Source organism: Gallinula chloropus, assembly GCF_964237585.1.
Source record: "Gallinula chloropus genome assembly, chromosome: 18".
Classification (NCBI taxonomy): domain Eukaryota; kingdom Metazoa; phylum Chordata; class Aves; order Gruiformes; family Rallidae; genus Gallinula; species Gallinula chloropus.
The window spans coordinates 96496-240674 of NC_140103.1; the positions used below are offsets into that span (position 1 = coordinate 96496).

The following is a 144179-nucleotide window of genomic DNA, read 5'->3' on the forward strand; positions in this document are numbered from 1 at the left end:
GAATTTTAGCAAGCTGTTAAGATTTCAGGATGGTATAAAAGAGGCCCAGAAGTTTTTCAGGCTTTCCATTTCAGGAGACAGAAAGAAACTGAGAAAAAAACCTGTTGTTGCCATTACTAAGATTTGTATAAAAGTAGGGTATGTTTCTTTGCTGTTTGAAAGAGTTGGTGTTCTTCTGGATGACAAAGGGGCACTGCAGAGAAAATACTTAGATTTGAGTGAGTGCATGTGTTCATCTTAACTCTGTGTTATGCCTAGTGCACAGAAGGGAACAGGAATGGGGCAAACGGCCACTGCACTGAAGAGGAAATTAAGTACTTTAAGTGGAAGATTCTGTTTCATTATTTCCATGAAGCAGGTTCTTCTGAAGGAGCACAAGCAACAAAGTTTTTGGCAATCTTGTAAAGTAATCCAGATGCTTAGAGAGAAGGAGACTCTGGTTGAGTGCGAAAGGCTGACTAGTTATTTCAAGAAATGTTTTTGTTTCTTTAGTATAGGAGTTCCTTTTAAGTTATTTTACTGGGTATACTTAATTAGGTACCTTAGGGTACTTCTTGATACGTAAGCAGTCAGCTTTGAGTTAACAGTGTTACTAGTTGGCATTTACATTCAAGGGGCACATAGCTGGGTTTGTGTTGGGACATTTAAGTTAGGATGTAATGAGCTCTATACAAGTAGTCTACAAACAAGTAAGGTGTTTACAATGTGTTATTTTACTGGGCTGAAATCAATTCTTTTCATTGATTAAAAAACCTGAAGACCTTTTCCGTGCATGGGAGAGAATCCTTCAAAACCACAAACAATCTTCAGTGATACAATTAACTAGTACAAAGCATTTTTTGCAGTAATTAACCAGTTATCATCGTGGAGTTTCTTGCCTGTGGATGTGGGATATGTGTGTCTGTGTGTATGTCAGATTTCATTTTTAAAAACAAAGGTGTAGTTTCTAAGGTGCAGATCCCTGTCTCCTGTCAGCTTTGAGGTTTTGTCAGGGGATAGACTGTACAGGATTGCCCCATGTCGATGCATTTAATGTTGAGTAAAAATACATTAATATCGTTAATGAAGGAAGATTATTCATATTAAAAATTTTTTCTATTAAAAATTGTTTAAATGTTTCTGATTTAAATTTGATGGTGCTATAAAATGCTACAGTTACCTGAATGAGGAAAAAGGCAGTGTAAGGAGAAAGAATGAAGAGATGTTATTCCAAGAGTGTCCTATGCATGGACAGGGGGTAAAAGCTTTTTTTAAGAAAACAAAACAAAAAAAAACCAAACCAAAAAAACCAAGAGGAGAAACAAAAAATCTCAACAAACCAAAAAGCTTTTTTAAACTTTACTTCTTGAGCGTTATGTTGCAGACTTAGATGCAACCATCAGCTGCCTGTGCTTGTACTTCTCTCAAGTTAGATTGTTAAACTAACAATCCAACTGTATCATGTTAGTTCCCTTTTTAACAACAACAAGAAATTTGAGACCTTTTTTTCTTTAACCTTATGTTACTTTATTGAGCATCTACTAGTGTGACTTCCTCAAACACGATGGCAGAATTGACAGGAAAAGGTGATGCAGTGATGTAGGAGGAGTGTAGGTGGAGGGTACATATTGGTTTAGACAGAATTGCTGCCAGAGGCTCCATTGTGAAGCTGTCTTCAGGTGTCATATGTTGGAAACTTCACTTATACAAGATCCAAATGAGTGGTTGAGCTTTAGCATCCTACATTGCCTGAATTCTAATGCCTTACAGAATTCTTTTGGCAGTACATCACCAGCTTGTGTCCAGGCCACATCAGCATTTATTAAAAGTTGCTCTTTGATGGCTTCTGCTGCCTAATGGGTGTTCTTTGCCACCTCGTGTTGCTCCTCATTTCCTAGTGGCTGGCAGGATAAACAGAGAAACCCAGAATGTTAAGAATTCTGGGAACTGAACTGTCTTAATGCTAGGGAAGCTTTTCATTAAATTCAAACCTCAAAGTAGAGTTTTAGTATATTGCCTGAAGTTACTGTTTTGTATTAATTGTTGTAAAGAACGATAAGGATATATATACAATCACACTATGTAGTAACTCACTACAATTTACTAGTACTGGGTGATTAATAATAGACAGTAATGCAGTGCAGTTGATGACAAAACATACAAGCATTTGCATCACTGAAGAAATCTGCCTAAACAGAATAGTCATCCAAGATACAAGTTGTTATGCTAGCAAAAGATTGGTTCGTCTTTAGTCATAGTAGTTAATTGTGATACTGGTTTCAACTCCTACTGAACAGTTTTAAAAGAAGTCTTCACGTAGTCAAGATACTTTTGGTCACCTTGCCATGCTTTGGTTTCCAATGTGGAAGTTCAAACCTCACTCTGGGGTTTATGTCACGTGACAAGCAGAGTATGTTTACCTCTTGAAAAGGTAGAGAGCGATAGTGTGTACCTGTGTAAAAGGAGAAGAGAAAACAATGAGCTTCACACACTTGAAAGCGCTGCTGGTTTGTTAGCCGTTAGTTAGAGACACAGAGGTGGAGATTACTTAAGCCTCGATTGCAATGCAGTGGGCTGGTGTGGCTAGCAGGCTGAAGACTCGGACCATGTGCTGTCTGACTTTTCAACTTTGTTCAAGCATAATAATGAATTGTGCTGTCATTCCCTCCCTGATAAAGTTTCGACCTGATGGCCATTGAGATTGAACATGACAGAGAGAATCGGTCCATGAGACAACTACACTCCTGAAGATCCCAAGCTGTAGGTGAGCAGGTTGACAAAACATTTTTTGTGCTTTTACTGATGCCACAGTAGTAGCGTGAAGCCAGTTCTCTCGAACACAGCAGAGACCATAGGTGGGCGAAGAGCGGGCACAGGGTTCTGCTCCTGCTGAATAGCAACCAGCCCCGAGAGAACGACTGCATGGGAGCTGGCTTCCCTACCTTCCCGCGTGTACCGAGCCGGCTTTCGGAGGGGCGCTGCCCCCCGCCTCCGCAAAAGCCCCTCGCTGTGTGGGTCCCGCCCCCACTCGCTGTGTGAGACCGTGGGACCCCGTCCCTTCCCTCGCGGAGCTCCGATCCCGGCGGCGGGGGGCGGGTCGCTGGCTCGCAGGCCGGGACTACAGCTCCCGGCGGGCTCTGGCGGCGGCGCGGCGTCTGAGTGGCTCGCGGGCCGGGCGGGCGCGCGGCGGCCGTGCGCCGCGGGAGCGGGATGTGCACGGGGAGCTCCCGTCGCCTCTCCCGCGCGGCACGAAGCCGCGGGAGCGACGTTGAAGGGGTGAGGCCTACCGGCCGGCCGCCCACATGGAGCTGAGCGGCGCAGAGGCGGCCTCCAACCGGTTCTTCGGCCTCAGTCAGCGGTACCGGAGCCAGGGGCCGAGCTGGGGCGGGGCGCGGTGCGGGCCCGCACTGTCGATGGCGGAGGGGCGGCGCTGTGTTTCTACTGGCCGCGGGGGGAGGGGGAGTCTGGAGGGGCTACCGGGGGCTCCCGCGGGGAAGGGCGGCTGGCCCTCGGGCAGCGGAGCCGCGGGCGTTACGGAGCTGCAGCCGCTTCCCTGGGGGGCTGCTGCAGGTGGCGTGGGCGGAGCCAGACAAGCGTCTTCGGAGTCCATTTCGCAGCTTGTTCAGCGTTACCAAGCAGATCCCGCTGGGATAGTAACTGCAGTTACTTGATTGCTGAGCGCGCTCGTACTTGTGCCTGCCTCCACGACGAAAATAAGCAATACTAGCAAGTGGTAAGGATCTGGGTGGTAAGGAGAACTGAGAGCCTGGAAGGCATGCAGGCAGTGCCTTTGTGATCACGCAGATGCAATCTGCAAACTCACTCCCTTCTGTCGCTGCTCTCCCCACCACCCGAGCAAACTGCTCTCCAGCATCATAGTGCAAAAAGGACAAAATTTGTGATTTCACCCTAGGATCCTAACAATACATACCTGAGTTTAGATGAACTGGTATGCTTAAACTTGCTTTGTTGTTCGACTTTCTGTTACAGTTTGTGGGAGCTTCTTTTGGAAGGAAGCTAGTCCTCTCTTCCTCATTACTGTATGTGTATACAACAGCACCCTTGTTGCCAAATGAGAGAGGGAGGTGGAGCATGCCCTGGGTGCTGTACTAATGCATATAAACTGTTGATTTGATTTGCTTTGTTTTTTCGTGTGAATAAAAGTCTTTGCTAAAAAAGAAAATTTAAATTATTAAGCCAAACTGCCCCGAGACACTGGAAAACTAACCAAAGTATTTCAGTGCTGGAAGTTCATCTTAATAGGATGAAAACTGGGCTAACAGGTGCAGCAGTGTTTTTCTGATGTAGATCAGGTCAGGATTGGGGAGGGATTTAATCCAATAAAGAAAATGAATTAAAAATGCTGATATTAATCAGCATATTTTTAAAAGTAGATTATGTGATATAGCAGAGAGTTGGAGAGTACAAATCTTGGTGGTAACCTAGAATGGGTAGCCAAAGATGTGTGCAGGCTAGAATTCATTGCGCAATATGTGTGCTTATGCAAATAGCATGATAATAGAAATCATATCTATGCACAAACTAAGATGCTTAACTTTCATGAGGTTGTGTAGCATTTATGTTGGTGGGACATTCTGCTATAAGTGCTTGATAAATGGTTACGTTAAGAAGAAGCAGACAACTGTTGGGTATAATTCAGACTTTTAAAAGGACCACTGGGATGCTTGAAACTTCGGTATGTTTTAGGTATGATGAATTGGGGTAGAAATGGATAAGTGTTAAAATGCTGCTGTTTTAATCAACATTTTCCTCGGATATACTTCCAGTTTTTAAATAACGTGAGCAGTGTTGGAAAAATGCTTTTGTTACCAAAGGGTGTGGTTTGTTATAAGACCGCGTAGTTTGTGGAAAGGATAGAAACATAAATCTTTCAGGTGCACAGACTGTTCTTATGCTTTTTATGAGCTTGTCTATGCTTTCCACCTATATCACATGGTCCAAGAAAACAGATTATTTCTTCAATTAGATGTGTTTGCTCTTGGTGTTCTCCTGTGCATCATCTGATGCATACGCTCTGTTTCGTTGCCTTAGTAGGGATAGATACTTGGTATTTGGACTGAAATGAAGTCCTGTGGGTTCATCTTACAGGGCATGCATGGATATCACATCTTCCTTTTTCACCTGTCGACCCGGGTGTCTGTGACAGCAGGATTGCACTGGAGGTTGGCATTATTGCAGTAACTCTTCTAGACACCCAATGAACAGTAGCGCAAAGCCACTGCTGGTTTCTTTGCGTAATGTGGCAGTGCTGTCTCCTTGTTATTTCATCTGTGCTGCTATTGGCTACTGTCTGCACATCTATCATTGTGTCTATTGTGCAGTGACAGAACTCTGAAAGAGCCCTGCTCCTTGTCATTCTGTGGCCAGCAAGGCTGATGGAATGCAAAATGTTGGAGTGCCTCCTGAAGGCAGCTAGTCTGTGGCTCGTCGTTACAAAAACACTTTAAATAAATTGCTAGCCATAGTGGGATTGTTTTGATGAAAAGGTTAAAATTTTTTTTGAGAATCTGAATGAAGGATGGATTCATGTGATAGATGAACATGATTTGGTAGACATCACACCACTTGTGAAGAGTTTTGTATTTGTGAGTGCAGGTAAACTGTAAGTTTGTGGATCAGATGGTCTCCTTCAACATACTGTCTCTCATGGACGTTGGGCAGTCTTTATGGTGAACCTTTATTTGAGCTAATTGGGGTCTTGAACTTTGCTAGATGTAACGGTGAGTGCACCTGATAGAGCATGGAGGACAATGATCTTTTTCATGTTGAGGAAAAAAAAAAAAGGATTTGTATGGTAGAACCCAAAGTTACTCTGCACCTCACTTTGTCTTTTGTTTTGCTGTGACTCTGGTAGGGAAATGTTGCTGCAGTAGTTGTTGTTGGGCTGTATCTTAATGATCTTAATTAAGATCAGACCAATGTATCTGGTCTGCCCTTAAGTCTGCCATCATGTTTTGGACATCACTTTCCAGGATCTTTACCTGTCCTGACAGGCATATACCTTAATACACGTTTTGACTTCTTGTCTTTCTGAATAAATGGCTTTTCCTGTTGTGTTCTCATTTAACTTGATAACCCATATTTTGTTACATTGGTATATTCATGTGTTGTATACCTATATCCATTTCTTAGTTATACAATGTTTGGTTTTGAATACTCTTTTCATATTTTATTTTCTGAAGTGTTTTGTTAGCTACTGACTTTATCTTTGCAGCATTAATAAGCGTAGACCTCGATATGCTTTTCCTGATAGAGTTTTGCTTTCACTCATCTGAAATATCACCAAATTAAGGTGTAGCACTTAGTTTGTGTGAAAGCATATAGTTCCAAAATGCCTCTGTGACTCCCTGGGTTTAGCATGCAGGTGGTTCACCACATGGTGTTTTCCTCTAGTTTCATGCATTTTAAGGTTAGCTTTGCCACAAGGCAGAAAGTAGTTCAGTTTCATAAACCTCAGCTTGCTTTTCCTCCTGCTTTGTGGACCTTTTGCATGAACTAATGAAAGCTTCTAAAAATTTTCCAGGCAGAGATGGTAGGCCAGATGCTCTTTGTGGTGACTTTCTAATTTGTAGTACATTTGTGTTTGCAGTTGTCCATGTCAGCCATGCAAAACACTGACCTGGCTTTCCTGAGACTTGAAAAGAGCTCAGTGACAGCAAAATCTCTTGACTGCTGTTTCCATAACATTCCGCTACCAGTACTAACAGTGACAAGTGTTCTTTGATTGGAATTGCTTCTTCCAGTGGTTTCTAAGGCAACTAGCACACCTATCCGCAGAAATTAATTTTGTAGAACAAAAGTAGTATGCAAAGAAAATGCTCACACTACCATGTTTACCTGATTTTTTTGGTAGAAGTAAATAAAAATTTAAAATAAACCCCAAATCCCCCCAAAACCAACAAACCACAAACAAAAAAACCCCACTCCCGCAATACCTTCAAATATATTGTGAATGAGGCATTCCTTTTGTTGCATGAAACGTCTGCCAACATGTATGAAGCATCTGCCAAATTTAATGTGTATTGCAAAATGCAGGAACTGTAAAAATTGTATTTGATGCATTTTTAAGTTTTAGGTTTTATCTGAACTTTCCAAATTCTCTCTGAGATGCGTGAAGAGGCAAAGGATCACTTTCAGCCTGAACAAAACTGAACTCTTCTTTCTCTCTGGAAGGGCAGGAAAAATCTCATGTTTTTATTTTTGTCTGCATAGACACTAATCTTGAAATACTTTTGTGTTACCGGATCTTAACAGCTGCAGAGAACATTTATTAGCCAGATTTATGTGTGTTTCTTTCTGAAAGAAAAGATGAGAACTCAGGAGTAATAGCGTGAAAATTTTTCTTTACTGCGAACTGTTCCAAAGTAACGTTCGTTTTTTTATACTTTCCTTCGGATGCTGGAAAGATGGAAGTTGATACATTTGCAATAAAACGTGAAACATGCATGATGTTCTTGTAAATGGCATGTAGGAGCAGGATGAAAAGAGACTGTCCAAGTATATGTTGAATGAGCATGTCAGTTTTTGCTACAAAACCACATAAAGTAGAAGGTAACCGTAACAGAAGTGGAGATGTGTGGCTCAGGGGTGCGTTCAGGCTTTTTGCTGCTCTGGGACATCTCTGTGTTGTGGGCTCAGGAGCTATGAATGTTACAGTGTGCTACAACTTCCACGCAACAGCATGGCAGTATTGCATGAGAAGGTTCACTCAGAGGTCCAGCATCAGTAGTGGTAGATGTATGGACAGCTGGTAGTGGTAGGTGTTCGACATGAAGTCTTTGTGATGTGTAATCACTTAAGATTTGAACCTGCTTCTTAATGTTCAGACATCCTGACTTAGAGAACAGTTCCTTCGGTTATTTTCCATTAAGATTGTTTCATCTTTCTCCAGTTGATAAGCTTCTGAAAATTCTCAGTGTCACAAATGTGAAAAAGTAAAGATGTAGTGCCACAAACTTTGAAAATTCCATCTTCGGGAAATCCTTTTTTCATGTAGCAACCTGAAGTAGCCTTACTCACTGGTACACTCCCCCTTTTCAGTGGTCTGTGGGGACAGGACAAGGGGCAATGGCTGCAAGTTGGAGCACAGGAAGTTCCGCACCAACATGCGGAAGAACTTTTTCACAGTGAGGGTGACAGAGACCTGGAATAGGCTGCCCAGGGAGGTGGTGGAGTCTCCATCTCTGGAGATATTCAAGACCCATCTGGATGCCTATCTGTGCAATATGAGCTAGGGAGCTGCTTTGGCAGGGGGGTTGGACCTAATGATCTCTTGAGGTCCCTTCCAACCCCTATGATTCCGTGATTCTACTGGCTCTTGTGGTTCATGTATAATTTATGTATCTCTCAGATTTTAACAGTTTCTTTTCTCATTTTGTCTCTAACTACTTTTTGTCCTGCTGTGGGGAAAAAAAGAAGAGTTATTTATTGTTGTGACTTCTCAATTAGAAGAGTACAAGCTGTTTGAACTGAAGTCTTTAGCATTGATTTTTTTCATCTCACATATGGTAAGGCTCAGAAATACTTGTGTCTATGAACAGCACATCATAAGTAAGATCAAATTGTAGCTGCTTTGATATCAGGGGCTTTTAGATCAGCATCCAAGCCCAACTTATTGTATCACAGATTTTTTCCATAACTGTTGTGCAGATTCCTGATATGGGAGCTTACTGTTTTCCTGGAAGGTATTTCATGCTGATTCTCAGGAAAGTCAGTGTTAATAACCATACCCAGTGAAATGTAAATTCGTTGTGCAGGCAACCACAAGCTGTAAGCTTAAATCGTTGTATTTGTATTTAGGTTGTAATACTTCCAACTCAGTGATTGTGTCAGAGTTTGTAAAAATTGCGTCTAATATGGATTAACCTCCATTCTTGTAGACAGTTTTCCTTGAGACACTCATATTGCTACTGCTGTGGGAGGTGTGTGCGTGTGCAGGTGTCAGAATATAGACTATGGCTTCACTGCCTGCAGGGATTAGACTGTCTGTATATGGTCATTTTCGCTTAGGAAGCAGTACCCATGTGTGTGGTCAGCAAGGGCTGTTTGGCTGACAGGCAACTGACTGAGAAATTACAGGGTATACAGAAGCAATAGTGCCATTCAAAGCCTTAATTCGCATGAAGTCATAAAGGCTGCTGTGTGGTTGGCAGCACCTGACATTCCCTCTTCAGCATGTGGGTCAGTTATTTTCATGTTTTTATCCTTCCCGCATAATTTACATGCTGGAAGCAAATACAAGTTATTTTGCTAAGGTTTAAAGTTTTATTGGATATGTCATGTTTGTATTGCTGCTTCTTGGATGGAGACGTGAAATCCAAGCGGACAGTACTGATGATTTTCAGAAAATTTAATCTCTTGTTGCAGGGTGGAAGGTGTCTTGTGTTGGGTTTTTTTTTATTAAAATTAAATTATTTTCATTACTTGTGACTGAAAGATGAAATCCTAAATTTGGATGGAGGGATTGAGCTGCTAGCCATGGTACAAACTGGATAGTCAAGGTGTATGTTAAATCTGCATCTAGATCTTTATTTAGCTTGTATTTGCAGCACAAAGATCACCATTGCAAAGGTGGAAGGCTTAGTGTTCATAGTTAAAGTAGGTGTTTGCTCTCTGTTTTGACCTCATGTAATGGGAGGGTGTAAGATTATATGTGATAATGCATGTGTATTTTGAACTGGGATTGAATTCTGGGATTACTTTTGCTTGATTGACAATGTTACCTTTGTTAAGGTTGGTGGAAAGAAACCTATGAAATACTATTCTTTCCTTACGATTTTTGAATTAAATTAGTTGTTTAGTTTCACTTTGTGTGTGTGTAGGCTAAAAAAAACCTGAAAAAAACGGTAGCAACATGCTCAGTGTGAGCTTATTGAGCATAGTGCAGTTGTCCTATTTGAGCCGTTAAGTCTACTATAAGTTTTTCCTTCTCTTAGGTGAAACACAGAATTCAAATGTGAGCATAAGACACCACTGTCTTTGGAACTCTGGTTGCATCATGACTAGATATTTAATTTAATTGTGGCTTTTGCTTCCAGTCAGGACACAGACATTTCTTTTCCTTGGGGATAATATGAAAGCAAGACTGCAATGGCTGCTAGAGGTTGTGCACATTGTAAGGAATGTTCCCTGCAGTCATGCGTTTATGCGCTTCAAATCCTTGTTAATGGCAGGGTATAGCATTGCTGGAGATCCGAGCCTAGTTGACTTGTGTGCACTGATGAAGTATTTCTATTCCAGCTCTGTCTCTGAAGATCTGGGTTGCAGACGTGGAGAGTTTAGCAGAAAGCATTACGGATCTGTGGAGCTTGTAAGTTCACATAGCCTGTCCTTTGATTTTAGCTGAGATGTAATGCACAGCTCAATTCTGTTTTTCATTTTCAGGTTAAAAAAAGAAGTTCTAGTTTGGAAAATGTGCTTTCTGAACTGGACTTGAAAGTTACAGAGTAATAAAAAGAGGCTTCAGAATAGATATGTTAGACCCGTGCTAGGAAATATTTTTACTACTTTATTTATGAATATTTGATCAGAACGGGGTAGGAAGTGTTATATAAATATTGTGTTTATCTCCAGTTGGAAATCAAGCATTTTTCCCCTCTTATAAGATGAAGATTGCAAAATATTAGCATAGTATTTGATTAAATACTTGCAATTATGTGAGTTAAAAACTGTATGCATGCTTGTGTGTACATATATACGTGTGTATGTGGTTTGGTGTGCAGATGCCTCAGAGTAGTGGGCAAGGGTTTAAAGTTAAAAGTCAGAATAAGCATAGTGAAACATGTTTCCTAAAAGTTCCCTAAAATCTGTCAGTTATTCTGGATTTATTTTTAATTCAAAGATTAAGTTGGCACTTCATTTTTTTTCTCACATAGAAATTTATTCTCCATTGTGAGAACAGCACTATGTCAGCAGTTAAAATAGCATCACACTATATACGAGACCATGATGAAATGACATGGACTTGTATAGAGCAAAAGAAGTTGGGAGGGGTAAGGAAACTGAGCTCCAGCTCTCTTACTGTGGGAAGAAAGGGCTCACTTTCTACTAGCCATAGTTGTAATTTAAAATTCTTGGATAATATATTTATTAATGTATGTGTAAATCATGTAAATTGATGGATTAGTTGGTGGAAGTTGCATTGCAAGGACACCAGGTACTGTTGTTTTCTTTCCATACATTCAAAAAATTAGATGTTGTGTTTTAATTATAAAACGAAAAAGAAAAAAAGAAAAAAGTAAACTGCTTTCTGCGAAGATGCTTTGTCATTACTAGTGCTTGGATTCTTCTAGAAAAGAAAAATATATCTGTAATTCTAAGTTCACTGGAAGCTCGCACAAGTGATCTTGTCTTTTGATTTGCTTTCTTAAAATTCTGCTAGTGTTTTATGAAAGTGTGTATTTTTATCTTTTGGACTACAGGCATATAAAGGCTCTTGTCCTTTCAGATTTCTAAATGTTTAATATTGAACCTTTCTTGCCTAATATTTTCCACAGCAGCATCTGAATAGCTCAGTTATTTCCACCATTTATTTATTATAATAATTATCTTGTCTCTGCCCTAAATATTTTTCCTATGTCTTTCCCACTAGTGTAGTAGGACCAGTTGTGCATATAATTTCTCTTACAGTTTATACAAGGCACCAGGATGTTTGTGAGTTTTTGACACGTTAGTTTATTCCTGAAAGAGCCTCAGATGGCTTCAAAGCAAGGAGCAAAGAGAACTTCCAAATGTTATAGTAACTGATCCACAAAGGAAAGGGAGAAAGAATAACATGGATTGCTAGAGGGAAGCAAGGAATAATACAACATTGCATTATTGTTGTTCAGGTCCCATTTCATAAGTTTGGTGTGATTTAGGACAAGAGGAAATTACATCAAGTTAAACCATAGATTGGATATTAGGAAAATCTTCACAGAGAGGGTTGTAAGGTGTTGGAATGGGCTGCACAGGGAAGTGGTGAAGTCTCTATCCCTGGAGGTATTTAAGAGATGGTTTTATGTAGTGCTGAGGGATATGGTTTAGTAGTGACTGGCATGTTAGAGTGATGGTTGGACTTGATAATCTAAACGGCCCCTTCCAACCAAGGCAATTATATGCTGTGATCTCTTTTTTTTTTTTTTTTTTTCAGTTTTGAGAATGCAGCATGATTGGCAGCATTCTTCCCTTCTCTCGACTAATCAGTGTTGCTGAACACATCAGAATTGTTGTGTTATCCTATGTTTTACTGACTTCTCAAGAGATTTTTAACAGCAAAGGGAGTTTCAGTGTCTGGGACCCACTGGATTCTCTTACAAAAAGACTGGGAGGTCCTTCCAGAGTGTTTATGAAATGGTTGAACTATGCAGTTGGAATCAAACTGTATTTTCTGATGCGCAGACCTGAACATCTGTACCTTATGTTGCTCAGTATCATCACTGAGTACTGTTTGGAGATTCTTGCTGCTCTCTGTTTCCTGAAAACGCCAATAAATAAAACACAATATAAGACTGCTAGTCCCAGTAACATTGCCAACAAGGAGGGTTTTAGGCTTGGCAAGGCTGAGAGGACAAGAATCACCATGTCTGTAAGACCCATTGTTTTGAGAGAAGCAAGCTTAGTGATCAAATTCTGGAAAGGGGACAAGTCCCTCTGTAGGCATTCTGTGTGTTGATGCAGGCAAAATCTGAGACAGGAGAATTTCTGATTAGTGCCAGAATCTGTCAAAAGAGTGAAAGGCTCTTCCACTTGTGCCTCCTGAGAGTTATAATTGGGGCATTCCAAATCTGTAATCGCATTAGTAATAGCAGTGCTGATCCCTTCTCTGCAGGTAGTAAAATGATGCCCGGGAAAAGAAGAAACCATAGTAAGCGTTGATTGCTGATCACATGGTTAATTTTGGAGCTAAAACCTGTATCTTAAACTCTCTTGTAGCTTATATCTAGTGATGCTGATGGAGCCATTCAAAGAGCTGGACGGTTCCGCGTTGAAAACGGTTCCTCTGGTGAGGTAAGTGGCTAAAGATAGTCATACAAAGATTAAAAAAGTAATTCAGCTTCAGTTATTCTTCACCACTGAAAGATGTATTTGCAGTCAATTTCTAAGGAAGAGGACTTGAAAAATGCAAAATAATATGAGAATGTAAGAAACTAAGAGGAGTGAGATGTTGAGGGTTTTTTTCCCCTCAAAGTCTAGCTTAGCTCTTCTTGCAAGAGTATGCAATCTTGACAAATTTTTAAAGTGGAAAAACCAGTATTTCATTTGGGTTTGGTAACATTTTGCTTACCTGATCACATTAGAAGGAAAATACTTCTCCTAGCCTCTGAAAAACACTTAGCACTCTCTGTTACATCACTTTACATTGGTGTCCTGGTGATACTGCTATGTTCAAGCTGACCTTTATGTTTTTACATTTATTCATCTGTGCGATGAGGTTATGGCTTCGTTTTTTTCCCCCTTAGTTGTCTTTTGGCAGCTATGCTTATCTTTAAATAAGAGGTAAAGAAGCTGACTGAAGCCCAAGAGACTCATTCCCTCCAGATTCCTGTGCTGTTAAACGTGCAGTGTGTCCCTGCAAACACTCCAGTGACACTTAGGTTTCTACTTCATTTTTAATCTTCCTTTGAAAAACTTTTCAGCTGTGAATACTATTTTAATACTGAAGGAAAAAAGACCCCATATTCTTGAAATATATGTAAGGTCTTGGTACACTTGTATTGAACTAATATTAACTGTTACTGATCATTGTTACATCAGCACTGATTGCAGAGTTTAAAGCAATCTAACTGTCCTGCATTGAATCTCTCTGGAGTCCTGTCCTGTAAACTGTCTTTTTAGCTCAATTTCATGCAGTTCAAAGGCTAGTTACCTTGTATCACAGGAAGATTCTCTGAGTGGGTGATGAATGGCCACATGGTGAATGAATGTGGAGAATGGCTTTTTCCCTACATACCTTTATTCTTAGTGGAAAAGGTCATGAGGAATGCTCAGGAATTCACCTTGTTCAGCCAATCCAGAAACAACTGCAGAACTTCCAAAGCATGCTGTGGTCTAACAAGGAGTCCTTCAAGATTGTTTTGGGAGGAACTGAGAAAATGAAACCTGGTGGCAGCATTCTGTGTTTTTATTTATTTATTTTAAGGTTTTAAAAACACTTGTCTTCAAATTCCACATTAAAATGTCTTATTTTCAGTGGAATACTAAACTATTGCCCAAAACAGTGGTACAGCAGGAAAGGACTGTAATTACTTAGAAAGAAAAGGAGGAAGGAAAAAAAAAAAAGGATGAAGAGAGGGAAAATTTTTAATTCCAGCTGCACAACAGCTGCCTTCAGAATGATTCTTTGCTTCTTTGCTTTTTAAAAAACAGTATACAGCTGAAACTCTTATGGTGAACTAGCCACTCTTGATTGGCTTTTGCCTCTAAGTTCCTCTTTATTTAATTTTTTTTACCCCCTCCACACCCCCCCAGCATTTAAACTAACAGTCTCCCAATTCTGTTTCAGTATACAGACTACACTCCAGGTACATGGCACAGAACAGACGTGCATTTGGAAAACCCAGAGTATCATACACGATGGTATTTTAAATATTTTTTAGGGAAAGGTAATTATCTTTTTGTGAATGGATTTACGTTTTGTTCAATGCACATGTAATGTATTGCTATTAATGAATTGCTATTATTGACAAAGTATGATACTAATTTAGTATTAATACATATTCTATCCTGTGCTGAAAACAAATTCTTTCTTCATGTATTTTTAACCTGAAGACAGAGGAGGTGTTTCTGTAAGTGGTGGAACCCCTGCTCCTACAAAGGGATGTTTTCAAACCCTTCTTGGCCTTGAAGACTGTTCCTGTCTCTTGAATTTTTTTAACACATCTATGTGTAAATGCATATTTATGTAGATAATTACATATTTTTACTTATCAATGCATATATTTACACATTTATACAGATATGTGTCTCTGAGAGTGTGTGAGTGTGAGCATGCGTTTGTGTGTCTTCTTTATGATTTATAATGCTTCTTGTTTTTCCCTAACAGTTCATCAAAATTATATAGGTACAGATGCAGAGAAGAACCCTTTTTTTTTGTCTGTTGTACTGTCTGACGAAAATAATCAGCGTGTTCCTCAGTACCATTCAATACTTTGGAGAAAAACAGTAAGAAACAAACACTTAACCACTGCTCCAATTATTTTTGTTTGCTTGTTTGGTTTGGATATGATCATCATATGCTTTTTTACTTTCATCAGAATTTCAGTATTTAATCCATGTTTTTAATTTTATGCAGTAATTTTACCATAGTAGATTAAACTAGCTTTGTAGTTAACATTATACTAAACTTTCTGGAAGAAATTCCTGATGCCAGATACTTTTTAAAATGTTCTTTCCTGCAACTCTGTGTTACTTTTAGAAATGTTGCCTAAATCATTCTTGATTATGTCCTGAGATCAGTTGAGGCAATAACTTTATACTGCTTTTAAGATTTTCTTATACAACGTTAAAGAAATAGGCCAGTGTGATACTGGTTTCACTAATATTGTGCAATAATTTTTTTATCGAAGCAATTGATTTAAAACTGTCCTATATTCATGCTCAGTTCACTTTTATTTTTCTTTTTTTAAAAATAGCTTGTCATGTCTGCTAGTTTCTGCAGACTTCATAACACATACCAAGCTAAAGAATAATTTTGCACCATCCATGACTTTGCACATTTGGGTTTCATTGGGTTATTTTTTGTTGTTGTTTTCCAGATTCAGTATGAAATATGGCCAAGTAAAACTAACATAATTTTGTTCTTTCGACTTTTTACTTCCTATTTGAATATACAGAAAAAGTCATTGTGTCCTGTAATATCTCCTAGCCTTTTTTATTTTTTCTTTATAGGGCACTCAGAAAATATGTCTCCCTTATAGTCCCACAAAAACATTATCAGTGAAATCTATATTAAGGTACGTATTTACAGATAACTTATCAGTTAATATATTTCTCTGTATGCCTTTTCTTATAACTCAGAGCTTGTGTTGCATGATTTTCATGGCAGATTTACAAAAATGATAAGAACAATTTGAAAACTATAGTAAATCCTGATCTGGGATAGACAAAATAACAACTTAAAATGGAGAAAAATTCTTAGCTCTTCTTCAGCAAGGGGACTATTTTCAAGTTTATTGGAAAATAGGTGCAAAGGAGAACTGCAGTGATTGAGAAGAAATGTCTTTTTTAATTACAGACAATAAAGAGACCTAAGGAACAGCAGATTTTGATTAGAGAGGTGGTGGTTATGTGTCAGAGAAGAAACCAAAAATTATTTCTTCAGTTGATTGTCTGCACGCGTGTCGCACTATGGGTGTGTCAGTGATGCCAAGACAATTCCTTCCCTGGGTCAGAGACTGTGTTGGCATGCTCGTACTCTGTCCTGCCACTTCAGTGAGCAAACCTGACACCATTTCTGTTTCTTCCAGCATTATAATCGGCTGAAATTTCAGAGCACCTTTTTTCAATGTGTTCATTCAAATTTAATCTGTAGTTTTTACAGTCTAATCAATGTGTTTTCTCAAATCTCTCGCTGACAACATCTTCAAATGCGTCTTCTGTATTTTACCTTGTCTAGAAACCCTTTAAAAAGTGCCTTCAATTTCCAAACAGATAGTGTGTTTTGGATAAATAGGCAGTCTGCAGGACTTCAAAACCTTTGATCTATATAGAGTATGAGCAAATGGCTCTTGTTTGACTGAAGCTGATCCACTGTATGACACTGCCAGTGCTGATTTGAGAGGAGTATTCTGGGAACAGGGCATGTGTTGTGATGCAAAGTCAATACAACTGGGTCTGGATTTTCCTACAACTGCACAGGGTTTCTGAGAGTTCCCAGACCACTGAATTTGAGATGCTGCAGGCTATTGAGCCTCACTTCCAAAATCTGTTTTCCTGGGCTGTGGCCGTGGTTTGGAGTGTCAGGATTGTCAGTTGAAAACACTTCAGATCTCTGTCACCTTCTTCATGAGGATGAGCTAAGTGTCCTCTTGTAACTCCTACAGCACTGGTATGAATAGTGTTCCTAGCTGTTGAGTACTATGGCTATACCTGCATAAAAGCCTGATCTTCAATGTCTGCCCACCAGTTATTGAAACATCTTTTCCTAACAACCCTTTCTAGCCCAGTGTCTCTGACCACATACACATTTTTGGTCAAGCATCCCAGGGTGGAGAAACTTCGCCTTCTGTTAGCTAGGGTTGTAACTCTTTTCGCTGATACACCTTCATGTGTTCCACCCTGTCATGCTGCAGTATTCTAGAGTGGAAAACGATGACTTGTTTCAGTTCTTGTTCCATATTTCTTCTGGAGTTTGTGCCACCAGTGATTAGCTAAATAAATGTCATCTGCTTTTGTCACTTGGGCTTGGAATCTCTTCCCTGTCTGAACTGTGATCTAGCAAAAGAGATAATGGAAAAGTGTGTCAGGTTTCACCTCCCTGTTAGTTCACTGTGCCCCAGAGAGACTGCATTTGGCACTATGTGACACATTATGTGGTTCTGTAAATTAATGCTGGGGGGGGGGGGTGGGAAGGAAATGGGCACAAGTTATAGTAAATGCAGAAAAATGAGCAAAGGTATTTCTGTTTATTTAAGCAGCTGATCTTGCTTCTTATTTGAATACTTTTTTCTGTTCTCTTTGTGGATCTTTGCCATCTGAATTTGATGCTGAACTGCTGTTACTTAATTTGATTTGCCTTGAATAATTTTAGAAGATGGAGAAGAAAAGCTTACAAAACAGGTTGAGTCCTCCTAAAATGCTCGTGGTGATTATGTGTAAAACCAAAGTGAAAAGTGATGGATTAAAGTTCTGTGCTTTTTAAGTGAATACAGGAAATTTAAACTTAGTCTCCGTGCAGGGTCTTACTAATTTCTGTTTTTAAAATCTAAAAGAAATTTAGGAAGTCTTGGAAGTTAGTGTTGTGGGAAAGAAATGTCTATTCCACAAAGCATTCCATGTAAGAGAGGCTTTTTGAAAGATTCTTTTTGTAACAGTTGTAACTCCAACCAGTGGTTTAATGTTGAAATGTATATTTGCCCTTCTATAAAGCAGTAGTTCGTTTGCATTTCAGTGCTATGAGTCTTGACAAATTTGAGAAGAGTCCAAGGGAAATTTTTCATCCTGAGATACAAAAGGTAGGAGGTAACTTCTTTTTATGTTTGGTTGTTTTTCTTTATTATTTTCTGGAAAAATAAGTCATTAATTATAAATATTACCATTTTGTTTGTTTTAGTAGCAGGATAAGAATGAGTAGGGTTAGGTGATGCTACACAGTAAACTGTCTTTATCTGTTGAATTGGTTGTGTGAACACAAAACTTAAATGTACAAAGACGTTTTGGTTTTATTTGTGTTACCTTCAATACCAGTGTGCTAAAGATATTGTTTCGTTTACAGGATTTATTGGTTCTTGAAGAGCAAGAGGTAAATGTAAACTTACCGCTCCTGGTTCACAGACCTGTTCAATGAATACAGCTGTGCATTTGAAATATTTGCACTGTCATGCTCATGTCAACTTAGAGATCAGTTGCTTATTGCAGTATAAAAGTGTAGTATTTCTTTGCAATATATGAGATAAAAAATAATTTTAAGCACCAACTTAATATATCATATTAATAGAGCACCAGTTTTGTATATCATGAAATTAATAATCTATGATCAAATGTAAATTATGTCTCTGCTACTTGAGCATGTAATGGAGTTGGTATGATACATATATTCCCATATGTAGGATGTATGCAAAGGTATGTATATAGAAGTCCTTAGAGAAAATATTTTTTAGCTCTTTTTTTGGTTACTTTATCATATAATACTTAGTTTTATTTCTCAGGGATCTGTAAATTTTAAATTTGGAGTTCTTTATGCTAAAGATGGGCAGCTTACAGATGATGAAATGTTCAGCAATGGTGAGTTTTTCACCTTTTTCTTAATTGTTTTTTTAATCTGAATGAATAAATATAGGATAGTGCCTGTGCATGGAAGCCAGAAGGGAGGTAATAGTTATGTGAACAGTAGTTTTGTTAGGTTTTCATGTTTGCATTGAGTGAAAAATTTTACTGCAGAATCTTTTATTTCTGCAGAATCTTTTATTTCTGTAGGAAACGTATTACAACTTGGAAGATACTGACATTTCTTTTCTAGAAATAGACAACAGCATGTAGGATTTAGAAAAAAAGAAGCAGTTGAAGGTGGCAACTCATGTTACCTGCAAAAAGTCACTGCTTTTTCTAGTTTTCACTCTTACATTTTTGCAGCATAATCATGTTCTGTGCACTTGAATGGTACCTTGGAGTTAGCAAAAGAGGTCACTGTTTAGTGTCGCATGATGTTTATTCTGCAAGGCTGGGATGCTGTTTCTGTAAAGATAGAAGGCTTGGATGACATGAGGAAAAACTAATTCAGCTGAAACTTTGGTCCTAATGTCCTGGGAGCGGGACCTGTTCCTATATTTTGATTGTTTTTTTCAGGTGTTCTATTACTACGTGTGCTTTTCTGTTGTAATGTTTCTCCTTTCCACATGTAGAAACTGGAAGTGGAAGCTTTCAAAGATTTTTGCATCTCTTGGGTGACACAATTACTCTGAAAGGGTGGACAGGCTACAGAGGAGGACTGGACACTAAAAGTAAGAACTCATCTGAAGCAAAAACAGTTGGGACGCTGCAATCTAAATGTTTTTGCTCATTGCTTGCATGTATTGTGTGTGTATGTGTATGTGCATGCGTTTGTGAGTATATATATATATATATATATATATATATTAGAAATAAGACAATCCCAAAACAGATTTCCTCATGTGCATGCTAAATGCTTTGCTTCACTGGGAAAAGGTCGCGTTACCTTAAACCACTGGAATGGAGTGCAATGGGAGACCTGGTTACCCAGGATATGGATATATTTGTACTGAACAAAATTTTTGCCTCAGTCTTCACTGGCAAGGGCTCTAGCCACACTGCCCAGGTCACGGAAGGCAAAGGTAGGGACTGTGAGAGTGAAGAACCACCCACTGTAGGAGAAGATCAGGTTCAAGAATATCTAAGAAACCTGAAGGTGCACAAGTCTGTGGGACCTGATGAGATGCAGTCCTGAGGGAACTGGTGGATGAGACAACTAAGCCGCTCTCCATTGTATTCGAGAATTTGTGGCAGTCTGGTGAAGTTCCTGGAGGAAAAGGAAGACCTGGGCAACTGTAGACTGGTCAGTCTCTCCTCTGGGCCTGGCAAGATCATGGAGCAGATCCTCCTGGAAACTGTGCTCAAGCACATTGAAGATAGAGAGGTGAGTGATGATAGCCAACATGACTTCACTAAGGGCAAATCGTACCCGACAAATTTGGTGGCCTTCTTCGATGGGGTTACAGCACTGGTGGATGAGGGAAGAGTGACAGACATCATCTACCTGGACTTGTGCAAAGTGTTTGACACTGTCCTACACTATGTCCTTGTCTGTAAATTGTAGAGACGTGGATTTTACAGATGACTGCTCACTGGATAAAGAAGTGGCTGGACTGTCATGCTCAAGCAGTTGTGGTCATGGTGTCAGTGTCCAGGTAGAGATTAGCGGCAAGTGGCATTCCTTAGTGATCAATATTGGGACCGGCACTGTTTAACGTCTCTGTTGGTGACACCAATGTTGAGATTTGGTGCACCCTCAGCACGTTTGCTGACAACACTGAGCTGTATGATGTGGTCAAAATCCTGGAGGGAAGGGATGCTGTCCAGAGGGACCTGGACAGGCTTGAGCAGTCGGTCCATGTGAATCTCATGAAGTTCTACAAGGCCCAGTGCAAGGTCCTGCACTGGGGGAAACCCCAAGCACAACTGCAGGCTGGCGAAGAATGGATTAAGAGCAGCCCTGAGGAGACGAACATGGGGATGCTGATTGATGTAAAGTTCAATATGACTCAGCAATGCATCATAGATTTTAAATGTGTGAATATGCTGATTAGATTGCAAATTCAGGTTTGGACTCACCATAAAACATGCAGCGTGCATGTTTTTTTCTAAAATGGACCAGAATAAAGGATGACTAAAGAAGGTTTGGTAGAAGGACCTGAAACATCTTTTGATCTTTACAAAACTTAAAGAACATATACCTGCTAAGAATGTTGTCTTCCCTTGCAGATGATACAACAGGAACCTGTTCCATCTATACAGTTTTTCAAGGGCATGAAATTATGTTTCATGTTTCAACCATGCTACCATATTCTAGAGAGAACAAGCAGCAGGTACATGGTTCTTTTCCCTCCCATACCCCCCACCCCCCTTGTTACTATCTTAGGAATGTAAATTTTAAGACTTCTGCTGTATTTTTTTCCTCAATATTATACCTAATGCTGAAAATTTCGTATAATCTTTATTATGGTGCACTTGTGAAGAAGATCAAAATTACTTGACTGAGAAGTGATTGAGTATTCTGTTATTCAGATAGCTTTACTACTGTACTGCTGCAGTTACTATTCCCTTAAATAATTTAGGAAGGTTGGAAATTAGATTTGGGGGTGAATTGCTAAAATACTCACATTTATAAACATACAGCTCATATTCAGGTAGCGATTTGTATAGCTTGAAAGAAACTGCCCCTGTGAGCATGTTAATGGCAAGTTTTGTGCATTTGGTCTAAAGCACTGCTGTTGTCCTCTCATAGATTGACCAGGTACGTTCCTGGGTACTTGTTCAAATGTACTATCATACATTGCCTGAACCTTTCTATGAATTATATGATGAAAAAACTTTTATAAGCATATATATGCTTATACCTATACATCACACATCCAGAATGATTTACCCCAAGTTACTTGTAAATTACTTGGTTTATTACTGTCTTTATAAGAAATAATAATAATAATAATAATAATAATAATAATAATAATAATAATAATAATAATAATAATAATAATAATAATAGCAGCATTATATTATTAGTTATACTGTCTTTTTTTTTTATTTCCATGTCAGTTTTCTCATGCTTTTGCCTTGGATTGATGATAAGATCGCAGCAGAAAACAGAGGCCAATCAGAACATTTATTGTTTTTAAAGAATAACTCAGTGTCAGAGTGTTTTTCCTTTTGTTTCAACAGGTGGATTTGCTTTTTTGGAATGCTAGGTGTCACATGTCCAATTTGTGAATATTAATTATGGAAATTATGAATGCTTTGCTAACTTTAAAACATACAGTAGCTGCTGTTTTAGCAGCTGCCCTGTGTGTGCACCATGGCATTGCTAGGTTTACTTGCTTTTATTTAAGTAATAGTTTTATATTGGCCACTAATCGTATTGACCATCATTTATCTGTTTAGGAATACTGTTTAACTATTCTCTCACAGAATTGTTAAGGTATATATTTATGTCTTTTAAGTCATTGTGTCAGTCGCTGCCGCCTTTCCCCTCACCCCCCCCCCCCCCCGCCCTTTCTTTTCTCTTTTTTTTTCCAGGTAGAAAGGAAGCGACATATTGGAAATGATATTGTCACTATCGTATTTCAGGAAGGTGAAGAGTCTTCTCCAGCATTCAAGCCATCCATGATTCGCTCTCATTTTACGCGTATCTTTTTCCTTACATTTTCTAGGGACTTTTTTCTAGGGACTTCTTTTTTTTTTTTAAGATCAATATTACTTTTAATTCTGCCCTAAGTCCTTCCTGCATGCTGTTTATGGGAGTGAAAATTATTTTAGAAAGTTACATTCTTGCAACTGCTTGGCTAGGAGTCTCTAAGTCTGCCTCATAAAACAATTTTTATGTTGATGACCTTAGAAGATAAGGTGAAAGCAAGAATGTGGTTTTTAAGTTATATTTTTATTGAAGGCATTTATTTTGATCACTTCACAAATTAGATTTCATACATTTTCATAAAATATAAATTCATAAGAATATTTCTGTTAGTGATGTAAATTAATTTGGCATGAACTACTGAATATTACCTTTAAATGATGTTTATTTTTGGTATTTGTGTATTTGATATCAGTGTTTCTCATATCTTTCAGTCCATAAATCATGTATTCTCCAGATTTTTGGCAGCCTGTGTTTTTCAAACTTTTGGTTGAAAACATTGTGAGGACTATATGAGTCCAAAAACCAGCTGCCAACTGCTTGGGAATGTTATGGAGTCACACTGGTGGTTTATGTATCCCAGTGTGATACCTATAAGGCTAGGTGGAATGGAAAGAAGCAAAATAGATGGAAAGAAGAACTGTTACTTCTACCCATGCTCTGTTGCTGAGATTTTAAAAATTATCACAAAGCTTATGACTTCTAATCTAGTCCTCAGGCTGTTCTTAAAAATTTCAGCATAGTTTCATCCATGGCTGGTCTTCCTTTTTAGATTTAAATGCTTGATATTAACCTCTTTTATTCTAAATGGAAGAAGGGGCTAGAACAAAAAGTATTTCACATTTAACAAAAAACTCCAAACAAAGCAAGCTTTAGATACCAGAGGAACCTCAATATTGTTACTAAGAAATGTTTACCAAGTCAATGTATGTGTTCATCAGATTGTCAGCACTGGTAAAGAGGGAATAATTATTCCCTTATTGCTGTTAGGAAGACTTCCTGTGATGTAATTGATACACCCTACTCTTTATTTTTGACAAATATTCTTGAGGTTCAACTGTCCTTGGTATCATAATGAGTTGGAAGGGCAGATGCGCCCTAAAGCCGTAGGGACTTCAAGTTACCATTTAGCTCAAGTAGTCCTTAGCTAATCAATGGAGTCATATCGCCATCCTGATAACTTCAGTTAACAGTAGCCAAGGATAAAGGTGTCCACAAGAAAACTGGGAGTTGACATCGATCTGTGCCTGATGTGGTGAATCTCAAAGCTCGTTGAGTCTGTAGGAGCACTTCTTACTTTCTCACAAAGTAGAGCACCCCTTTTTTGTTACTTCTGCAATAGGAAAAACTGGCATATAGGTATCCCACTGTGCTGTCCTATGCAGCTGCTGTAAGGGTTTGTCATGGGTCATCTCGATGGTAGGCTTGACTTGCCCAAGTTATCCACCACCAATTTAGATGTCCCAATGTATCTGTACAGGTCTGATAGATATGACCCTGAGTCTACAGGAGATCTGTACCCCTTTTGGAACAGTGGTTGGGGACTAGGCAATAGTCTCTCAAACATCTTCAATAGAACTGGATGCTAATGTTGAAATAATTTAATCCCATCATAAGTCTTTTTTTTAGTGTGCAGTGAGTGTCAAGGTCTGTTCATTCTGTCTGGAAGAAACCAATATAGGCAATGAAGTTATTCAGACTTACACTTTGACACTGTTTATACGAACTGAAAACTTAGAGACAGTGTTAAGGAAGTCCATCTGTTGTGGTTTTGCCCCAGCCGAGAGCCAAGCACGACGCAGCCACTAACTCTTAAAGAGGGATTGGGGGAAGGGGATGGGGGGGCTGAATTGAGGGAAGGGGAAAGGGAGGAGAAAAAAAACCCCATTGAAACAAAAACCTCATGGATTGGGACAAGGATAGTTTACTGAGATAGCAGAAGGATAGATATAGGAAATATATATATATATATTTATAGCAAAATATATGAGACTGGTGATACACAATGCAGTTTCTTATTGAACCGCACAGCTTGGGCCATCCAGCTCAGAGCCATCCTGAAACCAGACAGTTCCCAAAGCCATGCGTCCTGGAGCTGTCTACCCTCCCCCCACCATCCCACCCCCCTTTATGCTGAGCATGATACAATTGACATGGAATACCCTCTTTGGCCAATTCAGGTCACCTGTCCTGGCTGTGTCCCCCTTCCAGCTTCCTGGGTGCCCCCCACCTTCTCATTAGCAGGGAAATATAAACTGCTGAAAAGTCCTTGATTGCTTGACAACAACTAAAAACATCACTGTGTTACCAGCACTGCTCTCATCCTAACTCCCAAACACAGCATTCCACCCAATGCTAGAAAGAAATTAACTCTATCCTAGCTGAAATCAGGACACCATCAAAGCAAGAAGCCTCTAATTGATTTCATAAAAATACCTTGCAAGAAAACCATATGGATTTCTCTGATATTTTGGTCAAAGCTATGAATGAAGATGGGTAATACAATTTTGTGTATTTGCACTTTACAGTCTCCTCTTTCTTATTTTAGAATTTTGCTTGCTAAGTTATTTCATTAGAATCTTTTCTTCAGTGGAAGTTTCGGCATAAGCAGAGTTCAGTTTCAGTACTTTTTTATGAACTAAAAGAATTTATAATTGCAAGTCTATCAAATATGCAAAACTATATAGCGTGGTTTACTCTTCATATAAGGACAAGAAGTCTGTATTTGTGGTACTAGCTCAAATTTTAAAGCTGTTGATCAAATACAAACTTTTGGTTGGGACCTCCTTTATAAACAGTAGAATGTGTATAGTCTTGAATATTTTATATATTTACATTGATTAATATATTTTACCTTTATTAAATCTGCACTCTGCTGCAGGGGGAAAAAAGTGTATTAAAATATATCTGAGCTTCATTAGTACTGGATTAACTTCCTTAACTGGATGGCAGATATTTTTGCTTTAGTGAGATATAATAAGCAGAATGATAGTTACAGGTAGGTGCTGATTGTAACAAGTAACTTCACACTGAATGAGTAGTGAAGAGAAAGAAAAGAACCATCCTTTAGCTAACAGTATGTGCATCAGTTCTCAGTATAGGGTATAGATTTGCCACTGTTATTTCTTGTTTACAAAGTACTAGCAACGTCTGTAGTGATCCCTTTTATACTGAAAGTGTTCTGTTGTGTACTGCTAAGGCTGGGTTAAAAAGAAATGAGAGAATTGCTTTGGATTTGTGTGCAAGGAGAGGATTGGTTAGGTTTGAAATCACTGCCAGCTCAGATCCTGAAGTCTCTCCTGACTAAAGAGTTTATATTAGAAAACCAAAATGTTTGGTTTATCCAACACTCGAAAGGAAACTTCAAGGCATGAAAATGAAATTATGCCACAAAATGGAATGCTTGTGTATGTCTACAACACTCAAACCAAAAAACTTTGCAAGATGCAAGGGGGAAGTCAATGTGTTTAGGCTTTGAAAGCAAGTTTCTAATGGCTGTGTGAACCGGCATGGCAAGAGTTATTACTTTGCAAAATTTTAAACTGTTTGCAAATTATTCTACCCTGCATTTACAGGGTGAAGCTGAAAGATGACAGCATTGGGTCTGCTCCTTTGAGGTGAAATACTCATTAGCTTTTAGTGGAAAGAAGGAAGCCGAGCTTGGAAATGGCGTCTAGGAATGCACAGTCCTTCAGCAGATTAGTTTTGCTTCCTTCTTTGTTGAAAATTCCCTAATTCCTGAGGACTCGGGCAGATTGTGAAAGAGATTGACAGTATCCTTGAAACTGATCACCTGGCACTAGGGCTTTTTTTGAACAACACATATCACTAACAGCTAATACAAGTGTAGAAGGCATTCTTTTAGCCTCTCCTTCAGTACACAGTACAGACTACTGGTTCATGGAAGCTGCTGCTCAGATCCAATTACATGGTTCCAACCATTCCAACATATGTACATTCTGGTTTCTTAGGTAGTTTATTTTATACTTCATAGGCTGAGCAATCTTTGTTGTCATCTAAGAATCTGTTCTCCTGTCTGTAACATACATTACTGGAACTTTTTTTATCTCAAAGATACAGGACTGATTAAGCCTTTTTGCTTAGCAGCAAAATTTGATTATTAGCGGTAAGAGTTTGGTGCTTTTTGTGCACTTGCAACTCCACTTACTCATTTGTGAATGTTACCTGAAATCATCTGTGATGCAGATGCAGAAATGCTCAACAGTGTGGAATTGAGAAGAAAATAGAATAATATTAACTAGATTCCTTCAAGAGAGCTTGATGATTAATGTGTGCTCTCTCCTCTCTTACCTTTTTCTTCAAGTGCCTGAATATTTGTGAGTCTCTGTTTTTCTGGAGGAGGAGGAGAAGGCTCACATCATCCTTGCTGCTCTTGATATGGAGTATGAAATGAGGCAAAGCATACGTATGCCAAATAGGTACAGGAGTAGAAAGTCTACATATTTGGGTGCTTGAGGCACATGTGTATCAACAGAGGGGGGTATATATATTAACTATATGTAAAAGAATTTTTCACTGGAAATAACTTTCTTTTTCAGTATAGCTAAGAAACTTGATTCAGTAAGATCAGAGAAGTCTATATTATTGTGTTTTTCCAGCATGCCATAAAATCTAGCTCCAGAGAAGAATCCAACAGCATGATACTTCAGTTTACATGTGTGGGTTTTTTTCCTCTCTCCTATTTACATCTAAGATTTGTTTTGGAAAATGTAGTGCAGTTAAATAAGGAGTATTTGCTCTAAGATTTTGTGAGCACCTTCTTCCTGCTTTTTTTTCTCTTTATCCTCCAATTGATTGTCCTCGCGGCTTCTGCTTTTCAGCCTTGCAGGTTTGAGAGGCAGAAAACAGGTTCATGATTCCAGTGTGTAGTGAAAGCTAAGTTACTTCTTTCCTCCTTCCTGTTTTGGGACAGAAACCTGGGCATACATCCCCCACTAGCCTTCAAGAAGTGAATAGTGTACTAATTGTAAGCTAATACGTAGTAGATGGGCTAGCTGTGGAAAATGGTTTTCTACGTTGCTGTTTATTTGGGAAGTAACTAGTAGCAGGAAATAAGATAAATTTGTCTCTCTTGCTCTGAATAACTGACTGCTTTTACTAGTTCATCTTATTCTTTAGTTGCTTCATTCTGCCAGCCTTAACACATCTTCCTATAGTGCTCACCACACAGTATTTTTACCCTATATGACAGGCTTAATAAATTACGTATGTTTCAGTTTGGCCTAATTACATTTCTTTCTGTCCCTTCACCTTAAGCCTGCATGGGATTATTGTTCCTTCTGTTATTTTTTGGCGAAGATGGTCTTCCAACTGGCCAAAATTTTGGTCAAAAGAAAAAGGGAATACTCTAGTCTTTTAATACAGGTTTTCCATGTTTCATATGCAATGCCATCATAAGGTCCGATGCCAAATTTCTGCTTAGGATGACTTCATATTCTATGTTACTCAAGAAGTTTATTGTCTTGGTTGTTTTTGTTGTGGTTTTCCCCATCTTAACTCATTCTGCTCTAGCCAATATTTCATGCCCTGTGTAGTGATAAATATTTTTTGTATATGGACAATGCATAGGTAAGATGGAAATTTGCAAGGAGAATGTACTTTGTAGGCAAAGAGTTCTTCTTTTATAGCTTTTTTGAAAAGGACTACATTTACTAGTACCACTAAAAGTACTGTGCTCTGAGTAGAACTGCAAAGTTCTGGTCTAAGTTTTCATGTCTCCTTATTTTGCTGCAGGCTTTTAAATGAGTATATTAGATGAGATATAGATTTCAGGCAGCTCTGGATGAACAGTATTACCAGATGGAATGTTCATGCAACCCCAAAGAGGGGCAGGGATGGGGAATCAGCATAGACAAATTATTTTTTGTCTATTAGCCCTTCAAATGTAAACCTCTCAGCTGTGATCCAAGGGGACTAGCTGTTTTATGTTCAGAGTCAGCCCAGGGGAGACATGTGCCTGCATCGCAGATAGTTCCTCGGTTGTTCATTCAGATTCAGATATAACTGCATCTGTAATTTGCATTTCAGCTGCTGACTGACTTTTGATACAGATAAAGATTTGTTCTTTCAATAGGCTGAAAATATTTTCTGAAGAAAGCGTTCCTCTCTTTGGGCCTCCCCTTCCATCCCCACCTGTGTTTACAAACCACCAGGAATTCAGGGATTTTGTGTTAGTGAAATGTAAGTTAGTTTTTCTTTTGCTGTAAATGCTTTTTAATAAGTGCTTTAATAAATTTAAATTCATGATACTTAAAATGTAAACACATTTTCTAATGTATGCTGCTGTTCTAGATCGATTTTTTTCTTTTAAATCTGCACCCTAGGTGGGATATCAGTTCCATCAAACTGTGCAAGTCAGATTAGCAAAAAAATTAATTTCTGTGCAATTATGCTTCTCAGACTACTACATACATAGTGACTTTTATATTTGCAGAATGTGCAGCCATATTTAGCTTAAAATACTTAAAGATCTGAAAGAACCTATAATGCTGTTCAATGTGTAGTAATAGAAGTTGTTAGTCTAGCAGCTCTGAAAACCTGAAAATAGAAGCTTTTGTAAATGCGTGCTGCACACGGGCCCTTCAGCACCTTTAAAACCTTTTTACTTCTGTAATGATCAGTTCCGGTTTTCATAGACACTTCCTTGCCCTTCTAAATCAGCGAGAAAGAAACCTTAGAGAACTGATTGTGATGATTTTAATTAGATGCTTACTCAACAGGAACTTGTCTACTAACTCAATTCACATATTTAAATTGGTTTGGTACTTAAATTGATCAGCAGTTTGTCTTTAGTTTTATTATTATTAGTTGGGAGATTATTTTGGGATGCCTGGTAGAATTCTCCTATTTTTTTCCCTTTTAAGCGTAAGGGATCATTATTCACTAAAAACACATGCAAAAAGGAAGCAACCCTAAATTGCTGATGGAAAACAGTATTTTCTTACAGAGGCAAACTAGAGCCAGTAGAAGTTGTCAAAGTTCATTTAGGTAATGTACCTTCTTTTCCATAATATTTTAGTAATAAATGGGGAAAAAGCCACCTTGGAAACCCCAACATTTTCTCAAAAACGTCAGCGTACTCTAGACATGCTGATCCGCTCTTTATACCAAGACCTGATGCCTGATCTGCACAAGGTAAATGTAAGTCAGAAGTGTCTGCATCTCTCACGTGCTCTCCTGTTCTCACTAGTAGTTTGAATGTTCTGTTGCTTTAAAGGACTGTAATCCTAATAAGCACTGAGTTGAATATGCCAGGCTAAATACCAATTGTCATATCACTTATTCTACAGTTATATGCAAATTGACAGGCAGCCCTTTCTGGATAGCATTCTTCATGCGTTTGTTTAAACCAGGTGTGAGGAGAAGCATAACAATGTCATACTCTGCTTCAGCTTACCTTCAGCAAGGGAGTAGGAAATTTAGGCTGTGTAAATGCAGGTATTGGTCTCATTCCATAAAAACTGCACTTACTCATTCCACTCTGTGTGAATTTGGATCATTTTTACCCTTGGGTAACAACGAGAGAACTTCATTTTAGATGATGAAGACTTAATCTTGATTCTTAAATAACTAAAGAGAAGTTCAATACTTCTGAAATTAACAAGTGCTATATTCCCCCCCCCCCCCCCCCCGTTTATTTCTGTTAGCTAAATATATCTCCTTAAACTTTTACAATTATAGAATCATCAAAGTTGGAAAAGACCTTCAAGATCACCAAGTCCAACTGTCAGCCCTACACCACTGTAACCTCTAAACCATCTCCCAAAGCCACCATGTCTACATTTTTGAACAGCCCCAGGGATTGTGATTCCACCACCTCCCTGGGCAGCTTCTTCCAATGCTTCACCACTCTTTTGGTGAAGAAATTTTTCCTAATCTCCAATCTGAACCTTCCTTGGTGCAACTTGAACCCGTTCCTTCATGTCCTGTCACTAGTTATTAGGGAGAAGAGGCCAACCCCTGCCTCACTACAACCTCCTTTCAAGTAGCTGTAGAAAGCCATCAGGTCCCCCCTCAGCCTCCTCCAGACTGAAGAGCCCCAGCTCCCTCAGTCTCTCCTCATACGACCTGTTCTCCAGATCACTGGTCAGCCTAGATGCCCTTCTCTGCACCCTGTCCAGCACCTCGATGCCCTTCCTGTACTGAGGGACTCAAAACTGTACACAGTGCTCAATGTGCAGCCACACCAGGGCTGAGTATGGGGGCAAGATCACCTCCCTGGCCCTGCTGATCACTGTTCCTGATGCAGGCCAGGATGCTGTGGGCCTTCTTGGCACCCTGGGCACACTGCTGGCTTGCGTTCAGCTGGCTGTCAGCCAACATGCCCATGTCCCTCTCTGCTGGGCAGCTCTCCAGCCACTCTGCCCCAAGTCTGTAGCACTGCCAGGAGTTGTGGCCAAAAAGCAGGACCCAGCTCTTGGCCTTGTTGAAACTCATACAGTTGGCTTTGGCCCATTGATCCAGCCTGTATAGGTCCTCCGTACCCTTAAGCAGATGGACACTTCCACCCAGCTTAGTGTCATCTGCAAACTTACTAAGGGTGCACTCTATCCCCTCATACAAATCATCAATAAAGATGTGAAACAGGAGTGGCTCCAGCACTGAGCCCTGGGGAACACCACTTGTGACTCACCACCAACTGGATTCAACTCCATTTAACACAACTCTTTGGACCCGGCCATCCAACCACTTTTTTATCCAGCAAAGCTTATATGCATCCAAGCCATGAGCAGCCAGCTTCTCTGAGAAAATGCTGTGAATTTTTGTCCACGTGTTCATGTCTCTGGTCTTTATTATGGTTGTATAGAATATAACAGAGATAGACTATGTGATTCTGTGATTCTGTGACTGTGACAGGTGGGGGAAAGTAAAGCACTCTAGGATTGGAATAGTTCTAATTTCTGTTTGCTGAGAAGTTATACAGTTACATTCGTCATTACAGGAAAATATGTAAAAGAAGACAATAGTTAAATTATATCGCATGAAATTAACTCAGATTAGAAGATTATGAAAACTTTTGGTTTAGTTTAGAAGATAAACGTTTTCTGTTTTAGAACATGCTCAATAGAAGATCCTTCAGTGACGTATTACCGGAGTCCCCAAAATCAACACGGAAAAAAGAAGAAGCTCGGCAAGCAGAGTTTGTCCGACTTGGTCAGGTAGGATCAATTTAGGAGGTATGCGCCTATGTTTCCGAAGACTGCATCACCCCTTTTATTAGAATGTGATTAGCTTGTAGAGTTGTGGCAGGGCTTAATACAGTTATTTGTGGTCAGAAAGAGTGTTGTAGTATTGCATTGGTTTAAGTTACATTTTGGTAAAATATGAATAAAAATAGTTATCTGTAACAGATACACAACACAATTGCAAATATTTATAAAATATATAAGCTAAATGAAAAATTACACCTTAGGATCAAACCTAAAAGGTGTTTCCCTGCTTTGTGCAGCAGATGCTTTCTGTCTGCAAGCAGAAGAGTGCTCAGTCCTTTTTCTGTGTTTGGAGAAGCATAATCTTTCATGAATTTCCACCATATGTTTTATTAAGATTGAATGTTGTAGAAATTATTTACCCTGCTTCATTGCAGCAGGAAAAAACCAGCACAACAGTGTTTGTGCTCATCAGTTCCCCTGTGCCTTCTCACTTTTCTCCTTTTGATCCTGAACTGATGACATGGTTCAGCAGCTTATCCTAAGGATACATGTTCTCTGAGCTGATTTAACTTAGCAAGAGCTAACAGAGAGCAGAAAACCAAAACAGAAAAAGAATGAAACAAAACAAACAAAAAAACCCAAGCCCAAGCTTGCTTCCTTCCCTCACAGATTTTATCTGAGTTAGTAAGATAAAGAGTGGAAGTGTTGGAGAAGTTCCAGATCCAACAGAGAGCAGAGCCAGGACTTTGAGAGCTGATGCAAAAGAATCTCAGGGCTGTTAAAGCTGGCATTACCACATCTTCTTCTCTGTGCTGTGCCTATCCTTTCCCCAACCACTTTGGAAAAGCTAGTCACCCTAGGCTGGTTAAAAGGGGATGTGGGGGGTGTAATAAAACAGAGTGTAATATTCAAACAGAAGTAACCAATGATTTATTCTCCAAGTTTACTAATACCTTTACACAAGTTAAAGAAAACCATACTTATTAAAATTACAGTAACATATAAACTACTAGCAGCCATCTAGTGATTCACACAGACTTTGTTCAGGATATAAAGAATTCTGCTTCTTTTCTAATTACTTATAATGTGATAGGAATTCCAAACTGGACTAAATTGTCCTTTATAGCCTGTAGCTTGGGTAATGTTGACTAAAACTCAATTTAAATAAAGTATCTGTTTGCATTAGGCATTGAAATTGAAAACCACTATGAAAGGAGATGCCACAGCTAACTTGGCAACCACAAGCTTTTGTAAAAAGGAGGTGAGTGAATGTGTCTGTCTGAGGAGAGTAATGAAAAAATTAAATGCTGTCAAGTATGGCATTGCTTATCAGTTCTGGGTACTGTTAATTTGCTTTTGTTGTTAGATGCTGTAGCAGCAAAGGTGAAAGGTATAGTGTTAAAGTGATTCTGTAGCTAATATCGAGTTAATAATGGATGAGCCTGAAGACAGAAGCACTTCTCAAGTTAAACCAAGTGTGGATATTTTTATATCTGAGAATATATGGTGGAAATGCCATTTCACATGCACAATCATGTTTTATTTTAACCTCTGTATCAAATTTAGAACAAAATCCAGTTGTGTTTTTATTTCCTGTAGTACCAGATTTCGTTCAAGGGCATTAGGGAGTGAAAGATGCAAACCACACATATACCGAAGCTTCAGAAGCGCTTCTAGAATTTCAGACACCAGTTAATATTTAAATTGAGGGAGAAGGGGCAGACTCTGGGAGGTAAGTACAGAGAACACATGTCAAGAGAACAGTTTGGCAGAAAGGCAATTTTAATTATACCATGTGCTAGTGCCTAAACATCACAAACCAGGCTATAAAACGTAAGCAAATTGCATATGCACAGTGGTACATACAATTTAAGTCTATAGTGTTTTTTTAAAATAAAATACATACTGAGTATTTCTAGGGTTGCACTCAGTATCACCTGCATGTGTTTTAATTCCAGTGTTTCAGGAATGTGTCTTATACTTACCAGTCTCCAAACCCAATTTATATAGATAGTATTTCCTCTGCAAGAAAGTTAACTAAATGTTGATATTTCAAATTAAAAAATTATCCTGTTTTGAAATGTATCTTGCCAAAACCATTTATATGTTATTACTTGCCATTGTTCATCACATTCTGTGTCTGCATGATCTGTATTTCTTAGTGTACTTAATATGTATCCCTTATGTTACTTCATAGCCTTGGGAATCTCAGTCTTTCTGCAGTAATTTTCCTCATGAGGTTGTCTGTGCAGATTCTTGGGGCCAGTCCTTGCTGGTTTCTACAGATGCTGGCATCTTGTTAATAGATGGTTAGTAAATGATCCAGTGTTTTCTGTGTCAATTTTTATGTATCAGACCATTTTCTTGAAAATGGTTAGGGTTAAGATATTGGTAGATCTTCACCTACAGCGATAGTTACCAACTCAAGTGAATTTATGACATTTATGTAACCTAGTTGCAAAATTTCTCACTGCAATCAAGCCGTATTTGGCAGCCAATGTTAGTACGGATTTCTGAATGTTCTGTTATTTCAGATGTTGTTTGCTTGACCACCTGAAAAGACTTATGAAGTCATTATCTGAGCTCATGGAGTGTTTAAACGGCTTGTGTGGATTTTGTAGCCCTTGATGATAGTGAGAATGAAGCTAAAGGCTTCTGTGACAATGAAAGCCTGCTTCTTTAATAACAATGATATTACTACTTTGACACCTGCTGTGGGGCACATAACGCTGCTGGAACAAAGGAAATTAAGTTAGTTCTCAGTGGTAATTCTCAAACTTCCCAAAGGAAGGTCTGTTTTTGGCTTCAGTTGCATTATCTGATCTGCAGCAATGATAAAACTCTCCTGCAAGGAAGTAGTGACAATGATGCGGTGCTATGCGTAGCAGCTTTATGCAGGTTTTTTCTTTTTTTGTAAGTAAAAAAGGAACTTTTATTGCAAGAAAGAGATAAGTCAAAACCAGTGACTAGGAAGTTATAGGGGGAATTTGAATATGTATGTGTTTCTTTTTTAGATGGTCAACCATCAGTGCAAGTATTTGATAAAACTCTCCAAATAAAGCAAATGCATGTGTTGGAAGCTCTGGATCTTTTCATTGCCCGAACAGACAAAGGTAGGAGAAGTCTTTGTTCTTTGATTCTCATATGAATGAGGCTAGTGCTGGGTATGTCTTATGATCCAATCATGTCTATCAATGGCAAGTGTATTGGATGTCTCATTTAGAATAAGGGAGCATATACAGCAACTGCTATTATTTTCTAAAAGGTGGGAGAAGGGGGAAACCCCCTAAATGCTCAGTCATGCTTCCTTCAAGGCAAGCCTGAAACTAGCCATATGGCCTTTCTTCATCCTCTGTTGGAACTCGACACTCCTTGGAAATGTCTTTGAATTCTAAGCTTATTCAGTTGTGCAAAAATATGTGGGAATTTACTTACACTGTCACTGTTTTACCAAATGTGTTTTATTGGTATTTATTTTGTTAACTCTCACCACATCCTTGAGCTATGGAATGTATCTTCTTGAAAGTTCTGGTGTAAAAGAACTTGAATGTGGTTTGGACTGACAATGTTTCCTTTTTATCCACATTTGGAAGCATTAAATGTGTAAAAAATGTGCACTTTTTCAATGAGGTACTTTATACCCAGTAGCCCGTGATTGAATTTCACAAAGTGAACGTACACAAAGCAAGAACAGGACCTTTAGGTATAACACAGAGAAAACAATTATAAATATGTTTGGTTTATTGTTCTTTACCACATCAAGTCTGTTTGTTCACTATTGGCTGACATGGTTCCTCTTGTATCATTGGGAGTTGTCCGGCTTGGCTGCACCCGATGAAATTCACCCTGCGGCCTTACAGAAGTGGCTCAAAACAACTTGAGCGACATTTGCAGTTCTCTCTCCAGACACCTGGAGAGCAGGCGACATTTCTGAAGACTTAAAAAGGGTAGTTGTATCTGAAGCTTATTTTGTGAAGCTTCTAGAAAATGTGTTTACATTAGCCAGGGAAGTAGATACTGTATTATTGTTGCAGTTGGAATATGCCTTGAACCTAACTTGCCATCCTTTGAAGAACCAGAAGTCTGCATCCTGAAGGGTTTCAACCTGTGTTAAGGATCCAGTAGTCAGCTGCTCAACTGGATGTTTCCAGCTTTTAATGTTAACCCTTTTACTTTTGCCCTGTAGTTTATTATATTTTTACTACCTTGCAAAATTGTGCATGTTTGTGAAATAGCATACATTTCACTGTTGTGAAGGTCTCATATTATTCTTTGCTGCAGCACCACCGGTTGGGAAACTCAGCTACTGAACTCAGGGGGTTGGTTACTAGAATTGTAATGCCTAGAAAGTTCATAAGCGGACTCGTAGACATTGTGGCTCATTCCCAGAGAGGCATTATGTTTCTTTTGTCTTTGCTCTCTTTGTTAGGTGCTGCTTCTATTTGGAAGCATCAATTTCAAACTGCCACCATTTTTTTTAACTTCTTGTTTCTGGCTCTCTTCATCCTTCAGGGAAAGACTCTCGTCTCCTTATCTTCAGACTCAGTGCTGTCCAAAAAGATATAGAAACAAAGCAAATAATAAGGAGCAAATATGACTGCAGAGAAAATAAACTGGAGAGAACAAAAGGTGGTTTTATTATCCTGTGTTAAAAACATCCACTGTTGTATGATGGCAGTAGTTGCCGGGGCTTACTAGCTTCCTTGAAGCAGTTGTAGATTATTACCTTTAATTATTCCTCTGGGTGATCAATTCAATTTTTGCTAAGCTTATATGTGAAAATAAATATTAGTCAGTACTCCAGCATGATGTTTTAGAACTGTGTAAAAATACCATGTTACTTGGCAATCACTGCTGATGAAAAGGTCTAGAAATAGGTATGTTGCTTTCAGGATTGAAGGGTGTGAGAAGAATTATGCAGGGATGTGAGACTGAAATCAAGGGCATTTTAAGGTGGAGGACAAATTTCTCGCAAATTTCTGTTAAATAGTGGTGCTTAGATTAGTTTGGGTGTTGCTGGTCATTTTAGAAGATGTAAACGTTTTCTGGTCTTCAGAAGCAAGCTGCTTTGGAAAGCTGGAACTAAATTCATATATTTAGTCTTTACTTGCAAAAGGACTAAGGGGAAAAAACAGAGTTCTAGAGAGTCATAGCCTTTTGACTTTTTCTAGAAGTTAATGTTGTTCTGTTGGGAGGTGTATAATTCTATGTTGCTGAGTCATGCATCACAGCCCTCTTGTACCAATCATCATACAAATACAGAACAAAAAATTCACATCATACCCCTGACATTTACTATTTAGAGTATTATTTCCTCAGGCTGCCATTTGTATGCCATTAATACTCACCATGGCAGTGAACTAAGGATTGTTGTGGCTATTCGGAACAAACTACTTCTTGTCACCAAGAAATATAATACATGCATCAGTTTAACCAGCAGCTCTCTGCCATCATCTTCTGAATCTCCAGTGGAGGAGTTCCAGTACATCCGGGTATGTGTGATCTAATCACTAATTACTTTAACAGACTGGGCAGCACTCATCTAGGGGTGAGCAAGACAAAAAAGCATGCATTTTTTATCTTCCTGAACATCCAGACCAATGTGAGAAGCCCTATGATGGAGTTCCATCATACATATACACCAAAGAAATTTTTAAGATTTTTAAAATTAAGTTTCTGCTTGTTTTTTATCATGTTCCTGTGCTTAGAGCACAACCCTTTAAGTTCATGGAGTACCCTGCAGTATCCTCAGTAAGACCTTGTAAAAGACAATAATTATATTATTTACATTCTAGGAAATATGCCTTTCTGACCCTCCAGTGGTTATGACATTGGTAGATGGACCTACTGAAGACAGTGACAATATGATCTGTGTAGCATATCGGCATCAGTTTGATTTAGTTAACGAGAGTACTGGGGAGTCCTATAGGTTGCATCATGTTGAAACAAACAAGGTGAGTTTTCATCATTGAAACTATTTTTTTTGCAGGTCCAAGCTGAACTTAATTTCTTGCAGACTCGGTGCATCCCATGCTGACCTCGTGGGAGGGTCATTTATGGAGATCCACATGTCTCTCACTTTTCACTTCTATCATCTCAGCTTTAAGGCACTCTGAGAGATTTGTTCTTTCTGGGATACAGGATAATAATCACTCCCAAGAAAGGTATTTTGTAAGATACGACATGTTAAGAAAGAGCCTGTGTTTCAGAATCTGGAATATCACTGTCAGCATAAACTAATTTTTCTTCCTTTTTTGTCACTGGTTTGCTTTTTCTTTGTTCTTTGTGGTCTTTGTATTCAGTACTGTAAAAAGAAATTGATTTCCATCCTGAGAGCATCCTGAAAATTAGTTGCAAAAGATGCTGCATTTGAAAACACACTACTTTTTCTTTCTTTCTTTCTTTTCTTTTATCTGTAGTTGTGTACACCCCCAAGTGATTGTATTGCTTATTAGTCAAAATCTGGTTGTAATAACATCAGTGTCCTCTGCATGCTTATTTCCTTTTCCCATTATCATTACAGGTTAACTTTGTTGCAGCTATTGATGTATATGAAGATGGTGAAGCTGGTCTACTGTTATGTTATAACTGTAAGTATTTAGAGAAGACTAAAAGTGGTAGTTCCTCAATCTGTGTATGTAATTCTGTTTTCCTAGCACTGTATTTTAAAATACATTTCGCTGATTCATGTAAAGTTCTTCAGTACACGTTCTTTTTAATTTTAACATGTATGAGAGAAGCTAGAAATTGAAGTATTATTTTATTGCAGGCTGTGTTGAATTTAGGCATACTAGCTGGTAGGTTTTAATGTCAAGTATATAGATGTGTATCTATATATTTATAGATGTTACCACCTTACAAAAGTCCTATTTCTTCAGATCTAGTTCATTCTTTAGGTAGTTACACACTTAGTGGATGTTTTCGAGACATGCACAATTTAGCATTCAGCCCCTTTTTCCTCTGTGTGCTGTTCTATTCTGTCCTTGTACTTTTTCTTCTGCCTCCTACTTGGCACTGTTGCATTATTTCATTATCATTCTCTCAATCTCCTTTAATAAAACTAGGGGGGGTGTGTCTGTGTGTTTATAATTTTGTGTGTTATATCCAAGGAGATTGTGGTGGTTTGACCCTGGCTGGAAGCTAGATGCTGACCAAAGTTGCTCTATCACTCCCCTTTGCAGCTGGACAGGGGAGAAAATAAATATACTGAGAGGCTTAGGAGTCTAGATAAGGGCAGGGAGAGATAGTTCAGCAGTTAATGTAAGCAAAACAGACTCAACATGGAACAAAAAAAAGCCATCTAATTTATTATACACACACAGACAGAGAAACGGGAGTAGGATAATAAGAAGTAAAAATCTGCAGCTCTCCCCAGCCCCCCAGCACCAAAACCTTGCCACGCAAGGTCACAACAGATAGATAGATTGAGATATATAAATATATAACACGCATATGCTCTTCTCTGCAGTACACCAGTAAATCTTTTTCCAGTCCTCATGAAATAGAAGCTCTTAAGCTGAAGCAGCTTTTATTGAGGCAGCGCTGAGGGACAAGGCATATTTTTCCTTGTTGCAGGAGTCATGTCCTATTTGCCTCTCCAAAAGTGACCATTAATGGAGACAGGGATAAATAAACCTATGTTCTGGCACTGTCTGGAACCGTCAGATTGGTACCATGGAGTTAATTTTAATGGTCTCTAAGCTGTATCTTTCTGCACTCTGTCAGGCCTTATTGATTCTAGTAGCTTGCCAGAATCATGATTCCGGTTCATTTAGCATTGCTTAGGACTAAAAAGCTACCTGACAGAGCATAGTGAATTCTCACCTACATTTCTGCACAGGATCAGTTCCCCTCTAATAGGCTCATTACTGAGCCAAAGCTAACAAACTTAGCTGATGTTACAGTAAAGGTGCTGCACAGGCTTGCAGCAACTTGAATGCCTATTTCTAGGACAGTGTCACAGGGGTAAAGCTACATTTATTCTTTAGAGTGTCATATAATTCTGAATGTATAAGCATAGAACAAATGTGAAAACACAAGATTTGGCAATGTCCTCAGGTTGTATTTAGGAAAACACCTGGACCACATTTTTTAATATAAACTTTGATTCAGTCTAAGGACATCAAATACAGGACAAAAATATATTAAAAAAAGCTGGAAGCAGAACGTATTTGAGTTGTACATGCTTACCTGAACCCCCCCAGTTTATTCATATGAGCTTTTCAAGAAAAAAAAAATTGTTGCAATTGCATCTCGTCTTTAAGCATTCTTGTTATTTGCTGATATTTCTTAAGTCCTGAACTTTAATAGATGTTTGATCAGCACTAGTGCATGTGTTCAAAATAAAATCTGTTGGTACTGGAAAGTTAAGTTCCCTGTTACCTAGATTTATTGAATTAAAAATTAGGAATTAAATTGCGAGTAGGGAGCTGTATAAGTCAGCATTCATGTCTGACTCATAGAAAAACTGTTAATTTCACAATCAGCGGACTTAGAGCAGCTAAGTTCACAAGTTATACAGTTAGTGAAATCTTGGTATTTGTAAAGTCCCATGTGTATAACAATCTTCAAAGAATGTAAACTGTGCTAGCATATGGATGCTTGAAGGGCAGCTCTTACTGACAGAGAAGTACAGTACTACTGACACTGTTTTCTGAATTTTTCTTGTCTATTCCTCTATCCATAGACAGGGTAAAGATCTGGTAACTGTTGAAACAGTAATACTTACTTTGTGAAATGTGATAGCTTATTAAAATGTAGGTCTCTTATTTTTGATCTTTCAAATGCTGTGTTCACAGAGGAAGCACATTTCCCTTATTTGTTTAGATGCAGAATGACTTTTACGTAAATGTTTGATTATGTATATAATGCCCATGCTTCTGCAAAATTTGTATATGAATTTGTGTTTTGTCAGTTGTGGGGTAAAGTCACAGAAGCTTCTTTTTTTTCCTTTTTGTTACAGATGTTTGCCAGTACAGAAAGGTATATCCTTTCAATGGAGGTTCTCTACTGATCCAGCCGTCAGCTTATGACTTCCACTTCAGCTGGAATCAAGTTCCTTACGCTGTTGGTAAGAAAATAGATCTTTTTACTAGAGGCTGGGTTTTTTTTTTAATTACCATTTAGGCTTGTGTTTGGCTGTTAGTGGAATTCCAGTACATGTGCTAGCAATAAGCATGTTGCATTCATGATACCACTTTAGTGAAATTTCTGCATATGATAATGTTAAGAAGTGGAGCTTTAGTCCCAACTTCTTCCTTTGCTGAACTATTTTTTCCTTCTTTTTTTTCCTGTTTTTCATTTTCCATTCAGTCTGCATTGTGCCAGGCATGGAGAAGGAAGTTTGCTTCAGGCTTCATTTAGCTCCATGTCCATCAATATGTTAGACAACCCTTTTCATAGATGCCAGAAGAGGTTAGATACTCAAGAACAGTTCTCACAGAGCATCCAAGAAATATTTACATTAACCATTTTTATCTTGCCAAATATTTTTTGTTTCATTGCAGTCTGTGCTTTCCCTTATATCCTTGCCTTCACTACTGATTCAATTGAGATCCGATTAGTGGTGAATGGGAACTTAGTCCACACAGCAGTTGTGCCTGAACTTCAACTTGTAGCGTCAAGGGTAAGAAACAGGAAAATCATACTACTGTGATATGTTGGGATCTAATTGAGTTCTAATTCTGACAAAAAGCTGCTGCAGCTAAAAAACCAAACAAACCAAAACTGAAACGTGCTACTTGATCTGCAGTAACTGTTCACTGCTATGCTTTTAGTTTATAACAAGGGCAAAGGAAATTAGAATTAATCTCACTGTCCTTTAGTGCTTACAGCAATACAGAACTGAGATATTTGACTCAACATCACAGATGCTGCATTTATAGCAAGATAACCATAACCAACCCTAGTTGACATAGCAGCAATAGCGGCAATAGAATATTTGAGCTCTTATGCAGAAGGTGGTTAAGAAAGTCTTGCTGTACTAATGATGAAGTATTTTTCATTTCAGTCAGATATTTATTTTAAAGCTACTGCTGCAGTAAGTGGATCATCTGACAGCAGCTCTAAGGAAATGAGTTCATGGAGTTCTCCTCAAACGCCAACAGCTTATGAAATGCCACAATGTCCTCTTTCTTCTGTAGAAGGTAATATGATTTCTAGGCAGTTTGAATAATGATTTTTGATCATTCCAGCAGCTACCATGTCTCAGTGCAGCTGATCTCTTAATAAGATGAAAGTAATCTGGTAAAGGTTCCCAGAGCAGAGTCGGAAAGATAGAGCTTTTTCTGGTTTTCTACAGATATGAAGCACCTGGCTGAGCTTTTGCCTCATACTATCTCTTCTGAATGAATGGTAGAACTATTTTTGATAAGTCAGGGGAGGAATTAAGCTGCGGTAGCTTGATGAATCTTTGACAATATGGCCAAGACTAATAATGCAAAAAGTGGTACAAAACTTGACATTTCACATACGCCATTCCTCTCATTTAAGGAAAGCCAAACTGCCACTGAATTGTTAAAGTTTTGTGGACCAAAAGTAAGAAGTTCTAGCGTCAAAAGAGTTTGCACAGGCAATTTAGTGTAATGCGATCTGTGAACAATCAGTCAATAGGGGAACAATAATGGTGAAACAAGGGCACATCTACTAGCTTTGCAAGATGTACCTATATCTTCCTCACTTAAATCTGCTGCTGCAATGTTGGCAGAAGAGAAGAAAGGAAGCACAATTTCAGTTTTTCAAAGGCAGTTCTATTCGATGGTAAGTTGTTGGGTTTTTTTTCCCCTAGGAATTAGGAAAATGCATGATACTTATGTCACCTATGAAGGGGAGCCATAATTTTAACCACTTGGGATCCGGGCTCCAATATGCTTTCAACATACATGGGGAATATTGCACAGAGTGCAGAGTCATGGTGTAATAGAATACCAGGCTCAGCACATGTAAATTCACTTCCTTCCTCCACTGCTGATTCATCAGATTGCTGAGAGTTTGTTTTTTCATTCTAAGGCAAATTGCAAGTCTTCACAATGTGGTTTTATTTCTTCCTCCTCCTAGCCTATTTATAGTGAAAGATCTCTGGGGCAAGGAAGGTCGTTGGTATTTAGGTTGAAAAGCACCTAGCACAAGAAGTATAACTTTTCTTTTGTGAGGATTAAAAACCGATTCTGTTGTGAAAGTGTAGCATTCTTTTTTTCCTTACGTGTTTCAGGTGAAGTTCCATGCAAAAACCTGTACAAAATTCCTCTCAGTAATCTGGTTGGACGAAGCATTGAACGACCCCTAAAGTCACCTTTGGCTCCCAAAGTCATCACTACTACATCATCCAGTAGCATTGCGCCTCTTCCAGTTACTCACTCACTATCCTTATCTCGTATGGAAATTAAAGAAATTGCAAGCAGAACACGTAAAGAATTACTAGGTAAACTCTCCTTATTCTTCAGTGTACATATCACTTGCCAAGTAAGTAATTTCTGATCTTTGGACCATCACCAGCAGATTTGTAACATGCAACCAGTATTCATAAGTAGTTTAAACAGTGTGAGAAAACATTAATTGCAAATAGAATAGCCAGCATCTGATCACATAATACATGACAATATTCTAAACCAGGTAGAAACTTTACAGTAAATAATGGAAACCAGTGACGTATACCTCCATGCTTTCATGAATGCTTTATTTTCTGTGGAGAGTATTAAGTCTCTTATTCCTTTATTGAGGCCTCTTGGATGAGCCAACACCCAAGACAGAAAGTGCACAGAAGCAAAAAAAGGTTCCTCGAAGACGGTCAGACCCCAAGCAGGGAGCAGTAAGATCAACTAGTAGTGACAGGTAAATATCCTGGCTTTAGGTTCTTTTCTAAGTCAGAGTTTTCAGAATTGATTGACTGTTTTTCAGCCTGTTCATGCTTATCTCAGTTGCCATGGGGCTGACTGGGACCTTCCTTTATCAATGTGAATTTCATGCCAATGTGTTGGTTGGAGTATCTGAATATTTTAATTACTGAAACAATTATACTTTTTGCTGAAGACATGTTAATGAGCAATGCAAGACTATGGGATTTTGAGGGGAGCTGCTGCAGTTCAGCCTGTCATTAGGACTTAGACTACAAGATCTGCACTGTGCATGCTCATGCAGTTTTCTTTGTATGCTCTTGCATTGCTATTGTCAGAATAAATTTTGTGAAGAAACACCATAGCAATTGTCTGTTTGGCTCTGCTTACCTGACCTTGCTGCCATTCTCTTGTTTTCATAGCCGATGTTTGTGTAGAGTAGTGGCAGAATTCAGCCAATATAGAATAGACTGAAATTAACAGAAACAAAAAATGTGCTGTACTGTAAAATCGTATCTGATTTATTTTGCTATTTGGAAATTTGGTGGGGGGACACAGAGAAACTCAGTTTTAATGGTCTGTCTTTAGATTAACTAGGTGGAATCTAAAAATAGGCATTGATCCTACTTGTCTTGATCTGTGCATTTTTTTTGTTTTAGTAACTTTTCCCTTCCTCTTTGCAGGATAATTTCAAGCTCTTTTGAAAGCTATTCTGAAGGGCGTCATCTTTCCACTAGTTCAGATCCTGATACCTTAGCAAACAGGGAGAAGAGCTCACCATCTAGCTATCAATTTCAGCTGATTTCTTTATATGGTGAAGACATCATTGACTTGAAGTGAAGACAGTCTTAAAACCTTTCTTCTTTTCTTCATGTTTTCCTAAACTCTGTGAGCTCTATGGGAATGTCACAAAACACTGCTGCTAGTGGTAAAACGTGGCTGGAAGTATTGGTGATTAATCTGTATATCAAAGGCTAGCTCAGCCTGATTTGGTGATGCTTATATCTTTGATATAGGTATGTCTTCTCAGTTAATGAACCATTACTTTTTGTGGCATTCTAACAGTAGGCAAATCAATGTGAGTTTTAGGCTGAAACTGAAGTAAATAAAAAAAATTGCTTGTTCTGAGCTTATAATTTGAAGTACCTGAAGGACATTCAGCTGATTGCTGTTTTTATGATCATGAATTGTTTTACAACAGTGTATGTCATGTGGGAAGAGGAATTTTATTATATAAATCACTCCTTTTCAGTCTTTAAAAAACAAACAAAACAACAGCAACAAAACCAAACAAAACAAAAACCCAAAACAAAACAAACAGAAAAGACTTGCAGGCAAGGTCTTTCCAAACAGTGCAGCCTGACCTTGAAATGATGCAGCTGTGCAATGTTCTCTGAAGAATCAAGGATGTTCTGTAAAGATCAGGTAAGATATTGAGGATGCTGCTTGCTTTGCTCTGGCCTGTCCACTCAGATTTTTTAGAGAAACTTGAGGACTGTTTTGCTGTTAAGAATCCTTGAGCAGAAAGAGTTTTTATAGAAGACACAGGCTTTCAAAATATTCTTTGAGAATTGGAAGTAAAAAAACCCCCACAAACCACCAAAACTAACAACATCAGAAAACAAAACCAAACCGAGAAAACACACATATACACACCCATATTTTCCATCTACTGGAAAACAAGTTATTGTAGGGTACCTACATATTTTCCCATTACAGGCAGAATGGGCAGCCACCAACTTTTCTTTCTGACTACACAGATTCCTATACAGTCATCAGCATTAGGTGTTGTCTGCTCTTGCACCAACACTATAAATCGCTATTCCAGATAATCATCTTTTTCTAACTGAATCCAGACTGAAATTTCACTGCTAAGAAGCTAGTTTTTCGATGATCTTTTGTTATGTTAAAAGGCAGGGTTTCAGGTTTAAAGCTTAGTTACTTTTTAACCCTTTCCTCTATACCAAAAATCAGTTTTAAACAGTATTATGAAGGGGTTGGTTTGGTGTTTGTTTCCTGAAAGCGTGATGCTTCCATGCTTTTTATATATGAAGATTTTATCTTTATTAGCAAGTAGTTCTTGTTCTATATGTAGAAATACTTCTGTATCCTTGATTTTATTTCGTAATGCTATTCATGTGTCATTCCAATTTCTGTCTAAGCATGAGCATCTGGAGATATGTGCCTTTTTGCTTCAGACTGTCTGAATGTAAAATTGTTTTCTCAAAGGATTTTTTCCCAGCTTATTGTATATGGCTTAATTATGCCACCTAAGAAAATATGCAAGGCCTTATCTGAAAGGATCATTTCTTACTCTGAGTTGGAGTAGCTGCTCAAGAAAAAAGCAATATTTTTAACAGTAATTAATCTAGGAGCAGAAACAGTATTAACCAGTGGCTACTATTATTTTAGTATTTTTGCACCCATAGATGTGTGTGGGGTGAACTTTAATAAGCATCCAAAAGAAAGTGCCAGTTCAAAGTCTTTGCAAGAGCTTGTTATTCTTTTTGAGAATAACAAATTTACCCTGTCCTATTTACATGGGCAGCTAGGGTTTGGAAAAAAAAAACCAAAACAAAAAAATCCCACATCTATCTGAAAGTATTACATGGTGCTTATTCTCCTTGAAGATGTAAACACCTCTGTGGACTTACCAAATTAAGAAGCACTGTGTGCATTTAGATATTTTTAGAAAGCAAAAGCACCCCTTCTCCCATAAATATATCTCTTGATGTAGTCCAATTTCTGGTATGTGGCTGGTTTTGAAGACTCTAGTGCCAGTGTCTTGCAAAACTGGAGCTTTAGTTAAAACGCAATTTTAACTGTAGACTTTGCTCTTAGGATATCAGATTTTAAATATATCGCAGATGTTCACCTGTGCTATTCTAGCTTGATTTAACGTGACTAAACCATAGTTCAATAGCAGTTGAAGCAATATATGGAGATTTTTAAAAATGTTTTGAAGAACCTGGACACAAACATATTTAGATATCCTGAAAGACAAACCTTAGAGATGGAGCACTAAGGTGATCGATACTGAGAGAAGCTTGACTACTGGCTATGATGGTAGTCAGGATGAATATAGATGTGGCATTTGCATAACTAAGGCATGATTACAGAAAGAGGGGTCATAAAGCAAGAGTTAATTCTGTTAACCAGAACTGCAGCAGTGGCTACAAAGTGTTGCCGTAAAGTAAGAGTGCTAGTGTGCCTGTGTGAGGACCTTTGATGGTCTTCCTGTAACAACATTGATGATGTCTAGCAAGTACTAACAAACAGCTAAAGGACTGTATGGAGTACGGATTAAAATTGATTGCTTAAGATAGACAAAAAGCATATCAGACTAGCATCATGTTAGATCCCTGGAACAGGATGTTGGTATAGTTTGAAGAGGGAAGCACAGCAACTGCCCACATACACATACAGGGACACCCCTTCCACCTAATTTTATGCTATTATTATTATGGATCAGGTGCAAGCTGTTACACAGGTTACAGTGTAACAGTGATTAGTACTTACACAAGACAGGAAGGGAGGGATCTGAACCCTGGGGAAAAACATTACCTGTCTTCATTCTTAATGTCTGCAGTAAGTGCCTTAACAAGGCTGCCACTTTTTGAGTATTTGCTTCTGTAATTAATCAGCATGCCTTGCAGACATGTATAGATAATATTAAACTTAGCAAAAGAAGTTGGGAGGGATCAGGCAATGTTACTTTGGTTTATATGACACCTAGAGATGGTACCTGAGGGTTTAGGATCATGTATATATATATAGTTTAGTACCTACTTACTGTATGAGAGCAGCCCAGAGTATAGGTAGAAGGCAGAGACTATGGTAATAATGTTCCAATTTTGTTTGACACAAGGCACAGGAACTGAATTGTGAAGGACTCTATCACATTTATTGTAGCAAAAGACAAAAATATCACACAATAATGTGAGATTTCTTGCACAATTGGACATATATCCACTGTAGAAGGATGTGGTTTCTGTGGGCCTGCAACAGTCTCAGCAGACTGCCCTGAGTTACATAGCTCTTCGTGTGATGTGTTGGCCTGTGCTTAACTAGCTTCTAGCCATTGTTTCTCTAAACATATTGTCTTACATCCCTACCATTTCAGACTGTTAATTAAAATCAAAACAAAAGCAACTGGGGGTGTGTGGGGGTATGTGTGTTGATATATATATATAAGCTCTTGTGTCATTTACAAAAGGCAAGGTTTTTACACAGCTATGCAACCTTTCCTACTTGAGACTGGTGTCAAATGATAAGGCTTCTTGAAAGACTAGGGGGATGGATAACTATATTGTCATTCACTCCAGCCTTAGAGCCACTTTGTTCTCCTTCTGCTTTTCCAGTATTCTCATTAAAACTTAGAACGTAGCCTGGGGCACAAATTGTAGCCATGTCAACCCCCAATCACAACTCCTCCTCCTTTCACAATTTATGTTAAAGGTGTCTTTACTGTACATACTTGGAGTTGGCTGACCATCTTGTGACAGAGAGAAAAGATAGTATTTCTATCTACAACTATGCAAGATGGCTATTGTTCTTAGAGAAAGGCATACTGGGGGAAAGAAGAAAAAAAAAAACCTGTGTACTCTCGCAACATGCTGGCTTTGTTGGAGGACGAAGGGCTGTTTAACCCCTTGTTGCTAATGGCATTGTCACGACTTGTGTGCTATGCCTTTGACTAGATTATGGGCCTGTCATTTACTTTTGTGCAAGCATTAGATTGTACAGTTAACATAGCATGTAATTGTGCCTCCTCACCAGCACTACAGGTAATGCAGTTGTGGTTGGAAGGGATCTGGAGCAGATCATCTAGTACAGTGCTTACACCCGTGCACTACCAGTCAAAGCAGCATCAGTGGCAGGTCATTCAGTGCCATATTGTTGCATTTTTGACGCCACTCAGAGCAGGGATGCAACATTTTGAGCTAGATTACCATCTTTGTCCTGTACACTGCAGCATGTATATAAGCCATCACCCCACAGGGTTGAAGGGTTACTAGGACTCAAGAGCCCCAAGGTACATGAGCAAAGACAGGGCTTTCACACATGCATAATACGCCGAGGCTTTGATAAGGCCTTCCCAAGTCTATAGTTTGGGCTTCAGGAACTCTTGCAGAGTAACAATCATTTTTGTCCAGCTTTCGTCTAGTGGCAATGCAGGACACATACATTTTTATAAAAGTAACAAAAGGCTTTTAAGGTGAGATAAAAGCCCACGTGCAATTTGAAAGGACTAGGTGCTAGTCATGATAGCAAAAGCTCTGTGCTCTAGATGGAGTGGAAGCATAGGTACCTTCAGTTTCATGGTTTGCAAGAGACAATGGGGGCCTGTTCTGACTACAATCCTTTCCTGTTTTGGGACATGGTGAAGGGGTTTTGGTTTGGTTTCTTGGCATGGGGGGGGGGGTGGGGGGGTGGTTTAGTGGGGTTATTTTTGTGATGCATAGCATATACGATGCAAGCAACACCCAGAATGAATAGCAAGTTTGCTGTCTGCCTTTTTCTACACATATTAAAGCATTTGTGATTGGTAATATTTTTTTTTTAAATATTTTTTTGAAGGCCAGTCAACTGAGTAGTTTAACAGTGAATAAAGCAGGAGACAGCACCTACATCATGTGTACACTTACATAACTAGTTACATACCATCAGGATTAGTGCTCCTAACATTTACTTTCTGTTGGTCTGTTTCTCCACACATGCTACCCCTCCCCTTAACAATTTGATGTCATAGTTCATATGTAAAATGCTTGCTAATTTTGTTAAAGCAGTATTTTTCTGAGCTAGGCTTAGCCTTATTTTGTTAAGGAATAAATTGCACCCAGCATACCTAATATTAACAATACAGGAAAGGTCCTGTGACAGTACACAGCAAAGGTCGGTACTTGCATGCAGGTTGGAAAGCAATTTTCCTCTTTACTAGTGGAGCACAGCAACTTCACCAGCCTGTATACTGCCTAGTTGCTTCACTTTGTTGCCGACTTGCAACTGACTGACTACTATTTACTACTGGAAATTGTGGTATTAGCAACATGGTTTGAAGAGAAAATTTAAGAGATTATTTTTTGCCTATTTATTTGTAGGTCTGTTATGTAGTTATCTGGTTAAATGGAAAATGATATCACTGAGGAATGTCAGTTTTCACTAAGTCTCTGAATGTTAGCAGACTGCTTTGTAGTTTAATAATTGCATAGTGTTAAGACTTGCTGTGTTTGTGATCAAAAACTCTTTACCTACCTAATTACTGTTGTTTTTAATGTAATGTGATAGTGTCTGTATGTTTTTTGTTTTAGATGTGACACCCAAATAGAAACAGTCCTATCACAGCAGGAACTGTTTTAAGTGCCATTTATCACCTTTGTGAAGGGGTAAAGACAATTTATTATTCCTTAATATGTAATAAACCAAACTTTGACCTCCCTTCTTGCACACATGCAGAATTGATGTTTCTTTTAAATTTGGTTCATCAGACAAAAAGATAGAAGTTAGTACACTGTTGTAGGCAGCGCTGGATTACTGGTTGCAGTTGAGTTCTCTAGAAATTTTGTTTCAGAGATGTCATTTAAGTGCTGTCTCATACGTGCTGTATCAAGCAACTACAATCAACCATTGGTTTGTGCATTCAGGCATCTTTTAGACTTTCAGAGGACTTGCTCTTTGCCTCGTAACTAAGCACTACAAAAGATACTTTTTTCCTTTTCTGGCTGAAAGTTTATTATTGTGCTCTCCAAGACCATGTACTTCCTTTTGAAAAAGCAATGCTCCTTCCTGAATTCTAAAATACATTCTCCTAAGAGAAACAACCCTTCTTGTGTTTTAAATGCAATCATAGCCAACTTGACAGCAATGGAAAGAATAATGCCAGCCTAACTTTTAACACCCATGAAAGTCAACCATTCATCTCCAGCTGGGACCAAGACTTATTCCAAGGTCAGGGATGGTCCTAACAATAGTAATAGCAACACAAAAGTGAAGTACTGCAGTCTGGAATTAGCATTAGCCAGGCACTGTAACGTGTGCCATAAGGAAAAGGTAAAGTGGAACAAGGACAGGCTTATTATTTATAAACATTATATATATATATATATAAAATATATAAAATTTGCTCTTAATTCACATCTTTTCTGTAAGATACAGGCCAATACAATTAACATTCTTATTTGGCCACTATAGTCAGTCTGCACCAGGTGAAAAGAATGCAGGAAGTGAAGAAAAAGAACTATGTCCAAGATCCATGGAAGGGAGACTTGCTACAGGGAGGCTGCAGAAGTATATGCAGATGCACACAGATTATTTTCTTTAAAAAACAGGATTCAGATTTTACAAAATTTATTAAAATTATTTGATAGCAAGTTTGGTAACTGAGATGTCTGACGTGATCCAGTTAGTTTTAACCATAGCACCATAATTTCATGATATAAAGGTTTCCTATCAATATAAAAAGCCTTCAGCTTAAGATCTTCTGAAGTTGGCTTCAATTTGTTCCAGGGTCTGACCTTTTGTTTCAGGAACATAAAAGGCTGTAAAAGTTACATTGAGGCAGCAGAAGGCAGAGAAGAGCCAGAACACGCCATAGGATGTTAAAAAACCCTGGGGGGGGGGGGAAACAACAAAAACTGTGTTATTACAGCACAGCAATATTACTGTAGCATTACAACTATAGTTCTGTATTGCTGGAGAAGTTTGTGGCTTAAGGCTCTCTCAGGAGCACCTTAAATAAAGTTCCTTTTGAAAAGATCAAATTGTAATTTATGATGCTTACTGTAACATCATTAAATTCTTTGGTTACCAAGAAGGCCATAACCCAGTTTGTTAACACACAAGCACCACTCGACACGCCTCTAGCTTTAAGTGGGAAGATTTCAGATATCACCAGCCATGGAACCGGACCCCAGCCAAGGGCAAAACCTGCAATTGCGAACAGAGAATACATGCAAGTAAAGTATCTATTAAAGGGAAGCATAAATGATGGTCAAGTTAGTAAAGTAAGAGCTATGCAGTTGACACAAGATTCTTGGGTAATCCTGGTGGAACAGTACCTCTACTAGAAAGTAAGTTATTTTAGGGCAACATGATACACACTAGTGCATTTTATGTCAAATTCACAAAGTCTCTGAAAAAAACAAGCTGTCTTGTACCCTTCATGGAATTCACTGAGGCTCAGACACTAATAAAGACTCTTTTTCTTCCATTAACAACTGTAAAGCGATTTAACCTGAGCAACTACTACTTACAATAAACACAAGGAGGCGTAAATTAATTTTTCAGGAATTTGGCTTAACTAAGTTGCTAACACAATCAGGAGGATTGTGAATGCTCAAACCAACTTTGCATTACACACTGAAAAGGTCTGTCAAAAGATATAACTCATTTCCACTCATCAATAATGTGACAGAGTGGAACAAAAGTGTCTCATTCATCAGAAAGTTCTGCGTAATGGCTACTTGGAAGCCTGTTCCACTTACCAGCAACAAAAAGACCCAGGCTCACTACTGCAAGCCACGATATGCTGCTGCTTTCTGCTCCTGGGAATGCTGAATTTAGAGTGAACCATGCATCAGGATTTGATGAGTTGTTTCGATTTGGAAGGACAATTTTGAAGTAAAGCCCAAATAATGCAGTACTGAGAGCCATGATTATCCCTGAAAAGGAAGCAATAACCAAGCTGTCACTGGTTGCCACTTGGGTATTCCAGGAAACCGAACACAGTTGGTCAGCCAAATACAAGATATACTGGTCCTCACATTAGCGTTTTTTTTTTAAGTGAAACCCTTCTTGGAAATAAGCACTGGCCTTGACAGAAAGTAAAGATACTAGGCAAAGCATTCTGAACACTAACCAAACAATATGGTCTTCATAGCAGTAACTACTATTGAGTGTGTAGCACAACAACAATATCCAACAGAATTAATTTTCTTTAGCAGATTAAAATTTTTAACTAGTTTCATATAACTAAACACCACAATGTGCCATGAAAGTACCAGTAGCCATGGAAAAATCTCTTTCAATAGACATTTGTTGTCAACTTAAGTACAGAATTCGTTATGATACTGAATGTTGTTAAACAGAAAATGTATTGCAGTAGTAGGAAGTCAGTGACACAGCTATTTCAAAATAAAAACTGGCCTAGTAAGAAGACAGAAAAATAGCCATATACAATTTCAAGGGGTTCCACCTACAATGTATATGGAACATGACAGTTTCCTCTTAGGAGTTTACGTCTATAATTATACAAAATTATAAAGCAAACCACTTATAAATGCATAAACTGCAATACATAATTCCTCCATCAGCTAAGACCTTTTTTGGGACTATATATAGTAATTTTTCTTACTGAACAAAATTCACAATGTGTTACCAGATATGTAAAGCAGCACTTTTCGTCCTGTTTTATCTATGATAAGTGCAGCCACAGCAGTGAAACATACTTGTATGGAACCCACAACAACGGAAGCCATCCTGCTGTCCTGAAATAAAGTAAGAGGCAGGGAGAATTTGCTCTTTCGGGCTGGTAAGAGAATCGCTTATCAAGCATTACAAATGCATTTGTTTCTTAAATCTGAAAGAAAATGCAAACTATACCACAGAAATTAATGGGGATGGATGTGTGTGGGCTGTGTGACCATCAATACACAACATACCAGTCTCTTAATAAACTTTAAAATAAGCTGCAACTCCCTACAGTTGGCAAATCTGAATGTTCTGGGGTATGGGGGAGGGCGGGGGTGAAACAGTAACAAAATCAAGAGGGTATCCAGAATCCAAACAAAAAAAGCCCACTAAAACACAACGTGTTATTTATGACACAGGTAGGATCATTATGAAGTGAGTTTGTTATGTGTTTTAGGCTTATTGTAGCACTAAGCTGAAACTAATCACAGACATTTCTCACTTTGGAAACACACCTTGAAGTCTGCATCTTCAAAGATAGTTTCTGCATAAAACATAACTGCATTAATGCCTGTAACTTGCTGGAAGAACATCAGAGTCACACCAATAATAAGTGGCCTGTAGACTGAAGGGTTCTTAAATTCAGAGAGATTCAGCCCCTGTAAATTAAGTAATGATTGGGTGCAAAAGTTAATCTTCTAAAATCAAATAACAAACCTGTTCAGAACATACCAATCTGTTCTAACTCCGTTAGTTTCTCACCCTCCCTTTACCAAAACTTAAGTGCATTGGTAGTAAAAAATTTTTACATCTGAAGTAGCTGAGAACTCAAAAAAACCCCACAACATTTCCCCCCCTTTTCTCAGATTCTAAAGACAGAAATTTATAGTATTTTGTAAAGAAAGTTAACATGAATGAATGCATGGGTTGCGGAAACCAAACTTCAATGATTAGACCTGCCTATCTAAACACATAAGAGGCTACATGAGACACAAGAAAATATACATTCATAAAACAAAAACTATAGGAAATTGGTCATAGCATCATGGAATGGTTTGTGTTGGAAGGGATCTTAGACATCATCTTGTTCAGATCCCCTGTCATGGACAAGGACACCTCCCACCAGACCAGGCTGCTCAAAGCCGCATCCCGCCTGGCCTTCAACACTTCCAGGGAGGGGGCACCCACCACTTCCCTGAGCAAGCTGTTCCAGTGCCTCACCACCCTCACAGTGAAACACTTCTTCCTTATGTCTAGTCCAAACCTACCCTCTTCCAGTTGATAGCCATTTCCCACCATCCTAACACTGCATTAAGAAGTCCCTCCCCAGCTTTCCTATAGGCCCCCTTTGGGTACTGGAGAGCTGCTATAAGGTGCCCCTGGAGCCTTCTCTTCTCCAGGCTGAACATTCCCAAGTCTCTCAGCCTGTTCTCATTGGGGAGGTGCTCCAGCCCTCTGAGCATCTTCATGGCCTTCCTCTGGACTCACTCCAACAGCTCAATGTTCTTCTTATGTTGGAGGCCCTAGAAGTGGACACAGTACTGCAGGTTGGGTCTCAAGAGCAGAGTAGAGGGGCAGAACCACCCCACTTGACCTGCTGGCCATGCTTGTCTTGACGCAGCCCATGGATCTGATTGGCCTTTTAGGCTGCAAGCACACATTAGTGGCTCATGCTGAGCTAATCTACAAACAATGCATTGAACAATCTACAAAGTCACTAAAGAAAGGGGAAAAAAACAGGTATAGTTACATAGAATTAATATATACATAACACAAAAATATAAATTATATATATAAATAGTATATATAATATAATTAATCAGATCACAAGCCTAACTGCTACACATACACTGACAGCAGCCAATGGTGATAGCACTTGAAGCTCAAAGGTAGAGGAAAAATACTCAAAGAATGTCACTTGCTTCTTGAGTGTCATTTGTATGAGGGAACAGGTTTGGACTGCTTTTTGTGGAAAAAGCTATTAACTAAGCTTTGGTAAAACCCTTTTAATTACACTATACGCTTTCAAATGCTGTTTCCACAGAAAAAGATTTTCATCACCTCCTCCGAAGCACTAGCTTCAATCTGCCTACATTCCCCTTCGTGGTCTGCATGTGGTCCCCGCAGAAAGCGCAAAGCGGCTATGGCTTCTGAGCGTTTGTTCTGATTCAGCAGAAATCTTGGTGTTTCAGGCATGAAGGACATGAACAATAGCATTATGCAGGATGGAAAAGAACACAGCACTGCCAGCCAGCGCCATTTCAGCATTATTCCTGGGTAACAAAAAGAAAGAAGACTATAAACATCAACTAACTGTACAAACAAATTAATACTGACTTTGAATTCTTAAGTGTAGTTCTTTCATTACATGTACAAATTTTTTGTAACCTGCTGCTCTAACCCAATACCTGCAATGTAGGCTCCCAGTATGCCAGTCACCACCATCAGCTGAACACAAGAGCCAAGCATACCACGGACTTTAGGATGAGATACTTCAGATATATACACCTAAAACATAGGGAGAAAATATCTAATAGTTATTTTTATCCAATTTTGGATCAAGGACTTTGTAAGTAATTAATTTCTGAAAAAGCACGGATGTATTTCCTAGTAAATCCCCTCCTTATAAAAAGACTCAATAAAACGGAGTAGTAGTACCACCTCAGAAACGTATACTGGCATTAAGTAAAACCCTGTAAGCTGTGAGTTAAGGCCCTACATCTGGGAACTGAAGAGCTCAGCTCTATGAAGCAGAGAAAGCAGTCATTTGTAAAGCAGACAGAATTCTTCCAAAGACATTAACACAACAGACTAAGGAACCAGGCTTCCAATGACAAAATTGTATAAGATTATCATTTAGACCCTACCACCCTGAATAATTTTTTAGATTTTATTTTTACAACCATCTAGATTGTTAAAGAACAAGCAGTTATTCCATACTTCATTATGCGTACTTCATACCCTTTGATATTAAATTTGCTTCTCACTTCCAAAGCTAGAAATGTTGGAACCACCAGAAAAGAAACGAACTTGGATAGTTTATTTCACACTGCTACAGCTAGATCCAAAAGGTCAAATAATACCAGAGAAGACAAACAACAATGGATTAGCTCATTTCCCTGCTGCACATATATGTCATAAGGCATCAGATAAGTTAATATTCTGAAGGAAGGGAATCAGAAGGCTCTATTTATCCTGACTCTAGAATCAATGAGTAGTCATATAGCTTATTTGCAAAGTCAAGAAGTTTGGTGAAATGTAGAACTATTTTCTCAGTGATGGACAAGGGGCAGCGGGTGCAAGCTGGACCACAGGAAGTTCCCTGCCAGAGAGGTTGTGGAGTCTCCTTCTCTGGAGACATTTAAACCCGCCAGGATGCATTCCTGTAAGATTCAGTCTGGGTGCTCCTGCTCTGGCCAGGGAGATGGACTAAATGATCTTTTCAGGTCACTTCCAACTCCTAACATTCTGTGATTAGAAGCAGTTGGTAATAGGGAAACAAACCAAAACAAACTTCCCTTAATGTTATACATGAGGAATTTGAAGGGATAAGTATTACTAGACTACAGTAGAACATAAACAGAAGCAGTCAAATAAAAGACTAATAATCTGAAAGATCACATCACTGTACAGGAACTCATAGTACTGAAGTGCCACAAGAAGAAATGAAATTAATCTATATTTACTTCATTATTAAATCCAAGCAAAATATGATTCTATAAAAATCAGTTTCTTCTAAATCCACACAATGCCTAGGGTACAGTTACTCAGTTACTTCCACCCAAGCCACCTATAATACTGCTCTGAAAAAAGAAACAAAAAAACCCCCACAACAAACATGAAAGCATCCTCCCATGTACACACTCCCAGAAAAAAGCATGATACTTACTGGAACCACGAGTGAAGTAATTCCACTGGCTAAGCCTGTCATCATTCGCCCAAAATAAAGCATCCAAACATTTTGAGCAGATACAATAACCACATATCCAAAAACATATGGTATCGAGCACAGCATTAGACTCAGCTTTCTACCAATTTTATCCACAAGATAGCCTCCTAGTATTCCTCCAGCAGCAGCTCCTAATGTTACAACTGACTTCAAAAAATAAGTAAAAAGATGTTATTATACAGAGATAATGCTTATAAACAAATAACAGACATCATCATTATTTTAAAATCTTAAAAAGTAAGCAGCAGCTTCCAAAAAATGTGCAAGAGTATGCAGGTGTTTTCAGACTCAAAATAAGGATTGATTTCTTAATCAAAACATAGTCAAGAAGCACAATTTACCACAATTGAACAGAAAGTAGTTTTCTTATTATATACAAATCTCTTTCAATGAAAAAAAACCCAACAATGCAGCAGTAACTCTTTCTTAACCTGTCTACAGAGCTATCCACTCACAAACAGGCCTTTTAAACTCTGGAAAAATTTATATTGACTGACCTAAGGCCAGTCTGTATCCAAAAAGCAAATATTCCCTGTACTGACGATTGCACTAAATTTATTTTTAAAAATATTTTCTGTGGTCCCTTAACAGTTCAATTGTGAAACATGAGAATGGTTAGAAGACATTTTAGCACTAAAGCTAGGTTTAAATAATAGGGGCATTTGCTAACATATGCTAACTGAGAGTTATCAGAGGATAACAGCACTGCTTCTCAGTAAAACATTGAGTCAAGCACTGAGCTTAGAAAAAAAAAAATGGAGTTTGTCATTGAGATCTACATTTACCCTCATTCTTAAACCTCCTCATATATGCAGCATCCTCCTGAGCTATGCTTTCAAGCCAAATCACATAATGGTAGTGCTTCACACAGACACCTACCCCAAACCACGAGGCTTGACTGCTGTCCAATCTTAATTTAGGGTCGCTGATTTTCCTCAACTCGGGAATAACAGGCGAGCTATAGCCTAGCACGAAGCCAAAGCTAAGCGGTCCCAGGACAGCAGCAAAGGTGGCCAGGTACAGCTTCTTGTTCTGCACTCTGAGGCAGAAGAGGCCGAGAAGGATCACGCCGCCCCCACCTCCCGCTCCCGGCCCCAGCTCCGGCCCCTTACTAGGGCCGGTAACGCTGGGGCAGACCTGGCAGTAGGCTGGACCCAGAGCTCGCCCGGGCTTCCCCCGCTATGGGCTCCAGAGTAGTCGGCACTGTACCTGAGCCCGCCAGAGCGACGGGTCACGGCACCCGCGCTCACCTTGGGTCAGAGTCCGAAGCGGGGTAACCCAGCAGGCAGCGAGACTCTTCTGCAGCCATGCCGCACCTGCGGTAAGCGCCTCAGCGCGCCCAGCCCCAGACCCTTCTCCACGGCCCGGCGCCAGAGCCGCGCGCCCGACTTGGGCCCAGGCTGCGCGGGCAGAGCCTCGCTCACGACGCCGACCGCGGCGCTCGCAACTCGGCTCCAGACGGAAACCGCTAGAGCGTGGTAGCACGGAGCGATGACGCCTAGAACACGCGCCGGAAGTTGTCTGCCGACGGGTAGCAGCGAATACTGAGAAAGCACCTATCCTCCGGGTGCCGGCCGGTTCTCCCGGCGCAGGGGCCGCGGCGCGGGGCTCGCCCCGCCCCTCCCCTCCCGCGCCGGGCGTGGCTGAGGCGCCCAGTCCCAGCCGAGGGCGACCTCCTGCCGCGGATGCTTGCAGGCCGCGGTGCGGGCCGCGGAAGTGTTGGGAGCCTGTCCTGCTGTGGGAGCGATGGCCGCGGGGAAGCCCCAGCCCGTGCCGGGCTCTGGGGGGCCGCGCCAGCCGTGGCGGCTGCCTGCCGAAGGACGCTCGACGCCCGGCTGCTACCTGAGGTGAGCGCCTCGGGCGAGCGGCGCTGCAAGGCTCCGGTCCTCGCCGCGCGTTTTGCGTGCGGAGGTGTGTGGGAGCGGGCGAGGGGAGCGGGTAACGCCCGGAGGATAGCCCCGTGCGCGGAGCTGAGCAGCGGTTCCGGGCCTCGCAGCAGCCCTTCGTTTCAGTATTAGCTCTACGTATTGGGTACAACAAACGCCTCAGGGCTTGCCTACTTTTAGGCGAGGAGCCTGTTAGAAATTTTTGTTTTTAAAGAGAACACTCCCTGTTAGAGCAGCAAACGTGTTCTCTGCTATATGTGCTGAGGAACTTTGGTAAGCGCCCTCGGCAGAAAGATCCGCGTGAAGTTGTCACTTGATAGGAGCAGCTGTTTCAGTGCATTTGGTACTCAATGCCGCCTTCTGGTTTCATCAACAATTACATGCCCTGTGCAGAGCCATTCACACTAAAGACTACTTCTCTTAATACAACACCGTGTTGAGAGGTGTACTCTAAGATCCTATTCTATGAACGTAAAGATGTCCGTATAGAAATAAACGTATTGACTCCCAGTCTCAGTCCACAGGTTCTGGTGGTTTGGGAGCTTCTCTGGATTAAACTCAGACAGTTTTCTAGTGAATGGAATTAGATCTTCTAGAGAAAATAATTAATTGTAACTTTTAAACTGTTTATCTTTTTAGTCACTTGTCCAAGCTTATTTTAGGAACCTGAGATGCCACAGGACAGTATAAATGCATATAGATTGCATAGTTCAGGTGGTAGTATTTCAAAATTTCAATTTCACCATAAATTCTTTTCATTGGAAATAAGATAAGAATATGGGGGGGGGGGGGGGAAACAGGTTTTTTTCTCTTTTTAAAAAGTGTGGTCAAAGCAGTGAAAACATGTCAAGACTGATACTAGACCAGTACAATCAACAGTCTTTATGTGAGCCAAATAGAAAAATGGATAATAGACCCTTCAAAACAGTTTTTCAGACTGTTTTCTATATAATCTTTAAAAAAAACCAAACTACAGTTACCTACTTTGTGCATAAAATAGTTCAGGACAAAGGTATGAATAAGTTCTGTCAGTAACTAGCTTATTACTTTGTTTATATGCTTTTATTTCTTTCTTTTACCAGTATAATCCATGAGTAAATTGTAAGACAGTGTTTATTTGCTTAAATAGATTTAAAACTTAAACTAACCCTAACCTTCGTGGATGCAGAATTTGAAAATGTTAACCTAGAAGAAGATGATGTTAATATTCATAATGAATGCTAACATTCACTAGCTCCATACAGTTTACTTCTGAGGAAGAACAAGTGATAGTTCAAAGTGCATGCAAATGCTTAGTCCTAACCTAATGAGTATTTTAAAACGAGTATTTGGTCACTTCAGTCTATGTGTTAACATGCCATTTGGAATACTGATGTACCAGTAATAAATATGTGATGCTTACCTTGTTTTTTGAACAGAACTAATACAGTATTTTGATGTATCACAGGTAAATTTTTCCATAACCTTATGGAGAAAAAGGACTTTGAAGCATGGCTTGATAACATTTCTATTGCATTTCTTTCTCTGACGGACTTGCAGAAAAATGAAACTCTGGATCACCTGATTAGCTTGAGTGGAGCAGTCCAGCTCAGGCACCTCTCCAATAATCTAGAGATTCTCCTCAAGAGGGACTTCCTCAAACTTCTTCCATTGGAACTTAGTTTTTATCTGTTAAAATGGCTTGATCCTCAGACCTTACTCACATGTTGCCTCGTCTCTAAGCAGTGGAATAAGGTTATAAGTGCCTGTACAGAGGTGTGGCAGACTGCATGTAAAAATTTGGGTTGGCAAATAGATGACTCTGTTCAGGATCCTCTACATTGGAAGAAGGTTTACCTAAAGGCTATTTTAAGGATGAAGCAACTGAAGGACCATGAAGCCTTTGAGACATCCTCTTTAATTGGACACAGTGCCAGAGTATATGCACTTTACTATAAAGATGGACTTCTGTGTACAGGTAGGAAGAAGAGAAAGCTTGGAGTCTTGTATTTCTTTGGTTTCTTTGCACCCCCACCCCATTTATTAATGATAATTTGTTTTTTCTTTACCAGACATTATTTTCATAGTGCAAACACAGTTTCAGATTCTTGAAAAAATTTTTTTCCAATTTTTGAAACACCTGGCACACTAAAACGCATTAGTCACTTAAATAGGAAAACAAGGAGACCAATTTCTTTGTTGGTTAAAAAAGAGTAACACCAGTCATCATGCTTCAGATGACTAAGTCCATTTGATAAGTGCAGATATTCTCTTAGAGGATATCTTCCAGTTAAAAGGACCTTCTTTGGGCTGTGGCATCACTGCAGCTTTCCAAGGTGACCTTGGCAACTGGCTCTAGGTGGCCCTGCTTGACTAATGAGGTTGGAAGAGTTGACTTCCAGAGGTCCCTTCCAAACATGACTATTCTGTGATTCCATGAAAATATTATATTTAAGATAAATATGGAAGACCAGTATAGGATTGGAAATACTATTTACTCTTGGCTTCCAATTACACTGTTCTTTTGTATTCTAGGATCAGATGACTTGTCTGCAAAACTGTGGGATGTAAGCACAGGACAGTGCATATATGGCATCCAGACACACACTTGTGCTACAGTGAAGTTTGATGAACAAAAGCTAGTAACAGGATCTTTTGATAACACTGTGGCCTGTTGGGAATGGAGTTCTGGAGCAAAGACACAGCATTTTAGAGGACACACTGGTGCAGGTATGTCAGACTTTCTATTTTGTAATTTCGCCAGTCAAGTAACATAAATCAGAATTTGACGATGATCTAAGCTCTTGGCATGGTTTGTTTTAGGCTATGTTTCAAGTCACCTTTGTCACAGATCTAGATCTTTCCGCTCTTGAATAGCGTCAAGGCTTAGCCATGTAGCATTTTGCAGTTGTATAGAAATAATGCTAAATTCCATGATTATTCAGTACTTTCAAGGCTGCCAAAAAGATGCAAGCCCTAGGTAGCAGGGCAGTAGCACTGCTGGAGATGAGCTTGCAGCAGAGAGCACAGTAGGACCTAGGAATCTGTATCTGCATTTCCCTCGTAATCAACTTCTTTATCCTCTACTGCAGAATATACTTAACTGAGCTGTAGGTCTGCTCCCCTGTGAGTAATGAAATGTATCAGATGTACTAATGTTGCTGGAATTGTCTGACTAGAACACTTAAAATAGGACCTAACTTAAGTTGCACTTTGCCATAATCCAATCATAAAGGAACCACTGATGTACAACCTTGTAATTTGGACAAAAATCTGTAATTCTGCAATGTAAGTTTAAGAATCCAGAGCAGCAGTTCTTCAATACAGTGCAAGAACAACAGTCAAAGCTGTAGTAGCGTATCGATTTAGAGGCTATATGACCTAGTTAGTGTCTCACAGAAAAAATGCGTGCATGGAGACTGGTATTCCTTATTTAGTACTCTCTTTGCTTTTAGTTTTTAGTGTGGATTACAATGATGAACTTGATATTCTGGTCAGTGGCTCTGCAGACTTCACTGTGAAAGTATGGGCCTTATCAACAGGAACGTGCCTGAATACCCTTACTGGACACACAGAATGGGTCACTAAGGTGGGAATAATGATTTTTAATTCATTTTGCAAAACACTTGAAATAATTTTGTAAAAGTTCTAGATTTTTATTTCCTAACCTGCACCTAAGTGAAGAATCTGAAGAACATCAGGAAATAAAGCAAAATAGCATTTCAGTAAAAAACATACTTAAAGAAGCTATAATTAAACCTTTCAGATCACTGAAGATACTTCTATTCCAAAGCAGCTGGGATAATATTAGGATCCAGTGTTTGATTCAAAGACTGAATAAAAACAATGGTTCTGAAAGAAAGCTACTTTAAAAATTATGTAGAAAATATAATGATCTTGATAACCAAAATCTGAGCATGAAAAATGTTCTGAAGTTAAGAAACAGGGTTTTTCTTCCAAGTATTTCAAAACTTGGAAGTTGGGGGTGAAGTACATATACTTGCCTATTAATAAAGTAAGTCTTCACTTGTAGGAACAAGAAGAGTGTCAACTGTAGTTTCCCTTCAGTTGCAAAAAGTATTTGTATTGTCTTTATACAAGAGTACTGTATGCAGGTTGTTGATTAAGTGAAAAATGCAAATGAAAGTTTGGTTCTAAACATAAATCATTACATCTTTTAATTACAGGTAGTTTTGCAGAAGTGCAAAGTCAAATCCCTTATGCATAGTCCTGGGGATTATATTCTTCTGAGTGCAGACAAGTATGAAATCAAGGTATGTACCATGTATCATACACTGATCACTTTGGTACCCAGGGAAATAAAATACTCAACTGCTTTGCTGAATTTCACAAATAATATAAGACTTTACAAGCAGGGAACATGAGAGAAAATAAAGTTATGTACGAGACATGCAACTCTTTGGAAGCTAACTTTTTATTGTTTTCCTTCATGTTCAGATTTAAATGATAGCTCTATATGAATGGTAATGCAAAAAGTAAGAGCTTTTAGTGCATGCGTAATGTGCTACCTTGACAGTGAAGCACTTAGCTCCAAATACAATTGCTAGGGGAGAATTTTGGGTTAGAGAGTGATGTAATTAGTTAATGGCTATGAAAAAGCTTCATAACTGAAAGATTGTTACATTTCTGTCCAGTTAGATAGTTGTGGGTTTGTTTGGGTTTTTTTATGTTCTTTAAAGTACCCATTTTCACTGACATCTTTTAGGCTAGAAACTGCACATACTGCAACAATACAGTAAGACAAAGTCACTACAGAATTGATGTTCCTATTTAAAGGAGAGAAGTATTTCTGAAAAAAAACGTGCACACACTTACCCAATGCCTACAGACTGTTAGGCTTGTTTTATGTGTGTAATGGTCCAGAATGTGAATATTTTATGGTTTTGAACTGTGTTTTGATTGTAGATTTGGCCTATTGGAAGGGAAATAAACTGCAAGTGCTTAAAGACACTGTCTGTTTCTGAAGATCGCAGCATCTCCCTACAGCCCAGACTGCACTTTGATGGTAAATACATAGTGTGCAGTTCAGCACTAGGATTATACCAGTGGGACTTTGCCAGCTATGATATTCTCAGGTAAATCTTTCCACATAAGACTTGGTGTTCTTTAACTAAGTAGGAAGTAGAACATACTAGTTTTAATAACTTACTTTAGATGTAGGCCAAAAGAATCTTGATAAAAGTTCTTTCTTTACACATACTGCAAGGCTTAATACGAATCATTTGATTTGTATCAAATTCTATGAATCACTTGATCATTTGATTCCTGTTTTGCTTTCTGGCCGCAGATTAGTCCTCTTTCATATTTTCACTCCACAAGCTGAAGATTTTCAATATAGACATAAATCAGACTGCAGGGCTGTAGTTATGAATGTGAAACTGTAGTGACCTGAAGTTAAAGGTGCCGTGGAGATTGCTCTACAGAGAACCAGGAGGCCATTTCTGGAGGCCCTTTGATGGGACAAAAAATTAAAAAAATTGTTTTTCATTATAGCACTACTGATCTGTCATTCTTGGTAACGCTGTGTAACAACAGTGAAATGTATCAGACTGCAGTAAGGGGTCAAATAGGATAGCATTCCGTTTCCATGAACAGAACAAGGCTGTTATCTGTTAGAAATGGTGGCACCAAAGATTGTCACTTTTTAAAGAAAAAATTGCATTTTAGATCTGTTATCAGACTCTTAATTGAAATGGCCCAAATGTTTGAGTATCTACCATAGGAAAATCTACTCCAAAAGCAGTGGTGTAGATTACCGGTAAGACTTACTCTCTTCACTCTCTATTCCAAGTTTTATTTATTAAGGCAAAAATATCCCAAAGCTGTAGGGGAATTAACAAATACTTCTAATTCTCCCTAAGATTGGAGACATTCAAAACCCACCTGGATGCATTCCTGTGTAATTTAGTCTAGATGATCCTGCTCTGGCAGGGGATTGGACTAGATGATCTTTCAAGGTCCCTTCCAACTCCTAATGTTCTGTGATTCTATGAAGATGAAAATGCTTAACTTATGCTAAGTGTCAGTGAAACAGCATTCTGTTCAGTACCAGTCTTGAAGAATTTTTTTTTTCTTAACACAAGATGGCATTTCAGTGGTTTATTTCCAGCTTTTAAAAGACTATTCAAAAGAACACTAAGATGTTTTACCTCTTAAAGATACCGAGGCAGGAAATCACTATGGAAATTTACTGTAATTTGTGTGTATCTGGAAAAAAAGACTTTTATCCCATTGTGCTCTACAGAATCCCTTTCAAAAACTAACCTTCACTTATGTTCAGAAGGGTCAGTCCTGAATGCACAAAGCCAGAACTGAAACCACAGGCCTGACTGCAGCTAAGTGCTCAATTGCTGAATTTCATAAATTTGCATCCAGTTCTTTCTAAAGCCTATGAGAATTAATGAGTTCAGACACTTACTTCCTGTAGACATAAGGAATTGTTTCAGTAGTGCAGGTTTGTGACTGCATCATGACATGAGTTTCTAACAATTTTGTCTTGCCTTCCAGGGTTATCAAACCTTCTGACTTCTCAAATGTGTCCTTGCTGGGCTTTGGAGAGATATTTGCTCTACTATTTGATAACAGATACCTGTATATAATGGACTTGAGGACAGAAAAACTGATAAGCCGCTGGCCTCTACCAGAGTATAGAAAGTCAAAGAGAGGTTCAAGTTTTTTGGCTGGTGAAATGTCTTGGTTAAATGGACTAAATGGTCAAAATGATATGGGCTTAGTTTTTGCTACCAGTATGCCAGATCATAGTATCCATTTGGTGTTATGGAAAGAACACGGCTGAAAAGCTTACATATGCAGAATCTTCAGGAAAATATGGACTATCAGCAGTGTGTCCATAAAATGAGACTTTGCATGAACCAAAGTTGCACACCTAATGGTATCATCATGCAGTGCACAATCATTTACCTTTTTTTGGGCATTGGGAATGAGGGTTTTTTTGGACATATGCAATACAGCATGCTAACAGTATTCACCACAAAATTTTGTCTGTACTCGTGTTTAAGCATACTTACTTGGGCTCTAAAGCATAGCTTGTAACATTTAAACCATTCAAATTCACCATCACATCTGAAATGAAGTAGTACTTGACCTGATTTCTGACTTGTTTTTATGTTGTTGAAACAGAAAATGAAGCTTCTGTTTTAGAACCATAGGCTTTTGTACATGTAACAGCAAATACTGGTTACAGTGCATGGCTCCTTAACTCAAATGACAAGATAGCAAACTCTCCAGTAGCATTCTTTTCAAAATTTTTTTTCCTTATGGTAGCTTTAAATGCCTTTGAAATAGAAGAATCAAATGAGTCCTTTAACTAGAATCAGATGCTGTAACGGTAATAAGTTTGGGAACATGTCAATATCAACTCTCAGTGAGAAAGAACCAACTTTTCATCTATCTGATGAAAATAACCTTAGAGAACCTCAGACACTATTCATATTTGCTGCTGGTAACTCAGAATGGCTTGATCTATTTCCTGTAGTTTTTGTGAGAACATAACATTTAGAGGTAGGCCGAACTGTAACGAATGGGAAGATGCTGTTCAATCTCTACAGTAAGTCACTCTCTTACATGAAATTATTTATAGCAGCCATTTACTTTTTCCAAAAGCTACATTTAATGTAATCATGCACTTATAGTAGTTGCTGCATCTAGATTTGGAAAGAAGGGACAAATAACAGTGAGAATACATCGGGGGGAGGGGAAGAAAAAGAGTCTGAAGAAAAGCACAGGAATAGAAAAAGATCTTTCACTTTGATGAAGTGATCAGTTGAAGAACTGATGTGCATGAGGTAACTACACAGTAGCAAATACATATCCACATACTTTTGTGGTATTTGACATGTACTTAAAAGCTGTATCTACAACATCACATGCTTCAGAAACACTTTAGGTTGGTGACTTTTCCTACCTTACAATAAAATAGCCCCTTACTGTCTTTTTTTTTTTTTTTGTAAGGACAACTTAAAAAAAAAGAGAACATGAGCTTTCATGAAGATTAGCGTGTGTCCTTGAAAAGATAAAACTGCCAAGGTTTATTATTGTTAGTATGATTTTCTTCCCACGATCCAGGGAGATTAATTTCATACTTAGTACTGAACAAAGGCCATGATTCCCAAATATGTGCAGTATAGATTACGCAGAAATTGAATGAAGTCACAGTGGAGCACTGTCTCTTGAATACAAGTCTTAAGTACTCGGTTTTCCACCTTCATTCACACAAACTTATTTTGAAAATGTGTTTGTACTTAAGGATATTTTCAATGGAAGCTTTTGGTTCAACCCACACTGACAAGGGCACACATTAGGAACTCTTAGAGCTTTTGTTGTCTCGCTCAAAAGCGAAGAGAGCTTAGGCAAAACAGAAAACTTTGAATAACTTGGCTTGAAAGCCAGTTCTCATCATTCTTAGTGTAGGAGCAGCTATACTGTGTATAACGAGTGCAGCAACTGAGCCTACTCTGAAGGAGCCATGTGATAATGGGCCACCTATGAAACATCACATTAGCTTTGAAAGATTGCTTCATAGCAGGAGTTTAGACAGGAGCATAACAGAAGTGTCCTTGTTCCCAAATCAGTGAAATATGGAGAGCTTATTTGGACTGCAAGGTGAATGGAAAATGGGCTGGTTTGCCAAGCCTAGAGTGGTTGTCAGTGATACAAAAATCTAAATGGCAGCTTGTTAATAGAAGTGTTCTTCACACAGTTGATTGATTAACTACCAGTGACTGTATGATGCGGAGTTCCTCTCAGCAAATTTCCAACAGTACTGACTTGGAGAGGAAAGGGAAATCATGGGAAGGAAAAGAAGGCAACACGCACGAGAACATGGAATGCTATTCTGAGTGTCCTCCACAATCAGGACAGGTCAGCTTATAGAAATAGCCCATTTAACTAAATGCACCACCTTACATCTGAGATACAATCACCCCACAGGCAGGCTGGACCCAACTAACTGGAAACAGCTTTACAGGAAAGGACCTTGGAATGCTGCTGCACAGCAGTTGAGCAGGATTCGGCAACGTGCCCTTGTGACAGAGGCAGCCAACTGTATAGTTAGCTGTAGTAACAAGGAGTTCAAGGGGAAGGTGGTAGTCTTCACTTGTGTGCTCAAGGCCGCATCTGAGGCCAGTGCTGAGTTCCTTGGTACAAAACAGACACACTGGAGAAATATGCATGAGCAGCCACAGAGATGGACAGGGAAGTGGAGTGCAAGATGCCTTTAGAATCTGAGAGCAGAGTTCAGCCTTCCATACGTGTGGGGGAAGGGAATGTGGCAGTGAGCATGGAGTGTGGGCACACTGCTACAATCTCCAGTTGTCTAACAGGAAGGTACAGAGAAGGCCCAGTCAGGCTCACCTCATCATCATGCAGCAGGACACGGGCCAATGGTCACAAATTGCAAAAAGAGAAATTCCAGCTAGCTCTTCTCCACTGTGAGGGTTAGTTTAAGACTGGAACATGTTGCCCAGACAGAGTGTGTGTCCATCGTACCTACACAAAGTCCTGGACAAACTGCTTCCTCAACCTGCTTTGAGCAAGATGCTGCAGTTCCAGATGCCCCCTCTAAACTGCATGAATAAAACTAAATGCACCTCTTGCCAAGCAAGGACTTGTGACAGCTGCCACAGATCGTTGATACAGACTTGGGAGAAGCTGCTGCCACTGTGAAGCAAATGCTACAGTCTGTTAAAAGCTGTAATGTGGTAGTCAGAAAAGGGATTCTGCCACAAATAAGTTGCAGAAAAATTAACAGGCAAATTAACAACTCTTAAGTTCTCTTATTCTGCCCTGTCACAGAGTATGCAAACAGAAAACTTATGATGCAATACATACTGCACTGCTCTTCCACCTTTTTAGTTTTATAAATGAAGTTTTAGCCTGTTACGTAGCAGCTGATACAAACATAATTAGCAAACATTTTTTACAGACTGTTCCTTGAAGACTTCCAAGTAAAAGTTCCACCTGGACATTTACTAGCTCATGATACTAATCTACTAATAACAGAGCTCCTTAAGGACATAAGTATGTGCCATCACAAAACATGAAGGAATGAAAACATAACACTGTAGAAAAAACCCCCAAACAAACCAAACAATCCAACAAAACACATACCTCCTCTCTCACACAGGTTTCTCTCTGCAACAAACCAAAGTGCCAGACTATCACTATCCCCAAATGTCCCTAGGGAAGTTCTAAAATATTTCCACAGCAGTACAACGCACATAGTTTGGGGGGGGGTGGGGGGCGGGGGGGGGTAGCAAACAGAAAAAATATGACTGAGATTGTGAAACTACAGTGAGCAAATGTTCTGTGTGCTTTGCTTTCCATCTGACCCTTCAGCAGAAGTTAATAACTACTCGGCCCTGTTTTCTGACAGGGGTTGAAAAAGGTGCAGCTTCTATACCTTTACACCTACATAAGGAAGCAACATAATTCAATTTAACCATCGCATAAAGTACTAAAATCCACCTGATGCCTGATTTTCATGAATGAAGAAACATTTTGTTATGAAGCTTTAAGGTCTCAGAAAAACAAAACAAAAGCTGAACACCACACTATTATGTATCATAAATAGCTGTTCATCCATCTATTTTCCACCTGGAAATAGCCGCCTTTTCAGTTCATAATAGTATCCTTTTTCTTCAACATCAATCTGTATCCCTTGCCTCTGTTTCAAAGATTTCCAACACAACTCAGCACTTACTAAGTAATTCAGAACAACTGTGGGTAACAAAAGAGGGATCAGCCTTCTTAAACCTGCATGTCTCAAAAACCCAGTTAACAGCCATGTTCAGTGTTACAATACATCACACCACTTTAACGAACACTATTTACAAGAATATAAGGGGTTCATATTTTTAACAATAGAAACTAGTAGATTGTTTACCTTTTATTCAGTACATACAAATTTTCTACCCAATGACTTACCAACTGCAAGAATTGAGCAATGTTCCCTTTAATACTAATGACTGTTGTATTTTTTGCACATAGGTTGGTAACTCTGTATAGCCTTTTGCGTTATTTGAACCAGTTGAGAAATACTGATTTATTTTAACTGAAAATAAACTCATTTTCCTTTTTTCAAAAGAAGTAATACTAACTGCACTGATCCTTGGTATCATTAAATGACTTATGGTTCTGCTAAGAATTGCTGTTTCCATGAAGAAGAAATACCCCAACAAGTGACAGCTCCAGTGCTACAGGTGCTCTGTTTACTTACTTGCCTCTGTGATTCTAAGTGTTAATGCCAACGCAGCTCTTCATCAGGGAGATGCTGTTCCAAGCCATATCGTAAAATACACCGCTAAAAGCAGCTGTATACTTTTTGTCCACCAAGTACTTCAGGCATACAAATAACCCAAAATCAATTTATTCCTTGTTTAGATAATTTAAAGGTTCATTGCACTAGCTAAAATATACATGAAGATGGGAAAAGAGAGAAAGATGGAAAGCAGTATATCTACTGTCTAATTTCTGCATGGTTACTTCCTAGGTCTTCTATAAAGCCCATTGATAGTAACAGGCATGTCAAAGACATATCTTATCACTATGCCTCAGCTCTCACATCTTACAAAGTTGCAGTAGAAACTTTACCGGAGGAAGCCAATTCATAACCTGCACTCATGTCTCAGACCACAAATCCGATGCATTGACCTTAGGACAACAGTACATAAAAGGGCTGTTCTCCTAAACCTCTCTAAGATGTAAACTTCATGTGGAAGTGATTTTAATGTGATCTTTAAAGGATACCCTCTGCCTCCCTACAGTATGGGTAGCTCTCCACTTCCTCCCCCCCCCACCCCCCCACCTTTTAACCAACGTGCCACTTTTGAATAGAGCTACAACAGGGTTTGATTTAGCACCCTGTTAACATTCATGATTAACGATGAGTTATATCTCCACAGTGTGGTATCCTTGATGAGGGATTCTCGGGGAAGGTTTCCTTGAAGGGGTACCCGACAGTGATAAATGAGGGCAACATCCATGGGAACATTCACACTGTTTCCATAGGCACGTAGGACAGAGTGGACTGAAGTCTGGATCACCTTCCGTGGATCAACTATCATTTTCCTGGGATTGATTATCTCTTTCCTGTCAGGCTCTCTGTGAACATGCTGTAATATGTTAATACCTGGTATGGTATTCCAGGATGAAATATTGAACACATATGTAGATACAGTTTCTGAGAAGATATGGTTTTCAAAGAGGAAAACGCCAGCCCCTGGGTTTTGCTCCTGAAGACTGCGCATCATTGTTTTCCAGTCTGGGTGCTTATGGGGAAGAATTATTTCATCAGCATCATTAAGAACCACAAATTTGCTCCTCTGCATGTTACGGTATACACAATCATTCAGAGCTGTGATTTGGCCATAGTAGCCAATGTGCGTTCCATCTTGCATGAAGTGCCATTTAGAAGAAACCTTGAGGTGTGAGTTTATCGGCCAGGGAATTACCTCTACAGTTCCTTCTTCCATATAAAACTTCAAGACTTTCTCCATCAGATGGCTGCAGTTGTTCTTATAGATCACCACTTTCTGTACCCCTAGAATCTTGTACATTTCTATGCTCTGTATAAACTGCAAGACATTGTTGTAATTGCCAAACATAGTAGAGATGCACACAGTGAAGTCCACTGGAAAGGTCTCAGCCTTGCGGTTTTTAATTTCAAAACTTGGCAGCTGGTCAATATTTCCATGTGGAGAGTGATGAATTGATACATGTGTTGGATCGCAGTTTTCAGGTTCCACACAAACTATATCTGCTGCACCATAAGGGAATCCAAATCTATCTGAGTGAACATCAATTTCTGCTTTTGATACATATATCTTCCCATCGGGATGACAGCAGAACCAGCAGTATAGCTGTTTTACATCTTCATGGTGAACAATCCCGATCACACGAGTGGCTTTGCTTTCTCTGTCATCAAAGTACGGGGCTATAATAAAAGTTCTGTTACCACTTAGTGCTGTTATTGTGCTATTGGTAATTTTCCCTCTGCATCTGCTACCTTCTTGAATTACTTTTGGCAGGCGAGAAAGTCTCTGTATCCGAAGATAAGAAAGTGTCACCATTGAAGTTACAGTAATAATGCACAGAGCAGCAGCAAAGTAAGATTTTTTCCCACCACACAACATTTTGAGAGCATCTAAATGGGGATGCAAACTTCTCTTTCCTTGTGGTTTATGCTGCCACATCTGCAGAAAAGAAAATACGTAGTATGAGATTATATCAACTCATGATCTTGTCTCAATTTCACAAGACAGACAAGTGGCAAATCTTACCTATTCAGAGACGCAGGTACTGTGCTTTCATGAAAAAAAAAAATCAATCGCAAAACACAGCTTTAATGGCATGGATGTCACTGCATGTCACACTCTGAATGCCTCTATATGTCAGATGAGTGGATCAGTTTCTGTTCAGTGGTGCAAGTGTCTGAGAGGTCTATATACAGGAGAATAAGCAGCCATTATCCACTGCTGTCTAAAATTTTAGAATATCTAATATATAATTATGCAGTAATTTTTAAAGCAAAACAAAAGGGTTTTTTTTTTTTTCCACACGGCTTATAAGTAAGTTACGCACACAAAAAACACCCCACTATTGGACTTCTCAAAAGTTAGTGGCAGATAAATAAATTAAATGTATACAGAAGTAATCAAGTTAAATTGAAAGCATAACAACTGGGGATTGCACGTGATGGTCCAGATGATACAATCTCCAATGTATAAACTCCCTAACTTGCAGTTTACCAGAAATCAGACAATGCATACAGAGTAATGTCAATTCATACCATTCAGCAGAAGAGAGGTGAAATCTATGGGAGTATAAAACTTATTCTCAGGTATCAGGTCTACCCTGCTTAGCACTGTATAAGGAAGGGCTTGCAGGGAAGGTAGCCTATCAAGTACCTAGATAGCTGAGCTCTTTAGCAGCACACCTGCTAAATGTGTTAATGACTGACAGAGAGCTCATGGCACTCTCAAGCAGTGACTTTTTTCAAGTGGAGCTCAGATTAAAGTTTCCTCTATAAATTCATCTTTAGGCATACAGATACCATCCATAAACAGGATGGTGACAGCAAGTCTCTTCAAAGGCCTGCTGGTACCACAGAGATTCTTGGAAGAAAAGTACCCCAGATTAATCAAATTCTTCTTGGATCAGAAAACTGGACTGGTAAGAGAGAGCATCACTGACTGCCAGCAAGAAGTGTGGGGTAAAACTGCAAGATGAAACAAAGTGATTCTATTGCACCAGAGGAAGAAAACATTTCTAGTAGTCCTGTCATGGGTGCATAAAGCCAGCTGCTCAGAAAAGAAATCATACCATGAAAAGACCCAGATTTCTAAGTATATATTTTATAGCTAAAACAGATAGAAATGTCACAGGTGTAGCAGATATTAGAAGATTTGTATACTACTTGACCTTTCATTTACTGCTTATGACTCAATAAAATCACTTGCTTAAGTGGTTGGTAATCTGAGTATCTTCAGAGACTATGCACATGAGAAATACCTAACAATATTTTTTCCAAAGCATATTACTCTATAATAATAATAATGAAACTTTGTTTTTGGCATGTCATACATTGTGTAAAGCTATTTTGAGAGCCTGTATCTTGATACAGTTTTGTGATGGAACAGAAAACTTGGATTTGCAAATTAAAGTAAGAAAGATACAAAACTAGAAAAAAAAATTCCATAGGTTTGATCCACATATCATAGTAGCTTCAGAACTTTCGAAGTGCCAAATTCACTGGCAACTTCACTGCCTGGCTTGAATAATACCCCTAGGTTCTGGTTTTCTGCTTAAACACAGTATTTTCCAATGAGTAAAATATAACTTCTGAATCTCAACTGAGTTTAGGCAAAAAATAATTGCCCACACCTTCAGAATAACATGCAATATTTTCACACTTTGCTGTTTCAGGAAAGAGTGATTAAGGAAAACTATGGAAAACACAACATACCCTTAAAAATGCCCCATTTGCCTATCAAGGAATTGCTTTAAGACCAGAACAGTCATAGAGCACCAGAAATTTCACCGCATCACAGCAGACACAGCACAGAACAGCAGCAGCAGCCAGCACTGCCTCTTCAGTCTCTGAATTGGAGACACACCGCCCCCCCCCGCCCCCCCCCCCGCTCCAGTCCTCACAATTTTGAGAGCTGCAACTGTCATACAACTTTCTGCTGGCAATTTGTTACTGAGAACAACCCCAATTTTGTAAGTCTTTGTCTTAAACATCTAAAGTCAGACAAAAAGTTTCCCCTAAGCATTCTTATTCCCAGGTTGTCATATATTTCAGCACTCTTACAACACAGAGTAGGTCACATTTAAGATTTTTTCTTCAGTCTTACCTATTTATGACTTAAAATATCAATCTTATAGAATAGCTTTCACTAAATAAATATCAAAACATGTCAGCATTAAATGATACAATTAATTTATTGCCCATTATTTCTTCTGCTTTTGCTAGCTATAAATAATGAACAATTGAAATAATATATATATATATATTCAACTGTTTTGAACAGTGAACATCCAAAAGGAGAAAGTACTTTTAAAAGCAGCTAAGTGAAGTTCTGTTTGGTCCTCCATTTATTTTTTGCAAAGGTATAATCCACAAAATGTTTATTTTAACCAGATAAAAACTTACACATTTTTAATATCAATATAAAGAATTGTTCACTACCGAATGATACTGAGGAAAAAAAATGCTGTTACAATACCTAAGAGACTTGCAGAAACATTTTCTTTCAGGTGGTGTTCTTTAATGCCAGTAACAGCAGCCACACCTACCAGAAAAACAAGTTTTCCTTCTCTTGAGCAAAGCTTACAGTTGCCTCCCAAGAACTTCATTTAAATTACAATCCTAAGTGTGGAGTTGATGAACCAAATCAAACCTTGTGCTTGGGTGGATGGGTTTTTTTTTAAGAACGCTTAAGTTTCCTTTTGGAAATTAGTCCTGCATGTTGATACATCAACAGTTCACACACATACTTTAAAATAACAAGAAAAATATACTACATGTTTGTATTTCTCAGGCGATTATTTTTCTAGTAACAAACTGTAGGCCTAATTAAGTTAGGTAAATACAGCTTCTGATGAGGAACTCTGAGAGAGAGCTGAAACACCAGCAGGTTCTAGAAGCAGAGAAAAAGAGAGAAATACAAAAGTCAAGACACACCAGAACATAGAACCTGAAAGAAAATAAATGTGTAATTATTTGATGAGTGAAATTTATGGTTTTATCAACGCGACTCATAAATTTTGATCCCCTGAAATTAATAGCACATACACGTAGTCAGAAAATATTATGTAAAGTCAGATTAATTTTTATTTCCTCACTATAAAAAGTACTTGGCAAATTTTAACTTCAAAAATATGCTTCCAGCATATTTAAAAGAGTTTATTTTATAATGACAGTAATAACAGTAATACAGGTTTGGCTCTTTTAATTCCAATTACTATTTAAGTAGAACATGATATAAAATTATGCAGATTTGATTTAAATTTAGCTAATGGTGTCAATGGTTACTTTGCACCAGTTCATTCTTTCTCAGTAAATGGCCTTTCTCCCCCCCTGCTGCATTTACAGACTCACACCCTATGGCTGTCTTACTTGCCTTCGCTACTGTTTCATTAAACAAGACAGGCTGTTGCTGCCCTGCAGTTGGCCCACTTTCAATTAATCTCTAGCACAGGAGGCCGGGAATTTCTGTTGTGTACAAATGGACAGGGAGCAGAGAGAAGTCATCATCCGTGTTGGACATTTTCTTTCTTAACATATGCTAGGATTATATATTATTCTTGCAGATTCATCACACTGCACAGATACACCTGATCCTAGCACACCTACCCAGTCGTTTGGCCAAGTGCAATTAACACCATGTGTTTTCTTCTGCTGCAAGGTCAAAATCAGGAGCTCTGCTCCCGGTTAGAAGTGTAGAACCACCGAATGGTTTGGGTTGGACAGGACTTATAAAGATCATCTAGTTCCACACACACCTCCCTCCCCCCGCCCCCACCCCCCGCTGAGGGCACAGACATATTTCACTAGAACAGGCTGCTGAAATTAATCACATTTCCCCTTACCTTTTTGTGCCATAGTCCTTCTAAAAACTACTCTAAAACCTTGTATGTCACCAAGATTGTCCTTACAAGCTTGTATATGCTTAAATCATATTTTTTTTCCTCTTCCTGAGCCAAGGAACCACTCATGCTTTCTTTTGGCACATCCTACCACTACACTCATGACTTCAATAGCTTGTCTATCATCTTAAAAATATGAAATGAAATGTATTCAGTATCACCTTCGAACTGGAATGCCATTTTTACCTTTGCTGTACAACTTCTATTTTCAGAGCTTCTTTGCCATCATCCTTCTTTAACCCTCCACAATTAGCATCATACTTAATGAAAAGTGGAAAGAAGTGCTAATTTAGTTCAAGAGCCATTCCTAGGTCATTATTAATCTCCCCCAGGTGCTCTCTGCATTACAGCCTTCCTTTGCCAACTTTTCTTTCACTGAGACAGCTGAATACCTTTTATGTGCCTAATTTTACTACCTTTACAATGTTTACATTGAGCATAACTTATGTTAACTCTCAGTTTATTACTTTGTCTGTTCTTGGGTGAGAATTTACAAGAGATGACTGCAAAGTTTCAGTTGCTAATATGGAGTAGTAGATTCACTAGTATTGCAAAATAAACAGCCTAAACCTTGGTTTATCCAGGGTCTAAAAAGCCACCACTAACAGCCTTATTAATTTATTACTTTTGAGAAAGTTATTTTCTATCCTCTGCTTTATGATTTTTGGCAAAAGTAACAGCCCAGCAGTGCTTAAATAAAAATTCCAAAGACTAACAATCATTTACCATCTTTATCTAGGTTGTCTTTGCTCATCCTTTGATAGTTTATATTTTTCAGAAAGACACCAAACCACATTCAAACACCATGGTCCTTCCTCATCTGATCTAAAGTGAAATGAATGTTATTTGAAGGATACTGTGGGTGGTATTATTCCGCTATTTGTAAAACACTGCTCTAAAAAAACCCTAAAAGATTAAACTGACCATTTCTACTCGAAACACAAAGAAGGTAAGCCAGACCAATACAGTGTTGCCATATACTTATTTTGTGCCACTGACAAAACACACATTCCCATGCACTTGTAAACTTCTCCATCATGATCTGCTGTATATCCTTAAGGCAAATTTCTCCTGTTATAAACAATTAGACTTTGTGTCCTTTAAAAAGAAAAAGTTCATGCAAAATAAAAATGGCATGACAACATTTAAGAGACTGTTATTTCCACTTTCTGTCCTTCACACGGTGCTTGTTTTTGCTGTGACAGTGAATTTTCTTCATAATAGCTCGTAGGGCCCTGTGTTTTGGACCTGTGGCAAACGCAGTGTTAGAAACACACCGATGCTTTCGGTGGTGTTGGATGGCGCTCAGAGAGCATTAAGGCCGCCTCTCTTTCTCCTACCGCGCTCCTCCTCCCTGATCTGTGAGTAGGGCGGCACAAGAAGTTTGCAGGGGGCAAAGCCAGGACTGAGGTGCTAGTCCGTCCCATATGACACTGTGCTCAGCACTGAAAGGTGTGGGAAAGAGGAAGAAGTGGAACACAAGCAGCATTATGTCATTTGTCTTCCCGAGCCCTGTTGTCCTGAAAGCGGCAAAAAACCCGCCTGTTGACAGGAAGTGGGGAAGAGACTTCTTACTCTGCTTTGCTTGCCTATACACCTTTGCTTTACCTCTTAAACTGTCTTTATCTGAATCCGTGAGCTTTCTCACTTTCGCCCTTCCGATTTCCTTCCCCATGTCGCTGCGGGGGGAGGGAAGGAGCGGGGAGGGAGGAAGGGGCTGTGTGCTGCTCTCTACCAGGGTTAACCCACGACGCACGCTGACACCGCTTTTTCGGTGAGTTATGCGTTCTTCCAATCCAAAATTAAACTCCAAGCTTGAAGAGGGAGACTTCAAAAAATACTGGGCTGCAGGATGAACACGCATCTTTGACTTACCGCCAGACGGTTAGCACCAGTACTGAAGCATAACGCTGCAGCTGACCATCGTCTCGCTTGCGGTTTCTGGAGACGAAACAACACCCTGCGTCCGCCGAGCCTCTTCTGCCAGTGATGCTCGTGACGGGAGCCACAGCCCGGCGCGCGCGGGGTGTTTGGCCGAGCGAACGCCGCCCCCGCGCCGCCGGTCCCCGCCCTCCCCGGCGCGGGGGGCAGCGGCGCTTCCGGAGCCGCGTGCAAGCGCGGCTCGAGCTCCGGCTCCCTCCGCAGCGCCGACAGCAGCGGCTGCCGAACCGTCCTGATGCGGGGCGTGCCCGCTGCCGCTGCGGCCCTGGGAGAGGCAGAGGCCCTCGATCCCGTCACCTGCCGCCCCGCCCCGGAGAGGAGGCGGCAGCTGCTGGCGGGAGAGTGAGCGCCGCAGAGAGACCCGGTGGAGTCCCCGCCCCGGCCGTGCGTCCGCAAGGACCCTCGCCGACCTGCGTGGAGCCGCTCACACACGGGGCTTCAGCCTCGGCCCGCTGGGCCGTTCCGGTACCGCCCCCGCGGATCGCTGCGCTCGGCGCCGGCGGTCTGCGAAGGGCCGCCGCACAGCAGCCCCACCGGAGCGCGGCCCCTGGGAGCTGCTGGCAGACAGCGGGTAGTCTGCCGCGGGCGGCGGGAAGCCTGCACAAGACCGGCCGCGGCCGGCGAGCCTCCGTCAGTCCCGCAGCCGTCGCTGGTTGCCGGGGGCATTTGTCGGGGGGGGGGGGGGGGCGGCCGCGCAAGACGGCGGGGCGGTGGCCGGTACGCTATGTCGCAGGCCAACGGCGGGCGGACCCGCAGAGACATTTGGGTAGCAGCGCCCCCGCCGCGGACCCTTGACCCGCAGCCCCGCGAGCGCCGTTCAGCGGGCCCAGGGGCCGTGCCCGGGGGAGGGGGTTGGCAGGGCACGGGTGCAAAAGAGGCCGCAGCAGTGCGGCTCCGCGCTGGAAGCGGCTCTGGACGCGCCCCTGGTTTCTCAGTTTGTCTCATTAACTGTACCATTTTCAAAATGTAAATAAACTTTCTTAAAAGTAAGGGGAAAATCGATAATTACGTAATGATAAAATCCAGTCATTTACACCAGAACTTTCACCTTTAGAGACAGCCACCGGTAGTTGCATTATTCGTGCAACAAAAGGTCAATTCGTATGAATACTCTGGTGGACTTTTTTTCTAATAGAGAAGGCCATAAATCATAGACCTTTGTTCCTGTGAGTAAGAGATGATCTTAAACATATAGTACATTTATTGTTGGGTAGAACACAGCATTAGATGCCAATTCTAAGACACATTTCATTACTGCAGTTAAATTTGTAGCATACCCAACTCAGTCAACTTACAGAAGCAAAGATGTGTAGTAGTGTATCTCTAAATGGATGGATCCCTGATAGGAGATACATAACAACATCATGAGACTCTTCCCAAATATGTGCAAACCTCTCCAGAAAAGAGTAGACTGAGGAATCAACCACTCTTCCTGGATAAACTAATTTTTTCAATTCTGAAAATCTATTCCCCTTGATTCAGTTCACAAATCCGATGCATTGACCTTAGGACAACAGTACATAAAAGGGCTGTTCTCCTAAACCTCTCTAAGATGTAAACTTCATGTGGAAGTGATTTTAATGTGATCTTTAAAGGATACCCTCTGCCTCCCTACAGTATGGGTAGCTCTCCACTTCCTCCCCCCCCCACCCCCCCACCTTTTAACCAACGTGCCACTTTTGAATAGAGCTACAACAGGGTTTGATTTAGCACCCTGTTAACATTCATGATTAACGATGAGTTATATCTCCACAGTGTGGTATCCTTGATGAGGGATTCTCGGGGAAGGTTTCCTTGAAGGGGTACCCGACAGTGATAAATGAGGGCAACATCCATGGGAACATTCACACTGTTTCCATAGGCACGTAGGACAGAGTGGACTGAAGTCTGGATCACCTTCCGTGGATCAACTATCATTTTCCTGGGATTGAAAACCTCCTTCCTGTCAGGCTCTCTGTGAACATGCTGTAATATGTTAATACCTGGTATGGTATTCCAGGATGAAATATTGAACACATATGTAGATACAGTTTCTGAGAAGATATGGTTTTCAAAGAGGAAAACGCCAGCCCCTGGGTTTTGCTCCTGAAGACTGCGCATCATTGTTTTCCAGTCTGGGTGCTTACGGGGAAGAATTATTTCATCAGCATCATTAAGAACCACAAATTTGCTCCTCTGCATGTTACGGTATACACAATCATTCAGAGCTGTGATTTGGCCATAGTAGCCAATATCTTTTGCATCCATAGAAAAGTGCCATTTAGAAGAAACCTTGAGGTGTGAGTTTATCGGCCAGGGAATTACCTCTACAGTTCCTTCTTCCATATAAAACTTCAAGACTTTCTCCATCAGATGGCTGCAGTTGTTCTTATAGATCACCACTTTCTGTACCCCTAGAATCTTGTACATTTCTATGCTCTGTATAAACTGCAAGACATTGTTGTAATTGCCAAACATAGTAGAGATGCACACAGTGAAGTCCACTGGAAAGGTCTCAGCCTTGCGGTTTTTAATTTCAAAACTTGGCAGCTGGTCAATATTTCCATGTGGAGAGTGATGAATTGATACATGTGTTGGATCGCAGTTTTCAGGTTCCACACAAACTATATCTGCTGCACCATAAGGGAATCCAAATCTATCTGAGTGAACATCAATTTCTGCTTTTGATACATATATCTTCCCATCGGGATGACAGCAGAACCAGCAGTATAGCTGTTTTACATCTTCATGGTGAACAATCCCGATCACACGAGTGGCTTTGCTTTCTCTGTCATCAAAGTACGGGGCTATAATAAAAGTTCTGTTATCACTTAATGCTGTTATTGCATTTTGAGCAGGCTTTCCTCTACAAAGCAGGCCTGCTGGACTGGCAGTTGTTGCCTGGGGGAAGATTTTTCTAGTTATATTATCCTGTAGCTGAGGATCATTCCAGGAGCAGATTAAAATGCTTGCCAAGATAAGAATACATACAATTATACAAATATATTTTTTTCCACAGTGTATCATTGCTGAATTTCACAACTTGGAAGTTAACAGAACGTTACGCTCAGTCTTCTATTCACTTTCTCTAAAACAAAACAAACACAAAAAAAACCACACTTTCAATTATTAGCCATAAAGAAGTAATGCTTTGTATTGAATTCTCTTAAACAATGCTTTTTCTTTTGATGCTTCAAACTTCAATTTGATGACCTGACTTTTCATACATATCTTTTAAAAAATGAGACATCTCCTTACATCTCCTCATTCCTAACGCTATTATATTTCACACTACAATTGGCCCCAGTGCAACAGTTTCAGCTGTTTTAGTATACAATAATGGTAATACAGTTTAATTTGAAGCACTTTGAAGCCTGTAAGTAATTTCATGTTAGTGAAAGCCCATGTTCTTTATCTCTTGGTATTCTGAGAAGCTTGTAAAACTATTGAGTTATCCTTTCCCCCTTCTTCCTAAAAAAGGTGCTGTTATGACAAATTCAAACTGCGTTCTTTTGTACTGGGTAGGAATAGTCCTGTCTTAGTCTCTCAGTCTCCTGTTTACCAAGTCACAAGGAAAATGTTTTCAGAGCCTAGTGTGTTTTTAGGGCCTAGTAGGACCCTCTAGCATTCAATATTATTAAGGAAAAGAGGTTTGAAAAGACTGCTCTTCTCACATGTTCAGGTGGCTGAGATTATCTTAAATGTAGATTGCTTTCCACTACAGATACCAAGTCTCAGACCACAGTTGTAAACTGGTAGTTGATTTCAGGAGGACTTCATGTGAGCATCGTGACCCTTCATTGGGATCACCTGCACTACTGAAGTTTTTAACCTTGCAATGGAAACTTCAAGTTCTCCAAGATGTTACCAAAATAGACCACAAAATAAAAGATTTTTTTCAGTATAGAGTCACAGCTTGATATTTGCATATGCTTAAACCATCAAGCAGATGTAAGGCAAATTAAAATTAAACCATACTAAACCAAATATTCAGTGAGAGGCCCTGGGGGCATATTATAATGTGACACATCACAACAACACATCGGAACAACTAACTATGGTCTGTACCATTTGTAGATGCTCTGCCCTCTTTTGTATACACTCAATCTCAGCTGAATAACAACCACTTTCTAATTATGCACAAATTTGCCTCTTTAGTTACAAATCTACTCTGACTTCTTAGTACTAGGTTTGAAAAACAGAATGAAAACACTGCTGCCTGGTGTACCTTGCAATTTCCAAGATGCTGCTCAACTGTTTTGTTTGCATTTTTTGACCTCAAAAACTGTAGGGAATTACACTGAAGAGCATATAATGACCCACTGTCTAAAGATAAAATCTTGTGTCACTCTCTTCAAATTGTCATGTAAGCTGTGCATCTTCATGCAAGTATTGATATTCACCAATTTTAAGATTGCACTGCAGAGGTAGAATAATTTTTCTAATATGTTTACAAAGTTTAAAGTTACTCAGTTCTGCAGAAGATGTCTCCTTAGCTGCTTTAACTACTTATAATATTGCCTCCTCAATTAACCAGTAAAATTCAAATACACATTTTGTCGTTAGTTCACTAGAAGCTATGTGGGTCTCTGCAAGTGATATTTGTGTGGAAAAGATGGTGTTATATAGAAAAGTAGGGCTGCAGTTATCAGCTTGCACCAAAGTTCTTCAAATACTTACTAGTATTCCTATTTTTGGATTGGAAACCACTTAGAATTACTAACATGTTGTCCATTAGAAAACTAAGAGAAAGAATATTTTAGAGTGAAGTGGTGTTTTTTTCATAAGAGTGTTAATTGGGATGTGGGATTGAAAAATGCTTACAGAAAACTTCAGGGGAAAAATAACCCCAACAACAACATGAAAAATTTGTAACATCAAGTTCTAGATCTTGTTTTTCAGCCACAATTGCTTTTATTCCCCCTGCTCCATTATTATTTTTTTTTAATTTCTCTCTCTCCCCACTAGACCTCGCTGCCCGTGTTCTCTTGAAATAAAATCAACAGAATTCTTTGCAAACATGGGAGTAGGTCTGAAGATTGAGAGGTAGGTAACATGGGCAGAGGAGAGGAACTCCAGTGCAGTTGTAAAAGTAACGTAGTTTATGGGTTCAAACTTCCTAAAAGAACAAAGTGACTGACTGAGGAAGTTAAAGGAAATCAGAGAATCCTGATACAAGCTTCTCTGAGGAGGACGATGTACTGCATAAGAAAGTGGAAAAATTTACTGAAGAGTGAGATGAAACACAGCATTAATAAAGTTCCTCATCATTAATGTCTGACACATTAATTTACATAAATACAGAGTCCAAGGGTTGTGGTTTTCATCAATATAGATGCTAAATGCAAAAAAAAAAAATCAATGCTGTTCTGTTGAAGTATGTTTTCAACTGTCAGACTTACACCAAGGAACAAAAAAAATTTAAAAACAAATGTCCTGTTCAATTAGCCTTGGGAAGCCCACATGAAAATTGCATTTTTTCAGATTCAAGAAATACTACAAAACCAGTAGATCTTTCTGTAATGAAGACCTAATGTTAGAATCCACTCATGGCAAGTACTCTCATTTACTCCCTCATCCTTTTGGAACATCACTACTTTCTATCGAGTGTAAAAAGAGAGCAGGTCCTGTATACCTGCTGCGCAGAAGTCTCCATCTTAGTTTTACATGCACGTTACACAAAGCAGGAAGTAATCTCACGTCTTCTAGGTGAAATAATCTGTTGTCTATTTTTAACTACGTGTAAACAAACTTGATACTGTTTCTCTTCACCAATTTTTGTATGCATACATTATCCAATTTGGGCAATGCAAATTAATCCTATTGCCTTATTTTTAGACTAAAATCTGAGTAGTTTCAGCCTCCCAAAAGCATTATTAACCCCTTGATCCGGAAAAAAGTAAACTAGCATGCTTACTAGAAACCAGAGGCCTCCTACGGCATGAATAGTGACTGTGAGAAAAACTTTACAGACAAGGACAATAAATGAGCAAGAGTAAGTCCCTTTTACATAGATAAGTCTATAAAAACTAGAGAGAAATGTAAAGATCTATAGAATCTGTTTAAATAACCTACTGTTTTCTCCTCAAAGAATTGCTTAATTTCTGGAAAACTCCAGCACTTGCTAACCTTCATCCCATTTCTGTCTTTCATCTTCACCTGTTCAAAGGGAGAGTAATTGATAGACCAATTTTCCAAGATGGCACCAGTTCCTAAATATGAAATACAATTTTTGGGTTCAGGCTTGTGCCACCCCTTTTGGCATCCACCGGCTGCAACCATTAGCTGATAACCACTGTTTCGCTGTTTGGTATCACTACGGTCTCCTGTTACTGAAGAAAATACTTTGTGTGCTCCAAAACAGAAAAATAGCTTTCCTCTTTAAAAGAGGGTTTTAAAATATGTTAGTAACTCTGGACCTTCTCTGCCCATTTAGGTTAATATGACTTGTGGTACAGAGGAGAAACCAGAAGATGTCTTACTGCAAGATATAACATATCAACAAAGTTAAAGAAACTTATTCACACAAAACAGAGCCTTGTTTTTTAATAACTGCTTTAGTGAAGCTTTATAAAACATTGTCACCCATTTTGCCTGGAACGTTTTGATAACACCTCAGCATTTTTCATTTGTTACATAAAGAGAAAATAATGGCGCCCATGTTTGTTATGCGCAGTCTTGATATTTCGCCAGAACGCGCAAAATCATGCCCTCCTGAACCTAAGAGGAACGGAACAAGAACGTATTTACTCACAGTTTCAAGCGTCTTTGTCTAGTGCTTCATGCTTTCCAGTGCTCTAGTTCTGCCTTATGCTCCCACTGAAATGAGAGACCCTGCAACCTTGCTTGTTCCCCAACATCTGCTTCCTCCACAATTACACTAGTACTTTGACCATCTGTGGGAAATCCCGTGACTTAGCTTCCTGTACGACAGATCAGTTTACTTTCTGTTCTGTCATTTTCTCAGATAAACAACTTTGACTTAGCTCAATGATACATTCTTCAATTGATGTGTATACCACCTCAACCCCTCAACAGTCATATTTGTTAACTGGCTGAATGATAAATGATAATTTTCCTCCATGGTGTCTGTGTGTATGCGCTTGGAAATTTATCTCCCTCAAAATATAAATACCTGCCATTAGATCACCTGTAACCTAAAGTGTTTCGCCAGTCTAATCTTAAATAGCCCATTGTGTTTTTCAGAGCTTTTGGGTAAGCTTAGTCCTCTGCTAAGTTTCTGTTTTTCACTTTAAAATGACACAGAGTCCACGTAGCAATTGTGTGCGCAGTTTTGAGAGCAGAAAATAAAATGTAGTATTTAATCAAACTGACCTTTAATTTACCATGAAAAGTGTTTGAAATAGTAGGTGTATATAACTTGAGTCAACACTTGATTGGCCAGTGGGTTGTATTAATAGCTAACATAAACATGAACATAAATGGGAGGAGGAGACTGGGTGGAGAGATATGAACAGTTGTGGGGGAGGAGGGAACTGGGTTTGCCTGCTTTATTAGCTATTTAAAGAGAAAAAGTCTCCCTTTCTCTTAATAGGAGTGTGGTGCTTGCAATTTTTATTTTAAATAACTTTTATTTCTATAGAAAGATACACATCTTCAGCTGTCTTAAAGGGAAAAAGGGAAATTACAAAAGTGGCTTGACTACAGCTGAAGTATTTTGAAGGAGAAATTAAAATTGCAATGGCAATTCATGACTAAGGGATGATCTGGCATGGAGGGCGAGGCAGCAAATGGGTTAAGCTGTCTGGGAGCAGAAACACTAGAAACAGAATGACTCCATGTAAGGGAGCACAGTCTCCCTTGCTGATAAGAATGCCGGTAACTGTTGTGTAACTATCAACGACAAAGAGGACAAAGCGCGTAAGAGCTCTTAGGAGTGGCCTTTGACCAGCAGAGCTGGCATGGGAGGGTGGACTCAATGCTGAGCTGACATACTTGGCTCATGTCACATTTTTGCAGGCTCCTTGTCGAACTGCTTATGGTAGCGGTACTCTGTCAAATGCATTGTTCAGCAAATCTCTCATCTCAAGGAGAGCAATAAAATATCCCAAACCACTTTTACTATTAGTTACTTTTGCTTGTGTCTTGTGTCAGTACAGTCACTGGAAAATACAGAAAATAAACTTTCTCCTTTTTTTTTTTTTTTGTTTGTTTTAAATAAACAGAATAAATATGGCATTTTCACCTACCTCAGAAGTTCTTCAACATTGTCTAGGAGTAAAACAACCAGAAAGAACTGTCCACCACCGGTCCTGCCTGAAATGAGGCTGCTTGTGTTGCTCAGCCTTGCCCATTAGGTAACAAGTCTCCATGAAACATTAATGTTAACAAATCTTTCTACACTTTTTTTTTCCCCAAGTAAAACAAGATAAGAAAAGCTAAGCTAGCCTCCAGAATCGTAAGTAACTTTGATACTAAGGAAAAAACCCCAGCTAACTGCATAACTACAATCCATTTCTCTTTAACACGTTGCCTTAGTTCAATTTTAGAAATTTTGATCATGCTTTGTCAGCTGAACCACTAGGTCAACATTTTCAAACATGTACATTGTTAAATATCCTTGAATTCTAAAAATACTAAGTCTTTACTTATTTCCAAAAGGAGTTTCAATTTAGGTTTGTCTTTCACGTCAAAAGGCTGGGGGGCAAGGAGTGGTTGTGGTGGCGGAAGTAACAAGCACATAAGCTTTTCTGACTTGCTTATCTCTTCTCGTTAAAGTGCCGTGTATTGATGTGAACTGCAGCATGGAAAAGCAACTGCCAGCTGACTCTTCTTAGTAGTTTTAAAGCTCTGCCTGGGATCATGCCATTCATTATAAAAGCTTCTAAAAGATTGAAGGAGGTTGCCAGTATGTCATTCATTTTATTTCAATGCTATTGTTATAACTGCAGGTATTGTTACAGAAGCAGCATGTCATGACTTGCCTGTTAAGTGCCTCAGAGAGAAGCTTGTACAGTAGCTGCAGTACTCAATACTCAGTAGGGCTGAGGCTGTCATTCTGGTCCCAGAGATTGTTCAGGTGCTAAATACAGACTGGAATAGAACAGTTTTAAGAGGTTAGCCTCTGTAAGTCTGGACACGTGAGCTGATGAAACCAAATTGCTAACTCCTGGAAGAAGCAGTGGACTTAAAGTGTTTTGCTTGCAGTAATTTTTTTCTTGTATTCAGCTTGTTGTTACAGCATAAGCAATAAACATCACTGAAACTATTGAGATCTGTGAATTTTTCATTTACAGGAAGCAGTTTTCGAAACCACAGTAATTAACATTTTTTCCAGTTATTGTTAAAAGTATAGACTATAAAAGCTTTATGTAAGTTTTTATTTTTTAAAAAAGGTTTAGAGTGACTAATACTACAGCTATCTAATATTAATTACAATCTTCAGGAGACTAACGTCAAGAGGGACACCGCCTTAAAAGCGCTACAGCCTTCTTGGTTTCTTCTTCCTGTGTGGATGCAGATTGTTAAGCACTTGAGCAGCAAGGCCTGCAGTGTACACACACTCTCTTCCAGAGAACTTTCAGGCAAACACTAAAGCCACCTGACTGGAAATCTTAAAATCTCATTTCTCCTGGGTTTATTATGAGAACTAGAAAAGTCTGCACTAAGACCATTTTAACTAGCTGTCTATGGCTTTCTGTGCACCAGAAAGATTCATATTAAACCAAATTTTGTCAGTTAAATTTGGCTGCCAACTGTGTTTTCCTAATAACGTTTTAGTAATTTCCCTACATTAATAATTTGCATTTCCATAATTAAAAACACTTTAATACTTGGTACTATCTTATCCAGTCTGTTGTGTTTTATACCTTCTTGTGCGTTTTATTTAGTTGTGCTAAAATTTCTTTCGGTAATAATGCCAATGGCTGTTGTACCACGAGTGTCACGTTCTTCTTAGGTGACAGCAACTAAGTTAGAAAGGAAACCTTGGCAGAAACAGAAGTTAGTTTATACCTGTACAAAATTATCAGATGGATAAAGTACCACAACTGGGCAGCAGCTTAAAATTTTTCCTCTTGTATTCTTTTTGCCTTCTATTTAAAAAAAAAAAAGTATAATTTTTCTTACTAAACAACCTGCTTCAGATAGTTAAGCAGTCTATGATCACCATTCTGTCATTGTTTTTCTCTTCCTGTACATAGCAACAGCCCACTCTTTCCTCATCCTATCTCTCTGCATATCTGTTCTTGCCAAACCTTCCTTGCCACTTTCTTGCCACTGTGCAGTTTGAGAAATGTTTAGTATTTTTTCTAGGGGAAACATACATTTCTGCCTTCCTCCTTTTTTTTTTCTTTTTTTTTAAATCCTTCAGAAGAGGCATGAACTGGGTTTAGAGTTCAGAGCAGCTATGGATGTCTCCATTTTGCAGCCCAGACACATGCACACAGAACATATTGGTGAGCTGTGAGGACTAGTGGCTCTGCAAGCGACAAGCAGATGCGACCCAAGTAGGAGGAAAGCTGCTGGGGCAGAGGCCTCAGCAGCCAGCACCCAGTCCCTCCATACCTAAGCATGATGAGCAGGGATGGTCATGGTGGGGTTCAATCCACAGGAGCAGCTGGCAAGTCTGCAGGATGAGACAGGCCTGAGGCCACAGGTCAGGTCCAGGGGCTGCTGGGCAGGCCTCTAGGGACAAGGCAGGGCCGAAATGAAGCAGCCACAGGCTGGACCCACAAGGTAGGGTAGGGTGGGCTGGGGCCAGGGCATCCTGCAGCACAGCTCAGGCAGGGACTAAGTGTCCAGAGCTGAGCTTAGATTTTGGGGGGGGCCCAGGAGGGGCTGGTCAGAGCCATTAGGCCAATCAGTGCCCATAGGGCCCTGAGGCAGCCCTTTAAAAACGTACTTCCTTTTCAACTAAGGTACAAAAACTCATATGCTCATCATAGCAGCCAGTTACTTTAAAAAAAAAACCCACCCAAACAACAAAACACAATAAACCACCAAGCCACCATCACTGGGACAACCGAAAAAAATTATTAGCACATAAGTCTTTCACCTTTAAGACTCCACATTTACCTTCATAAAACTGTATCACAACACAATCTGCACTGGACATTATGGATTTTCCTAGAGTCCTCTTCTTTTCTAAAGGAACTGTGTCACCTCATAGGTGAAGGTGACTCCGAGCTTTACTTACCTTTGTCTTACAGTTTCTTCAGTGAAATCTCCATTCTAGGAGGGTTCTTCTCCTTGGCCCCTGTTGTGATGACAGATTACTAAACTGAAAGAAGGTGGTAGTCAGCAAGAGGTGTGCCTCTCAGTCCGATCCTTTGTGACTTCATGTAAATAACCAGCACAAGGAAGCAGGACATTTTCAGCTGGACTTTGTACCACTATGTCCCCCTTTCCTGGCACAGCCTTCCTTGGTGGCTACATTAATTGTTAATTAACCAGAGGGAGAAATGTTTGAACATGTTAAAACACATTCTGAAATACACTGACAAGTTTCCAGTGTTTCTGTGGAAATGTTCACTGTGCATTTCTGTTTACTCTGCTTAGTAGAAGTTAAGAGAGAAACAATGAAGTTCAGAGACAGTTGTGAAGAAAGACTAAAAGGGTTCACTTAAAGAAACAAAGGAATCACTTGGCTCATTTACCTTAAAGCACAGCCAAAGCAATTAGCTCATGAGAAACATTCACAAAATAATAACTGGAGGAGAAAAATTAAACAAACAAAGCATTTCATAGAACAAAATTCACACAAGCCCAAACCGATCTTCTCCAATTACTGAAACAACATTTCAGACACAGAAGAATCAGGAAAAATAAGTTTGTAAACACCATCTAGAATGCCCATATATCATAGTGCTAAGTGGCTACATAACTGTCCTAAAACAATTCATCACTGAGACAGGAACTCAGCAAACTCACATAGCTGCACAAGAAATTGCAAGGTAAGAGCATGCTGGTTTCAACCAGCATCAGGGTGAGCCCAGTTTTATAGAGTGGTCTTAAGTAGTTTGAGTGACAGCTTTGGCTTCATCAGCCATCATCTGAGCTGACTCAGGGTCACGCATATGCTACCTTAGCATCAATACTTTTTTTGTTTCCTACTTTTTGTGATGTCACTACATGGTACGGAAGTCTTGTAGCTCTGTACAGATGAAGATGGTAGCTCTGACATTAAAAGACCTTTCTTTGCCTCATCAGAGCACTGTTCATGTACTGCGACCCCAGATCTGGACATACTACTGTAGTCTCACCAAAATGGAGTAAAGGGGCAGAATCACCTCCCCTGACCTGCTGGCCACACTTCCTATAATGCCGCCCAGGATATGGTTGGCAATTTAATTGTGTTACCTTACTGCCTTTGTCATCTCATGTTAGTTCTGTAAAAATTAAATACAAATGTGAACCATAATGCAAATGACCTTGTGTTGCTCTAGTACCCTCTCTTTGGTGTGGAGGAGTTCAGTATGTGTGATGCTTCTGTAGAAAACAATCTGTTCAAAACAGTAAACTGTACTAACTCTCCGATACAACATGTAAGGTACTCAGCTTTACAGTGTTCCAAAAAAACAGCTGCAAAAAGTAGTGGTTTTAATGACTGACTAAATAACTTTCCTAGCTCCGTAGCTGTGCTAAACCATGCTTTTCCTCTGCCATCTGTGCTCACCTTTGGGATCTGAAGGTCAAGTCTCCTCCGCAGTTACAGATTACAGATGTACATTCTTTGAGTTTGGTAGGTGAAAAAACTACATTCCCCTTGCCCCCCAATTATTGAAAGAATTAAAACAATTGCACTACTAAACAATGCAGACAGGATTAGTTGGGCTTCCAAGTACGCTGTAACAAAGCAGCAAAGAACATCTTGTAATCTAAAAGGAAATAGTGCTTTGTGTCATTTTTTTATGAATCTTTCCCTACTCATTTCTGCACCAGCTAGTTGCTTCTGCCCTTGCTTCCTATTTTTATGTGTTTGCCCCATGAAAGGGTAAGACATTGCCCTCTAAAAGACAAGACATACATTCATTGTGTTTGTGTCAAACAGGTTCATGTCAGTAGTTTACTATTATAAGAAATGGTAACCATTTTGCTACGACTAACTTGCAGTGTTTCCAGCATTCTAAGAATGTTCCTATGTGTTCAAAAATTACATTTATCACTTTATGATAGTAGCATCAATTAACAAATAATTTGTAAAACAATTTATCTAGCTGGTTGGGGTTTTTTTATTTTATTCTGCAGAACTAGATAGACTTTTTTGATATCTACACTAGAACAATCCTTTTTCTTTTTCCCTGATCTTGCTTGTTTGCTTTATATTCATTTACATCACGCTTCCAAACCCCAAGCACAGATTGTCTGAAACAAGTGACCACTTGGGACATAGCCTACCCTTCCTTAAAGCTGAAAAGCTGGTTTCTGGCAGTAAAAACATGGCTACAGACAAAGTTCAGAAACACAAAGGATATTTCCTCCAATTCATTACTGTCTGCACTTTCTTATGCACAACTGTGTTTTAGTTGATGCAAAATGGGTGTTTTCATCCTTCCTAATACGCTTATCTGACTTGCTCTCACATCTGTGGTTTACCGAGATATGTGCACTTTGACTTCTTTTTTTCTTTACACTCTTCCTAAGGAAAGGTCTGGTATATTCACAGAATTGATAAACAAATGTTTATAGCAATACATCACAGCTATGGAAATACAAACACCAATATTGATTTCAGAACAAAAACAATGCGATTTGCCAGTGCCATCACTTTAGACACCTAGCACACCCTGGCATCTAAAGTAGTAACAAACTTATTAAAGATTTTATTTCGTTTTTTCTCTCACAAGTTACAAAACAAGAGGTTTGGGCATAAGCATTTGTGCTCTTCAGTATTCTTCTTTGGGTGTTGTATCAGAAAAGCATGTTACCTTATAGTGAAATGCTGCAATGCAGAAAGTAGCCCTCTTTCTCCCCTGCAATTTGTGTCTATTAACAGTAATACTGGCAATCTGGAATATAGTGATCATTGTTTTTCTTCCTAATGTGCTCACTTTATTGTCTATCCTGTCGCCTATGAGGAGGAGAGGAATTCTAATCAATTTTCCAACTCAAACTGATGTCTATCAGCGAAAAGAAACATTTGGTAGACATAAAAGGCGCTTACTGATGCTTCCATTATAAAATATTCACAGTGAAACACTGGACACGACCCTGGAGGAAAATTGTAGGGATCCAAGTGATCTCCAAGACTACGAAGCAATAAAGTAATAAATATCTCCAGTCTTCCTGTTTCTGGGGGATAACAGGAAAAGGACTCCCATTTCACAAGAGGGATATTGTGCTTTCTTTTTCAGCTCTAAAAGTAGCCATTTTATATGAGCTACTTTTACTCTCACATTAGGTAACATTTACCTCTGAGGCAATTGCCCATGAAATTACATGTCATCTGAAATTAAAGCACCTTCTTTACCAGTCAGAATGCAGGGCTTATTTGCCTTTAATGGGGAATCATAGAATGGGCTGGGCTGGAAGAGGCCTTAAAGGGTCATCTAGTCCCGCTTACAGTGAGCAGGGACATTTTCAACTAGATCAGGTTGCTCAGAGCCCCATCAAGCCTGACCCTGAATGTCTCCAGGGATGGGGCACCCAGCACCTCTCTGGGCAACCTGGGCCAGTGCCTCACCACTCTGACTGTAAATTTTTTTCCCCTTTTATCTAGTCTAAATCTACCCTCCTTCAGTACAAAATCATTACCCCGAGTTCTATCACTGTAGTCCCTCCTAAAAAGTGTATCCCCATCTTTCTTATAAACCCCCTTTATGCACAGAAAGACTGCCGTAAGGTGCCCCTGCAGCCTTCTCTTCTCCAGGCTGAAAAAACCCAACTCTCTCAGCCTGTCTTCGCAGGAGAGGTGCTTCAGCATTCAGATGCCCAGAGCTGGACACAGCACTGCATGGGAGGTCCCGCAAGAGCAGACGGTAAAAATCCCCTTCCTCAATCTGATGGCTGCAACTGCTTTTCATGCAGCCCAGGACATGGTTGGCTTTCTGGGTTGCAAGTGCACCTTGCAACCTCAAGTTCAGCTTTTCATCTACCAGTCCTTCTCCACAGGATGGCTCTCAAACCTATCAGCCCCCAGCCTCTATTAATACTGAGAGTTGCCTCCACCCAGGTGCAGGACCTTTCACTTGGCCTTGTTGAAATTCATGAGGTCCCTCTGAATAGCATCCCATCCCTCAGGTGTGTCAACCACACCACTTAGCTTGGTGTCATCCGCAAATTTGCTGGAAGTGCACTTAATCCCACACTCTGTATCATCAATGAAGAAATTGAATAGTACTGGTACCAGTACAGACCCCTGAGGGACACTGATTTCCATCTGGACATTGAGCTGTTGACCACTACTCTCTAGATGCAACTAGCCAACCAATTCCTAATCTACCACACAGTCCACCCATCAAATCCATCTCTCCAATTTAGAGAGAAGGATGTTGCAATATAGTGCCAAAGGCCTTACAGAAGTCCAGACAGATGACATCCGCAGCTCCTCCCTTGGATGGATGACAAGGCCACACTTGTCAGCTGTGCTCAGCATTTCAGTGACTGAACCTTGATTTCACCACTGAAATCAGAAAGGAAATTTCAGATTTTAGTACCAGAAGATTTTATTACCTGTCTACAGTCATATACTGTGTAATGCAATGCAGGTAATTTTACTGTCAGATGAACTATTTTTCCTGTTGATTTCAGTGGATGGATTTGAGACTCCAAGTGTGTAAATAAAGTTTAATGTAAGTGTAACGCAATCTACCCTGCTATCTAAGTCAACATGCAGGTTTGGCAGTGATAACATACAGTTCTTAGGAAAACAAAAGGATAGGTTCATCTCTACTTTGGACTTTCCAAATCCCACTTTAAATAACTTCAAATTTATGTTTGTCAATTTGTGGTTAGAAATTTTGATTCTGTTGTATTTACACTGTTACATGACTACAGACTCTGCACTATAAAGTTTGTTCAAATGTGTATATACTGTTCATTCAATAAAACATGCTTGCTGCCTTTAAGCTAAAATGTTCCTTCTATACTCTTACTATTCTTTTTCAGAATGTTTTATTTTTAACAGCATACATACTCGGCACATTTTTAAACTTACAACCAAATGCAACTGCTGTTAAAGTAAACAAACTTTTTTTTTTTTACATTAAAGTATTTAATTAGTGAAACAATAATTATCAAAGTAACAAACTGAAAAGTACAGCAACTTGATACAAGACTGAGGTAACAAAATACTTTGCCAAAACCTATATTCCAACACCAGGGTTATTATAGGTGAGACAGTTCACAAGAGTTACAGAAAGAATCCTTACACAAATGGCATGCAGTGGACTGCTGGAAAATACAGCCAAAAATAGTGCAATAGTTTTCACACAAAAGAAACCAAAAATGTTGATATTTATTTACATTATGTGACAAATAAGTCACAATCTGAAAACAACTTTATTTGCCTCTTTTTACTGCTATTTGGAAAAACATGCACTTTGGCACTGAATTACATCGAATTTGCACATTAATAAATTAGTACTATTGCCTAAATATATTTCGTATCTTCACAATTCTGAAAAGTTATTCTGAGAAAATGTATGTTTTTTACACAACTCTTGCAGTTATTCTCTTTGATGGATGAAAACTTGTTTGCGATGTTTCTGTGAAAATGTTGTAGTAATCAGTGCTGATAATGCAATATGTCGTATTTCAGAATCAGCTTTCAATTTATCTATCAAATACCAGATGATAGCAAATGGTACCAAATGACAGCATAAAAACTCCAATCAGAAGCTACAAGCTGTTTTATACTTAAAACCTCATTTATAAAATTGGTTTCAGATATTTTAATAATATTCTTGCACTGCCATAATTCTGACTTTTTCTTATACTGTGCAGCAATTTCACAACTGTGCTATACTGAAAAAACGTTTACCTGACTTGTGCAAATCTGTTATCTGCTATGTTAATTTTTCTTCTCTAAAAATGCTTTTTTTTTACATTCAAATCATAGTAGTGTGAGGGAATTCAAATTATTTTTGATATATTTCCAAGTTCCAAGGTTTTGGGTAGGATTTGAGTCTGTGGAGTGAGTAGGATTGAAGGGTTTAATCGTTTTCCACAGATTCATCTTCCACCAGTGACAAAAGACTGGGTACAAAAGTCATTCATAATACCGCCTTTCATTCATGCCACACTGGTTTTGGGCACGTCACAGTTTCTGTCAGTCTGCTTTAGAAGCCAATGAAAACGGACCCTTCTGTGACTTCTCCAGTAGGGTCTATAGCTTGTAATTTTGAAGTGGAAGCGTATTTTTGAAGGCTAGAGCACTCTACCTCTTGTACATACAGTAACAAATATAACACTTTAGAGACCCTTAAATTCTAAAAGCCATTGAATTCAGGCTCTTTCGCTTGCTACTGTATCACTTAACTGTCACTGTTCTTTCTAAAAGGAGGCTTGATAAGCCTAACTGAAAGTTGTTACAACATCCATTAGTTTATCTCAATTGCAATATGGTGGAAAAAATGCTGTGACTCCTCACTGGTGTTCACTTCCACGACGTCACGTTAGAAGTGAATAGGTATTTATATGCTTTTAATGTGTGTACATTTCATGCCAATAAGCGTTCCATTTTAAATTTAGCTTATAGTTAAGACAGATCGTGTTATTCCCTTTTAAGAGGAACGGGCTACTAAAATGTCACTTAAAAACCCCCATCCTGACTAGAAGAGTTACGTTCTGGTTTGCGTGCCATCACTTTTGTGCACAAGGTTTAACACCTACGAAGGCTAATAACACACAGTACAGGTGCTCATAGGGGACACATTCATTAAAATGGCAGTCCCTGTAACACTTCATGACTAGTCTCACTGATAACTAATCACAGAAGTCCACAGGTGCAGAATAATTCAGATTGTATCATATCCTAACAGTTTGAAGTCATTTACTGGTGACAGGATTTTACCACACTCAAAAGCTACACTGTTTCTAGTGGCTTCGGGTGCCCTGCCCTTGCAGTTTTTCCTAGTTCAAAGTTGTCTTAATTTAGCAAAAAAGGAGAAAAAAAATGTTTAAATACATTTTGCATTACATCTCTTTTCACACAACTCCTGAGCTATCAAAGAAACTTTGTCAACTTTGTTTACCCTTTCACATGTCCCAGGATCTCAATGCAGTTGTCATCAGGATCTGGTTTTCTTGAAAAGCTGGCATGCATTAGGCTTTGTTCTCAGGACTGTAACATGAACACTTAGAATAACACAAAAGTTACAGCTGATCTACATTTAACAATACAGGTATTATTCTTGCCACTAGAGAAGTTTCAAAATAAAAATGTATGAAATTATACAAGTCCACAGAATAAATACTAATGCAAGGGAGCTTGTTCTGGTATAGGGTCTGTTCAGCTGAGCTGACTTGCTTTTTTTTTCATGGTTTGTAAGCTAGAGGTTGGCTTGCGTATTTCTCCCCTCTGCCAACTTAGGAAACTCAGAAGTTTTCTGGTGCTTGATGAAATCTGAACACTGATGTCTAACGGCAAAGGAGTTTCAAACAGAAAAAAAATGCTGAATTTAGCATGGGCACAGAAAAAAAGCCTGTGATCACAGGAGTTCTAGGGCACAGCACAGATAACAGCAGTGGATGTAGAGAGAGTTCCTTCAGAGGAAAAGGCTCAGCCATCTTTGCTTTGTTGTGATTTCTGGTTTGGTTTTGGTGGGGTTTTTTCCCTCTGGAAATGGGTCTGGAAGCTTTTTTGTACTTGTTCCACTGTCAGACACTCTTGCTTAGCTTACATAGTCATCATGATTTCATAATAGCATAGTAGCATATGACTAGGTGTCATAAAGATGCATCACATATTGGAATTGAGTGGAGCAGAAAGAACAGAAACAATGATATGGAATAATTCTGAGGAGCCATTGTATCTGTTACGTGATATACAACACTTGATTACCTGCTTCTCTGTCCCAAGAGATTTAAAATGAACATTCAGACTGAAGAAAAAAGCCAAACTTGTAAGCAGCTGTGCCACTAGTAAGAGAATGAAAGCTGACCTTTAGTACAGATATAGTGATGGGAGTCTACTATAGACAACCTGATCAGGAGGAGGAAGCTGATGAGTTGTTTTTTAAACAACTGGGAGAAGTCTCATGATCACCAGCCCTCGTCCGTAGTGGGGACTTCAATTTACTGGATGTCTCCTGGAGGTACAGTACAGCAGGGAGGAAGCAGTCTAGCAGATTCCTGGAGTGCCTGGAAGACAACTTCCTGACCCAGCTGGTGAATGAACCCACCAGGGAAGGTGCCCTGCTGGACTTGTCTGTAAACAGAGATGGCCTAGTGGGGGATGTGAAGGGTGGAGGATGCCTGGGGCATAGTGATCATGAGTTAATAGAATTCTTAGTACTGGGAGAAGTAAGAAAGGCAGACACCAGAACAAGCACCTTAGACTTCCGTAGGGCTGACTTTGGTCTGTTCAGGAAGCTGATCGATAAGATTCCATGGGAGGCAGCCCTTGAGGGCAGAGGAGCCCAAGAGGGTTGGTTGCTCCTCAAGAAGGAAATCTTGGTGGCACAAGAACAGGCTGTCTGTCAGAAGGGGAGTCGGCAAGGAAGGACGCCAGCTTGGCTGAGTAGGGAGATCCAGGAAGATCTCCTGGAAAAGAGGGAAAAATAAGAGCTTTGGAAGAAGGGGCAGGTGTCTTGGGCCGACTATAGGAATTTAGTGAGACTGTGTAGGGAGAAAGTCAGAAGGGCTAAAGCTGAACTGGAAACCAGACTGGCCAGTTCTGCACAAGATAATAAAAAGTCCTTCTATAGGTACATTAACAGTAAGAGGAGGGTCAAGGAGAATCTCCAGCCCTTATTGGATGCTGAGGGAGCACTAGTGACAAGGGATAAGGACAAGGCTGAGGTCCTTAATTCCTTCTTTACCTCAGTCTGTAATAGTAAAGATGGATATTCCCTGAGTACTCATCCTCAGGAACTGGCTGACAGAGAGGGGAAGAATAGCACAATTCCCATGATTAAGGAGGAAATGATTAGCGACCTACTTGGCCAATTAGATACTAACAAGTCAATGGGGCAGATGGGATTCACCCAAGGGTGCTGGGAGAACTGACAGATGTGCTGGCCAAACCCCTTTCCATTATCTACCAGAAATCCTGGCAGACTGGGGAAGTTCCACTGGACTGGAGGCTGGCAGATGTTACCCCCATATATACGAAGGGCCGGAAGGAGGATCCGGGGAACTACAGGCCTGTCAGTCTGACCTCAGTCCCAGGGAAGATCATGGAGAGGGTCATCTTGGGAGCTATCGTGCAGCACATGCATGATGGCCAGGGGATCAGGCCTAGTCAGCATGGGTTTACAAAAGGTAGATCCCATCGAACTAACCTGATCACCTTCTATGACAAGGTGACCCGCTTAATGGACAAGGGGAAGGCTGTGGATGTGTCTACCTGGACTTCAGTAAAGCCTTTGACACGGTTTCTCACAGCATTCTGACTGAGAAACCGGCTGCCACTGGCCTAGACAGGTGGACCCTCAGCTGGGTTAAAAACTGGCTGGATGGCCGGACCCAAAGGGTGGTGGTGACTGGAACCAAATCCAGCTGGAGGCCGGTCACGAGTGGCGTCCCCCAGGGCTCAGTCCTGGGTCCAGCCTTGTTCAACATCTTTATCAATGACCTGGATGAAGGGATTGAATGCTCCCTCAGTAAGTTTGCAGATGACACTAAACTAGGAGGAAGTGTTGATCTGCCTGAGGGTGGGGAGTCTCTTCTGAGGGATCTGAACAGACTGGACCAATGGGCTGAAACCAATGGGATGAAGTTTAACATGGCCAAGTGCAGAGTGCTGCACATGGGACAGAACAACCCCAGGCAGCGCTACAGGCTTGGGGGAGACTAGCTGGAGAGCTGTCAGGCAGAGAAGGACCTGGGGGTGTTGGTCAACTGCAGGCTGAATATGAGCCAGCAGTGTGCCTGGGCGGCCAAGAAGGCCAGTGGCATCCTGGCTTGTATCAAAACCAGTGTGGCCAGTAGGTCTAGGGAGGTAATTGTGCCCCTGTACTGGGCATTGGTGAGGCCACACCTTGAGTATTGTCTGCAGTTCTGGGCTCCCCACTATAAAAAGGACATTGAGGTCCTTGAGCAAATGCAGAGAAGGGCAACCAGGCTGGGGAAGGGGCTGGAGGGCAAATCATATGAGGAATGGCTGAGGGAGCTGGAGATGTTTAGCCTGGAGAAGAGGAGGCTGAGGGCAGACCTTATCACCACCTACAACTACCTGAAGGGAGGTTGTAGAGAGGTGGGCGATGGTCTCTTCAGCCAGGTGACAGAAGATAGAACAAGGGGAAATGGTATGAAGCTGGGCCAGGGCAGGGTTAGATTGAATATTAGAAAAAAAAAAAAAAAAAAATTACTGAAAGAGTTGTCAGGGCCTGGTGGTTGCGTCACCTTCCCTGGATGTGTTTAAAAAAAGGGTTGATGAGGTACTTGGGGATATGGTTTAGCATAGGATGGGAATGGTTGAACTGGATGATCTTCAAAGGTCTTTTCCAACCTTGTGATTTTGTGATTCTGTGAAATTTAAACAGCCTTAAATCCATTGTCAAGACATTCCTGAGTAATATAACTGAATGAAAACCAACTATCCTGTGCCAAAATACATTTTTCCCAAATAGCTCAAATGTGAACAGAAGAACTGTCCAAAGATTTGATACAAAATTCGAGGCAGCCACACTGCCAAGCAACTCAGTGCACTTAGATTATAAAAACGTTGTTCCACAATTTTCTATTCTAACTGACACTTTGCAGCAAGTTAACACTGTCAATCATTCTGTGCATTAGAAAGAACTGAAACCCAACATGGGCCAAATATTATTCGGTCACACACAGCAGCTTAACAATAAAAAGAACCATTTAAAAAAGAATAGGCAGAAGATATGATGCTCAGTTTTTGGCCAAACATCAGTTTGTGACAGTCTTTGACCACAAAAAGTTGAGGGCTCTAGAATCCTGCAGGAGTCATGATTCTGTCCATCTAACTTGTCTGCTTTCACACAGGGCATGGAGTGCATCTGGTCCTAAGGACAACATTCGCTTTCTGCTTTTAAAAGCTGTGTCACAATCACTTTCAAGTTACATACGGAAGTGCTGAAATAGTAGCTGGCTCATGTCAGGAAAACCATTCTCCTCTTCTTCCTTAGAGAAGAATAGCCTGTTTCTTCAGTTTGGCACTTGAAGATGCACCAGGTAGGAGAGCAAATTATTCGAATGACATTAGATTAGCAGGTACCTGGAAGAGAATGTAAACTATTCAGAACTGTAATGCTCCAGAGCCTATTATGGCATTGGGAAACCTCCAGGTTACAAAATAGAAGGGATAATAATTTGTTATCCAATATGAAAAGTGTAATCAGTCCCAACCAGGCCCAAAAGAGGGTGAACTCCACAACTGAAAGGAAAGACAGAAGAAATTATTTTTCTATTCAGGGGCTAAATCCAGTCAAAATAATCTAAGAAGACACCAGTATGCATGGCAGAGGGAGGGAGGAACCTGCGTGTGCATAAAGAAGATTCTCGAGCTGCATCCTGTTTAAGGTCGTATGTGTGGATCAGCATCTTGTCAATACAGCCTTTGGAAATCCTCTGAAGAATGAACATTTTTCCTCAAGAGAAGAATGAGCTGGCTATAAAAAGGACACACGTAGCATTTTATAGGACTCTCTCTCTCCAATGGAACTTAAAGACCTGGTCACTGGAGTAATGCTAGGACATTTGCTTTCTTTCTCTGTGAGAAAGCCCCTTCTGAAGTTGGTGTTAACTTACTTGAAGCAGTGAGAGTAGAGGTTATATACTGTTAAGGTAAGCAAGCCTATAGTTTGACCTGTACAGATCCTGATTTGATGGGAATTCTCTAGTTTTACTAATTTTTATTCCCCCTATTGAAAACTTGGATCAGTTTATGAAATAAGGAGTTATGTTCATTCCCACAGGACTATGTGGGCACAAGATAGAAGAGAAGTATCTCTTTGAGTAAGGAATTTCTGGAAAATATGAAAAAAGTGGGTAGAAATAAGTTTCACAACCTTACCTGAGGCTTGTTGCTTTTGCACGCATCATCCAAATGCTTATGCCATAGTATTGCATGAAACCTTGAACCAGTCTGGAACTTGTAAACATTGCCTACAAAAACAAGAAAATCAAAGGCTCTATATTTCCAGACAAGACATGTAGTTCTAAGGGATTCTGATTTCTGTGCAGAAGCCAAAGTCCTAAAGTAAACTGTTAAATTAATTTGTACCTTGTGTAACAGAGACTGTGTGAGGCACATTATACCAACAACCCTTGGGTGTAGGAAGCATGAGAACATAGATGGCCTGGAAAGCTGAGAGAAGCGTGTATGCAGAAAGGCCAAATTACAGCCACAGAAAAGACCACTTAGGCCATATCTACTTTACTACCGGGCATCTGTGGGAACCGGAGGAGCAGGTGATGTCAGCCTACCATCCCTGCCAAGACCGTGGGGAAGCAGCGGAGTTGGAGGAACAGATGGTATCAGCCTGCTGCCCCTGCCAAGGCCATGGGAAGTCAGGAGGCGAGGCCTTAACAAGCGTGCTGCAGGAATAATGACCACAGGACTAGTGAACGCGAGAGGCTGTGGGAAATACAAAGTGGAACTGCAGGAATCCCTGAAGGCACTGGGGGGGACAGGCATGTGGGTAGATATATACCTGCAGAATGTAATAAAGTTGTCTCAGCATCCACCCTGCTCAGAGTCCGTGTGACACAATATGCCACAGGCTTTCTTCTCATTAAGAATGCTGTGGTTATAGCCAAACTTCTTATGAATTCTCTGGTATTTGTTTTCTTCAATGTCCTATTGTGAATTTCCTCTGCACCTCCTTATTTCTTTAATTGTTTTGTGCAACCAAATGCTTTGTGCATTTTAGTCAACACCCAAGACAGGTACTTCACACAGCAGATGCCGATGCAAATAAATGTCCAACACTAAAGTTGAAAATGTGAAAAGTGAAGGAAGCCTCAAAAATCTTTGTAAACCCATTCAAAGTGCAAAATAACTCTAGGGGCTTTCTGATATTTTTAGGTTTTAAAAGTTTAATCAAGGGAGAAAAGTAATGGTGCTTCAGGATTAATTTTTAAAAGCAATTAATATTTACTTAAAATGTGGGATTTTTTTTAAATGGTTTGATGTTAAAACAATTTTCATAATATTTTAATTGGCCTCTGTGTGAGTCAAGATTTGATACTGACTAATTTTAGGAAAGCTATACAGAAACTGGGGAGGTGCGGGTATGACAGCACATGGCCATGCAGCAATCTCATACTGGTTGGGCAATTTCTGCAAAACTTACAGTAACTGTCAAGATACAGCAATACCTCTGTAGACACCACAGAAGCACCACAGCTTATTGTAGAAATACGTTCAATTTCATTTGTTGCCTCCCTTGATAATTCTTTACTGAAAATCTCCTCCTTCAGTCTTTTAAATGAGTGCCACTGCAAGTTCTGTAACCTACAAATTCATTAATAGAGATTAAAATGCTTCCTGTCACAGAAATGTAATGCAGGCAATGTCCATCCTGCAGCATCTACCTTTGTCAGGATTATTTAGCTGGAAAATATCAGGATGCTCAGGGTCATCGGGCAGTGCCACCATCCAGTCCACAATGGAGACTTTTTTACCAGGTGTAGACTTATACTGGAAGAGACAGACAAGTCAGTCACATCTGAGGCTGTACTAGGGATTAACTTTTGACTGCAAAAGTTGTGCAGACATATGGCTTAGCCTGGAACAGCAAGTACATATCAAACACCTCTTCAGATCTGCTTATTAATACGCAATTTTTGGTTTTAGAACAAGTTTAAAGCTTACGTGTTTTCTTTCAGTGCCTCTCAAAGATTTTGCTCCAAAGTACAGAAGAGTTGATCCTGAAAGCATAACCCAGTATCTAGTCCATGAGGAGAGCTGAATCAGAAAGCAAAAAAAATAGGAAAAACTCTCCCTTATCTCCAACATTTCAAAAATCTATTCACAAGCAAGTCCAAGCGCTACCAACGTTAATTTCAGAAGGAATGGACAGTTGGATAAAGAGTGTCTCCTGGTGTAAATCAGCCCAGCTACCGAAATCTGGCTGGCTGGCTGTGAATACAGTCCATTTTGGGTATCTCATAAAAATATCGGGACTGACTGCTTCACAGGAAAACAGTGTGCTGCCTTCTACTGGGCAAGTCTTAAGAGTTCTGCATTTGATCAGTCAAATGTATTGAAATGACACCTCTGTAATTCTTCAAATCTTTAACCACTGAACAGCAGGGTTGCATATAAAAATATCAACGAACTCTACAGAAAACAAAAAATTACCAAGTGTGTAGAACCAAAACCATGTGAATTTACATTAGGCGTGAATCACCATGACTTTGGTGCTGTGGGTGGATGCCCAGCAGTCTTCCCATCCCACCAGGACACTAAATTTCTGACCTCATAGAAATTCAGGCCCATTTATAGAGCTACTTTACTTTTGCTCTGCAGTCACAAGCTACAAACATTACTTGCAAAAGCAGGGAGAAGCAAAACTGTTGTAGATCCACTAACATACAAAGGTTACAACCTTGTGATAACCCAGTTAAAACTTTGAACAGAAACTGTTTTTACAATTGATGATAACAAGGAACATAATTTTGTGTAGAATCAAGCTCCAGGTTTAATCTGATCCTGGAAATTAAAACAGCCACTAGTGAATCAGAATCACATGAAAAATTAGAATCACTTACAGTAGGTTTTTTGCCTTCCTTAAGCAATGTTTTTCTTCTTAATGGCCCTTCCATGGTAATGACTCCTGTGGAACTACCTAATGTGCAGCTGCAGGCTCCTGTTGGGCTGGAAAGACAAAATGTTGCCATAGGCATCTGACCAGACAAATTAGAACAAGAAGGAAGTGATATAAATTAGCTCTAAATATATTTTTCCTGCATTGCCTTACATACATTGTATCATCTGACACTGAGTCTATAATAGGTATTTTGCAGACCTACGTATCAATCAGTAACCAGAATCTTTGAAAAACAACAAATCAACAAAAGGTTCTGTTCTGAGGGCTTAGACATGAAAAATACAAAACAATAAATATTGAGGCCCAAGGTCAAAGAGAAAAAAGGCGTTCTATTTTATTCTGGTACATTACAGAAATTATCTGGGTTCCTGGAAACTTAGGGCTTAAAATTTTAGCAACAAGAGCTCCCACACATGTGATTTTATTTTAAAATAAACTTTACCTATGTAGGAAATTGCCGTGGCTAACTGGAAAAAAAAGTTGGGAAAACTATGTAATAATGCCAAATAATTTATTGTACAGTGATTAAAATATTTTTTCCTCTACCATGATGAACGCAGAGCTTCCCACCTATAATGAGAAGTGCTACAACTGAGAGAAGCCGAGTACGGGCTAAGTTAAAAATGTAAGCAACCATTAAGAACGTAACAACCAAAATCTGAATGGTAGGTGATGATCTGTTAGTTATCTACTCCTAACCTCTCTGCATTGCTGTGTGATCACAACTGTGATATTCTTATAGACATAAGGGCCAACGAAGTTTACCAGAGCCAAACAAATCATACCTAATAATGAATGTGAGGAAAAGGACACGTGCATGATCATCGAATCATAGGGGTTGGAAGGGACCTCGAGAGATCATTGGGTCCAACCCCCCGCCCAAAAAACCTGATCTACCATTCAGATGTGAAAGGAAGACTATTTTGTCTGTGAACAAGTATGACTGTGTCATAAAACACACACTGGTGAAGCAAATACACCACAGCACCGCCTACACAAGAACAGCACATCATTGTTCTTGACTGCATGGAAAGACCTTGTCTGTGCTAATGGATATTCTTGCCAATTCCAGTTTTCTCACACAGGTAGTAGAAGATTCCAAAAAAGGAAGAGTGAATGCAAGCATGATAATTACTTGATGGTGGAAAAGCATAAAAATTTTATTTTTCTTCTTTGTGGATTTCATAAGCTTTTTGCATTTTTATCTAGTGTTTTTTGTACTTCCAGCTTGCATTCTGTGTTGAGACAAATCTACCATGGACATGTTAAGAGCATGTTTGCCAGAAGCAGGTATAACAGCTGAAATATTGATCCAAAAATTATTCTTTTACCTATTTAGAATGCATGCAGTTTTATTTCCAATTTCTTCTAACTTGCACTGATATCGGCTGTCACTGGCTCAAGTAAAGCAACTGCAGTAATATTTACATATTCTATCAACATTTCTAGGATGGCTGAAGGAAACTAACTGATACAAAATAAAAACTGACTGGACTTAAACTCCAACTAAATCTCAGTCCTTGCATAACACTCTTCCAGAGCTCTCATTTCTTTGCTGTTCATACACACTTCTTCACTTCCCACTATCACGGAGTTTACCAGGTCCAGGTCAGATACGAATGCGATAGATTATTTTTACCCCTCTAACTACACACAATTTTCCATGTCGCCTCTCTTTGGGCTGTAAATGAATCACCTGTTTCTGAAAAGTCCATGCCTTCATGACTAGCAACACTGTGAGTGCCTGTTATGCGCAGATGTTCCCCCTATTACTCAGGGTCCAAGGTAACACCTCTTTGCTGTAAAAATCAACACATTATACTATTGCACTCTGACACAAAGAGATGTTGTGGGTAGCTGTCCATCAAATCAGGAAATAAATTTTAAGAAAGGGCCAAGAAAGTATCCTTCTAACACCATTATTTGTCACAGAAGGCAAAAATGGCCTTCACAGCAAACATGCTTCTGTAATGTCACAGCCCCCAAAGTAAATGGTGGTTTTCTGAAATATGGAAACTAGATATAACCAGCTGAATCAACAGCTAAACTGAATTTCATCTGAATGGGCCATGCCCCTGCTTTAACATTAATGGGAATTTTTACAATAAGGAGGGGAGGACTCCCATGAGTTGATAGGGCCATACAAGGATGGTTTTGGATGCAAAATACATTACATTAGGAAAGTGTAGAGACCCAAATGAAAGCTTAGCATCATACAGTGAGCAAGGCAGACCCTGGACTGTACCTGTAGACACAGCTTCGACTCCTAGGAGAATTCCGCATCGGTACCCTCCAGTTGGGCCCCAGCGTGGCATATAAACGACCCCTGTTTGTGAATGCAAATATCCGATGAGGGAAATTCTAGCATGACAAGAGATATTTTCAGGTCCATGGGAAGAGAAACACAGTAACTTCACAACACTTTATTTGAAAAAGTTTGCCATTTTTTCCTAACTAATGAATAATTTGATAAAAGTAGCTATTGATTTAGGGCTTACCTATGTTAGGGATCATTCATTAATTTCTTAGCTAAGTCTGTAGAGTGCTCAGTGAGCGTACATGAAGACTAACTCACCTTTCAAGCCCTGATGGCAGCTCCTCACTAAATTCTGAGCTTTCACTGCTATCTAGAAAAAGAGTAGTACAGAGAAGGAGTAAGAAAACCACCCATGGGAAAATCAAAGCCAGTGTATGTGGATCACCAGAATAATCTTTATATAGTACCATGGAAATCACTTACTGTCATAATTGAACCCCTGAGGCAGCTAAAACAACTACACAGCTGTTCACTCACTCCCCCCACCCCCAGTGAGATGTGAGAGAATCAAAAAGGGGGGAAAAAAAAACAAACAGGAAAAGTTAAAACTCATGGGCTGAGATAAAGACAGTTTGATAGGACAGCAAAGGAATAAATAAATAAACGCAAAACAAGCGATGCACAGCACAATTGCTGATCACCCAAAGCTGACACTCGGCTAGTTCTCGAGCTGAACTGCCTTCCAATCCTCCACCCCATTATATACTGAGCATGGTGTCACATGGTATGGAATATCTTTTTGGTCAGTTTGGGTCAACTGTCCTGGCTGTGTCCCTTCCCAACTTCCTGGCTGCTCCTGCCTTCTGGCAGACTGGCACAAGAAGCCGAAAAGTCCTTGGCTGCTTGGCATCAACTAAAAACATCAGCACGTTATCAGCACTGCTCTCATCCTAAATCCAAAACATAGCACTACACCAGCTGATGGGAAGACTACTCTTCCCTAGCTGAAACCAAAACACCAACTGAAATCACATTTAGAATTTATGGTAAAATCTAAAATGGAAGAGCCTAGCATGACCCTTTTCACTTTATAATGCCTCACTGATGTAGGATGCCATTGTTACTGCTCTGTTTAAAGACCAGACACCTACATGACACTTTAGTTTTCATTATGCTGCTTTTTCTTCAAAAGCTGAGCACTTCAGGAAGACAAAATCCAGTTACTTCGTAATACAGCATTCTACCATGGCATCTCTTAAGTTCATTGAAGCTGTCAGACATTTATCATGTCTGTATCACGTTTTCAACAGGCAAGGACGCCTGTCACAGAGGATATGCCAGCTGTCCACTGCTTCTAGAAGCCCTAACAAATCAGCATGATATTCAGTGACAGTCCCTGTTTTTCCTCCTAGCCCCTGACTGACTCTTCCCTCACCGCCTGCACAGAGATCTCTCTCAGTTTTAACTTGCGTGGGCCTGGTGAAGGCTCAGTGTAATGCTGCGAGCTGAAGTTCAAAGAAGTTGAAAGATCACCTCAGAGTCAAACACTCCTCGCTCCAGTGCCTGCTACCCTTCAGTCTAGCTCCTGTTCCAGAAATACCCCAGTACTGAACGGTTGCTTCCTCGTGCTCAGAACACAGGTTCTCATCCACTTTGCTCTTTATCGCAGTAACTGCTTGATTAATTGTAACGCCGCAAGGCGCTTGTCACCACCCTCCTTCATGAGCGTGTTCTCGGGCTCCCCCGCAGGCCCCGCTGAGCTCTCCTCCCGTCCCGGCTGCCCTCGGGAGGAGGCCGCGCAGGAGCCTCGGGATGCCCCAGCTGACAAGCCACGGGCACGCGCGAGGGAAGCCTCCGTGGCCCACGCCCGCGCCTCCCGCCCGCCGCACGCGCCGCCAGGGGGCCCTACCGATGGAAAGGCCGTTGGGGATGGGCGCGGCGGGCACGTGGGCACGGGCCGGGCTGTGCGGCTCCAGGACGCTGTCGTCCAGCAGGTGGCGTGGCCTCTCCGCCGGGAAGGGGAAGGTGGCGCTTCTGCTCTCCACCACGCCGAGCGGGCACGTCGTGCTGCGGGGGAGAGAGGCGAAGCCGCGGGCGGCGTTCAGCGGCAGCGCGGTCAGGCCGCGCCGCGGGCCGGGAAGCTGCGGGCTGGTAAGATACGCTGCTCGCGCCTCTCCCCTCGACTGCCAAAGCGAGCCCCGGGCTCTAATGGTCTTGGTAAGCACCGACCATTACATTCTGCCCGTGGGGAGCCTGTGGGGCTTCCTGGCTCCTTCTTCCCCAGCCTGTTAACTGTGAAAGGTGGGGGATGCTGGGAGTTCCACGGGGAGCAGGTGCCCACACTGAGCTGGGTACATGGTGAGAGCAGCGTTTCTATTACCCAGGGAAAGCAATGCAAAAGGTCTCAACTTCCCTGCATGATAAGGTGCACCAAGCAGCTAGGGAATTTCCTTTTAAAAAACAGATTGACATCAGTTAATGTGCACCAGGAATTCACGGAGCAAAGTGGACACACTGCTTTGAAGCACTGTGAGGTCTGGCACTAGGAGAGAACATCCAGCAAGAACAAAAAATGTCAAGAGAAAACCTTGAGATTTATGCAGTAAAACCCAAAACACTCTTGCAATACAAGAAATGGAAGGGACAGATATGGAGAGTTCTCAAAGACCAGAGTGTCCTGCTGGTATCTTTAACCTTTGCAATGCATGAGACTGAGACAGCCTGGAGTACCCACTTGTTTCCCAGGCTGTGGCTCTTCCTGTGCCTTGGTACAGGAGGTGTATGTAGACTTGCTGCTACTGAGGCATCAGGACATGTGGGTCTCCTGCTGAACTTCATAATTGCTGAAACATCAGATGGACCTAAAACAGAGAGCATTCAACACTGAACTGATGCAAAACCCAGAAATGTAATGGGCTGGTGTGTTTAGCCAACAACTAAAATGAATTGTTCAGATAACCAAAAGGCACCACTTCTGAAGGACTGTTTCATGCACATTACGGTTACACCATCCATTTGTGTTATGAATTCATCTCTATAATCTCGAGCTGCCTGGAAGTAATTTTTGAAACAGCTTTGAGCATAGTTTTAACAATGAACTCCTACAGAAAGTCTTGGCATCCTTACAACAGCTAGATGTGCCAAAGTGTAATATGCAAAACCATACAGTGATTTTGTACTTCGGGTGTGATCAGGAATGCTCACACATGGTTTGAATTTTGTTCACAACTCCATGTGATGAATACACTGTAAACAAACTGCTCATACTGACTCACAGCTTGAGCATGTCAGAGAAAGCAGAGGCTTTTCATGTACCAACGGCCAGGCAGATGCATTACTTCTCGATCATCTATCTATGAGTTCTAGAGATGTCTCACTGCAACTATTCTTCCTTTTATGAGGCCTCACAGAAAACATGGACAAGCTGTTCTTGTTCCAGTTCCTTGACGCTTTATGCAAAAGGCTGTTGGTGAATTTTGTAATACAGCAGAGAACAACATGGCCTATTATCATCCTCAGTGAATGCAAGGCTATTCTTAGCTTCACAAAAAACAGTTGAGATAGCACCTTTAAGCATTCAGTTGTGGCACTGGTGCTTGTGACAGAAGTGGGAACAGTGGCCATGAAAGTGACCATCTGCCTCCTACCGGTCTCCAGACTCAGTACAGCTCAGGTAACCTTCCCCCTACATTACAGGAACCACCTGTAAGGTTCCAGCAACCTCTGCCTAGTCAGCTTCTGGCCTCTAACTGAAAACAACCCATTAAGAGGTTGGCAAAGACAACTGTGATGTGAAAAACCACATGCAACTATCATCAGGATCCTTACAAAAGTGTCTGGACTCAAATTAGTGATAAACAGAAAGAAAAAACACCCTAACAAACCCCATGATTCCAGGGCACAGTTTGACAACAGGACCTGAAGGTACACTCTTAACAGAAATGTTTCTGAGAGGGTGGTTGGTCACTGACAGGCTTCTGTCTGTATACAGGCCACTCCATTTCTCCTCAAGCACAGAAGTTATTAATCAATTTCTTCTGCCTTGAACTAAAGATTCATGAGACACAAAAAAGAACAGGAGAACCAGTAACAAGTTTGTCACAGTAAGAGACAAAGCCCAACACAAATAGATACCAGATGCATTACTATCCATACCTACACTCTGCAATATAGACCAGTATCCAGTTGTATGAAATACAGGAATTAATTCCAAATTATTTTTATTTCCCCATTTTCTAGACTCAGGAATTTCACTATAAACTGGGTCATTACTATGAAGAATTGCAAAGGTTTTCCCCTAGCAGTAAGGGGGGAAAAAAATCTCATCCAGTGTTCTGCACATTTGAGCAAACCATTCATTGTGTTGCTTAATTAACAATGAAAGGAGCCTCAAGATCAACTGAAAGAGGAAACTCTTTCTAGCAATAGAGAGGGAAAACAAGTTAATTAGAGGAACCTTCAGTAACATCATTCATCAGATCATCAATTTAGTGGGAGAGCAAAAAACGAACAGTTTGCAATCCCGTTTCTACCTTATTCCTATATACCACCTTACATAGGACAGCATATTTACCTGCCTCCCTTTGCTACCACCACACAAGTGAGAATGTGACACACACCACCAGAAGCACGAGTCACTGGCATACAGGGGTTTGGAGAAGGTCTTATGCTTAAAGGCTACAAGCAGTTCTTAAAAAATGCATTTTTAATCACAGAATCATAGGGGTTTGAAGGGACCTCAAAAGATCATCGGGTCCAAGCTCCCTGCCAAAGCAGGTTCCTTAGGACAGATCGCACAGATGGGCATCCAGACATGTCTTAAATATGTCTAGAGATCAAGACTCCACCACCCCCCTGGGCAGCCTATTCCAGGTCTCTGTCACACTTACAGTGAAAAAATTCTTCCACATATTGGTGTGGAACTTCCTGTGCTCCCATTTGAAGCCATTGCCCCTTGTCCTGTCTCCACAGACCACTGAAAAAAGGCTGGCCATTTCCCCCTTTGTTCCACTCTTAAGATATTTATAAACATTAATAAGATCCCCTCTTAGTCTTTTCTCAAAGCTGAACAGCTCCACTTCATTACTTGATCTACATATTCAACCAGAACTGCACACCAGGGTGGCTGGAAGAGGGGTGAGCACAATGTTCTGCTGCATTTTCAATTAAAATTGTTGCTGCATTTGGGCTGCAAGATATCATTGGAAGCTTTTTCCCTAAAGACAATAGGGTTCATCTTCCTCTTCTGCAATGGAGCACAAGTTACAATATAAAAAGTATGAATATGAATACAATGAAGTTGTGCCTAGTTCAGTGTAAAAGCTGTTTGAATTAGTATTTCACCATTAGGTCTGAAAATCTTATCTTCTGCATTACTAGCAAGAACATGTATTTCTCTAAAACCTCTGTCCCTTCTGATGAACTAGGTTTACAAAAAGGTGCTGTTTCTACATGCTTTGTTTCTAGTGCCTTTCCATCAGGTGTTTTTGAACTTGCAAACAGTAAAATGCTTAGGACTACTGAGGTGTTTACTACCTGCTAAGAAGCTTAAAATATATTGGAACTGAGACCAGCATGAAGATAGAGGCAGCTGAAAGAATTTTCCTGAAAATTATGAGCATGTATCAGCAAGACCTTAGTCTGAAACTCAGCATTAATGTGGCTACCCTGAGGTTACCATCACACCTTGCAATGCACTGCGTCACTGCTTGTCCTTTAATTTGGCTGCAAGGTTGGTTCAGTTTTCTACTGATTTCCGTTACGTCATCCGGCTCTTTCTCTCTGGCACCAGTTCCAAATCCTGATTTACATTAAAGTCCTTTATGTGGATGACACTATAGTTCACCGAGAGCTACTGAAGTAGTACATTTAACAAACTGTTGATCCTACAGCCTGTGACAGAGTAGCAATCTCAAGGCACATCCCTACATGAGTACCACTGTGGTGCAGTGCTTCTCACGCAGACACTATGCCACATATCAAAATATGTATCTAAGACTTCAAACCTGTTTCTCACTGTGGAGGCTCACAGATACTGTTCGATTAATGTGATTCTAGGACAATGTCCACTGCAACAAGGTATGGAGACTGCACCAGAACTATTTTATTAAGAGAAAGAAGAGCAAAATAGTAAGTCTAAAGCTGACACAATCAAGCCATTATAAAGTCAAAAGTCAGCTGGATTTGACTCCAGGTATTTATAGGTTCAAATGCTATGGCTATCAAAACCTACAAAAATAAGAGATGATGTTGCCTACCAATTAAAATAGTTCTTTGGGAGTTTTCACTCTACACTCCCTTTTTTTTAATGAGATCCCCATTTAGGAAGCATGGAGAGAAATTTGCACTAATATGAATACAACACAAAAATTAATCATTATAATTTATTTTTAGCAAGAGCTTTCATTATGTGGACAGCTTTGGCACAGAAAAAGGTTGTTAAAAAAACTGAAGCAAATGATGTAATTAAAAGGACTGAACTTCTCAGGTTGAAAATAAAATTATAGAATCAGACTTCAGGTTAAAATACTGCCTGGTTAAGGTGAGATGTGTCAGGGTGACAGGATTTGTAGAAATAAGTCTAGGAGCCTTACAACTTAAGCCAACAGCTCCAGCTTCCTTGCTATTCTACATGGCAATCACAAAGGATTTCATCAGTCATGTGAAAATGGACTTCTTACAATGTCTGGTTAGGTGTCTTTAGTGAAGATCCATCCCAGTGACAGAAAACAGAATGTTTTGTGGGATAAGGTGAAGACTGAAGTATCAGCTGTGCTGGTCCTACTCTGTCTGGACTGGCCATTTTCTATGTAGTACTGCATCTTCCTCATCTCCAAGGCGAGAGAAGGAAATATATACAGTTTGGCTTGGTTAACCCTGTGCTAAGGTGAAAAGAATCTGAGCTTTAAAAACCTTCATAAAAGCTTTGCATCTACTCCACTGTCAAATGTCTACGAAGAACTGTGAAGTTCAGAGTTCTTGTGAGACAGAACCCATGCTGCAGGATGCAAGCAGTTCAGCATGAGGTCTGGGGGGTGCAGAGTGTGTCAAAACGAGTTATAGGGCACTGGGGAGATGACTTCATTTCTGTAGAGGGCTGGGAGACAAAAAAGCCCATGCCAGGAAGGATACCGAACAGGCTAAGTGGTGAGATAGGGACTGCACAGACCAAGGGATGTTTCTGGACATACCAGACTGCTGAGCAATTATCTGGGGAAGCCATGCTTGATACTGCTGATAACAAAATTCCAATATCTAAATTCATTTGAGATTGAGTTATTTTGCCCCTTTTTTCCAATAAGTGAAGTCATCTGCTACTGCTAACTCCTCTTTACTCTCTTGGCTCTACTCCTAGTGCATACTGTTTCCATGATTGCTATTCTGTTATTTTGCCTTTCATGGAGACAAAGCACTCTTAGCAGGATTTTCCAGTCAGCTGGCATGAACAAGGGTTAGTTTGGCTTTCATTATTTCTCAGCATCATTTTCAAGACTATGCTGACATGCACAAAAATAATGTAGAAAAATATTAAAACATTATTAAAAAATTGTTTGTGTTAGGGAACGTGAGACAACTTCATCAGGCTGAGCCGAGTGCTGTTCAGAGATCTGTGGCAAGAACATTTGGAAAAGTTTACACATATCCCAAAGGATCTCACTGTTTTTTCCTTTGCATAATTTTTCCATGAATAATCCTTCAAATGTTATAAATGAATGTTACTTTTGCAATCCTTCAACAGAACATGCGAACATTAACAGTCTCCAGAGCTTTTTAAAAAACAACAGGATAAAGGAGTTACAGTTCACAATTTTTCTCCACTAAAAATCTATCAATAAAGCAATACTAGGCATCCAAACAGAAAACTGAAAAATGAGATGCAAGTTATATGCTGAAAAACAGAGTGATTTTTCAGGAAGGTAAACCAGTTTCAACTATCTGCTATTTTTCAGTAAGCAGCTAAGTAAAGCTAATACGTACCAGCTCTGTTTCTAAAACTTAATAACGACATTCTAAGCCACAGAATCTCTAGTTAAATCTTTGCTGTAAATTTTTACTGTTCTGTTGCCACTGCAACCAAAGTCAGTGGGTGATAATTAAAACTTTCAAATAGAAAGACCTACTTAGAAAACACACAATAAAGAACTTAAGAAGAATTTTGTGCACAGAATCAAGAATGATGCCAAAACATGAAAGCCAGAATAAGGGCTGTTGTAAAAGTACAGTTTTCAATTTCAGAGTACTGCTTTGTAACTCAATTAAAGCCCATTAATGCATACAGCGTACAAGCTACATGTATGTTAAGGCTGGTTCTCAGACAAAAGCAAGCATCAGAGTCTTTGGCTGCTTGGGGGAGTCTCTGAGCTCCCCCAAGACCCCCCCTCTGAAAAGAAGAGGAAAAAAAGGGGGGGGGGAAGGTGTGTTTTGGTTGGATGAATTGAAGTCTACCTGCTCTCTTTGGAAATAGTATGCAAGGACGATGATTTTGGTTACTGAATGACAGTACTCGACTTCACGAGGACTATGAGCTGTTTCTAACACCATGTGCTGGGAGTAAAGGGAACATAATTAGGATTTTGTGGTTTGGCCACGTGATCCCTGTTGCTGCTGTTCATGTCCAATTCTAATCGCCACCTCCACGTAACAGCAAACAGTACAGACACATTTACAAGAAGTAATTAGGAAACCTTATTCAGCTGCTTTGTTGGGGTTTTTTTAACTTAAGGACAGTAACTGGTATAAATTATTAGTCTTTCTACTTTGGCATTGAAGAATTTCTAGCTCTAGAAAGAAAATCCTTAGTTCACTGTTTTATTACAGACTTAATATTTTTATTCTTCTGCAATTCCTCATGCTCTTTTAAATTTTTTTGCAGAAAAAAGAGAAAGTCTTACAAGGAGAGGCTGAAGTCCCTTGGTCTGTTCAGCCTGGAGAAAAGGAGGCTGAGGGGAGACCACATCGTGGTCTGTAGCTTCCTGCCAAGGGGGAGCAAAGGGACAGGCACCAATCTCCTCTCTTTGGTGATCAGGGATAGAACCCGAGGGAACAGCATGAAGCTACAACAGGGGAGGTTTAGACTGGATGTTAGAAAGAGGTTCTGTACTGAGAGGGGGGTCGGGCACTGGAACAAGCTCCCCAGGGAAGGGGTCACAGCCCCGAGCTTGACTGAGTTCAAGAAGCATCTGGACGATGCGCTCAGCCCCATGCTCTGACTTGGATGGCCCTGTGTGGAACCAGGAGTTGGACTGGATGATCCTTATGGGTCTGTTCCAGCTCAGGAAATTCTGTGATTCTAAGTGCACCAGAAACCTGGGGCACTTCAGTCTGTGCTGCTCTATCAAACCCAAGTACAAGTAACCACATTTCTAATGTATCTCTGACTGCACAGAACCACACTGGAGTGTACTTCCTTCACAGGCTTCCTGGATAGAGGTGACACTTTCAATTACAGGAGTGACTTTTATGCAATCACAAATTGCCAGCATTTGTGTCACTTATACCCCACCAGTGGAATACACAAAACCTTGACTTATCCTTCACTGAGTATGTTAAATTTCTTGCAGCTGTATCTGCAGGGTAATTGTATGAGTGTGGACATCACCCATACTGGCAGTGAAGATATACCCGTTATGAGAACACAGGTGCAGGGAAACTGAAGTTTGGGTTCCACAAAACACATTACCTAATGCATTAAAAAAGTACTGAATTCAGAAATTATTTCCGGGGACTGCTCTGAAGAGACACAAAAAAGAGCAGAAAAGCCCCTTGTCCACCTGCTGTTTTATATGTTCTCAAGATTCCTAGGGACTAACATGTTGGCAGTTACAATAAGCATGAGCAAACGAGGACGTTAAAGAGACTTGTTTTGTAAGGTGGTCATGGAAAGTAATAGAAAGTAATAAAGTTAAAACTAGAGCATGATCATTCTCTCTCATTGTAACTTTGTATTTGGTTTGATTGGATATTATTCCACAATTTTGGTAAAACTCTGGTCTGTCAAGAAAAAACAACAACACACCACGCTAGTTCTGGCTGGATTTAGTGGTTGGTAACAGGATGTGAATCCCACATATTGTCTGGTATTAACTTATTTCAAAAATACTCAAATGAGTTGTAAAAATTTGTAGGGAAAGTATCACAGAGGAAGAGATTAGAAATGAGTGTAAGTTTGAAACTAAAGAGCAAAGTTTCCTGGATGGTCTGTAAACTTATGTGAAGGAAACTTAGTTCTTCATTTCTACCTTAAGTACAGTACAAGAAAAGCAGACACTATGTGCATGAAGCAATACTCAAGCACTTGCAGGAGGATTAGACAATCCTCATTTCCACAGAATGATTGGCTGCTAAAGCACTTAGTACAAACTATTTATTAGTTGCCAAAGCAACCAGTAAAACAAATGGCAAAGCTAAATGTCAACTCAGTGTTTACATGGAAAATGATGGTGTGGGTTTTCTTCTAAAATGCTGGGACTGCTGTACAGACATCACTAGTGTAGTACACCTACTTCCAGAGGGTTACAAATATGCAAACATCTTCCTCTGTTTCTACATTTTCTACGTTTTTAACTGCTACATATCACATGCTTTACATGCAATAAACCTATTGTTTCTAATTAATTAAAATACATATTAAAAGTTCTTTAGCAACTCTCAAAGCTGAATGGACTCAGTGCAATGGGCTGAATTTTACCCAAATAACAAAAAAGAGATGACACCTGTTTCAGATATTTACTCCAGATTCCTCATAGGCAGGTAACATAAAACTTCTGGTCTACTTATTCTCTTCTCAAGAATTACAATAAAACCTACACAGGAAAAATAAAAAGTGAGGGTTTTGTTATGACTATTGCATAACAAAAAGCCTGGCATAAGGGCTGCCCACAGCTGAGGCCTGGCCATTGCTAAAAAGGACTTCTAAATGCTTACTGTAACAATAGGGTTTGTTAAAAAGCACGGAAGTCTTTGAGTCACCTGGTATTAGATGTCATTTTCTGGTAATGGTAATTTCTGGTAATATGGTAATTATTTTAACATTGTTTTATCTTTTTCTATTGTTTTCCAGGAGAGGATAAACGTGGTATATTTCAGGGAAGGAGTAACCTTTTTCTCTACTCTGATTTTAGCACTGTGCTGTGAACTTTTCAGTGCAACATTAAGATGATACAGAACACGCATCAAGTTTTCTATACTGAGCTACACTTGGTGTGCACGTTCTAAGGGAATCCAGTTGCTTAGAATGCTAATGTATTTACCATATATTACATTAAATCTTCTCTTTTGTTCTGGGAAAACGTATTGAGTTATACCTTCGAAAACAATCTGTCTAATAGCTGTACCATAAATGCTGGGCACCTCCTAGCCAACACTGCAGGAACACAGATGTCTTTTACAGCTAATTCAACTGGAAACTGTGAACAGTTAGCACACTATAAGCTCTCCAGCTACATTCTGTCTCAAACCATAGCAAGGAAGAATGAACAGACTGCAGTTGCTGCCAAGAAAGTTGTGTGAATCACACAGTTCCTGAAAGCATACAATTAAAACTGTTTAAAGCTTCTTTTTAAATGCTACTTGGAAGAGGCAAGAATCTCTGCAGTGTTATGAAAGACATGCGATCTTCTTGTGAAAGCACTATTCACAATTATGTATGCATTTGGTAATTAAACGAGACCACCTTAGCCACCAGCACACCAAACATAGTTTGTTGTGAGAGATTCACTTTAATCAGATGTCTGCCTCCTGTCTGAATTTACTGGAAAACCAGCTGGCAACCAACACGGAAAATGGACACATGGTTTTCTCCAGTACTTTATAAACAGCAATACTGAAAAATTTAACTGTTTTTATTGAGCCTCACACTCATAAAGATACTTCAAGGGGAAAAACAGAAACCCACAATGTCCCTGGCTAAAGTAAACTGTTAATCTTCTTTTGAAAGACAGAAAACTGAAGTTCCATAAGTCACAATGCTAGGAAGGAAAATCCATTTCCATCATTAACAAGTAGTTGTACTTAAGGACATAAAGACAACTCTATTCCCTACACTCAAGTCCATTATAGACTTTGCAACTATTGCCACATATATCCAGCTTTTTCTCCCTATCTGGAAACATATGGCAGGCTGTAAGAAGGCAGTACATCTCACTGGTATTAGTAATGTATTAACTTTCTGATTATCAGGAGAACTGAGCTGATGACTGCCCTTATGGGCCAAGAACCTTTATTTTACCTTAAAATCACTATATTCAGACTCCTATGCCTTAGACTATTGACTTGAACACTAAGCCACTGCCTAAACTATTCTGAGATCATCTCTTATCATTATATCTTATCAATTGCAAAAGCTTTACTCCTGGCACATGATGGCTGAAGTGGAAATAATCTCAAAATATAATTTGAATCCAAATAACCTTGACTCAAATACCTTCCAATGTGCTATGTTTGATTTTCTATTTAGCTTGGGATTATTCAGCACTAACAGTGTTAAATTTCTATTTATTAATGCTGTGAAATAAACAACAAATTATTGCCTTCACGCTCGGTTAAATTTAAAATTGGATTCACACTAACATACTTACCAAACCTTCCCCAGGAATTTGTTTTTTTAAATAAAGCACACTGGATTCTCTCTAGTAGCATTTTTGCAGCTGCATAGGTGCACGTCACTGAAAAATGGATGTGGGTATTTCACAATGCTGGTGGCAGTCACTGTCTAAACCTCTGATTACGAATTACGAGTATTGGTGGTGATCACAAGCTGTGCACTACAACCCAAGTTACCATCATTAAATGTTAACATCAAAACCCTAGCATAAAGGCCTTAAACGTGATCAATACAAAATGAAAGCCAGAAAACAAAGAAGTTTACTTGTATGTCTGCATTACATATGATATAATCATATGAGGAGAGGCAATGATTTAGTTTTAAGTATGAAAAAGCAAATCCTCACAAATGCAAAATCAAACACTGCAGGGTGTACTGGGGTTGCCCTTGGCTAGCTGCCACGTGACCACCAAACTGCTCCCACACTCTGCCTCCTCTGCAGGAGGGCAGGGAAGAAAGTAAGATTAAAAAGCCCTCATGGGTCATGATAAAGTTTAATAAAGAAAAGCAAAGGCTGCATATGGAAGCAAAGGAAAACAAAAGCGAAGTTATCCTATGGTTCCCATCAGCCCACTGTCGTGCCTCTGCCTGAGAAGGGCCTTGGCACTCACAGCAGTTGCTTTGGAAAACAAAAGGCTTAATAAAGAAAGTGTCCCCCTTCTCCTGGCTTCTATGGCTGAGAACACCTTAGGGAATGGGTATCCCTTCCCTCAGCTGTCCGAGCCCTGTCCCCTTCCAACCTCTCACCCTCAGCCGTTCTGTGGGGTGGTCTGGAGAGACAGCCGTGATGCTGGGAGCAGTAGCCAAAGCACTGGTCCCTTGTCAGCACCTTCCTGGCTACCAATACACAGCACAGCAGGAGGGCAGCTACAGGAAAATTAACTCCATCCCAGCCAGGCCCAAGGCACGATTACTTCCTTACATTTTACACAGCAATCAATAATCCTGAGTACTGGGAAGAGGGGGAGAGCACCTTCCTGAATAAATGTTTCCTTTCAAATTATTATCCCCATACCTTTTATTTCTTTTCCCTTAGAACTGTATGTACTGAAGCAGAGATCAAATTACAGAACAGCATTCATGATCCTGAGACAAATGAGAGATTCCCTATAAATGGCCAGCTGACACTTTAGAGAGGGTTGCACAGCAGCCAACATGAAGAGCTGGGAGACAGGGGAAAAACATCCATATTTATTTTTCTCCTTTCATATTGAGCATCTTCCTTTTTCTTCCTCTCATTCACTTTGTCCCTCATTTGGTGAGAATAAAAGGTATTTTGAATGCTAAATGAAATTTCTTGTCAGAGGTAGGCTGGACCCCTACATGTGGTTTTACATAATGAGACAGAAAATTGGCCATTCAGGTTTAAGAGATTAAAACAGAACAGCTTGTAAAATAACAGCTCCTATAGTAGCAAGTGCACTTCACATAGTCTGATGCTTGTTTAGACTGTTTGTAGAAATAAACTGTGTTGGTATAGCAGATTTGTTTTGTTCATCTTGTGTATGGCACTATAGTTTCTTAGATGTTGATAAAAACTATTACAAATCTTTTGTCCTCCCACTTTACACAATGTAATTGCCTCAAATTTATGTGTTAGTTCACAGAGGAACCAGAAAGGAGAATTTCCTACGTATTTTTGTTCAGTGCATTGGTTCATTTGTACTGACAGAGTACTCTGCTTCACTTATCAAATAATAATGCAAACATTTGTAAAAAAAATAAATTAAAAAAAGTCACAGTCTAATTTCTGCTCCAATGCTAACAAACAACCTGTGCTATCCTTCAAAGTGAATTCATTTATATACAAGTCAGCAATCTTTATTGACAACTCCTGCTACTGACGATACCTGTGAATTATCAGGTCTTGCTTCTGGAGAAAGCAGCTCCCAGCAATACTCACTACAGGGAATCACAGCCCCTCAATTAGATCCTGATATAATAACAAGGTTAGTGGGAGACCTGATATCAATGCTGGGAACCTTATCAAGGTCAAGTCCAGGCACTAATTTCAGATGTCCTGTGCTTTAGCTGGGCTTTTAATCTCAGCAGAGCAAAGTTCAATAGGTTTAGTGCTACCCATTAAAAATGTGAAGCCTACTAATAAAAAGACTTTTCTTTACCATTCAGGTAAACCTATTCTCCAGAAAGGCAAGTATCAGTTCATTCCTCCTTTACAATCTCTAGAAATTAAGTCTTATTTCTGAAATAAAAAACTGTCATTAATTTAAGAGCAGTGAATTTGTTTTGCCTAGTCAAATGAATGCTGGTATGTGTGAAATAATTTTGCTATCTCAGATATAGTTTGTTACTGTAAGAACCTCCAAGGGTGAATATCATAAAGACAGACAATTATTTAAGACAAAGGACAGTGCTAACGCAAGTACAAGCTGGCTATGGAGGAATCTGCAATAAAAACCAGGTTATTTACAACTACCAGAGTGGTGTTCTGGACCAAGAATGTTCTGAAACTGGGTATATGCCTTGAAATAGACCAATTCTCTGACCACCCTTGCTAGGTAATTCTGTAATTGCAACAAAAGGCCGTATTTTAAACTGATTAATTGCTGCCAAACCCCTCTGATATAAGATGTTTTTTCTATATACTACAATGGAGCATTTGTGTAATTAAAAAGAATTCCTTACTCAAATTTTCAAATGAAGTTTTATACCTGCAAGATCTTCTTTGGAGGACACCAGTCGAGGAGAGCTGTTACCTGGCTCAATTCTTAATGATAATCTGGAAAAACAAGTTTTTAGAAAAATCAAGAAAAAAATTTCTCAGTAAAAGTCAAAAGAACCTGAAGAAAGCAAATATTTTCACAGTGGTAAGCAGGAATTTTACTTTTTTGTTAGTGTGGTTATTTATTTTGTAGTGTAATGAAACAATACCTTTTTTCAAGTAAAAATTTCTACCTGTTAGATCCAAGAAAGAAACTGAGGAAAACCTATGAAAATAGAAATGAAAACTGATATTTTATGGTCCCTATCAGTGTAAGAATGCAGGTTCAAACAGTCTTTCACCTGAAAAAAAAAGCCCTCCCACGTGTCCCATTTTTCAGAGCAACTGCAGCAGGACTGCCCACCTCACATACCCAGGGAGGCTGCAAGACCCTTGTCCAACTTTAGATTATGTGTCATTTTAATTAGCTTGCCATGTATTGAGCCACAAGACCCACCCAGCACAACTCTTCAAGTGTTTGAAAAACAACAGGGGTGAAATACTGCCTGGGAATATCAACTAAAGAGCAAGTACCATGACCTGATGTCAGTTTTAGGGCAAGAGCATTCTTATACCTTTTTTAGTGACCAGAACATCTCACAAGAGCAAGTATGATCAACTTCCATGCAAGTACCTGTACTACACTATTTCTCTCTTTCTGTTTAAAAATATTTTTGTAAAGAAGATAAAGGTAATATAACAGCAGAAAGTAAGACCTAACAACTTCACGCTTTTAACAAGGTCTTAGAAAGTGGTGTGTATCATGAGACAATGGCGAAAGCACCCACAGTGTATCCTGTGCTTCAAAGCTCACTGACAGAGCAACAAGGGAGTCTTCAGTCCTATAAAATGAGATTACATCACTCTCCACTGGACTTCTCTCTAGAAAACTGTCAGGTTAGATAATGCTGTTAATTTCTTTGGTTATATTAAAGTACACTCTGAAATCCTGTCCCTTGCTAAGTCTCTGAAAGTTTGGTTGTTGGCTTCAGCAATGACAGAACCCTGCAACCTTTTCAAAGCAACAGAAATGCAGTTTAGCTTTTCAACTTCGGAAAATCCATGATATAGTAAAAGAACAACAAATACACATGAGCCTAAATCTGAGTTTGACAAACATGAAATACTCGTGCTCATACGTTTAACAACACACCATGAGAAAAGGGGATATATTCTGACAATGAGATGTCATAACTATATTCTTCCAGTATCACAGCACTGTTAGATTGTGGGTTAGGGTTGGGTTTTTTCAGGAATTCTTTTCAAAACCAGAATCTTTGCTTTACCATGGTGAGGAACCCTAATCTTAGTGTAAGGTCTCAGTGCTGACATACGAAATTTCAGCATTCCAAAATTAAGAGTTCAGCTAAAAGACATGCCAGGATCAGTCCTAGATAGTAACCTCAGAAACTGCCCGTTAGAAATTTCAACAAGGCATAGGGAGAGTATGGGAAACCTTAGTTCTTGGATAGTAAAAAGATGATGTAAACAATTTTCTATTTCATTTTTTAAAAGGCTGATACTCAAAATATTTTCTGGAATGTGTTAGGGCTGGTATGCTCTGTAAAACAAGCTGGACCTCTATCCCGGCCTAGTCTTAAATAACACTCTGCTACTGAGTGCCACCATATAGCTCATTGAAGAGCAACCTTCCTGATCAGGAGCAAGAGAATAGTAAAAGACAGTAAAGCTACTTTTACACAATTCTCCTAATATTAAGCAAGTGAATGAAGACAGAGAATAGCCTTAAGCAAACAAGAAAATTCGCTCCTCCATGAGGAGGGTGAACAAAAATTACTCATCTGTCTTGAGACAAGGAAGATCTAAGTTGCAATAAAGCAGTTCAGTCCTCAAAGCTGTGACTCAGGGCATTTCTGACCACTCTGTGTATGAAGCAGAAGGGGTCTGATACTGGGTCATTCTGGGCTGCCTCTGTAGCATTTAGACAGTAGGTCCAACAGCTTCTGGAAGCTTCACTGTCCCAAATAATGCCCTGTGGTAGGGGTAGCCAAGTCACAGCTACAGCTACTGAACCACATGGCCACTGAATCCCTCGAAATCTCAGACTAACAGTAATGGTTTGCCCCTACACTTGCCTCTGACAACAATTCTTGGTGGAAAAGGTCCGTGCAATGTAGCTGCCTGGGAGCCCTATTTAAGATGGACTGTGGCCAAGGCTCCCTGTTATAGTTACTAACATTTTTAGCACCTGCTATACAATGCCTGCTACCATAAGACTGAAAACAATATGGTGCAGATGGCACTTGCATAGCGACTTCATTGTTAGGCATCAGTATAATGGTTTAATTGCCTCTTCATTTCTCCTGGACGCTTTCCTATAGCATCCCATGTGAATCTGAATTTGAACTGATCTTTCTGTAAATCATCTTACTAGAATATCAGTGTTCTACCTAGTATGCTCTAACGAACAGAACTATACATGCAGAAAGCAGCCTACAGAATGGGATTCCAATCCTGATTATGCTGTACAGATAACACTGTAATAGAAATGATAGTCTACAAGCTGGCTTTACTCAAAGAACAACTGTGGAGAATACCAGGCCTGACCTACTGATACTTAGGAGGTCAGCAAAAAAACCTGGGTTTGAAACTGCTGAAAGACATGGAAGGTTAGGAAAGGATGTGGTGTGGTGCCACAATGTCTAGCTCAGGGAAAAACTACATACCTGGTGACAAGCACACCCCTCAGACCACTTCTTACACTCCAGGAGGAGGAAGATCCTGCAGCAGCTGCATGATGGTAACTCTGAAGCCCACTGGCTGCCAGTGATGCTCTGAAGTAACAATGATTAGCAATACATTTTGGGTATAACTGGAAGGGATTCTCATGCTTTTGGTCCTCTTTTTGTCCCCTTAAGCCTTGTAACTAGCAAAGGGTGTAACTTCTCAGCTTCTGCAGAGAACAGTATCTGTGCTGAGCAAGAAAGATCTATTATTTTTAGGATATGACTTCACTGTCAGGGGTTTTCTACTTGCTGACAAGCACAAAACCTAAAGCAAGCAATTGGACTGGCACAAAAAATTGTAGAGAAAAGCTTTGTTTATATAAAGTGGCTGCCAAACTTTCCTTTTCAGTGTAACTGAGGTTCTCATTTGGCAAAATATGTCTTGGGATCGTGCCGATATGTTTTAGGGCAACTATCTAAGCTTTTCTCCCTGACAGCCTGGTACTAAGATGGTTCTGTTCTCCCTGCCAAAGGTCAAGCATGCATCTCTTCAGAGTACACTAATGCTGTCCCTGGCTCAAAACGAGTGGTCACTGGAAAGAGAAAGAGAGACAAGATTCTTTCCCACTATAATAACTTAGGACTTTTTGCCTTTTTAAGGCTTACAATTTCTTCTGGCATGGGACCAGAAAATGAAACTAAAAGATGCGTTAGGGAAAAAAGAGAGTGAAATGAGAAATAAAACATTCAAAACAAAATCCAAAAGCATCTTACATAATGCAAAGACGGAAGAGGAATGAGAGTTCTCTTGAAGGGTGGTTGTGATGAGTTCTGAGGAATTCGTAATTTAATTCACAGCTTTATTCTGAAGAAACAAACATGGTAGAAAAAGCACAAAGTTCTCTGCTCTGATAATATATTTTTATTACCTCTAGTGACTTCCTTCCAGTTTTTCCCTGCCATAGAGAAGCCTGGAAAGAAAACTGCTAACCTGGTTTGAAATACCTGCACAAATAACTAAACCAAAAGAAAAAAGTACTTAATCATGTCTAAGATACACCAAATGTCTTCTGTAACTATCAGCAAGGCTGCTGCTGAAGTTAAAATGGTTATAAAATTTAATTGGAATTACTTATGACTTGTAGTTTTTCCAAATATTATGATATAGTATGATATACCTAGAGAAACCACCTGTTTAATCTGTTTTTCCCAAGATATTACAGTTCATGAAAGCTATTGTATATATAATGTTAACATTGATGCATCATCAAGAAACTCTACCTAAAAAACAAATTAAACAATTGTTACAATCCAAAGGCTGTAAAAGCCTTTCCTGACTAAAATTCTTCACCTTTACCAATTACTACTCAGTGTAATTTTCCCCAGTGTTCGTGACTTTAATGAAGCATGGAAGTATGTGGGAAAATAGTAAATAATGGACATTGGTTGAATTTAAATTTCAGACTACCTTTAACACAGCTCTTGGACTGCATGGCCTTTCCAAAAAGCTTTGTGCAATCACAATGTTCAGTGTGCATCTGTTGCACAGGGCATCTCTATTTGTGAAACATAAACAATGTCATGAGACTGAGAAAATGAAGGGCAGAGGCATTCTACTACCCAGTACTCTCACAGGAATTCTACTTCCATGAAGCAGGTAAACATTTGCTATAAAAGCATGATACAAACACATTCTTCTTTGCCAAATAGTTTTCCTACTGAAACATCACTATTCTTAGTATCTGTGATCACCCAGGCACAAAAGCACAAACCTATCAAACCATAACCAAGCATGATCTTTTGTAGGGAACTACCCAGTGCTGGTTCACCTTCTTTTGCTGAATTTTACCCTGAGAAGTGGGACAGATTTTGGACATTTTCTCTCTATTTGGGGTATGTCTTAACAATACTCAGAGAAATTCCCAAAGAATACCTTGTCTGAATGGCTTTGTCAGAATTTCTCAGGGAAAGCAAAGTTCCACAGGTGTTGTTACAAAAATCCGTGTCGACAGATGTGCTGAAGCACAGTGCTGTCTGCACAGTAGCCTGGAACAGGGCTGGCTATTCCCAGCTGCACTCATGCTCAAAATGACAAAACGCTTGGCTTATGCTATGCTCAAACATGTGGCCTTCCATCTCTGTTACAGTGACATCTCTACTTCCTGAACTGTCTCAGCAGGATTTTGCATTGGTATGCTGTCAATACATGATATGTAGAATGGTTAGGGTAGGTCATTCTTTATGCTTACAGGTACATGACCCCACACTGGTAACACACACTCTTCTGATTCACTTCAGCCTGCTCATTTCTTTTCACCTGGCAGCCTTCATTTCATTAACTGATCAAGCTTCAACTTAAAATTATGTAATGACTTATATCGCTACTCCAATTAAGAAGCCGTCCCAGAATCCCAGTACTCTGATGGTTTGGCACCATATTACAACATCTGGCTTCTAAATTTTTTTATTAACTTCTCCTTGTGCTACCATTACAATTTAGTTTAAATTGCTCTTTACCCTCCTTATTTTCTCTGAGTTGTGTTTATACATCATGATTGTATTATCTACACTTCTTCTTTTCTAGGCTAAAGCCAAACCTAGTTCTTTAAGTCTGGTATTACAAGACAAGCTTTATTCACCTGATTGCTCCGGCATTTCTCCAAGTATGGATGTCCAGAATTGCATACAGTACTCCACATAAGGTCTCACCAGGTCCTTTTGAAGCAGTATTAACAAATTAATTTTTTATAGAAGCATTGTATTTGATAGGGAGAAGGGATGAATTTATCTTTTTCATGGCTGTATCTCACTTCTGACTATCCTGCCAATCAACACCATAAATTATTTTTAGTACAAATAAATAATGGTTTGATTTCTGTATCACCATCATTTTAGTGCTAGTGATCAGGCCATCTGATTCTTCCTCTGTGATATCCAATTCATCTTGTGCTTCAACAAACCCTTCCCATGGGTCTAAGTAGATACAAATTCTGAGAAAAAGATCTTAAGCAGTATTTAATAAAACCTGCAGCAAGACTGGTAGCTTCATTAGAAACCTTGGTCTCCAAGCATATTCTAAAATGTTTCACACCGCCATCTGTTTGCCTTCAATGCTTCTAATTCTGCTCACCTAAACAGAGGTACTTTCTTTGTCAATAGCTAATGATACAGCACTGCATCTACCTTGGTTGAGTTATTTAAAACCTTGGTTGCTAGACCTGTGATTTCATGTGCCAATTCTTTCATAGTTATGGGCCAGGGATTACCAGCTCCTTTAACTGGAGCACATCCATATACTGACCAATGTGCTCTGTGGTGTCTATTTTACACCACTGTGTAGGTTACTCTTCTCCACCTCTTTTGTAAGCATTGCTTTAACATGCTTAAACCCCCAAAATTGTCAGGTTTATATCTTAAGTACCAGTTTATTAAAACTAGGAATTTGCAATTGGATGGGGGGGTTTTATCTGTTATTTACAGTAGCCCAGAGTCAATCCTGGACATCTTGGAAATGGCTTTGTGCAGGTACCTGAACAAAATTCCCTGAATAAAACCATCACATGATAGAAAAAAGACTAGACTTTTATTTGCTTTCACCTTTTACAGAGATATTTGATTTTTCAAAATCTGGTTAGAATCATGAAGGAAGACTGTAGCAATGCCAATTCCATTAATAAAATACCACGAACATCAGACAAAACATCTTCAGCCAATGACTTTTTGTTCAACTCTTCATCAAACAAAGAGCAAAGCGATCTTTCCATTAAATTCTCCAAAACCTGAAGCAAATAACAGTACTTACTTGTAATTGTAATCTTCTACAAACTTCTGAAGTTCTTCAATGTAACGTACAGTCTTCAAATATTTTTGCACATGGGGAAGGGTTGTAAGATAATCTGTGGAGTGTTCAAACAAAGCAAAAAAAGAAAAAAAAGATGAACATTCCCATCATCAGAAATGAATTATTCTTTCAGGGTTTTTTTCCTCAGTTCTCGTGGTTATCTTAAAGGAAAGAGGAGAATTTGAACCTTCCTATATAATAAATCAGGCAGAAATATAACCTCAACTCTAAGAAGATGTTAAAGATTTGATTGAGCAAAAATGATGCTCAATTGTTGAAGAAAATACAGCTGCCTTTCATCATCATGAAAGCTAGTGGATTTTATGAGATGCTATTTCACAAGTGGAAGACAGTTGTTTGTTGGAAACCCCGTATGAATTTTGTGCTCACTGTTCAGCAGAAGTGAAGTAGGTGGAAAAGCTTAACAACTGTTGTATAGACTGAAATATTTGTACTTAAATTAGGTAATGTATCACCAGGATACTAACAATAAAATGATAATGAAATTAATAAATTTTACACTCTAAAGATGTCCTACCTACTGCAAAGGTAAAACACTATGATAATTCTCTCCAACTGCTTCTGGTGGAAACAGAACATAACCCAGATTCAACAGCTGTATTAGAAAGCATTTCATTCATAGTCCACACGTGGCAGTAAACTCTGTGCAACTTCTGTTACAAGCACTGACGCTTATTTGCCTGATTTACTTGTAAGACTAAAACTGCACAGAAGTAGAAGCTACATTACTTACTAGTGTTCAACTCTATCAATATAAGCACCTTGTGTTGCCTTTACACAGGGCCAAAACCTGCTGCCACAATGCTGTAGTAAAGTAATTTTAGTTAAGACCTAATAGGTGTAACAAAATCTACCAACCGTAGTTACAGGAGACTTGCAGATCAGCGATTATTCGGAGAATATTGTTCATTTGATTGGATCTTTGTTCATTCTCCATAATGCTGCCAGAAGCAGGATATGCAGAGTCGATGTAGATTAAATCCAACAGGTAAATTCCTGAAACAAACAAATCAATCAATTGATCTAGTGTTTCAAGAAATAGTTGCATAATTTTTAACAAACATAGCAGTCAGCAATTATGCACCCCCACTGTGCTGGGGCCCATTAAACAAAGGAGAGTTTGGGATCCACATGCTGAAAAAATGCCATAATTAGTGCTTGAGTTCTGTAAGACCTATTAAAAAAGGACTGAAAAGATTTTGCTTATGCACATTTACCTAGGCTAATGTCTACTGTGAGTAATCTGCAGGACCCTAGCAACAAGGACACTAAAAGAATAATCACAGAGTAACTGAGATGAGAAGGGATGTCCAGATGTCTACCTGGTCCAATCTCCTGTTCAAAGCAGGGCTACATCACACTTGGAGAAGGTTGCCAAGAAGCTCATTAAATTCAGGGATGGAGACATTTCTCATCAGCATAACTCAGTGCTCCTTCACCATTCTAGTATTATTTTTTTCTTGCCTATATCCAGTTGTAATTTCCCATGTTACAACTTGTGACTACTGCCACTAGTCCTTTTGCTGTGCACATCTGAGAAGAATATGGCCTGTCTCCTTCATACACTGCCCCTCCCTGACACAAGAACGTGTAGTAAAACCGATGTATTTGATGACCCATTGGGCTGGAGAACTGTCCTTCATTTTGCTACCAAATAAAATCAGTAGACTAACAAGTGGGAAACTATTGCACAGAAGTAAATGCACTAACACACTCTCATACAGAGAACACAAATTTCTCAGCTGACTAAAGGGTGAAATCTAGAACCTGGTATGTTCTTCTGCAATTACCAGCATCAAAATTAACAGTTTAAAAAAAATAAGAGTAAGAACAGAAAAACTGCATGTTCTAAACATCATTATAAAGCAGAAAATTAAATCAGCTTCACAGAACCTTTTCAAAAAGAAAAGCTACATCAGCCTTAGCACTTGACATAGACTAACAATTACGGCTTTTCAGCAGATCTGCCATCAGGTGAACAAAGCCAATCTACTATCAAAGTCCTCTGGCATGAGTAAGAGCACTACTCCTATCTTCCTGACTGTCTGTTACTTCGCCTCACAGAATTCGGGTTCCGAGGAGACCTGTGTCGTCCCAGCAGCGTGAGGATTTCAGTGCATCTCACAGCCGTGTGCAGGATGCAGGATGACCTCAGACAGCTCTGCACGGAGGGTGGAACCTAACAAATTTTATCCCTTCCAAAAACAACTAGAGCTTTTCAGGAACATCTTTTCACCATTTGTGGCAGTGGTGAGTACAAAAGCATGGCAAGTTTGTATGTGTTACTCCAGTTCAGAAAAATACACCCACAGGCTGTTCCTCCAAAGTTAGCCAGCAGCCTAAAATACAATACCTGTTAGCAAAAGTATTTTTGCACAAGTATGTTTTGCTCAAACTACAAGTTATTATAGATTGTTTAAGTCTTGGGACTCCTATTCCCAGTACTATATTGCCAAGAGGTCTCAGAGACTTGATATTTCTGTGGTATTTGCTCTTCCACCTCTGTTGAAGTCAGCCTGAAGCTCCTAATTCTTTCCTTGGAAGAGAGTTTCCAAAACCTGAGAAGGAGGGTTTGTAAATGCAGCATCTTTTGAAAGCAGGCATATATACTGAGTATTTTTTATTCCTATGTCAGTATTCAGAGAAGTTGCTCCAAGATGACCTGCTGTAGAAAAAACAGGCATCACAGGCATCTTTGCCTGGTAAAGGGCTGCTACTTTTTGGCTATGTAATTTAGTCAAAAAGACTAACAGCAAAATCTGCTCATCTCAGATGTCATTCACAAAACTCCTACTGACCTCAGTGGTGCTGGAAGGGAAACCCTTTACAAGTGCATGGAGAAAATGTTGTACAAAATGTACAGTCTCCTTGAAATGCAGCATTCGCAGAGGTCACTGTGTGTGCTCCCTTCAGGGATTGCTGCAGCTATTGCTACAGCGTGCAGAAAACATCATCTCAGGCAGATTTTTTCTTTGAAGGGCTGCTCAAACATTTAGGGTGAGCTGAAAGGCAAACACTAATATATTCATAGTCTATTCTATGAGCTGCTCAGGGAAGTCAGTGTTTCTTTCTTGCATACCAAAGAAAGGAACACTCTTTTGAGCATAAAAATCTACCGTATTTCCACATTAGATTTTCCATACTGTTTTTTGAGCATGTTTATAATTAATTACTGCCCCTTCACCCCAAGTTTTCTTGCCCTGCCTTGAGAAGAGCACTCTTAATTTCAGGAAAATAGCTAGCTGGCTCACTTCCACTCCTCTAGCTTTAGAACAATAAATTTTCTTGATAAATTCCTGCTATTAAAACAACAGGAAATGCAACTATGCTAGTTGAGCACAATTTTTTACAAGGGAAGGAAAGCCACTACAATGAAACACATGGAGCACACACAAGCAACACACTCCTGAGAGAATTTCAGTATGCTGGCATTAATTACTGATAATAACCAGACCTTTGGAAGTGCATTAATCTTGCACAGTGAAAACAAATTAATTTTATGTAATCTCCTGGTACTAAACCTGCCTCAAACTTACTCAGACAAAAAAATCCCACCAAATCCTGGAAAAAAGACTTCCACCTGGGAAAATATATTTTTTTCCTGAAATGAGTATGTTGTCATGTGCTTTCTACTGATGTCTCATTATTATCCTATAGAGCTGTAAGTTACAGACCACCAGCAACAGTCTAGTCAGTTTAAGAAAACCCATGTGGCTTGCTATGGTTTTGATCTTCACAGCTTAGGGGAAAAAAAAAAAGTCAGACTGACAATTTTGCTAAATTTTAATAAGTACTGAGTACCTGCATGAGTGAAATCTCATTCACATGTTGAGTATGCCCCATGTTTTACTACGATGTAATTTCATAGCTTAGATTCAGTCTTGCTGTGGAATTTTGCAACTCGCAAGTGCTGTCCGAAAGATGTCCATTAATGTTTCTGCTCTAAGACTGTGGAATACTTTATGCAAAAGCCTTGCAAGACTTTTTCTCCCTAGTGCTATGCTTGTTACACATTGGTTTCTTCGGATCTCTGCCACGTTGAAAATTAAGTGGCTCGCTGGGTCACACTAGATTATGCTCATTATTAGCCAGGCTGCAAGTGCCTACCTGATTTGTTTTATTTTTAGCCTAATCATTCATGCATTCTTGAAAATCCTCTTGAGTGAAGAAATTACATGAACTGTCATTGAAAAACAAAGAAACAGACATAGTGGCAATAATAAGCAAGAACAAACTGTTCATTATGAACTGTTAATGCTTTGCTAGGAAAATGTGAGGCTATGACTGGACTGCCCCACAGTCAGACCCACTGACACGATAGATAAGAGGGTGCTCCAGCGGACAAAAGTAATTGGATAACCCCACCAAACCCAAAAAGGATGTTTAGTTCTTATAAATGCATGGGATAGATTTGGATTAGCAGCAGAGCAACATGTAAATCAACTGGAATTTCCAGTAATACTGGAGTGAAAGCAAAGGAAAAAGATGCTTAGAAATCAGGTCAAGTTTTACAGTCTAGTTTAACTTCCTTCACTGGTCCAGACCAGTCCTTTAAAAATTTCATCCCTGTATCAAAAATGCTCTCTGTTGCAGAACACCTGTCATATAGTTTCTGTATGAGATAGTTTATATATCTCATCTTATAGTCTGAATAGGCACGGTTCATGTGAATCAAACTGTTTATCTTAATGCTTTTAGCTTCAGAGCAGCCTGGGATATTTACTGCTTTCTCCCAAAAAGCACCTTCTAAAAAACATTCTGAACTTAATTCCCACCTCCACACATTTCTATTTCTATAAAGACACAACTGCACAGCATCAGAAGTTATGCATGTTTTCAATAACTGTTTATTTGTTCTACTTGCAAACAAAAATAGCCTCCATTTTTGTAACCTATATTAGTGGTTTGAGGTTCTGCACCTATGGATTAAGTATGATGATATGCTTCTATCTCTCTCAACTACAGTAAATCCCAAGACAAAAGATGAGTGATGTTTAAGGGAAGAGGAAATGATTGAGTTTGCTTTCTTTGTATGCTTGGAGTAGAGCTCTGTTAGTTTGCCTATAGAAGTGTATTTTTGTCTGTGTCCACGTACTTGGAAAACTGCAGAAAATTAGATTTTTCTCTTAAGAATATTAACTGAAAAAGCCAACACAGGTAGTTGTGTGCACTTATACAGTATTTTAAATCTAAGAGATGGTAGTTAATTCCCCAATAGACTGCCTACCAATGATTACAAGAGCTGTTTCTGAAGGCTGCTAGTGCTTGCTGCCCCCTTTATGTTAAAAATCCTACAGCATTATTCTTTCCATTTATCATTCCTTACATGATGCCCAACTTCCAAATACCCCTATTTCCTCAGCTTTGCACGCAGACTAGAAGTCTCTGCCAGGTAGGTCAGTGGACTGCATGCAGGTCTGCCCCATAAGTAACCTACTGAATGACCTGGGCTTGACTGTTAAAAAAAACAAACACAAACTCTCTCCTTTGGGCACAGGATTTTCGCCAGTGTGGCCTGAACACAGCTAGTCCCTTTTTCTGTGTTCTTGTACTCTCCAGTTCCTTGGTTTGGATTTGACTGGTCTTTGCTGAATGAGTGCTTGGATTAAGAAACTACATACAAAAGCAGAGAGGGGAGTAGAAGACTTCATCTGTTTTGAAGACAATTTCCTACAGGTTTGTCAAGATTCCTTTGCTCTTTCTCACTGTTGTGAAAGATACTAGTACACCTACTAGTCTCATAGTACACGCCACATCTCTCATACATTTCACTCATACACAAGAAACATAAACTAGATAAACACAAACAGCACGTTGGTACTGCTTCCACCTGATTTCTTTCCTTATCCCAGCCTTACACTTTAGAGGCAGAGCAAAACCACCACCCAAACCCCAATTCCTATTTTTAGCTCTTCTGAACTTACCTGTTGCAATTAGTACAGGAAGAAAGAGACCAAAGTGATGGATGCCAATAAAAACTACACTGAATGTAACATGCTGGAATGTAACAAGACGTGTTTATTGTGAACACACACCAAGCTACATACACCATTTCAGTGGTGTTCCTCTCCCTCCCTTTAAAGCAAGAAGGATGATGACTTTTTTTTTTAGTGTCACCAGCCACCGTCCGGGCAGTGGCATTTTGAACTCTTCTATATATGTGATGTGATAACAGGAATAGAAGAGAATCAGTTTATTTTGCTCAGAGGAATCACAAAATTACTCCCTTCAAGCAAAGACTTTCAGACCCGCTTCTCAAAGGAAAGGCTCAAGGGTGACACATGCCAAAGAAAACACACAGCGCTAGCTTTTCAAACCTTGGCTTATGTTCGTGCTACTGTGCACTGAAAAAAAGCTCCCTAAGATGTGAAGCCATCAGGACATTTTCCAGAGGGTGAGCTCATGGGCAGCTGCTTCCACTGGCAAAACATTTTCCAGTGATACTGACTTTTCTCCATTGTTACCAGAACCAATGTTGCAGCTGGATATTGTATGTGGACAACACGGTATTCATTAGTTTATGGTATCATGGAAATAATAACACAACTAAGAAAAAAGCATGGGCAAATAATCCAGAACTAAATTTATCAAAGGAAACCACACTGTGTAAAGGGGACTGATTATTTTTAAATTGGCAAAAAGAACTTTAATACCTAGCTCTTAAATTTTTATTGCGGAGTTTAAACAAAGCAGTAATATTATTGGCAGTTTAAAGACAGGGAAACTGAAGCACAGAGAAAGGTGACCTTTTTAACTGTGGTAGTCAATGCCACCCAGATCATGAATTTCAAGCACTCCATCTTAAAAGTATTTATGGAGAATGGCACTTAGGCAGAAAATAAAGAAACATACTTTGGAGTTGATGGGTACTGGCAACATGCTTTTCAGAAAAATGATCCCAAGCCTTCTGAAATCAGTGGTTATTCAGCTTCACCCAATTTTGATGAACCTCAGCTCAAGAATGTAAGCTTTTAAATTTTCATCTACAGCCATGGTGTGTGATTTGTTCCTCATTAAGACAGACATAATGTGCTATGAAAGACAAAATCCTTCCAGTCCAGTAAAACACATGTACAAAGTTACACCAATGAGAAAAGCTGGGATGTTATTACTTCAAACCACAGTAGCAGAAGGAAATGGCTATCTATTTTTTAAGACATTTGCCTGGAAGTCAGAAAAATTTGAGTTCAAATTATCTGTTCTGTTCCATCGCAGATTGCTTTGACCTGGGCAACTTGTTATCCTCCATGCAGTTCAGTGAGAGAGCAAGCATTTTCACACCTGAAAGACCTTATGAAAATAAACATTATGACCAGGAAGACTTGAGAAGTGGATTTCAATTCCTTATAGAAAATAAGTTAGAACATGCAGCCTGTAGGAGTAGCAGCATCGTTTATTCTTAACAATTCAGAATTTCAAATATTTTGGGGGGATTTCTGACAATTTGCAGGCACAAGTTGCAATCCTAAAACTGCTTCACAAATACAGTGTTAGAAAATTGACTGTAAAGACCCAGCGCAGACCAAGACTGAATATGTGTATCATTCTCAATTGTATCTTTTTTTTTTTTAATGATGTATATAAAACTATGCTGTGAAATAGAAGGGCTAACAAACCCCCAAAATAAGTGCTCAAAGCACACCACTACTGTATGCACTTTAGTGTGCAGTGCTCTGCTAAGGGTTTGTGCAATTCTGCAAACACAAATAAGGTAGGAAACAGCTGCTGCACAGCATTTTCGTCAGCTAGACATTCACAACTGTTACAAAGGATAATTAACTGATAGGGAAGTATTTCAGATTAGCCTGGGGACTTAAATTTGTTATTCTTTCTTAACATTTTCAGCAAGTTTTGTAACAGTCTTCCAGATTTGTTTGGTAAATTTTACTGTTACTGTAGCAACCACAAACCTGCTGTAAGGGGGGGAGAGTTCAATGTTTTATTGAACAAGCTTAGTTCCCTACTTATCACGTACACTTTCTAACAATAGTCACAATCCAGAAGCACCATATGCTTAGTCTAACATGGGTGTCTAGCTATACAGCGTTCATTGAGCACAGGACACTGTGTCTGCAGAACAAGCAGTAACTGGCATGCCTAACAGAAGGGAACCTATGGAAAGAATTTATTTTCCCTTTTTCCTCCCCAAAAGTTGAATAACGACATTGGTTTGATAGGAAAACCAGAAGAGACAAAAATATGTTTCTAATTTGCAGTCAGCTTTATTTATGAAAGCCTTTTCCCACATACAGTAGTGTGGTTGTCTCATACTAAATAAAGCAGAGGACAGACAGAAGGCAACTTATCAATTAACTAAGTGGTAGAAGGCCAAATCACTACACTCAGCAGTCTGTAAAACCAAAGACACCATTCTTCAGAGATGAGCTCATCATCAGAAAAGCCAATGGTTTTGTGGTGTTACTGGTTTCAAGAAGACTGGATATTTTCCATGGACTAAGGGCTGGAAAATTTTTCTACAAAACCAAATGCATATACTGGTTAACCTGGGTAGAACTTACAGTACTCTAAAACCAAGTGAAGACAAATCTTTGCCAATGCAACAACATGTGATTTGTCATAAATACTGCCAGCATAGTGGCCAAGTGAATGGGATCACTCACAGGAAAGCAAAGGTGGGATTACCACCAGGTTTATCACTTCTGTCTGGTGCCAGCTAGTCAGAACACAGTGTCGCTATCACACATGCACACATACACACCAGTCAAAAGGACAAACTTTCTCAAAGAGATGTGTGTCATTTTTACTTACACAGGTCCAAATTACAGAACAGCCATTCTCTGGCATCTTCCCCCGTGTATCATCAGTCATGAGAGTGTGAATACTCTCAATACCACATGAGGGGGTTTTTTGCAAAAACACAGGTAAAACCCTATTTTCTCTCTTTCCTGGTTTCAGAACCAGAAAACATTACTGGAGGGCCACGTTACCACTCTTGGCTTGTCTGCACCTGGAAAGCACAGACAAACTAACTTGGAATATTTACCCTGGAACAGATAATCTATTACAGGCCCAGCATTCCTCAAGCATGATCACATCCAAATCAAGACGTTCACTGGAATAATGACTTCAGTAAGTTTTCAGTGTAGGCAGCATTCACCTGAGCAAAACTCAGGGATCGTTCAGGCAAATCCATTTCATGGGTTCAAAAACTGCGCCAATGTGACTCCTATACATAGCATACATCTAATGTACAACTCTACCCCCCTTAATCAATCCAAATCCACAAATCACTAAACAATTGGAGTGAAAATTCTGAAAATTAATTTACTTCATGGCAAGCAAGAAGATGTCATTGAAAACAATAAATGGCATTGTGTGCAATTAGCAAAACAGAGCAGTCATGGTCTGTTACCTCTGTCAGAAGTCAAAGTCAGTTTTCAACTGTATTTTTTAAAAAGACAAAACTTCCATCAAGTATTAAAAGATTTCTTCCAACCAACACCTATATTAATGGCAAATGCACTTTTTGATAAATGCATAACAATAATGATGGAAAGTACACTGTGATTATTACAGTATGTGCAGTTTCACCAAGCAATAGCTTCAACAATGGACTACAATGAACAACTACACTATTCCTAAGGAAGTGCCTTGAAAGCCATGAGCATCTTTAAAATGAAGCATTCATTCAACAAAAATCAGAACAAAATTCCAGCACTGATACAGAGTTTAATTCTGCCTTCTGCCAGGAGCACCTCTTATACCTCCCTATTTCTTTTGGCTCCTTCTATACCTAAAAAAACCCAACAATGATCACCAGAAAGTGTTCAGATCACAATGCCTTCTCAGAAGTCACAACTATTTAAACGTTAGCTGCTAGCTTGAATACATCAACTGTTTAGATAACCCTGACCTGACCTACAAGGAGAGAAGTCACTCTCTAGCCATCTATGACTTTTAAGAAAGCGACATTACAAATGTAACTGTATTTTTAAGGTAGATTATAACACGTGGTTTTGCTCAGTAGATGCCCACTTATAAAATGCAACGTTACTCCACACACTGATTTTCAAAAAGGTTTTAACGATCAGATTTTTATAGGCACTTGGCAGTGGCGAGGCCACCGCTTTAATACTGCAGTATGTCCTGCTGCACCTCTGAGCAGGTGACACTGGAAAGGGGCCAGCACAGCACCACTCAACTGGCCAGGGAGCAGCACAGAGAGATGAGGACAGGCCCAAAGAACTGGGCTTGTCCTGCAGAACCTCACTGTGGTGAGATTCACTTTTCCTTTATGAAAAGCAACATATGGGGCAGCTGCAGAGAACAAGGGCAAGAAGCAACTGACAGGAGATACAGTGATGGAAACACCTATTAGAATAGAAGAGAGAGTAAAACAAAACAACAGCCACCAAGAAAAAAACCCAAGACACCCCCTACCAAATCACTTTAAGAGGGGTGAAGCACTACACAACTGCCCAGAGCAGCGAGCCCCGCATCAACGCAGTCCTGAGCGGACTGCTCGAGCTGCTCCAGCTTTAGCATGGCTTGGACAGGATGATCTCCCGAGGTCCCTGTCAACCCCCGTCTGGGGGTCTGTCAGCCTTATCTCTGGAGCTGTACAAAACTCAGCTGGACAAAGTCTTATGTAACTGAAACCATCTCTTAGGTGAGCCTCGCACTGAGCAGGAGGCTGAACCACACAACCTCAGACTTTCTGTGCTAATTTCCCTATCCCCTCTAATTTGCTGATGTGGCTGTGGAACTGGCCTGCGTACCACGTGCTGCGAGACACCTAGAGAGAGAACACCAATTGTGACAGGTATTTTAGCTGATCATGCATTTAGTAAATATTATACATCCTACAGTAATAATAAGGTGAAAAATGCTATCTGTAAAAAAGCATGTTTGGATAAAATGTAAGTGTGGTCTGGGGAATCATTTTGGCATATGCAAACAAAACAGCCCCACAGTACAAGAGCATCTTCTTTCTTAACACAGTGAAATTAACTTCACCTTTGATGTCTGCATCAAAAAGGAATCACAGTTTTTGTCACAAAATGTACAGGAACAACACTGAAAAGAATACAAATAGGAAATTAAATACTAGTTTACTCCTTTCACTCTTGAGGTCTCTGTCAAAATCCAGTCCCACACTAAACTCTCTCAGGTTTTGGAGCTGAAGATTAAGAAATGTGGACTTTGCAATCAAGTGGATGTGTTTTGTTATAGAGAAGTTGTAATCAGTATCAATGAAACCAAACACTTAACAGAGACTCACAGGAACAAAAAAGATGCATCAAACCAATCCATTTTACCAGGATAGCGTCCTCAAGCTACTCGGGTGGCTCATCAAAGTGTTTCTGGTCTTACTATGGCCATACGAATGGTATCATGTATCTACACCTGATTTAGCTCCTGGGTCACACCTATTGCATTAATGAGAGCTGTAAGAAATGAGGAAATAGTCATACAGCTGCCTGATATATAAGCCTGACACACCCGCATCTCTTTCCTCAAGTCACTAACACAAGAGCAGCTGTTTTCTCATTTCTTATTACCTGTGTAATTATTTTTAATAACTAAATCTTTCAAAAACTCAGTATTAACAAAAGTTCCACAGTAAAAACACAAAAGTCCTTTCCTGGCCATGTAATAGCTTGATTCTTTTCTACCAAGCTTTATAGTCTGTTCCCTCCACCCTAAAACTCTGCGTACATTTGTACACTCTTGCAGCACTTGCAGAGTCCTGGTTTCCGAAGAGACTTTAAACTAAACTACTGGGTAACATCAGTCCTGGTAGGAATACGAAGTATATAAAAGCTACTCAATATGACAAGCATTTTCTCCTAATACTTGGCAGAAACTGCTGGAAATGCTAATGTTTCTACAGTGGCATTGCAGTATGGTTAAAAATCCACAACATCAGTGAAATGAATTTGCAGTTTGAAAGCTGATTTAAAGCATGTCAGAGAAACCAAAAAAAAAAATAAATCCTAGAAGACATCCTTTCCTTACTCTTGGATCCTCAACTGAGCAGCCCACCATCATGTTACAGCTTGTCCAAACAAAGACCATCACTAATCTATATAATGTTTTGTTGTTCTTCACTCAAGCACACTGGTGACCTCAAAATAAAGTCTTTTAAAAGCAGAGCTGCTAATTCAAAAGGCCACTCAAGAGTCTCTGTAAACATCCGAGACTTCTCAGAAAGTCACTATCACCTGAGACACTAAAGAAACCTGCTCACCTCAACTGACTCTCTTTCAGCCATCCCTCTTGTCTATCTTTAATGACAGAAATAAAATACTATCGTTGCTTTGTACATAGCCATCCAAAAACTACAAGGAGGAAACAATTCCACAGTGTTCCCTGAATAATCTCTCCCTAATTGATCACCAGAATTCATCATTCCACCTGTGTTGCTGTAGCAATGAAGCCTAGTGTAAAAACCCCAGACAAATACGTGCAGTGTAAATCGAGCAACTTTCAAAGTAATATACCAGTGAGTGAAAGGAAAAGTTACCAGTAATTCATCTGGAATTATGTTCAGGAATCCATGCCTAAAAGCACCTCCGAGTAGCACAAGTCATCCTCTTGTATGCTGAAACAGTCTAAAAAATTCTGAAGCCATCTGAAGCTTCCTAGCAAAGCTCTTCTCATGAACGAATCAGATCTTCTCAAGAGTACTGCCAGTTGTTTCTGGGTTTTGTTTTGTGGGTGTTTTGTCCTTTCTTTCTCAAGCCCCCAAACATTTCCTAATACTTTTCCCATGAATCAAAAAAAATACGTTATAGGAGATTAAATATTGTAATACTGTTGGTTTCATTTCAGCATTTTAAAACGTATGTCATCCAGTATCAGAATGCTTCAGAAAAGAACACAGGAAAAAGGCAAAGGTACAATAGCTGTTTTCCAGAGGCAGCTTCCTGCCAGCAGTGTGTTGTATAAATGCTTCTGAGTTTGTCTGGGTGGTATTTCATCTTTACAGTGTTTCTTCTCTGAATCTGCCCACACGCTGGGTCTTTTTAGTTTCCGGCTTCAAAACATCTCATGGCAAATGAATTCAACAACTGAACTGCACAACAACATCTGAAAAACTGATGTTGTGTTTCTCAAAGTTTGCCTCTTTTTTAAGACTGGCACTTTCTTATCTACTTTGTTTTCCTTAAGCTGCTGATCACTGGCTCAAGGGTAACTTCTGTGACCAGCTTTCCACAGCATTTTCGCAAGTCAAAGCTTTCACTTCAAAGCCAAGTCTAAAGTTAGACCACTCCTTGCTGATTGAATTACACTGGTGAAGACAACTGTCAGCTTTCACAGCCAGAAATAATCACAGAATCACAGAATCTTAGGGGTTGGAAGGGACCTCAAGAGATCATCGGGTCCAACCCCCCATCTGGCTATTAGTATCCTACTATTAGCAGGAGCTGTTATTGTCCTCATGGATTTACATATAAACTGATCTCTTGAGATTCTCAGTACCAAAAGCAAACGGAACAACTATGAAATGTTTTGAAAGCCCCTTCATCCAGCCTAAAGCCTTTAACAAAGGCAATAAACTTCACTTGACAGTATTACAAACACACAGGAAAGGCACTCCCATTTTTCTCTTCCATCTTTCCCAAAGGGCAAGCACCTAGTGCTATCCAAACAATTCAGAAGCCTGCCAACACTTGCCACATAAGAAGAAAAAAAAGTTGCAGGTCACCTATCAAGCTGCCACAACTTATCTCCTAATAGCCAAAACACCTGCAACAGACCGGTGAAATAAAGTGGCTTAGTCATACACAAATTAGAATGACCCATTTACAAAGGTTTCCAGCCACAGGCTACTTAGGTTTAAAAAGACAAAAAAGCCACTCTGGACTTAATCAGAAGGTCAATCTCTGTGGTAATATGTTGCTTATTACATTAAAAAAAAAGGATCAAAGAAATAAAGTTTGGCTATTTCTGATCTTGCAAGTATTTTTATTTATAATGTTTATCTGTTAGAGAACATTAATGACTAAAAGATTGCAAGTGAAGTTGCTATTTAGTCTCCAACATTGGCTAAATTGTTTAGGCATTCAGATGCACTTAAATAAGTACCCTAAAAATGAATGCAGGTTAAGTATATGTTAAATAGCTTAAAGCAGTTATAAATGTTTTATCTGCATGATGCCAAAGAACGAACTTCACCCTTGGGCAACCTTATCTTTCCAAGGACCTGGGTCCTCCAGAGCACAGCAGTAAATTAGAACTCCTGTTTTTTCTACAAAAGGAAGGACTCTGAAAATGTCCATTTTTAAGCGAACGTGAAATACACAGTAGTATTCTAGGTAAGGAAACAACTTCCAGGCTCTGTAGACAGCCAGGATCAGCACAGACACTCATGGCAAACTGCCCCATCACTCTCCCTGCTCTGAAGGAGTGCGCTTCATAGGCGAGTTGGAAGAAAATGTAACTGGCCAAAATCTGTCAAAAATAACTGGGATTACCACATCCTGGTTCAATTAAAACAGCTTCTTCAGTATAAAACTAATGTACTGGAAAAGCTTTGGACTGCTTTAATCCCAAATATTCAGATTAGGCTACTTAATAACACTGAAATGACCACTGCAATGCCATAAAAATAACATTGTGACAATAACTGATCAAATAAGAGGTGCTAACATTCCCTGCAGGAATTCCAGGCCCTGATGCAAGACACGCTGAATTACTAATGCAATGTATTTAGATGCTTTTTTCTCCTGTTACAAGATGTGTTCACTTCTATGGCAGAAATAATTTATTATTAGAATGGCCAGTACTGTGTGCATTTGATTTGAGCAGAAACCGTTTGGTTTAATACAGTGTTCTTTAAACGCTTTTATTTGTCTTACGATTACCCTAAGTATTCTCATACTGTTTTCCCCTGTTCCTTCAAAACACAAAGATCTTTAAAACTGCTTAAAAAATATGAACACATTCTTACAGTATTATACAGCCTTCTAAAGCCAGCTGCGTTATACCATGAAAGTAAAAAATGTTTTCCTAAACATTTTAATATTGTGAAGTTTCACTTCAATGTTGACATTCGCAGGGTTCCCATACGGTTATGTTGGTGCTACGCTAAATAAAGCGGATCCTTCCCTTCCCTCGCCTCTAAGAAGGGCCAGCGAGTGAAAACCGGCAGAGACCGCTCCAGCGGCTGCGAGGAGAAACATCCCAACCCTCTAAACGCCAGCGCGCCGTGGAAAGCTTAAGTAGAAAGGGCCCCCGCCCCTTACCCCGCCTCCTGGGGACGAGCCCCGGGCGCTCACACGGCCGCACAGCCCGCGGCCCTTCCTCCCGGCTCCGCGCAGCGCGGGCGGGCGCCGCTGGCTCCGGTGGCCGCTCGCTACCGGCCCGCGGCAGCACGGCTGCCGGCCAGGCACGAGCAGCGCTTGCACGCTCGCACCCCCCGAACAAGCGCCCGTCGCTCAGGGGCAGCGAGCTCCAGCGACAGGACACCAACGCGCGTAACGCGCCGCCGAGGATAAAGCCCGCGGCCCCTTCCGAGCGCAGCGCCCGCCCCCGGCCGGCCGCGCTGCCTGCGGCGGGGCCCGAGGGCGGCGGCCGCTGGCGGAGACTCGGCGCCGGGGGGCGGAGGCAGACGGCTCGTCCAACCAGCTCGGGGCAGGCTTGCCTTCCTCGCTCCTGCCCCGCTCCCCCCGCACGCCAGTCTACCACAAAGAAGCTCGGGGTCAGGTCGGGCTGCTCAGCCCGTCCGCGATGAGCGAGCCGCAGGTTTAGGAGCGGAATGCCGAGCTCGGCCCTTTCCCCGAGAGAAAGCCTTGCCGTGCCGCCGCAGCAGCGCGGCGCGGACACGCGGCTCAGCCGGGGCAGCCGAGCGGTGAACAACCTCAAGGGAAAGCGGAGAGCCAGAGAAGGAAGCATGTTGTAGGGCAGCCCGGCGCGGAGCTGCTCTGCTGGGTACTCTCGGGCTGAGTGGGATGTCACAGCTCCCGCGGACGAGCTGCTCCACAAGCCGTGGATGAGAGCACGCCGAGGACGGGAGGAAGAAGCCAAAGGAGACGGGGTAAGACCGGGTAGCACAGATGGATTGTGTTTAAAGTACGCAGCCGGTTTTGTAGGGCCGGGGTCCAGGGACGGGCTGGCGTGCAAAGCCAGCCAGCTGGGCTGGCCCCGAGTCAGTGTCAGCTGCTTAGAGGCAGTTCTGCTCCCCACAGGAAGCAGCACGCCTCGATTTTCCTCTTTCTTAAAAAAACCCGATCTCTCCCCCCCTCCCCCCGCAAAGAAACCAAACCCAAACCCCACACATGAGAATAGTCGTAAAGATAGCTGAGACCGTGCAGGCAGC

General features: G+C 39.9%; 6 protein-coding genes across 7 annotated transcripts in view; 2 read left to right on the forward strand and 4 right to left on the reverse strand.

Annotated features, from left to right (window-relative positions):
- Window positions 1-3281: 3281 nt before the first annotated feature.
- Window positions 3282-44482, forward strand: GARNL3 (GTPase activating Rap/RanGAP domain like 3; the record flags this gene model as incomplete). The annotated part of the gene is made up of 29 exons (XM_084272455.1): window positions 3282-3337; window positions 10240-10309; window positions 12913-12987; window positions 14483-14582; window positions 15023-15141; window positions 15868-15932; window positions 18089-18152; window positions 18413-18439; window positions 18846-18921; window positions 19539-19637; window positions 21136-21239; window positions 22447-22555; window positions 25514-25559; window positions 28656-28762; window positions 29601-29716; window positions 31636-31740; window positions 32921-32995; window positions 33932-34043; window positions 34749-34847; window positions 36247-36363; window positions 37054-37226; window positions 37530-37688; window positions 38258-38324; window positions 40697-40804; window positions 41241-41359; window positions 41744-41879; window positions 42944-43153; window positions 43452-43563; window positions 44249-44482. The coding sequence occupies 29 exons, from the start codon at window positions 3282-3284 to the stop codon at window positions 44403-44405; spliced, it is 2982 nt and encodes a 993-aa protein (XP_084128581.1). The 3' UTR covers window positions 44406-44482.
- A 6269-nt stretch (window positions 44483-50751) lies between these two features.
- SLC2A8 (solute carrier family 2 member 8) lies at window positions 50752-58231 on the reverse strand (the record flags this gene model as incomplete). Its single annotated transcript, XM_084272600.1, has 10 exons — window positions 50752-51173; window positions 51346-51491; window positions 52049-52225; window positions 52942-53050; window positions 53489-53632; window positions 55035-55246; window positions 55382-55481; window positions 56863-57069; window positions 57802-57961; window positions 58173-58231. 10 exons carry the CDS (start codon window positions 58229-58231, stop codon window positions 51036-51038), a joined length of 1452 nt encoding a protein of 483 aa, XP_084128726.1. The 3' UTR covers window positions 50752-51035.
- A 343-nt stretch (window positions 58232-58574) lies between these two features.
- FBXW2 (F-box and WD repeat domain containing 2) lies at window positions 58575-65861 on the forward strand. The gene is made up of 7 exons (XM_084272627.1): window positions 58575-58769; window positions 60348-60765; window positions 61323-61517; window positions 62243-62376; window positions 62975-63061; window positions 63714-63883; window positions 65316-65861. Exons 1-7 carry the CDS (start codon window positions 58608-58610, stop codon window positions 65602-65604), a joined length of 1455 nt encoding a protein of 484 aa, XP_084128753.1. The 5' UTR covers window positions 58575-58607; the 3' UTR covers window positions 65605-65861.
- Window positions 65862-70642: 4781 nt separating this feature from the next.
- Window positions 70643-71896, reverse strand: LOC311198705 (uncharacterized protein; the record flags this gene model as incomplete). The annotated part of the gene is made up of 1 exon (XM_084272709.1): window positions 70643-71896. The coding sequence occupies one exon, from the start codon at window positions 71894-71896 to the stop codon at window positions 70664-70666; it is 1233 nt and encodes a 410-aa protein (XP_084128835.1). The 3' UTR covers window positions 70643-70663.
- A 7686-nt stretch (window positions 71897-79582) lies between these two features.
- Window positions 79583-89179, reverse strand: LOC311198395 (uncharacterized protein). Of its 2 annotated transcripts, XM_084272338.1 has the most exons (4): window positions 89056-89179; window positions 86843-86951; window positions 83973-84056; window positions 79583-80985 (listed from the first exon to the last, which is right to left on the reverse strand). In XM_084272338.1, exon 4 carries the CDS (start codon window positions 80922-80924, stop codon window positions 79608-79610), a length of 1317 nt encoding a protein of 438 aa, XP_084128464.1. In that variant the 5' UTR covers window positions 80925-80985; window positions 83973-84056; window positions 86843-86951; window positions 89056-89179; the 3' UTR covers window positions 79583-79607. The 2 variants fall into 2 exon arrangements, with proteins under 2 accessions (XP_084128464.1, XP_084128465.1); XM_084272339.1 differs by lacking the exons at window positions 83973-84056; window positions 86843-86951; window positions 89056-89179 and adding an exon at window positions 84652-84679.
- A 10997-nt stretch (window positions 89180-100176) lies between these two features.
- Window positions 100177-144179, reverse strand: part of RALGPS1 (Ral GEF with PH domain and SH3 binding motif 1) — a gene marked incomplete at its 3' end in the record, with an annotated part of 77959 nt that continues 33956 nt past the window's right edge. The window contains exons 9-20 of the mRNA XM_084272414.1: window positions 128753-128890; window positions 127835-127928; window positions 121296-121363; window positions 108757-108883; window positions 107932-108089; window positions 106341-106392; window positions 106011-106091; window positions 103707-103812; window positions 102808-102900; window positions 102528-102633; window positions 101005-101096; window positions 100177-100206 (exon numbers count right to left, since the gene is read on the reverse strand). Coding sequence (XP_084128540.1) covers window positions 100177-100206; window positions 101005-101096; window positions 102528-102633; window positions 102808-102900; window positions 103707-103812; window positions 106011-106091; window positions 106341-106392; window positions 107932-108089; window positions 108757-108883; window positions 121296-121363; window positions 127835-127928; window positions 128753-128890 — 1145 coding nt within the window. The remainder of the gene's footprint in view (window positions 100207-101004; window positions 101097-102527; window positions 102634-102807; window positions 102901-103706; window positions 103813-106010; window positions 106092-106340; window positions 106393-107931; window positions 108090-108756; window positions 108884-121295; window positions 121364-127834; window positions 127929-128752; window positions 128891-144179) is intronic.

Coding starts and splice junctions, on each gene's coding strand:
- LOC311198395 (XM_084272338.1), bottom strand. CDS start 80,924: ATGATACACTGTGGAAAAAAATATATTTGTATAATTGTATGTATTCTT.
- FBXW2 (XM_084272627.1), top strand. CDS start 58,608: ATGCTTGCAGGCCGCGGTGCGGGCCGCGGAAGTGTTGGGAGCCTGTCC. Junction 60,766..61,322: donor AGATGGACTTCTGTGTACAG/GTAGGAAGAAGA, acceptor TTTGTATTCTAG/GATCAGATGACTTGTCTGCA. Junction 63,062..63,713: donor CAGACAAGTATGAAATCAAG/GTATGTACCATG, acceptor TTTTGATTGTAG/ATTTGGCCTATTGGAAGGGA.